Source organism: Dasypus novemcinctus, assembly GCF_030445035.2.
Source record: "Dasypus novemcinctus isolate mDasNov1 chromosome 12 unlocalized genomic scaffold, mDasNov1.1.hap2 SUPER_12_unloc_1, whole genome shotgun sequence".
Taxonomy (NCBI): Eukaryota; Metazoa; Chordata; class Mammalia; order Cingulata; family Dasypodidae; genus Dasypus; species Dasypus novemcinctus.
The window spans coordinates 71965-216143 of NW_026688129.1; the positions used below are offsets into that span (position 1 = coordinate 71965).

At 39.5% G+C, this 144179-nt stretch overlaps 1 protein-coding gene across 1 annotated transcript; it reads right to left on the reverse strand.

The window, feature by feature from the left end:
* Positions 1–4725: 4725 nt before the first annotated feature.
* LOC101414234 (zinc finger protein 596-like) lies at positions 4726–96354 on the reverse strand. The gene is made up of 6 exons (XM_012519341.4): positions 96246–96354; positions 13398–13491; positions 11246–11372; positions 9851–9943; positions 9296–9387; positions 4726–8843 (listed from the first exon to the last, which is right to left on the reverse strand). The coding sequence occupies exons 2-6, from the start codon at positions 13407–13409 to the stop codon at positions 7893–7895; spliced, it is 1275 nt and encodes a 424-aa protein (XP_012374795.1). The 5' UTR covers positions 13410–13491; positions 96246–96354; the 3' UTR covers positions 4726–7892.
* Between the last annotated feature and the right edge of the window lie 47825 nt (positions 96355–144179).

The following is a 144179-nucleotide window of genomic DNA, read 5'->3' on the forward strand; positions in this document are numbered from 1 at the left end:
AAAAGAAAAGAATGAAAGAGGATTACCATCTCACACTTTATACAAAGATCAACTCAAGATGGATCAAAGACCTAAATATAAGAGCCAAGACCAAAAAGACTTTGGAAAGCAGTGTAGCGAAGCATCTACAAGACCTTGTAATACGAAATGGCTTCATGAGCATCACACCAAAAGCACGAGCAGCAAAAGAACAAATAGATAAATGGGACTTCCTCAAAATTAAAGCCTTCTTCACCTCAAAGGAGTATGTCAAGAAAGTAAAAAGGGAGCCTACACAATGGGAGAAAATATTTGGCAACCATATATCCGATAAGAGACTTATAACTTGCATAAATAAAGAACTCCTATATCTTGAAAACAAAAAGTAACCCATTTAAAAAATGGGAACAAGATTTAAACAGACACTTCTCCAAAGAAGAAATATAAGTGGCTAAAGAGCACATGAAAAAATGCTCCAAATGTTTAGCTATCAGGGAAATGCAAATCAAAACTACAATGAGATACCATCTTACACCCACAAGATTGTCAGCTATGAAAAAAACAGAAGAATACAAATGCTGGAGAGGATGGAGAGAAATGGGAACACTCATCCACTGCTGGTGGGAATGCAGAAGGATCTAACCATTCTGGAGGACAGTTTGGTGGTTTCTCAAAAAACTAAGCATAGATTTGCCATATAACCCAGCAATTCCACTGCTGGGTATATACCCAGCAGAACTGAAAACAAGGACACAAACTGATATATGCACACCAATGTTCATAGCAGCATTGTTCACTTCACCAAAAGTTGGAATCAACCCAAATGCCAATCAACAGATGAGTGGATCAATAAAATGTGGTATATACATACAATGGAATACTACTTGGCTTTAAGAACAAATACACTACAAACACATGTGATAACATGGATGGATCTTGAGACCCTTATGTTGAGTGAAGCAACCCAGGCATTGAAGGACAAATACTACATGACCTCAATGATATGAAATAAGTAAACCAAGCTGCCTCAGAGAGCTAGAGATTGGAGAATAGGCTTACAGGAAATCGGGGGGTAGAGGAAGGATGTAAGCTGACATCTACATGGGTGAAATCTATGATAAGCTGGAGGTAAGTATGTGTACAAGGAAGGGATAAAATGAGGGCATAGGGTTACCTTTGGGTGGGGCTTTGCAGGCTTGAGGGGGGCTAGGGATGGGTGGATAGGTAATATTGCCCAAGAAATTGGGGGAAGGGTGGGGCAACATACAAACATAGGAGATTGTCAGGTGTTTGTTGAGAGTATAATGCTGAGAAAACCTTTTCAAAATATAATTAGGAAAGTTACCTGTTTAAGATACTCAAAGGGGATAATCTGATGCAGGACAGACTCCTAGGGAATATGTGAATGCTCATTTTGCCAGAGTGGGTTATACCATTGGGTAGAGACCCATATAATGAGAGTGAAGGTAGACCCACATCCTGGGGAGGACTAATGCCATCAAATAGAAGGAACTGTATCTCTCAAGAGAAAGGGTGGCTCCTAGGGCATTAGTGCAGTTGAGCCCTCAACACTGTTTCAAGTATCTCTGAACATGGCTCTTCAAGAAATGAAGATTGACTGTCACTGTGGGCCCCAAGGGGAGGGGGAAATAGATATTGAATAGACGGAATCAACGTAATTGTGAGGGCAATAGAAGAGTTTCACAAGAGTATGCAAGGATGGATATAAAACATGTAATATTACACCAAGAACATAGAGGGGCCGACAGACTAATAATGTAAATGATAATGTAAAACATAGGATAACTAAAAATTTAGAAAATTCTATAGCCTAAAGCATAAACCACAATGTAAACCCAAATGTTACCTTGTTTGAAAGCTATTGTCTCAATATCTGTACATCAGTTTCAGTAAATATGGTATGAATATGTTAAAAGATTATTGCTGTGGAAGGGAAAAGGTTTTATATGGATATGTGGGAGTACTGTATATTGTATAAATTAATTACTGTGATCTATAACTCTTGTGAAGAGAAGCTTAATAATGAGGAAAAAAGAAAAGAAAAAGGATGTAGAATTTTTCCAAATTAGTATGTATACTATATCTAACCTTTAAACTCATTGCTATATTCCATTTTACTATTAAGGGAACCTGGCATTATATTGGGCTTCACTTTTCAGGAAGTTTTGGATCACAGAGTGGTTCAACAATGGCAGTGGAGGAATACTGGTATGGGATGTTATTGATAGGGGACATATGGTTGACAGGGAGTTATACAGGGAATGTGTCCGGGGTGCATGGAAATGTTTGGATATATTCATAGTGGAAACAAAAACAACAGCTGGGGGGGGGGGGTGCTGGTTTCCTGGCCAGGGGGGCTCTGTTGTGGTCCCTAGGGGAGCAGCGGCAGTCCCCCAGGTGCAACGTCAAGGACCAGGAAGGAATGAGGGTCCAACAGTGAGCCCCTGATACTAATGACTATGCTTGTGAGCCTATACACCTGAAATAAGAACAAGGCCTAGAGCAGCACTCTTCCTAAAAGTTTCCTCCTGAGAGCCTCCATGTTACTCAAATGTGGCCAGTCTCAAAACCAAACTCAGCATGTAAATGCCATGTCTTCCCCCCAGCGTGGGACATGACATGCGGGGATGAACTTCCCTGGTGCCGAGGGATCACTACCAAGTACCAGCTGATGATGTAACTAGAAAATGACCTTGAATAAAACGTTCAACTCAGACCAGCAGAATATTCCTGTCTACATGTAATACCAGGAGTTAAAAATGCTTTTTGACCTAAATTAAGGGGGAAATGGAAAGGACAAATGAGTTTATATGGCTATGAGTCTCTAAAAAAGAGTCTGGAGGTTATCAGAAGGATTGCCATTATGCACACCTGAGCAGAGTCTCAGAGACAGATAAAGTAGATACAACCCCAGGTATTGGTTCTTCTGAGGGCTAAAGAGACCCACAGGTTTTATGGTCATGGCAGATGGAGTTCACTGTCATGTCAGTTGGCCCTTCTTTGGAGTTGGTGTTTCTGCGTGATGGAGCTGGACTCAGATGTGATCTCTTTTCACAAGCTTTTCATGTTACTTTACCAGAACTGTAGTTGGTGCTGGGGTTTAAGATATATCTAGGGGATCTGAATCTCTGGACTGACAATATGATAGCCAGGCCCTGAGCCTCAACAGAATTCAGCTCCTACACTCTGGTTTATTGGACTTACCCCACTCAGCTAACATGGAGTTGAAGAATGTCAACCACCACACCATGGAGCCAACAGTGCCTAAAACTGAAAGCAGGATTCCATCCAGCATCCATGTGGAATCTAAGCCCCCTTTTGACATAGATGTGGAATGGACACAATCAATCCAAGGTCCACAGGATGGAGGAATAAAGTAAGGATTAGAGTGGACTTACTGATATTCTATTCATGAACTATTGTGGTTAGTAATCGAGAAAATATAGCATTGGTGTGGAAAAAGTGGCCATGGTGGCTGCTGGGTGTGGGGAAAGGGAGGAAGAGATGATATGTGGAGGCATTTTCGGTACTTGGAGTTGTCCTGGGTGGTGCTGCAGGGACAATTACCAGACATTCTAGTTCCTCCCATGGCCCACTGGATGGAATATGGGAAAGTGTGGGCTATGATGTGGACCATTGACCATGAGGTACAGTGATGCCCAGATGCAATGGATGTGTCATGATGATGGGGGAGCGAGTTGCTGTGGGGGGAGTGGTGGGTTGGGGGCAGTGGGGGTGAATGGGGACCTCATATTTTTTTAATGTAATATTTTTAAAAAATGAATTAAAAAAATAAAAAAGACTCCTAGAAATACATGAGGCAAACGTTTGAAAAACTATGTGAAGAAATAGATGCCTCTACAGTTATGGTGGGGACATTAAAACAGCATTTTCAGGATTAGAGAAAACATCTCAACAGAGAATCAATAAAGAATCAAAGAATCAAAGAATTGAATAATACATAAAGCGTCTGGAACTAAAAGACATATACAGAATTTTACACCCAAATACATCCAGATATACATTCTTCTTAATAGGACACGGATCATTCTCCAGGATAGATTATATGCTAGGCCCTAGAAATACTCTCAATGAATTCAGCAAGACCTTATACAAAGTATAATGGCAACCATGGAATGAAGCTGGAAATTGGTAAAGTACAGAGGAGCAGATTAGGAACAAAGATATGGAAGTTAAACAATGCACTCTTAGACGATCATTGAGTCAAGGAGGATGTTGCAAAAGAAATCAGATACTACATCGAAACTAAATGAAAAGACAACACAAGGAATCAAAAGCTACAGGATACAGCAAAACCTGTACTTAGAGGGAAATTCTTAGCCATAAATGACTATATTAAAAAAAGAAAGAGGTAAAATCAAAGATCTAACTGGACACGTGGAGGAATTAGAAAAAGTACAACAAACTAACCTCAAAGGAAGTATAAAGAAGGACATAACAAAGATTAGAGCAGAACTAAGTGAAATTGAAAATAAAGCACTGAAAAAACAAAAGTTTGCTCTTTGTGAAGATTAATAAAATTGACAAGCCTATAGACTAACAAAGAGAAAGAGGTGCAAATACATAAAATAAGAAACAAGGTATCACCACAAACGCTACAGAAATAAAGTATCATAAAAGGATACTTTGAAAAATTGTATGACAAGATGAATAATTTAGAGGGAATGGACAAATTCCTGGAAACCCAAAAGCACCCCACATTCCTTTTCGACATTGAAGTTTATTTTTTAATTGTATTTCTTGAAGATATATAGATCACAAAAAAATGTTAAATTAAAAAAAATGAGGTTCCTACATGCTCCACACACAACCCCCCTCCACTCCTGCCACATCAACAACCTCTTTCATCAGTGTGGCATATTCACTGCATTTGGTGAATACATTTTGGGGCACTGCTATACCACATGGATAATAGTTTACATTGTAGTTCTTTTAGGTATATACCCAGCAGTGGAAGTTCTGGGCATTTTGGGAAACCACCAGTCCTCCAAAATGCCTGGATCCTTCTGCATTACCTCCATTAGTGGATGAGTATTCCCATTCCTCCACATCCTCTCATCTTTTTTTTTTTTTAATAGCTACCAGTCTTAATGGGAGTAAGATGGTATCTCATGTAGTCTTGATTTGTATTTCCCTAATAGCTAGTGATTTCAGGCATCTTTTCATGTGCAGGGTGCCTAAGACTTACATCCTGAGAGCCTCCATGTTGCTCAAATGTGGCCACTGTCTAAGCCAAACTCAGCATGTAAATGCATTACCTTCCCCACAGCATGGGACATGACTCCCAGGGATGAGCCTCCCTGGTGCCAAGGGATTACTAAAAATCAATAACTGGTGATGCAACCAGAAAAATATCTTGAATAAAAGGGGAAATGGTAAACTCAAATGAGTTTTCATGGCTAAGAGTCTTCAAAAAAGGGTCAGTAGGTCATCAGAGAGGTCTTGCTTATGCACACCTCAGAAGAATCCCAGAGACAGCCAATGTAGATACAACCCCAGGTACTCATGCTCCTGAGGACTATGGAGACACACAGGTAATGGCAGATGGCTCTGGAGTTCAGTGCCTTATCAGTGGGCCCTGTTTTGTAATTTGTGTTCCTCAGTGTGGTTGAGTTGAACTAAGATGTGACTTGTACACATGCCTCTTCTGTCACTTTTCCTGAACCTATGGCTGGTGCTGCGGTTGGTGTATACTCAGGAGACTTCAATCTCTGGGCTGGCCATAGGCCAGCTTGGTCATAAGCCTCAGTAGAGCTGGAGATCCTACTCTCCACTGTATTAGACTTACCCATGTCAGCTAACAGGGAAGTAATCAAGACTGCCTACAATTGGAAGGAGAATCACATCCATCAGCCATGTGGGATCTAAGCCCTCCCCCCCATTTTTTTTTTAAAGATTTCTCTCCCCTTCTCCCCCATCCCTGGTTGTCTGTTCCCTGTGTCTATTTGCTGTATCTTCTTTGTCCCCTTCTGTTGTCAGCGGCACAGGAATCTGTGTTTCTTTTTGTTGCATCACCTTGTTGTGTCAGCTCTCTGAGTGTGTGGCACCATTCCTGGGCAGGCTGCACTTTCTTTTGTGCTGGGCGGCTCTCCTTATGGGGCACACTCCTTGCGTGTGGGGCTCCCCTACACAGGGGACACCCCTGTGTGGCACAGCACTCCTTGCACACATCAGCACTGCACATAGGCCAGCTCCACATAGGTCAAGGAAGCCTGGGGTTTGAACTGTGACCTCCCATATGGTAGACGGATGCCCTAACCACTGGGCCAATTCTGCCACCTAAGCCCCCTCTTGATATAGAGGTAGAGTGGACATTACCATCCCATGGTCCACAGGATGAAGGAATAAAATATGGTTTAGAGTCGACTTACTGGTATTCTACTGTAGAACTACTGACTAGTAATGGAAGAAATTGTAGCATTGATGTGGACAAAGAGGCCACAGTATTTTGCTGAGGGCAGGGAGAGGGAAGAAGGGATGTTGTGGTGGCCCTTTTGGGACTTGGTTTGCCCTAAATGATATTGCAGGGATTGATGCTGGACATTATATATCCTGTTGTAACCCAATGAATGGACTGGGGGAGATTGTAAACTACAATGTAAACTATTATCCATGTGGTGTAGCAGTGCTCCAAAATGTATTCACCAAATGCAGTGACAATATTGACTGATGACTTTCTCAAATTGTTGACACTCATAGGAATTCTCTCCATATGAAGAGTTATCTCTTATTGCCTAAGGCTAGAAAAATTAAGGTTTTCCCCATATATATCATAGCAGATTCTGTCCAGCATGAATTTTGTAATGTTGCCTGAAGGCAAAAATAGAGGTGAAAGGTTTCCTACATAGACAGCATTCATGGGTCTTTTTCTATAGTGTGAGTCCTCTCATGGTGTTTAAGATTAGAAAATTGAAGTTTTCCCAGAGTCAATTTTCTCATGTTGTTGAAGATGGAAATGATGACTGAGTTTTCTTGCACTGATGAAACTGATAGTGGTTCTCTCCAGTTTGAGTTCTCTCATGTCATCTAAGATTAGAATAATTACTGGATGCTTTCCCACATTGATTATTGTTTATCTCCAGGGTGAGTTCTTCCATGATTTTTTTTAATAGAAGAGGGGTTGTATTAGTCAACCCAAGGGGTGCTGATTCAAAATGCCAGAAACTGGTTGGTTTTTATAAAGGGTATTTATTTGGGGTAGGAGCTTACAGATACCAAGCCATAAAGCATAAGTTACTTTTCTCACCAAAGTCTATTTGGAGTAAGATGGCTGACAACATCTGCGAGGGTTTGGGCTTCCTGGGTTCCTACATTCCTGGGGCTTGCTTTATTCTGGCTTCAAGGTTCCTTCCTTCCTTGTGCTGGCTTCTCTTTCCACTGGGTGCTGACTTCCTGGGTCTTCAGCATCAAAATCTAACATAAGAAATCTCCAACTCTGTTCTTTGCCATGCCTTATATCTGTGAGTCCCCATCCACAAAGGAGTAGGGATGCAATGCCCTAATCATAACTCATTCATGCCCAGGTACAGATTAGATTACAAGCATAACCCAATATTTCTTTTTGGAGTTCATCAATTATATCAAACTGCTACAGGGATGAAATAAGACTTTCCCAAGAATATAGCATTCATAGTTATTCCCTCCAGTGTGAGTTCTCTCGTGTCATTGAAGATGGGAAGGCCAACTGAAAGCATACTTGCATATATGACATTCACAGTGTTTCCCTGTGTGCATTCTCTCATATTTTAGGAAAAAGGACTGAAGGCTTTTTCACAAAAATGATATTGCTATGGTTTCTTTTCAGTGTGAGTTCTCTCATGTCACTGATGACGGGAATGTTGACTGAAAGCTTCCCAGGATAAATGACATTCTTAGGGTTTCTCTACAGTGTGAATTCTCTCATGCTGTCTTAGGTGAGAGGACTGACTAAAGGCTTTCCTACAAAGATGACATTCATATGGTTTCTCTCCAGTGTGAGTTCTCTGATGTTTTTTTAGGGAAGAGGACCGACTGAAGGATTTCCCACAAAGATTGCATTGATATGGTTTCTCTCCAGTGTGAGTTCTCTGATGTTTTTTTAGGGAAGAGGAACAAGTGAAGGCTTTCCCACAAAAATGACATTCATAGGGTTTCTCTCCAGTATGAATTCTCTGATGTTGTTGAAGATGGTAAAGTTGACTGAAGGCTTTTCTGCATAGATGGCATTCATAGGATTTCTCTCCAGTGTGAGTTTTCTCATGTTGTTGTAGATGAGAAAGTTGGCTGAAGGCTTTCCTACAAAGATGACATTCATACGGTCTCTCTCCAGTGTGAGTTCTCTGATGTTTTTTAAGGGAAGAGGAATAAGTGAAGGCTTTCACACAAAGATGACATGCATAGGGTTTGTCTCCAGTGTGAGTCCTCTGATGTATTTTTAGGGAAGAGGAGTGAATGTAGGCTTTTCCACAAAGATGACATTCATAGGGTTTCTCTCCAGTGTGAGTTCTCTCATGATATTTAAGGGAAGAATAATGACTAAAGGGTTTCCCACATAGACGACATTCATAGGGCTTCCTTTCAATGGGAATTACATTGTATTGTTTGAGGTCAAAGCATTGCATACAATTTTTAACACTTTGGGAACTTTCATATGATTTACTTCTAGGGTGAATATGCTTATGTTGGTTAAAAGATGAATGATCTCTGTGGACTGTTGGAGGTGGTTTTCTGAAATACGATTTCTTTGTCATGTGATTTAACGCATCTTGATTCACTGTAGATGTGCGAGAAGAATCTTCTTGCAAATAATTATATTCAAAGGAGTTCTTTTGGGTGTGAGATCTCTGTTGTAAGGAATGAGATGTGAGATTGTAAAACATTTGTCCATAAAATGAATTTCATTTCCCTACATATGAAACCAAGACAAATCCACTGGTGATAGATAGTCTTCAATGAAAATACTTGCTGTGTTTGATTCATACATACTGTATTCTACTCCATATACAGATATTCTCTAGTTTAACAATCTAAGTTCAGAGGTATCTGATTAATTTTGAACTTCATGATGGTTCAAAGATTATGTGAAATATGTTTATGCAATTTGCACTTTACAGTAACTCAGATAAGAATTCAGGTTTAGGCTAATTTTTACCTTAATTCAAACTATCACAGATTTTTGTTGGATTAGCACTTAATCCCAAAATTAATTACAATTTCATGATTTTACTGAATTCCTAATTCAACCCATTACTAGGAATATATTTGGAATACTACGGTTCAAAAAAATTGAGCTTACCGATGCCATGATTTTCAAAGGATTTTTCATAAAGTTAGATTGGTATTCTATCATTTCAATCATATCATATATTTTAAAGGCACTTTTCCTCCCTGTAGTAATTGCAAAAAAAAAAAAAAAAAAAGAATATAGTTAGAAAAGCATTAGGGTAATAAAGTTTAGAAATTTCCAAAGAATATCTAATTAATGAATACTTTAGGGGTAAGAACACATTACAGGACATTATGATCAGAAAAGATTTTCAGGCATGGAATATGAGAAAAAAGAAGTTGGGATGTCAGGGGGGTAAAAAAAGGGGGAAAATATTCCAATAATAGAATAAGGACAAGGATCACGTGAAGGCATAATTGCAATAATAACTGAATATCTTTTTCACAAAGCCAATGACATTGATAAAGCTTGAGAAGTATATGGAACAAACACATGTGACTAAAATTTCCCCAATATCCTCAGCTGTATTTTAGAGTTCATAACTCTTGTAAGGAAACTTAAAGAAGTCACATACACACTATCTCATAAGACCCCTCTTCTGATGCACAGGCCCTTATAGCTTACCTAAACTCTGGTTTTGAGGAAATACTACTTCTTCTCTCAACCTTTCTACTAGTTCCAGCTGGGAAAACACATCTGTTTTGCAGATCTGATATCCTGTTTGTAAGGAAAAACAGTTACCTGAATTTTGAATTGTGATAATAACAGGGCATGATCATGACCTACATGGCAGGTTACCAAAGAATAAGGTAAGCATCGAAGGTGAGCAATATAACAAAACCTAGAACTCAGATCACTGATAATATTTCAACAGAAATTTTAACTTGAGATTTTGCACATTACAGAAAGGACTACTCATTATTGTTACCCATGCACTAGTACAAAAAGAAACTGCAGTATCATATATATTTTAAATGGGCAGAAATCTGTTTCCAAAGTAATTGAATATTATGTTAAAAGATAACTCAATTAACATAAATCCCAAAAGAATGATCTAAATTCTATAGGGAAAATTATATATTTCCAAAGATATACTACATTCTGAAGCATAGCATAACCCTTGGAGAGAATACTTATTTCACCATAGTCAATTACTTATACAGTCAAAACGTATTCATTGAGTTCGCAGAACACTATTGAGTGTTGGAAATTGAGATTCAAGGAAGTCACTAAGTTGTACCAAGAAGATTAAATTCTACTGGGGTGAACTAGATATATATAAAATCACCATCACAGTGTCCTCAGGATGGAGGAATAAAATTTGGATTAGAGTGGACTTATTGGTGTGCCAGTATAGAATTGTTGTCACTCCAGGAATGGAAAAAAGTATATCACTGATGTGGAGACAGTGGCCATGGGAGTTGCTGAAAGCAGGAAGAGGGAAAAAGAGGTGTGATATTGGGGCATTTTTAGGACTTGGAGTTGTCCTCAATGAAATTGCAGGGACAGATGCAGGACATTATATATCCTGCCATTATACACTGAATGGAATGGGAGAGAGTGTAAGCTACAACATAAATTATAACACACGCTGTGTAGCAATCCTCCAAATGTACTCATCAAATTCAATGAATGTACCACACTAATGAAAGAAGCTGTCAATGGAGGAGTGGGGGATGTGGGGAGTGGGGTATATGGGAACCTCTTATATTTTTTAATGTAAAAATGTGTGTGATTTATGTATCTTTAGAAAACAATAAAAAAATAAAAATGAACTTAGAAAATAAAAAAAATAAGGAAACGTCCATTTAGGCCGTTTTATTTTTTATTACACAATATAAATGTATTAAAATTATAAAATATGAAATATAAGAGAAAATAAAGATTATATGATATGGAGAAGCTTATATTTGAAAAAATAAATGGAAGATGACTTATGATAAATATATAAGTAGATAGGGTAGAGAGATGGTAGATAAGAGACAGATATAGATAGCAGATAAATTTTGAGAGTCTCACCTACTAAGATGAGATTATTTATATTCTCCAGCATCACTTCTCTGAACAGCTTTTGCTGGGATGTGTCTAACAGGTCCCATTCTTCCTGGGTGAAGTCTATAACCACATCCTTGAAGGTCACAAATTCCTAAAACACCATAATTTGTGTTCACATAGCATTAATGTAACCTTGTCTTGAGTGTGATGTACAAAATAATAGCACTAAAGAAGCAGAAACTGCATATATAAAACTCAAAATGTATATGGGGTCACAGTAACAACATTACCAATGCTTAATTGTCATCTGCTTTTCAGATGTACTCTCAGCTACATACACTCTGAATACAGAACACCCCATTGTAAAAGAAAATCACATGACACAAGATATTACTCCTGAACATTTCCCAATAAACTTACAAATATGCCTTCTTTCTGATCATAAAGCTTTCATTTAACATTCAAAACTAAACCAAACTTTCCAAAATATTTTAAGAAAATTTACACTTATTGTAAGACAAGCAATACCCATATTTCATTTTTTTCTTATTTGTCCCCACTTTCCCACTCCATTGTTTGCTCTCTGTGTTTATGAGCTGTGTGTTCTTCTGTGTCTGTTGTATTCTCATTAGGTGGCTCTGGGAACCCATGCTGGGACCTTCTGGAGTGGGAGAGCAGTGATCATTCTCTTGCTCCATCTCAGCTCCCTAGTTTACTGCATCTCATATTGTCTCTTCTCTGTCTTTTCTGTTGCATCATCTTACTACATTAGCTCTGTGAGGGAGGTAACACTCCTGGGTGGTCTGCTCTCCTGCATGGGGCTGCAATCCTTGTGCAGAGGTCACTCCTTGCATGGGGGGGCATCAATGTGTGGGGTGACACTCCTTGCACATGGCAGCAACCCACATAGTCCAGCTCACCGCAAAGGCCAGGAGGCCCTTGGTATTGAACCCTGGACCTATATGGTAGGTGGAAGATCTATCCATTGAGCCATATTCACTTCCCTAATATTTTGTCCTAAAAAATGAGTATGGCTAGAGTATTCCCCTGTACAGATGAACTAATTTCCCTCTCTTTTACAAAATAATTTAAAATATGTTTTGCATTTTAACAAATGCATGTTAACGTGTGAATTGCTTTCTATCTAAATTCAGTTCAGAGTCTATCATTCATTGAAATGGCAGAGAAATGTGAAGGAATATCTAGAATTCTGCTAAACTGAATAGGTATCAAAACAGTAAGTACTGCTTTCCTCAGAGCTACAAAACTCAGGTATTCATTATAATGTATAAATACAGAGGATTCAGGGTCATGGGCCAGGTCCTACTGAGAGAATTATACTGATAAACTGCATTATACTGATGATTCCTATGGAAGGAACCTTCACAATCTCAACTTTTCCTGGGGTCTACAAATACATTTTCATTGTCTTACTTTTATTTTCATCTCATATGTGTGTGAAAGATTAAAAGAATCCTTGACTCTCCAAGAATTCAAAAATTTTCAGAGAAATAAATTTTATTCTATCAATAACAAAGCTCCTGAAACCACTGCCACAATGAAGGGGGAAAAATCCTATACATTTCATCCATTAATAAAATTTGAATAAATTTTATTTAGAAAATTGAGTTGGTAAATTTTAACAACAGTGGTAAAATGAATTTTAGTTTTCTTTTAAAAAATATTTCAAAATGTGCAAATATATTCCATCAAAATTTTAAGAAAATTAATTTGGGGAAAATTATTCCTCATTTCTCTTAATTTACTTCATTTACTAACCTTTTCATGCTTCTGGCAAATATGCCTACCCCTACACCACAGTACCTCTAATGTTGGATTGACTCCCTAGATGAAAATTCAGCCTGTCTACTGACTATATAATTTCCTTCTTGTACATCTCTGTTACACAAATTCATTACACACCAGCATCAACCCCAGGTACTAACATTATGCATGAATTATTTATCCACTGAGGCCATGGGATGTATGAGAAAAAGAAAACACTCCATGCTCAGTCCCTAACTTACCATAACTATTAGAATCCTGTATAAATTTAATTTAATCTCAGATCCTTGAATTTCTCCTGAATACACTTGGAATATCCACACAAATAGAAGAAATCTTCCATTCTGCTGGCAAGAGTGGTGGAATTTCAGTTAAAGAATTCACTACTCACCTGTGATTGCATGATTACATTGCCAATACCTTGGCTGGTATTAATCTTCCTCTGGATTTTCCAACACAGTGAGATGAGTGGAAGGTGGGATAAGCTGAGAATGGAGAAAGAATCTTAAGATTCAAGTGCTGACCACAACTTTCAGGCCCACTTGTCATGAATGCCTATTGCTTCACCCAGGAGTATCACCAGCCCAATCAATAAAAAGAACATGAGCTGTTTTCAAGAGAAATAAGGAGAGGACCCTCCTTTCTCAGAGACAAGATGCTTGAATTCTTGTCTTTTCTGGGTAATGAATATATTACTTTCATTGTACAAATAAGTACATGAAAATCCATGTTATATTTATTAATTAGCCCATAATGCTCAGAGACTTTTAATTCATCCCTGATTCCAAAACATAGGAAACCCTGACCAAAATCACATTTGGAATTGGGTCCTCACCACAAGAGGAAGCAGAATTGAATTTCTCAGTTATTATTGGTTTTTGCAAAAGCATTTGTTCTCTCACATACATTTTTGTCTTCTGGTCTTTCATTCATTTCCTGCTCTACCCTGACCCCTACCTGATGTTTGGTCATTAAACATCTTAGTTCTTCCATATGTGATGTCTAACAATGACACCCCCTTAATGCTGAGTTATATATTTTGCCCCAATGTATCTGGAAATCAACTAAGAAACTTAGGACTGTATATTAGTAAAAGAAAAAGGAAAAAAAGAAGATATACTATTATGGAGTTGAACAGATGTAGATTAACTTAGCCATTTGTACTGCAAGTCCAGGAAGAAAATGATTGTATTCAACATGTTTGTAGAATGACATATTTTTAATAATTTAATCTTCTCAGTAACCCAGCTGATAAAGGTTAATTTACTCATTAAAGAAATGTCCCAAATAGAGGTTGAGAGAGCTGAAATAATACAAAAATTTTATGTGGCCAAAGACACACCTAGATTTAATTTTTTTCTTCCTATATTTCAATTTCAAATATCTTAAGGGTTTCATCCCACACTTAGGCATGGCATGGAATGGCATGCCTCAGTTAAATAATCAGATAATCTCCCTATTGTCAAAACTACCTCTTCATATATTTTGTTACAAATAATCCATGCACAGGTTCTCCTGTCACAAGGAAACCTCCACTGTATTTAACCCATTTCCCAAACATTAGCTTCCACCTCATATAATATTCACTGTCAGATGTATTATAGCATACATATTTTAGCACATGCTTCTTGAAAACTTTATTTACCCAGTATGTCAATAAATATCTTAATATTTTCCACATCTGCCCACATAGGAGGTGGTTCTACTTCCCTCTCATACTTATTACTGCATGTGACATAGCACATTACTAAGAACTTGCTTTATAACTACAGAATCACAACTCCTAGTGCTTTCAAATGTATCTGAGAAAAGGGCTATGACTTGATAACTGAGTTATTCTTCCATAATCACTTCAAATCTGATAGTTTGAATACCTCTTAGCCTCACATTTCACATTACTTTTATCAAATGAGATTAATATAATAACCAGGAGAATTATGTAATTTTAAAAAATTCACATCAACAATACCATAATGTCTAGTGACTCGTGCACTCATACCCACTCGTGCACTCATTCTCTCATTTAAGAGGGATGTCACCTGGTTAAGTTGCATGTCTCCAACTGAATTCTTATTTTTCCTGTATCTTTTTGAAATCTCTCCTATCACAATCACCACATCATTTAACCTTATTTTGTCTCTTCTATTATGAACCCAAATGTCCCCTCTGCCTGATCTTTTCCTAAAATCAACAGGAGCATGTTTACCCTTTTCTCACACAGCCTTAAATGATGAGTTAATAACCTCAAATACTTCCTAAGTAAATCATGCTACTAGCCATCTCCAATAAGCTCCCCATGAATAAATCAAGTGTGTGTGCTTCAGTCTATAACTTGGAAGTAAAGACAAATTGGGCCTTTTGAGAACTTTTTCTTAGACTCCTAGGACATCACAGTCCCTTGAGTGTATTCAAGTTATCCTAGTCACTCCTTCTTCTTGTGTTCTCCATGGCATTACTCTAACAGTTCATCTCAAGGATGAATTGTAGCCCACTTTCTCTCCCATTTCTGCACACTAACATGACAATCCCAGACAACTATTCAATTGCTTCAAATTATTCTACTGTTGGCTCTAAAACAACAGAATACAACCATGATCTCAGAAATCTTAAATAAATTCTCTTCTTCTAAAGCTTACTATCTAATTAATCTAGATGTCAATCAAGATTGATGTAATTAGGTTTTCCACTTTAACAAAATATTTCATTTCAAATTAAGTAATTTTTAGTTAAGACTCCTCCAGGCATCCAAGAATTGAATAAGAATTCATCACTCAGAAAAACACAGATACAGTCATGTTAGCTATTATTTCAGCACTGAACACTATAGCATCCTTCATTTCTGTGGAAATCCCGTCGAACACTTTCACACATCAAACTCATGTTCCTTCAGTCTCTGTTTTGTCATTTCCTTGGAGATATCTTCATTGAGCTCCAACCTAAGGTGTTGTTTGCCCCTCCCATGACCTATAATTCTACTGTTTTTCTCATCACTCATATAATTTTTCACTATACATTTGTTTGTTCATATTTTGGTCTTTCTTTGTGGTCTAACTGCACAAACCCTTCCTTGAAAGGTAACAGATTAAAGAAGTTTCTGTTTGAAAATGATAAAATAATTTTAAATCCAGAAATATTGTATATCCACAATAAGTTAACTTGACCTCACATGCCCTAGGCCTGCAGTCAAATGAAAGAATACTTTCTGATTAAAATCATTTATAAAATAAATTAGGACTCTCCCACCTGGTGTAAATTCTCTCCCTTATTCATGAGAAAACAAATGGACTGAGACGGCAAGGAACCTGAGTCTTAATGAACCTGCTTTCACAACGTGTAGTTCAGAGCTCTTTCTCTCTAGAAAAAGTACCATTTTGATGGCATACTATCTTTTAATGTAGATGAAAATCCCATCAGTCCTATAATTCAAAAGACACATCTTGATTAACTTGGATGATAGTCTAGACAAATCTACTAAAGCCACACTGTGCGTCATTCACTTTCAAAACTCTCACAACCAATCTTTCTGCTTTTTCAAAGACAGCCCACATTTTTATGGATTTTGTTTGTCCTGGGTAAGTACTCTAAAGCACATATACCAAGAAGATTCTTACTAATCTGTATATCCGAGAGGAACTTAAATCTACAATTATTTTCTCAGCGATCCATATGACTCCATACAAGTTCAAACATTTATGCTGAAAAAATGTCTAAGGAAATTTTTAATTGTTCAAGAGTGTGCATATTTTACTATCAAGCAAGGGAAAGACTAACCAGTGTATGTCTCATTATGCCACATATATATTCAAACTTCAAAATATTAGGGGTTTCCAAAAGAAATGATTAAGTTTTAATTTTGATTTTCCTAAGAATAAGTTGGGTTTTAAAGAATTTTGCACACTAAATTATCAATGTATGCTTGTATGTGCTTGGACAACACATTCAGTTTATTTTGAGTTTTAACAAAGTTTACTATTTTAGTAGTGCTAAATAATTACTGGCACTATTAAATAACCTGCTCCTGAAAATATTTTTCCTTTTGACCATTTAGATGCATGAGTGTAATCAGAACTAAATTCTATATTTTAAGGCACTATGCCTATTTACTATACTTAGGCATTATGCATTGATTTCTATCAGAATATCCAGTTTGTAACATATGGTTCTATAATCCATTCCCCCAGATGAGTGGTTTCCATAAGTATGGACCTTTATGAAAAAGAAGGCAATGACATAGTTCTCAAAAAAATTGTAATTTCTAGCCGGCTTTAACGTTCCAAAATGCTTATTTTTTTTTGGTTTTTTAATTTTCAAGATATATAAAAGAGCAAGCAAAGGCAGCATCCTGGTAATCTTAATACTCAGTGGCCATGGATTTTAGTGCACAAATTAAAACCTACTAGCAGCACCTGTAAACCATGACATTACAGGAGGAAATACCCTAATGCAAAATAAGAACATAAGAACAAAATCTAAAGATTTCACAGATGTCAGTCAATTCCATTTAGTTCTTTTTAAGATAAGCTAATTAATGAAAGAAATTGAGGGCAGTAACCTTCAGATTCTCTCTCACAATCTTTATTTTTCATTTTAGTCTCCCTAGAGGAAGCTTGACTCAAAGCACTTTTGAAAGGATGTGGAGGTTAGAAGTCATCTCTTGACTATGATCTCACTTTGCCTAGTACTGATTATCTCTCCAGTTAGTAGCAATCATGAGTTGATTACAAAATTACTCAGATATATCTTGCAAAATAGAAGAAGAAATTATTTCTGTAGAAAAATGAAGCAATGCACTTTAGGCATAGCTACTTATAAAGAAATATATATTTTGTCATCTTAAAATTCACTGTACTGAAATTAAAATAATTGCATTTCATTACTTTTATATCATGAATTTAGGTAGTCAATTATTCCATTTTCATGGTTTCCTTATATAGCCTTATATGTTTTCAGCCTAGTTTCTGTAGCAAGTTTAAAATGTAATATATGTGCAACCTATCAAGCACCATAGAGTACATAAGTGTCTGTAACAAATTACATAGAACAGTCTAGTTTGATATTAACCTTACCTGTTAGTTCCTCATTGTTAGGAAATAAGAAAACATGTAATGCTTCACTCCATCTACCTTTATAACCATGAGAATTAGAGACCCCCGGACTACTATGTGTTTTGATGTTAACAAGATAAAAAACTAGAGAAACTCCCCAGCCCATTCTCAGAGAGCTCAACTTAATGACTTTCTCTGTTGCAAAACTGTATAAAAGTTGTAAGAAAATCCCTCAACAAAGGTCATTTTTAGATTGGTTAGATCTCCTTCTTCCACTAGACAATGAAGCCAATTTTCCTTCCTAGCATAGTTAGGTGTGTTTATTATGCTATGTCAAGCACAAAGCCCACAGATCTTTCTGATCACCATCAATTCCAGGCAACATTTTTTCAAAGTGATTCTTTTTCTTAAATATAAATGTATATATATTGGAAGACATCTCTGAGCTAGGCCTGTCCAAAACCATAGAGTCATTCTAGCAAATAAACTTACAATCTGGCCCTATACACTTTAAAAGCCACTTAAGAAAAGACAATTTAAAGGAAAAAATGCAAGGTTATTTTTAAAATTATCTAGATTTAATTTTTGGAGATAGTAAATCCCTCATAGAAATACTAATATTTTTAAAAGAATAACACCGAAGTTTCTTTATTGAGCAACTGTATGACAGGAAATTTCATTTGATCTGTTTTGGATTATTAAAGAAGAGCAAGATTTTCAAAAGGTGATGACTCCATCTAAATTACTGATGATAAAACAATGAGAACTGAGTGCAGAATATATTTTCAGGTCTGAACACAGATATGATATTTGGACAGGAATGTGTAAGTTCTATAACCATGGATGATAAATAAGTCAAAGGAGTAGAAAATATTGCCTATGTAGAAAGATAGAAATAAAGGAAGGACTGGGACTATGTTCTAATGAGTTTCAACATTTAATATTTTAGAAATAGCTTGCAAATATGTAATGTGGGTCCAGAAAAAAACCAAGAGAGTGTTGTGACACAGGAGACCAGGACAGAAATTGAGAATAGAAGGAGGAAATCAGGGAATTTGTAGAAGATTCTTGTAAGGTGAAGATGCTTTCAGAAATTTGATTGAGATGGATGTAAGCAGATTCTCAAGGGGAGTGTATGTAAATAATGTAAGCCATATCAGAGTGCACTGACAAGCAAGCAGGAGGTGAAAACAAATTCACTAACTGCAACTCATTGAAAAAGGTTGACCTCAAATAGCAAGAGAATTGAATAACTGGAGAAGTACAAATCACATACCAATAAAATTTAAATATTTTATGATATTTAGCACTTTGATAGAATAAATGTTTGAAAATTGGCAGTATTTATAAATGGTAATAGGGAAAGGCCAGGTCACATCTCATAATTTGAGGAACTCCAAAGAAAACAAAAAATAAATAAGAAGCCAGCTTGACTTTTATTCAGTTCTGAGGCAAGTCCAGAGATAAAACACACTTTGCTCTTCTCCCAAAGTTCTGTATTTGTTCAGCTTATTTACCTATGGGAAAATGCAACCTCTAATTGTATTCCTTTTATATAGGGAAAACATTATTAATCTAACATGTGATCCATTCCAGGGAGAAAACCTTGATTGCATAGACTGTGGATAGAGGACTTAACCAAGATTTCATCCAATGAGATGCATTTTGTTCACCTTGATTTGATTTACAAGATAATTAAGAAGTTAAAATCCTCTTATGATGAGGAAAAGGAAGCGGTAAGGCCACTGAGAAGGATGATTGAAAGACTACTTTATTAACTAATCCAGGAAACATTCAAAGTCCAGAGATACAACAGGGAAACACATGTACTGGTTCTATATGGAAAAAGAGTTTGAATTCTCTGAAGGAAGAGTGGTATTAAAAATTAAATGAAGCATTCTGGGAAGATAGTGTCTGTGTAGGCTGGCAGGGCTAACTCTCTCAAAAAAAAAACAACATTGGAGTAAGAGCCAAAAGTTTCTAGGGGACCTGCTTTGGGGCTCAGCAGAGAAGGACAGTGCTACAAAACTCTAGGAGGTTGAGGGTCAGAGAGATGAACAACACAAAATGATAAATGTGGATTACCAAATCCTACAATGGCTGGCAAGGGCTCCCCTCCCACACCCCAAATGTATTAGGCTGGGGTAAAACACCAGTCTCACTGCAGCCAACTGAGAAGAGAACAGACATCTTCCTCCCTGTAAACTGTTACAAGCAAATAGGGAGGAAGGAACAGGGGACTTCACTTCAGTGAATTCAGCAAGCATAGCCTGCTTTGAATTTCAACTTTGGCCAGACCAAAATAAAGGAAAATGGAGTGAAACATCTCCTTGAAAAGGTTAACTGATGAGTGCCATCTTCTGGCCAGTGTGGAAGTTAAATGAACAAAACTGCATTTGATTTTCTCTGTACCCTAACTCCTGGAAGAAAATCTGCACACCATTAGTGAGTCCTGGGTATGATTTTGACAACTTAAGCCGGGCAGTTTTAAAGACTTAAAAATGAGTCAAACCATATATCAAAGAGTGGTGGGGGAAAAAAACAGCAAGAAAGAAATTAGCTATCAGAATAAATTCAAAAACATATTCAGATGCCTAGACATCAGCAAAAAATTACAAGACATACTAGGAAATGAAGAGATGGCCCAACCAAAGGAACATACCAAATATCCTGAAGAGATATAGGCTTTAAGACAACTAATCAGTGATAATCACACAACTCTCCTAAATCAATTCAAGGAACTGAAAGAAAATATGAGTATATAAAGTAAAGAAGTCAATGGGTGAGCATAAAGAATAATCTGAAAGCCTGCAAAGAAAAGTAACAGAGCTTAAGGGAAATGAAAACAATGATGGATGAGATTAAAAATACATTAGAGGCAAATAAGGGCAGATTTGAATTGCTTGAATACAGATTAGTGATTTTGAAGCAGAATATGAATTGGAAAAAGGAGTACAAAAAAAGAGAATTGAAAATGGTACAGGGAAATAACTGCACAAACATACATATTATTGGTTTCCCAAAAGCAGAGAATGAAAAGGAGCAGGAAGAATATTTGAGGAAATAATGAATAAAAACTTCACAACCCTTATGAAAGACAGAAAAAAATATCAATATTCAAGGACAGTGCAAATAAATCAGAATAAATCTGAATACACATATCCTGGGACATGTAGTATTCATAATGACAAATATCAGAGACAGAGAAAATTTGGAAAATAGGAAAAGAGAAAAGCATCACTTACAAGAGAACCTCAATGAGATTAAATGATGCCCTCTCATAAGAAACCATGGAGGTGAGAAGCACATCATTATATTTTTCCTTTATTTTTATGGGTAATTTGTGGTTTTTTCCTTTCTTTTTTTCACTTTTGCTTTCTCTTTTCCTTAGCATGACAAACTGAAGAATGAGATAATTAGATTCCCAGAGTGACCTTAACATAATATTCAGAATATCCAGTTCTTAACAAAATAATTACAAAATGTATACAAACACAGGAAAGTACGGCCCAGGAGAATTTGATGGAAAATATTCTGGAACAAGCAGTCTCTGGAATTACTAATAAAAAATCTTAGACCAACTCTCATAAATAGGATGAATGAACTAAAGGAAAACACCAAAAATGAATTAAAGGATATCAGGAAAACAATATATGGAAAAATGATATTAATGAGAAAAGATAATATAAAAGGAAATGAGAGAAAACCTGCCCGTCAAGAAATCTGTATCCATCAAAACTGCCCTTCAAAAATGGTGAGATCAAAGTATTCAGACAAAAACTGATAATGTGTTACCAAAAGACCAGAATGACAAAATATACTAAAGGGAGTGCTGCAGCCTGAAAGGAAAAAAAACAAGGGCAAGAGACTTGGAGAACAGTGTAGAAATGAAGATTATTAGGAAGGGTACATTAAAGTATATAAAGACAGACAAAAGTAAGATATGAAAAAGATAGCCAAATGACAAAATGGATGAAGCAAGGTGTTTACAATAATAACATTGAATGCTAATGACTTGGACTCTCCAATCAAAAGACATACACTGATAGAAGAGATAAAAAATAAGCCATGTATATGTCGTCTACATGAATCTTAGCTCAGACATAAGGACATGACTATGTTAAAAATGAAAGGGTAGAAAAAGATATTCCAGGATAATAGTATTAAAAAAAAAAAAAAAAAAAAACCACCTAGAGTAGTGATAATAATATTGGACAAAATAGATTTTAAATGCACAATAGTTAAAAAGAGTGGAGAAGGTCATTATGTATTAATAAAAGGGGCAATTCACCAACAGGAAGAAGCTATACTGAACATTTAGGCACCTAAACGTAGTGCCCCACTATACATGAGACAAACGGTGGCAAAACAAGAGGGAGAAATAGATGTCCATACAATAATAGTTCTTCAATACAATACTCTCAGTATTCAACAGAACATCTGGACAGTGGATAAATAAGTAGAGTTCATGAATAATATGGTAAATAAACTAGGTCTATCAGACATCTATAAACCATTGCACTCCAAAACAGAAGGATACACATTCTTTACAAGCACTCATGGATTTTTCTTCCAGATAGACCATATGTTGGGTCAGAAGACAAGTCTCAGTAAATTGAAAAAGATTGAAATGATAGAAAATATTTTTTCTGATCGTAACAGGATGAAGCTGGAAAGATTAATGGACAGAAAAAGGGAAAATTCATAAATATATGGAGATTAAAAACCAAATAATCAGTGGGTCAAAGAAGAGATTGCAAGAGAATTCTACAAATATCTTGAGATATATGAAAATGAGGACATAACATATCAAGACCTCTGGGACAAAGCAAAGGTAATGCTGAGAGGGAAATTTATAACCCTAAATGCTTACATTTAAAAAAGGAATAGGCAAGAGGAGCCCACACAAAATCTCAGTGTATATTTCCATTCTTCTCTATCATTTCTTAGCAAGCTCTGTTCTTTTCCTCCACTTCCCAATAAATGCTTTTTATTGGCCTAACTCAACTGGCATATTCTAAAATTCTTTTATGAAATACAGCTATGGGCCTAGAGGAATCCAACACTTCCTCAGCTTCACTTGGCAAGCCACTGCCAGGAGACAGAAGGACAAATGGTGCTCCCCCATCCCACCAGAGATATGTGAGTTTTAATTAAAGCCTGTCTGTGCACTCTTTTGGTTCTGCCATTTTAAAGTTGTTCCTGGATAGTTTCCCACAGGACAAAAACTCAGTCTGCCCAGACTTCTGACTCCATCTACAGAGGTGGTAGGTGCAAGTCCCATGCCATGTAGATCTAAGGAAGTTCTGGTGGTGGGTGAAACCACCATTGAGGATTGACTGGGTATGTGGCCTAAGTCAAGCAGGAGTCTCCTGGGGGTTAATCAGGCCCTCTCTGTGATTTACAGCAATGGTAAACCATAGATAGCTGGTTATAATTACATCCATCAGGGAGATTGCCATCAGCAGTGAATGAAGCTTAAGCCAATCAGTTGAATCCCTTAAAACAGGAAGTGATTCCAGCATTGTGAGAGGATTTCCCAGGTTGTCTTTGGACAGCCAACATCTCCCAGAACTCGTCAAGAATCTTTATTGGATTTTCATTGGAGCTCCAGGTTGTAGCCTGCCTGTGGAACCTGGACTTGTGTATCCCTATAGCTGCATGAGAGACTCTGATATACTATCAACAGATATCCCTTGTTGATTCTGTTTCCCTATAGAACCCCAATACAGGGGTCCTTATTCTTTCTATTGGGTATAGCTATAGAGTTCTCTCAGTACCAATTGTTGAAGAGAGATTTTTGGTGCAACTGGTTGGGCTTAACAATCTTGTCAATAATCACTTGACAGTAGATGTGAGGGTCTATTTCTGGGTTCTCAAATTTGGTTCCATTAGTCAATTTGTCTATCTTTATTCCAGTATCATGCTGCTTTTATCCCTTAGCTGAGCAATATGTTTTAAAGTCAAGAAAGAAGAGTACTCCAAATTCATTCTTTCATAAAAAACATTTTTTACTATTCAGGGATCTTCCCCCCATCCCCCTTCCCCCCAAATTGTTAACTGGCTTTTGATTACTGCAAAAAGGCTTTTGGAAATTTTATTGAGATTGTGTTGAATCTATAAATTACTTTAGGTAGAATTGACCTTTTATGGATAATTACTCTTTTAGCCCATAAACATAAACTGTCCTTCCATTCATTTAAGGCTTCTTTTCATTCTTTTAGCAATGTTTTGTAATTTTCTGAATAAAGGTCCAATATGTGATTGCTTAATTTTATTACTAAATATGTGATTGTTTTAGTCACTATTATAATAGAATTATTTTTCTGATTTCCTCCTCAGATTGCACATCAGTAGTGTATAGAAATTGCTTGAAATTGCATATTAATCTTTATCCCAACAAACTGCTGAATTCATTTATTGCGTCTAGAAGTATTATTGAGTTTTTCAGGATTTTCTAGATATATGACATTTCATCAGCAAATAGTGCCAATTTTACTTGTTTCTTTCATATCTGGGAGAATTTTATTTCTTTACTTAGCCTTATTGTTTTAGCTGGAACTTCTAACAAAATACTGACTAGCAATGGTGACACTGGGCATCTTTGCCTTATTCCTGATCTCAGTGGGAAAGCTTTCAGAGTTCTAACATTGAGCACAAATCTATATGTGCGTTTTTGCTGTATTTATTTTAACATACTGATTAAGGTTCCAGTGTGGAGTGCTCTAATCACAAATCTTTAATACAGATGGGCGTTCTCCTTCCATTCTTTCAAGGATCTTACAGGATGCTCTTCTGTGGTCCCCAAACATGTGCTTTAGATAGTTGTTTAGATTGCTAACTTCCCTATAGGTTGAGCTTACTGTTCAAACATATTACTCAGCCACTTGCTGGTTCTCATCTCTCCATTTTGAACTAATTCAATATATGGTGTGAAATAGGGGTCATGTCTCTTTCTTTTGGAGATGAAAACCCAGTTCTCCCAGCACAATTTGTTGAAGAGGCTGTTTGAGTCCCTGCTACACAACCAGTAAGGAAGAAAGGGCAAGGAAGCCCTAAACTTAAGAGAGAATCTGCACCAAGAATTAATACACTTAGCCAGATGCCAAGGCACCAACAAAAAATTTCAATACAAATGAAGAAACAAGAAGAAACAGCCATCAAAGGAACAAGATAAGTTTCCAGATGACATTTAGGAATTGAGACTATTCAAAGATGTTCAAACAAATATTAATAAATTCAATGAGATGGATAAAGAGGTTAAAGTTTTGAAGAAGACATTGGGTGAACAAAAAGATGGATTTGAAAGTATATATATATATATATAAACAGCAGATCTTATGGGAATGAAAGAAGCATACTTATAAAAATAGCAGATCTTATGGAAATGAAAGGTACATAAATTAAATATAAAAATACACTGGAAAAGTGGATGTGGCTCAAGGAGTCGGGTGTCTGGCTCCCACATGGTTGGTCCTGGGTTCATTTCCCACTGCCTCCTAAATAAGATAAGCGGAGGCAACAAGATGATGAAATGAGCTGACACAATGAAGAAAAACAAGCAGGGAGCAGATGTGGCTCAAGCAATTGGGTGTCCACCTCCCATATGGCAGCTCCTGGATTCAGTTCCAGATGCCTCCTAAAGAAGATGAGCAGACAGTGAGTAGATATAACAAGCACAAAAATAATAAGCAGACATATGTAGGAGCCATCTTGGGAAGGAGGAAAATAAATGAATAAATCTTTTTTAAAAAATACACTGGAGACACATAACAGCAGATTGGAAGAAGAAAAAAAATTCAGTATACTTGAAGACATTGGCTATGAGAGTGAACATACAAAAGCACAGATGAAGGAAAAAAATGGCAAGAATTGAACAGGGTCCCTAGGAACAAAATAACAGGAAGAGAGGCAGGGCAAAATGGCATCTGAGTGAGTGCATCTCATAATCTCTCCTGCAAAGAAGCGGCTGAGTAGGGTCAGAGTCCTGCTGGACTGGGCTGTTTTGGGGGCTTACAGGGCAGAAGGTGTCTGGACATCGATTTGGTGAGACAGTGACAAAAGAGATTCTTGCAGGAGGTAGAATTTTGGGTTTCTGACACAGAGGTCAGAAGTTGTGGACGGGAGCACTCCACCTAGGGCCGGCGGCTTGGCTGTGGTGATCCCTGAAAACTTTGTTGTGCTGAGGTGTTCCCAAACCCTGAGTGGGCTGTTTCGGGGACTTGCAGGGCAGGAGGTGTCTGATGTCGATTTGGTGACAGTGACAAATGACATTCTTGCAAGACGTGGAATTCTGGGTTTCTGACATGGAGGTCAGAAGTTGTAGGCGGAACACTTCCCCATAGGGCTGGCAGCCCGGCCAAGATGATCCCTGAAAACATTGTTGTGCTGTGGTGTTCCAAAACCCCTTGTTTACTGGATGTGTGGTTCCCAGGTCTGTATCCCCTAAACCCTGGTAGCCCATGTTCCACAGACCCACATACCTCGAGTCTGCAATATCATGGACTTCCCATTCCTGAATCCACCACGCCCTGAGGTCCATCTGAGGTCCTTGATTACCCAAGCCCTCCGTGTTTTTTGTTTGTTTGTTTTTTTACTCTTTGAGCTTGGAGGAGTGTACCAGCTGACTTGGGGAGAGTCTGGGAAGAAAGGAGAGGCAAATCTGCTGAGAAAGCCCAATTTACCTAAACGTCCTGGGATAGGAAACTTCGTCTTGGAGAAGGTAGAGTCAGAAAATCAGTTAGACCTCCCCAAGCACACCTAAGGGGGAGGGACTGTAGGATGTGCTATCCAAGCATCCAATAGCATATTTGGGGTTTCTGGTGAGGTGTAGGTGCTCTCACGATGGAAATAAAAAGAGTCATTGTCTTCTGTGTTGAGTTGGTTCAATGAGGATGTACTTGAATCTCCTACCACACCTCACGGGCAGCTTTCCTGCTGCCCCGAGTGAGAGAGAAGTGAGGAAGGGAGAAAGGGGAAAGGTCAGATCCCTGAGTGTTTTACTTAACTCCAAAGAGGATTCCTAGATTGAAACTTTGGTTTTTTTTTTTTGTCCTGATTGCTATTGTTGCATTGTCTCCTGGTCTTTTCTCCATTTTTATCCTGCAAGGTCCTTTTTCATTTATTTAGTTTTTCTCTTTTTCTTTTTCTTGCTTGCTTACCCTACTTTTCTTTGTGGCCTCCTCCCTTTTTTCTTTTTCTTCTTTCTCTTTTTTATTTAATTTTCTTTATATAAAAGGTGCTTCAGGGAGTGCTTCACATTAGCAGTGTTTCCTTATCCTCCATTTCCTCTTTTCTGTGTGTATTGATTTTGGCCACCTTCACTATCCCCATTCCCCTACATCCTTTTATCCTCGATCATCTACTATTTCTCTTACATTCCACCTCCCTTCTTTGGCCCCAAGTTACCTTACTTTGTATTTCTAATACCTGTGTTCTGTTTTCTATATTTTATCCACTCTTGATATTACTGTCTTTCTTTTCTCTTTCCCTCTATCATGAAAACACAGGACTTTTAATTTATACCATATTCTGCCCCATATTGAGTTGTCTCATTATAGGTACTCTACTTACTGCTATAACTCTACACAACTTACATGAGTCTAATATCCACTCTCCTAGATCTGTTAAAATTTATTACCAACACTACTTTATACATTTTCTTTCTTACTCGTTTTGCTTTCATTAGCCAGAATATTTTTCTGCAAAGTGAACCTAGCCAGCAACAAGAAAATAGAGTAAGAAGAACAAAGTGACAAAGAGAAGACATAACACTTATGCACGAACAACTAATTAATCCCTAACACTAGACAAAAAAGCTAAGGAACTGATTAAACATATCAAGATAAAATGATGACCAGACGGCAAGAAAAAACTACAAACCAGACCAATAATCAGGAAAACATGGCCAAATCTAATGAACAAACTAAAAACCAGGAAGAGGAACAGAACATCAGACAAGTAATTAAAGCTCTCAAAATACATATTAGAGAACAATTTAATGAAGTAAAGGAAGAGATTAACAATATCAAGAAAACACTTGGAGAGAATACAGAAGAAATTGCAGTCATACACAAAAAGATAACAGATATGATGGTGATGAACAGCACAGTTCAAGAATTCAAAAATACACCTTCAGCAAATAGCAGCTGATTAGAAGAGGCAGAGGAGAGAATTAGTGATGTGGAAGACAGTACATCTGAAATAAAAGGATCGAACTGATTGATAAAAAGATAGAAAATATCCAGCTGGGACTTAGGGACCTGAATGACAATGCAAAATGCACAAACATATGTATTATAGGCATCCCAGAAAGAGAAGAGAAGGGAAAGGGAACAGAAGAAGTGTTGGAGGAAATAATGGCTGAAAACTTACCAAATCTACTGAAGGAGATGGATGTACAAGTCCAGAAAGCAAAATGCACCCCAAACACCATAAATCCCAACAGGCTTACCCCATGACATATACTTGTCAAATTATCCAATGCTCATGACAAACAGAAAATTCTAAAAGCAGCTAGAGAAAAGAGAACCATCATATACAAGGGAGGCTCCATAAGATTAAGTGCTGATTTCTCATCTGAAACCATGGAGGCAAAAAGGGAGTGGTATGATATAGTCAAGATAATAAAAGAAAAAAAAATTTCCAACCAAGAATACTCTACCCAGCTAAACTAGCATTCAGAAATGATGGAGAGTTCAAAATATTCACAGATAAACAGAAATTAAAAGAGAATGCCAACAAGAACCCTGCCCTTCAAGAAATACTAAAGGGAGTTCTGCAGGAAAACAAAACAAAACAAAACAAAACAAAACAGGAGAGGCAGAGTTGTGGGAGAATGTAAGAGCAACAAAAAAGACAAAAAGAGAAGGAAAAAAAACAAACAAAATTGACAAATACAAGTCCAAAGGAAATATGGCTAACATAATTACTTGAAAGTAATAACACTGTATGTCAATGGATTAAACTCACCTGTCAAAAGATTCAGACTAGAAGATTGGATAAGGAAATATGACCCATCTATATGCTGTCCACAAGAAACACATCTTAGACCAAGGGATTTAAGAAGGCTGAAAGTGAATGTCCGGAACACAATCTTACAAGCAAACAATAACCAAAAAAAGGCAGGAATAGCTATATTAATATCAGAAAAAATAGAATTTAAATCCAGAATTGTGAGAGACAAAGATGGGTACTACATATTAGTGAAAGGGATAATCTTTCAAGAAGAATGAGCAATCATAAACATTTATGCTCCTAACAAGGGTGCCTCCAAATACGTGAGGCAAACACTGGAAAAACTAAGTGAAAGAAAAGATTCCTCTACAATTATAGTGGGGGACTTTAATAGACCACTCTCAACTTTGGACAGAACATCTCAAAAAAGAATAAAGAAAGAAAAACTTTGAACAGTATATTAGAGGAACTGTATCTAATAGACATATACAGATCATTACACCCAAATACAGCAGGATATACGTTTTTCTCAAGTGCACACAGATAATTCTCCAAGATAGACCATATAGTAGGCCACAAAGAAAGGCTCAATGAATTCAGAAAGATCAAAATGATACAAAATAATTTCTCTGACCACAGTGGAGTGAAGCTGGAAATCTGCAAGGGCCAGAGGCCCAGATTTCACAAACAAATATGGAAGTTAAACAGCACACTCTTAGAAAAACAGTGGGTCAAAGAGGAAACCTCAAAAGAAATTAACTACCATGAAATTAATGAAAATGATAACACATAAGACCAAAACTTATGGGATGCAGCAAAAGCTGTACTGAGCGGGAAATTTATAGCCATAAATTCATACATTTAAAAAAAAGAGCAAAAATTGAAGAACTGCACGTTTGTAGGAATTAGTAAAAAAAAAAGAACAAAATAACCCCACAGGAAAAGGAAAGAAAGAACAAAGATAAGAGCAGAACTAAATGAAATAGAAAATAAGAAAGCACTTGAAAAGATAAACAAGACCAAGAGCTGGTTCTTTGAGAAGATCAATAAAATTGACAAACCCTTAGCAAGACTAAGAAAAAGAGAAGATGCAAATACACAAAATAAGAAATGAGAAAGGAGATATCAACACTGAACCCACAGAAATACAGACTATCATAAGAGGATACTTTGAAAAACTACATTCCAACAAAAATTACAATTCAGAGGAAATGGACAAATTCCTAGACACATAAGCAACCTCTTTTGATGAATGAAGACATTGATGGTCTCAACAAACCAATCACAAGAGATAGAATCAGTCATTAAAAACCTCCCAAGTAAGAAGAGCCCTGGGCCAGACTGCTTCAAAGGTGGATTCTACAAAACATCCCAGAAATAACTAACGCCAATCTTGCTGAAATTCTTCCAAATAATTGAAACAGAAAGAACATTGCCTAACTCATTCTATGATGCCACCATTATCGTACTACCAATGCCAAACGAAGACACCACAAGAAAAGAAAATTACAGACCAATTTCTCTAGTGAACCTAGATGCAAAAATCCTCAACAAAATACTTGCTAACTGTATTCAACAAAACATTAAATGAACTATACACCATGACCAAGTGGGATTCATGCCAGGTATGCAAGGATGGTTCAACATAAGAAAACCAATTTAATACACCATATAAACAGATTGAAGGAAAAAAATCACCTAATATCTATAGATGTGGAAAAAGCATTTGACAAAATACAGCACCCTTCCTTGATAAAAACACTGCAAAAGATTGGAATACAAGGAAATTTTCTGAACACAATAAAGAGTATATATGAAAAACCCACAGCCAACATCGTTTACAATGGTGAAATCCTAAAATCTTTCCCTCTATGATCAGAAACAAGAAAGGATGCCAATATCACCTCTTCTATTTAACATTGTCTTAGAAGTACTTGCTCGAGCACTGAGGCAAGAACCAGATATAAAAGGCATTCAAAATAGAAAGGAAGAAGTCAAAATTTCATTATTTGCAGATGACATGATCCTATACATAGAGAACCCTGAGAAGTCTAAAAGAAAGCTTCTAGAACTCATAAATGAGTTTAGTAAAGTCACAGGTTATAGGATCAATGTGCAAAAATCAGTAGCATTTCTGTACACCAATAATGAGCAAGATCAGGAGGAAATCAAGAAATATTTACCATTTGCAATAGTAAATAAAAAAATAAATACCTAGGAATAAATTTAACAAAAGATGTAAAAACCGTATACACAGAGAACTACACAACACTGTTGAAGGAAATCAAAGAAGATCTAAATAAATGGAAGAATATTCCCTGTTCATGGATAGGAAGACTAAATATTATTAAGATGTTTAGCCTACCAAAACTGATCTACACATTCAATGCAATCCCAATAAAAATCAACACAGCATTCTTTAAGGAACTAGAAAAACTAGCTATGAAATTTATTTGGAAAGGAAACAGGCCCCGAATAGCCAAAGACATATTGAAAAAGAAAAACAAAATCGGAGGAATCACGCTACCTGACTTCAAAGCTACAGTAGTGAAAACAGCATGTGTACTGGCACAGGGAGAGACACACAGACCAATGGAACCAAATTGAGAGTTCTGATATAGATCATCATATATATAGCCATATAATATTCAATAAAGCCACCAAACCCTCTCAACTGGGAGAGAATGGCCTATTCAACAAATGGTGCCTGGAGAACTGGATATCCATATGTAGAAGAATGAAAGAGGATTACCAACTCACACCTTACAAAAAATCAACTCAAGATGGATCAAAGACCTAAATATAAGAATCAAGACCATAAAGACTTTGGAAAGCCGTGTAGGGAAGCATCTACAGGACTCTGTAATAGGAAATGGCTTAATGAACTTCACACCAAAATCACGAGCAGCAAAAGAACAAATAGATGAATGGGACTTCCTCAAAATTAAAGCCTTCTACACCTCAAAGGAGTTTGTCAAGAAGTCAGAGAGCCTACACAATGGGAGAAAATATTTGGTAACCATATATCTGATAGGAGACTTATAATCTGCACATATAAAGAACTCCTATATCTCGAAAATAAAGACAAACAACCCATTTAAAAAATGGGAAAAAGACTTAAACAGACACTTCTCCAAAGAAAAAATACAAATGGCTATAAAGCACATGAAAAAATGCTCCAAATCTCTAGCTACCAGGGAAATGCAAATCAAAATTACAATGAGATACCATCTTACTCCCATAAGATTGGCAGCTATGAAAAAAACAGAAGACTACAAGCGGAGAGTCTGTGGAGGAACGGGAACACTCATCCACTGTTGATGGAAATGCAGAAGTATCCAGCCATTCTGGAGGACAGTTTAGCAATTTCTCAAAAAACTAGCTATAGATTTGCTATTTGACCCAGAAATTCCACTGGTGGGTATATACCCAGAAGAACTGAAAACAAGGACACAAACCGATACATGCACATCAATGTTCATAGCAGCATTGTTCACTATCGCCAAAAGTTGGAATCAACCCAAACGCCCATCAACAGATGAATGGGTAAATAAAATGTGGTATATACATACAATGGAATACTACTCAGCTTTAAGAACAAATACACTACAAACACACGTGATAACATGGATGAATCTTGAGAACTTTATTTTGAATGAAGCAACCCAGCCATTCAAGGACAAATACTACATGACCTCAATGATATGAAATAAGTAAACCAAGCTGCTTCAGAGAGCTAGAGACTGGAAGATAGGCTTAAAGGAAATTGGGGGATAGAGGAAGGATGTAAGGTGACACCTACATGGGTGAAATCTATAAGCTGGAGATAAGTATTTATACAGGGAAGGGATAAAATGGGGGCTTAGTGTTACCTTTGGGTGGGACTTCGTGAGCTTGAGGGGGGCTAGGGATGGGACGATGGATAATACTGCCCAAGAAATTCAGGGGAGGGTGGGGAACCATATGAACATAGGAGATTGTCAGGTATTTGGTTGAGAGTATAATGCTGAGAAAACTTTTTCAAAAATATAATAAGGAAGGTTACCTGTTTAAAATGCTTAAATGGGATAATCTGATGTAGGACAGGCTTCTAGGGAGTGTGTGAGTGCTCATTTTGTCATAGTGGGTTATATCATTGGATAGAGGCCCATATAATGAGAGTGAATGTATAACCACATCCTGCAGAGGGCTGATGTTCTCAAATAAAAGGCATTGTATCTCGACAGAAATGGTGGCTCCCAATGCATTAGGACAGTCGAGCATGTCAAGTGCCCAGCATTGTGCCAAATATCTCTGAACGTGGCCCTTCAAGCAATGAAGATTGCCTGTCACTGTGGGCCCTGAGGGGAGGGGGAAAGAGGTATTGAATAGATGCAATCAGTGTAACTGTGTGGGCAATAGAAGTGTTCCACAAGATTATGCAAGGATGGATATAAGACATGTTAAATTACACCAAAAAATATATAGGGGCCGATAGGCTAAAATATAAATCATAATGTAAAACATAAGGTGACTAAAAATTTATAAAATTGTATAGTCTAAAATATAAATAATGTAAACTCAAATATTAGCTTGTTTGAAAGCTATTTTCTCAATATCTGTACATCAGTTTTATTAATTATAGTATGAACATGAAAAAAGATTATTGCTGTGGAAGGGAAAAGGGCTTTATATTGGATATGTGGTAGTACCATATATTGTATATATGAATTACTGTGATCTAAACCTTTTGTGAAGACAAGGCTAATAATTAGGTGAAAAAAAGAAAAAGAAAGGACGTATACACTGAGGATAAGATGGAAGAAGTTGCCTTGCCAATTTGCATACAGGGCAACACTGATTGCTGTGATGGACAAGAAAACATCAAAAACAAAGCTTTTGCATTTTTTAATTTTTAGATACCCCAATACATTTTTACCTTAATTTTTCTAAATTAATATGTATTCTATATCTAACCTTTAAACTCATCACTATATTCCATTTTACTATTAATGGAACCTGGCAATATATTAGGCTTCATTTTCAAAGAAGTTTTGGATCACAGAGTGTTTCAACAATGGCAGGGGAGCAAAACTGGTGTGGGATGTTATTGACAGGGGAAACATGATTGGGAGGGAGTTCTCCAGGGCATATATCCAGGGTACATAAGAATGTTTGGATATTTTCATAGTGGTTACAATTAAAAACCACCAAGGGAATGCTGAGTTCCTAGCCAGGGGAGCTCTATTACAGGCCCTAAAAGAACAGCAAAAATCCCCCAAGTGCAACGGCACACACCAAAAAAGGACAGCCCAACAATGAGCCCTTGATACTAATGACTATGCTTGTGAGCCTGTGCACCTGCAATAAGAACAAGGCCTAGAGCTGCAGGGTGCCTAAAAGTCCCCTCCTGAGAGCCTCTGTGTTGATCAAATGAGGCCAGTCTCGAAGCCAAACTCAGTATGTAAATGCATTGCCTTCCCCTCAGCGTGGGACATGACTCCTGGGGATGAGCCTCCCTGGCGCTCTGAGGGATTACTACCAAGTACCAGTTGATGATGTAACTAGAAAATGACCTTGAATAAAAGGATCAACTCAGAACAGCAGAATATCTCAGTCTACATATAATACCAGGAGTTAAAAATGCTTTTTGACCTGAATAAAAGGGGGGAATGGAAAGGACAAATGCATTTATATGGCTATGAGTCTCCAAAAAGAGCCAGGAGGTTATCAGAGGGGTTGCCCTTATGCACACCTCGGCATAGTCCCAGAGACAGATAAAGTAGATACAACCCCAGGTATTGGCTCTTCTGAGGGCTACAGAGACCCACAGGTTCTATGGTTATGGCAGATGGAGTTCAGTGCCATGTTGGTTGGCCCTACTTTGGAGTTTGTGTTTCTGTGTGATGGAGCTGGACTCAGATGTGATCTTTGTCCAGAAGCCTCTCCTGTTACTTTTACCAGATCTGTAGTTGGTGCTGCTGTTTAGTGTATACCCAGGGGACCTGAATCTCTGGAATGACCATGTGATAGCCAGGCCCTGAGCCTCAACAGGCTTGCAACTCCTATACTCTGGTTTATTGGACTTACCCCACTCAGTTAATGGTGAAGAAGGTCAACCACCACACCAGGGTGCCAAGAGTGCCTACAACTGAATGCAGGAGGATTGCATCCAGCATCCATGTGGAATATAAGTCCCCTCTTGATATAGATGTGGAGTGGACACAACCATTCTAAGGTCCACAGGATAGAGGAATAGAGTATGGATTAGAGTGGACTTACTGATATTCTATTCATGAACTATTGTGATTAGTAACCGAAGAAAATGTGGCACTGGTGTCGAGAAAGTGCCCATGGTGGGTGCTGAGGGTAGGGAGTGGAAGAGATGTGATGTGGGGGCATTTTCAGGGGTTGGAGTTTTCCTGGGTGGTGCTGCAGGGGCAGTTACTGGACATTGTATGTCCTCCCATGGCCCACTGTGTGGACTGTGGGAGAGTGCGGCCTATGGTGTGGACCACTGGCCATGAGGTGCAGCGGTGCTCAGAGATGTAGTCACGAAGTACAATGAATGTCTCATGATGATGGTAACCTTTGATAAAGTTTCATGGAATCCTTCAGTTTCCACTGACCTGAGCTTCTGAACCAGAGATTCAAAACTGGCTTATGCTGGTTAAACTCACAGAAGAGAAAACACAGCCCTCTGATGCACAATCACTCTTCCTCAGGAGTAATTTGTCCTTCCTCCTCTCATTTGTCTTCTAAGTCACAGGTTTTAGCAAGGTTGTTTTCCTCAAGGGAGGATGCGCGTCATTCCCAGATATTAGGGCAGCAACCCAGTTTTCCATTTGACCTCTTAGTTTCTCCATTCCCAGTCCCTCCTGGATGATGTGCACATTCACTCTCCTAGTCTGCAGGTCCCACAAGCAGCTTCCTGGGTTGACTTCCTTGTTTTCTCCCTAATTTGTAAGAGAGTTGCACCCTGTCTGAACTACTTTGATGCCATCATCCAAATAGGCTCACCATTGATTCTTGCTGCTTGGGTTTCAATTTTGCCCAAAACAGTAATTTCTCTTAATTCTAGAAGTTTAGGAAGAGTTGCATCATATACTAATTTTTGCAACCATTCCTCTTGCCCTTTTTATGTACTTAAATGGACCATGTCCATCTTCATGTTTATAAAAAATTCTGTATGCAAGAGACCCTTCAATAATATTTTTTCTCATGAATATGGATTTTTTTTATCATGTCCTAACTGATAAGGACAGGAGGCCAGATTGAGGGAGGATACTCTCCTGGGGCCCATTTATGATAGATTATCATACAGTTCCAAAATCTGTTATGGAACCATTTGTTACAGGACTCATTTTTACCTAAAATTCACCACCTAAGAATGTTCCACATTTTTCAGGATCATAGGGATAGATGATTACTCTTCCCCCATAATCTCCTTTGGTAAATTTAATTGTTGTTCCAGAGGCATTTACACTAAGTGTGTACCACTAAGAAGAAAAGAGATAAGCAACTCTACTTGTTAGAAAATGAGGGAGCAAAAACACTATCCCATCATAATGAAACCAGACAATATTACCACTATTATTATTTATAATATAATAGGTAATAATGCATGATAAGCTGGGGGTGGGGAGGAAGTATAAAACAAGCAAGCCTATTGGATGGAAGTACATACCATTCTGTTGGCTTTTGGGTTTATTATTGGTTCCACTGCCTTCTGTGTTTTAGGAGATAAGAGGAAGACAGAAGAACTGATGCATAACATTATGTAGACGTTTTAATTAGACTGCAAAAGTATGGAAATGGATAGAGTTGACAGTAACACATTATAGTGAATGGCAGCTGGTATATAAATGGGATTGTGGCTGAAAGGGTAATCTAGGGATGTAGATGTCAATTGAAGGAAAGCTAGAAAATAATCTACAGAATGATGACAGTGAACCCAGTCATGGTTGAGAACTGTCATTAATAGTACAAATGCAAGAATGTCCTGTGAATGAGAACAGATATCTGTCACTATTGCAAGGCAGTGGATATGTGGAGAAGCATGGGAAAATATGATTAATGTAAGCTATGAACAACAGTTTACAGCAATACTGTAGTATTCTTTCATTAATGTCAAAGATGTATTGTGTTAATAATAGGGGAGAATGGAAAAATATCCCAAATACATGCTAGGGATCATAGTTAGTGATAATAGTTTCATATCACAATGACTCTTTCCTAAAAAGAGAAAACTGACATTTCACAGAAAGAATCCCAGGGATTTTGACTACACAGTGTAAATTCAGGGAAGCAGATTTGGCTCAATTCATAGAGCATCTGCCTACCATATGGAAGGTCCAGGGTTCAAACCCAGGGGCCCTCCTGACCCATGTGGTGAACTGGCTACACGCAGTGCTGATGCACACAAGGAGTGCTGTGCCACGCAGAGGTGTCCCCTGCATAGGGGAGTCCCACACACAACGAGTGCACCCTGCAAAGAGAGCTGCCCAGCATGAAAAAAGTGCAGCCTGCCCAGGAGTGGCACCACACACGGAGAACAGATGCAGCAAGATCATGCCACAAAAAGAATCACAGATTCCCAGTGCCACTGACAAGAATGCAAGCAGACACAGAAGCACACACAGTGAATGGACACAGAGAGCAGACAACTGGAGGGGGGGGGGTTGAGGAGAGGAAGAAATTTTTAAAAATTCAGGTACCCTGAGTTTTAGGCTAAGCTCCTAGTTCCTCAAAGTCTTTCCCCTGCTTTGGATTTTGTCTCAAAATGAAGTATTCTTTGTTTAAAATACTAATACAGCCAATCATAGAATGACAGGAGTTTGTCCTATTTTTCCACATTTTCTGATGTAACAGATTCTATATACTTGAACTATTTTTGTGCATATCTCCATGTTTCAATTACATGCATTCATTTTTAAATTTATTTCTCCTAACAAATACTTAAAATATCAAAATTTTAGTATTCCCAGAACAAATCTGCCCAGCTTAATATGTTAAAAATAAAGCCACAGTTTTAGTTAAATTATTTATTTGTTTCCTTGTCCAAATATTATTCATTGCTAAGTTTAGCTGTGTACAAAGTTTTAGCTATTACGATTTTCCTTGCATAATTTTGCAATTTGTTTCATTTCCTTTGTATCTAGCACTTATGGTTCCTTTGCCTCTTTACATTCTGAAGAATGCTGCTATTAACATTGGTGCACATATATCTCTCCCAGACCATGCTTTCAAATCTTTTGGTATATATCTAGAATTGGGATTGCTTTATCAATTAGTATTTCTATATTCAACTATCTTAGGAACCACCCAACAGCAGTTGCATCATCTCACATTACCACCAGTACTGTACTTTATCCCATTTCTCTGTGTCCTTACCAGCACTGGTTATGTTTCATTTTAAAATTAGGGATTGTGAGGTAGTAATTCACTGTCACTTTGAATTATATCTCCCCAATGGTCAATGATATCAAATATCTTTACATATGCTAATGGCCATATGTACCTCTATGGATAAATGTCTATTCAAGTCAAGTCATCTGCCCATTTTAATAGAGAACACAAGAAAACCTTATTTCTTTGTGTACATTTTTTCCACTATTTCTTTGGGACTTAATTTTAACATCTTAAAGTTGTAACAATCTCATTTGGGTTTTTTTTTGTTTTTGTTTTTTGTTTTTCTTATGTTTTTATATCAATGCGACGTCAATATTGTATCCATGCAGTATCACTCAAGTCTTGTATTTCCTTATGGATTTTCTATTCATTAGTAAAAGTAGTGTAATAAAGTCTCTATTATTGTAGAATCATCAATTTTTTCTTTCTTGTGTGTCAAAAGTTGCCTCATATATATTGGGCCTCTGCTTTTATATTCATAATTGTTACATATTCTTGTTGAATGACTCTTTTATCAGTATTTGGTGATATTTTGCCCCTCTAAAACTCTTTTACATTAAAGTCTTTTATCTATTAGTCTCACTTTCCAGCTCTCTTTGGTTAGTATTTTCATGGCATATTTTCCTAACTTTTCAGATTCAATCTTATTATGTCTTTGAATGAAAGGTGAGTTGTTTGTAGAGAACATATAGTTGGGTCATGCTTTTCTGTCCATTTGTTTTTGACTTCAGAGCTTAATCCATTTACACTTAAGGTTACTAGTGATACTGTAGGAATATCTTCAGCCATTTTTAATTGAGTCTTTTGAGTGTAATATCATTTTTTGACCTTCAATTCTTCCATTAATGCCTACTTTCATATTTATTTCATTTTCTGTATTGTATAATTTTGAGCTCCTTCTCATTTCTATCTGGATATATTGTTTATGTATTCCTTTTAGGTTTTATATAACAATATTTTATTTGATATTTAATTATTATTATTGTTACTATTAGTTTTCAGGCCCTGAAGCTCTTTATGTATTAAGGGTTTTTTCCATTCAATGTTCTCCATATAAAAACTATGAAGTTTGACAGATATTTTATCAATTTAGAAAAACCTGCATGCAAGTTGAACAGAATAATATAGAAATAGTTGAGTACTGATTATAACATACAAACTAGAAAATAGCCCAATCTTTAGAAAGGGAAGGGGCACTGATCATAATTTTTCAAATTTTTAAAGTATTATCAAACATCTTCACTAACTTTTTTCTGGAAGGAATAATTCTAAAAGCAGAAACCTCTTGGGATAAATTGAGGAAACAACAAATTTTATGAATAATTATTCTTCAATATTAGAAGATCTATTATTAAAATAACTTAAAAAGATGCCATAAATTAGGCTAAGTAATCCAACAAACGTTCTTTATAAATTAGATATGAGACATGAAATGATTTTGATAAAATGAAAAAGGGAAACTTTCTGAATAATCTAAAGGGCCCCTAAAATGCATGAGACAAAAATATACTGTGTGGAGAGGATATGGCTCAAGTGGTTGAGTGTGTGCTTCCCTCATGGGAATTCCTGGGTTCAGTCCCCAGTGCATCCTAAAAACAACAACAAAAAAGTCAGAAAGCAAATGAAAAAAAAAACCAACTTGGGAGGCAATGAAGCTCTGTGGTTGAGTGCCAGCATTATACACCTGCGATCCCAGATTCACTCCCCACCACTGGTACCACAAAATATGAATATTGTTCTATCATCACCTATCATCAACAGAACTTGACACTGTTTATTTGATCATACTTGCAATTGATTCAAGTAACCCTCATAGATATCCAAATTAACGCTCAGCATTCCTTGATAACTTCATAACTCTTCAATTACTCTTCATAACTCTTCATTACTCTTCATTACTCTTCATAACTCTTCAATTACTTCCCTCACTCACAAGTGGTTTCAATCAATGTTAATCCCCAAACTTGGACTTTAATAAATAACAAAGACCCAAATCAGTGCTACCATTCTGCAAATAATGCTTCTGAGTTTCTTCATATGATAAACTCTGATGTTTAAAGATAAGACAGACTAGACATCTGATCATTTGAACTTCATTTTCTGGTGAAGAGGACAGGCTTTGGTAGAAACACAGAGATTTTAATAAAGTTTGGATAGGCATTGGACTTGAATATTCAAGGCTTCCAAATTGTTCATGCTTGCATCAGTATTTGAAATGAGGCCATTCTGGATAATACTGAAAAGTGTTCCCTCAATAAGGGACTTCATTGACAACTGGTCATGGGGTGTTGTCTCGGTGGGTGGAGACCCCCCTCCAAGCCTTGAGCCGCCCGCTGCCGCCCCAGTCCGGCCATGGGCTCGGCCCGACTCCCGGCAGCGACCCGCCAGCGCGGCAGCGACCCGCCTGCGGTACCGCAGCGGCGGCCACAGGTGGCGCTCGAACAAGGACCACCGCTCCCTTCTGTATGCGGTGGAGCGACATCTTCGCATTCCTGTTTGGCCGGCCAGCCGCTCGATCTCCCGCACGGGACCCATCGCCGTCCTCCCGTGCCGCCGCTCAAGGTAGGGACTCTCCGGCGCTATTCCCTTCCTCTTCGCCGTCCCAGCCCATCCGTAAATCTAACCCGGCCCTCAGCGACAGCGAGTCTACCACCCTCCTGAGCCCTCCGTCACAATGGGAGCCTCCCTCTCGTCCCGCCAAGTCCCTCAAGTACGTTTACTCGCGGCCCTTTTAGAAACTCACCACGTGAAGGTCTCTCTCCGTCAGCTACAGCAGTATTGGGACCTTCTCCTACCCTTTAACCCTTGGCTCGTCACCTGTGCTCTCTGGAGCCCAGAGACCTACGAACGTTTAATTCAGCAGGTGACGTCCGCTATGGAGCACGATCGCAAGCAGTTTCCCCCCGGCCTTATCCCGACCCTCGTCGCTATCCGCGCCTGTCTCCAAGGTGTGCCCTCCCCTGCCTCCGCTCTCGCCTGTGAGCCTAGCCACCCCCTCACCTGCGATCCTGATGGAGACGACGATGCTCACTCTCTGTCCGCCCAGCTCGAGGCCGCGCTCGAACTGAATCCCCCCACAGCCTCCGATCCGGACCCCAACCAACATGGCGACCCTCCGCCTTCTCCCCCCCCCCCCCCACAGCGCCCTGCAAACAATGCCAACATGGCGTACCTCCTCCTTCTCCTTCCTCGGCGCCCTCTTCCCGCCTTTACCCGCCTTTTCCTGTCTCATCGCCATCCGGTCCCGATCCGGATGCCTGCCAGCCACCATTTTCGGCTAAACCGGCAGAGCCTCCGGTGCCATCTTGGCCTGTGCCCGGTAGTGACGTGGCCACTCCACCATCTTGGCCCGAGGCCAGAAGTGACGTCAGGCGTGACGTCACCGTGCTGCCATCTTGGCCAATCAGAAACACCGTTGCCGCCGCGCCCTCCTGGCCGGCGCCCGGTGGCACCGCCAATGCCTCACCTCCATGGCCCGCTTCACCTCCCGCCTGCCCCAGCAATAGCGGGAGCATCGTGAATCCTCCTCCGCCAGCGTACGACACCGCCTTTCTCACCCCTCCCACTCCGCCTCTGGCTCAGATGTTCCCCCTTAATCCTGCTCGCACTCCGCAGAACCCACAAGCGTGGGTCCCCTTCCTTGTAGCCCATCCGAGCGAGCCAAAACTACAAGCTATAGTTGCCAGTCTTCTCTCCAATCTGGAAGATATCGGTCTTCAGATCAACATAGAGAAAGCCGTTTTCCACCCACCGTTTCAATTCTTGGGCTTTGAAATCTCGGAAACGGTCACGCCCATGGCGCCGCTTATAAACGTCCCCAAAACCATGACGCTCCATGATCTCCAACAGCTTTGTGGCCAGCTCAACTGGCTGCGCCCGTCGCTGCCAGTCACCACACATCAGCTGCAGCCTCTGTTCCAGCTCCTTCAGACCACTGGCCCACCATCACAGGCACCCACAAAGAGGGTCACCCTGTCGTATGAAGCAGAGTGCGCCCTGGGCTGTGTCAACTCTGCCCTAATGGACTGCTTGCTCCAACGGATAGACCCAGACAAGCCATTTGCAGGACTCGTCCTTCCCACCCGTGGAACCCCCACTGGCCTCATCTGGCAGGACGGTCCACTCCTGTGGGTCCATTTAGCCAAAAGCAAGCTTCGCAAAATCACCCCCCAATCCATCCTGTTCGCGCAGCTCGCCATCGCCCTTGTTGAGCGCTCCATCCACCATTACGGGCGTCATCCAGATGTCATCATTTGGCCCCTTACGACTCAGCAGGTCACTCACTTGCTAAAGGACTCCATAGATATGCAGGCACTGTTCCTCCTATTCCCCGGCCCATTCGATAATCACTTCCCCCAGCACCGCCTCATACAAGGCCTCAGCACGCTCCCCGTCGCAGCTCCTGACCATTTCCCGTTCCCGTCCTCCAAGCCACTCCCCAATGCCACCATCGCCTTCACTGACGCCTCCAAGCACTGCCTTGCTATAGTCCTCTATGAGCCCAACTCCACACAACCTCTCTGCCACACCCGCCAACATGGCAGCTCTGTCCAAGTGGCCGAATTGAAAGCCGACACTCTGGCTCTCCAATACCTCCGGGACCAGCCAGTAAATATCTTCACGGACAGTCTCTACTGCCTGCAGGTCTCTCATATCCTTGCCTTTGCGGCCTTCCTGCCGCCTGCTAGCATCAGCAACCGGGACATCAACCTGGCCTTAGCTGACCTTCAACTCCTCTTAGAGAGGCGGCGACAACCCTGGTTCATTGCCCATGTTAGGAGCCACTCAGGCCTCCCAGGCCCCTTGGCTCATGGCAACCATCTCGCTGACCAGGCCGCCCAAGGTGCTTCCATCAATGCCCTCAGCCCCACAGCTGCCGTAGGAGACATTATCAACCAGGCAAAGACCTTGCATGCGCGCTTCCATCTTGGTGCGCCCGCCCTCCATCGACTCCTCCCAGAACTTCCCATCGAGACATGTAAACATCTGGTGCGTGCATGCCGCTCCTGCGCACCTTTGCTGCCCCTGGGGCCACTCCAGCCCCAGGGTGTCAACCCGCGTGGATTGCGGCCCAACTCTAGATGGCAATTAGATGTCACTCATGTCGCTTCCTTTGGCCGATGGAAGTTCCTTCATGTTGCCATCGATACGTTTTCACACCTCTGCTACACCATCGCCCTCCCGGGAGAGTCTGCCAAGTATGCCACTCAAGCGCTCCGGGAGGCCATCCTCTTCATGGGAGTCCCCTGGGACATAAAGACAGATAATGGCCCCGCCTATCGCAGCGCCGTCTTTGCCGAGTTTGTGAAGCTCTACAACATCACCCACCACTTTGGCATCCCATACAACCCGCAAGGCCAAGGACTTGTTGAAAGAATTCACCAAACCCTCAAGATCCTCATCCAGAAGACTAGAGAGACTCAACCCCGTCTCACCCCGCGTGAAACAGTCACGCAGGTGCTCATCCAGCACAATCTGATGACCTTTGACTCTGAGGGGCTTTCGCCCGTCCACAAGCACTGGGGGCCCTCTTACCGGCCCACTCCAGCCCCTCTCGTCCTCTGGCGCGACCCGCTCACTAGCAAGTGTACCGGACCAGCGCCCCTTCTCACCCAAGGGCGAGGATTTGCCTGCGTCTTCCCGGAATCCGCACCCCAGCCTGTCTGGATCCCTGCTCGCCTTGTTAAGCCCTTCACCCCACACGGCCCTGCCGACCTTCCACCTCCCGACCCCCTTCCCCCTGATGACCCCCCCCTGCCGTAATGATAGCCCCTCTTCGCACCTCACCCTCCCCCCGTGAGGTTTTTCTCCTCTTGTCATTGCAGATGACGCCTCCAGTTGCCCAGTCAAGCCCGCCTGAGTCTGCCCCTCCTGCGCCATCATCCGTAGCGACCACGCCAGCTCTCTCTCGCCGCGAGCGGCGTCGGCGCCGCTTCCTTGCCCGTCGCCTGAGCCGCCTCTCCCTTGAAGATGATGACCCCGTCGAACAGCAAGTTCTCCAGCTCCTCCGTCGAGCCCGCGTTGCCCACACCCCCTGTCCCCCCACTCTCCCCCACCTCATTCATCTCCTTATCCTCATGCTGTCTTTAGCCTCCTCTGCTCAGAGCTCCACTTCCCATCAGCCATTCAACTGGACCCTCCAAACATTCCCAGAAAAACGCATTCTTGCCTATAATGTTACCAGTGTTGCCCCCTCCTTTTTCTCGCACATTTGCCCCCTTGCAGGTCTCACCTACTACTATCGGTGCAAGCAGCCAGGAATCTCGAACACTGGCTCTCCGGGCGCCCCCACTTGTGGTGTTATTGCCCTACGCTGTTCCAGCGCTGCCAACGACCGACAAACTGATGGTCTTTCAGGGCCCTACAATAACGCCATCACTGGCTTTTACATCTGCCCTGCCAGCGCTCGAGGCTGTCATGATCCATCGCACTTCTACTGCCCCTCCTGGGGATGTGAAACCATGGCCTATGGTTGGTCTGGTGCCCCCAACAGAGACCCAAATCTTTCCTTCCGAGTCGCCAATAGCACCCGCTGGGACCTCATCTGGCTGACTGTTAAAAACCCACACGACGATACCTGGCTGTCCGCCCGCCCCTATGGGCTCCGGTTGTATATGGACAACTACGATTACGGAGCTTTGTTTGAAATCCAAAAGCGCCCCGTCTCCGCCCCACCCTCAGCTATTGGTCCCAACCAAATTCTTTACCCTCCCCCCACGCCCGCTGTCCGTCTTCCGTCCCCGTCCGCTCCTCCCAATACCTCTTCCACCTTGGTTACTGCCATACCCTCTACAGGCCTTAATCCCCCCCCCGCTCCCCGTATGCAACTGCACCCTCTCCTCTACTCCAGCCCCTACTTCAACCTCCTAAATGCCTCCTACTCCTCCCTCAACGCCTCCCACCCTAACCTCACCCGCTCCTGCTGGTTGTGTCTTTCCCCCAGCCTCCCCCTTTACGATCCACTCGCAATCCCCTCACCACTCTTCAATTCCTCTGACGACGATGCCCCTTCTTCCTGCAATTGGAACAAGTCCACCCATGTCCCACTTACTCTCACACACATCTCTTCCAAAGGTCTATGCGTCCACTCCCGCTCAACCCCCACTCCTAACCTTCCCGCTTGCTCCAACTATACCTTCCCCAATGCCTCCACCAAATACTTAGTCCCCCTAAACACCACCCAGTGGCTCTGCTCCTCTACTGGACTCACCCCATGCCTATCTGTCGCTACCCTCAATATGACCAATGAAACGTGCGTCCTCATTCTCCTTACGCCCCGAGTCATCTATCACACCCCAAGGCATTTCTTTGAAGCCTTCGATCACACCCAAGAAGCTATCTATCTCCACAAACGCGAACCTATCACTGCAGTGCTCACTGTCACTTCCCTCTTAGCTGCAGCTGGAGCCGCCACTGGTGTCGTGGCCCTCGCCCCTCAAACCTCCGCCCTCCAAAACCTCAGGCAGGCAGTCGATACTGACATCATCTACCTCCAAGATGCAGTCAAGTATCTTAAAGACTCTCTCAATTCCCTCTCTGAAGTTGTTCTACAGAACCGTCGAGGCCTTGACCTCCTCCTCCTCAAAGAAGGTGGCCTGTGCGCAGCTCTAGGAGAAGAATGCTGCATCTATGCCAACTACACCGGCTTAGTAGACTCCAGCCTAAAAGAACTCGAGAAAGGCCTTAACCAACGCCAACGTGAGCGAGCCCAGGCCGCCGGCTCCTGGGGCTTCCTGCAGCCCCTCCTCCCGTACCTCCTGCCTATACTGACCCCAGTCTTACTCCTCGTCCTAGGCCTTACCATCGGTCCCTGGGCCATTCGGCAAATCATTCGCCTTGCTAAAGACCAAGCTAACAGCGTCTTTTCCTCCTTCATTCAAGTCCACTACCAACGCCTAGCCACCTCAGAGCCCAACCCTCCACGCCCACGCGCCACTCGGCGCCCCCGTCCCTCCCAGTGTTGCACCTCCCACGTTTAGCTCCCAAAGTTCTCCCCTTCCCGAGGAAGCCCGGCACGCCCAGGCGTGGCTCACGAGGGTGGCAAGAGGCGGCCATTGATAGGGCCCATCGTGGCCGCCTCGAGCTGCGGGTATGGGTTCTCTGCCCTCCACATGGGGAATCGGGCGTTTCAGCCGCCCTCCCCTCTGCTCACGCCCCCCTCGTGCCCCCACGCCCCCTGCCGGTAACCCCTCCTCGTTCCTCTCTCTCCTATTTCCCCTCCTCTCACCCCCCTCATCTTTCCTCCCCACAAAATGTCAATCCCACAAAACCTGTGCGTTCTTATTTTCGGAAAAGGGAGCAATTGTCCCCTGCTCCCACCCTGCTTTTCGCTTCCTTATACTTTACCCGCCTGTTCTTCGTAACCTCTCTGTATTATGGCCCTTCTCAGCAGCAGCTTGTGCTGCTGCCTCCCTCCGCCCCTCCTCCCAGCCACTGTTATCTTCCCCCTCCCAGCCGATCGCTGTTCTCCCCGCCTCATTCCAACCGCCCTCATCCCGCATCCGCCCCGGCACAACCTCTGAAACAACCCCCTCTGCCATTAACTGCTTACGTCCTAAACCGCAGGTCCGCCCTTGCCTCTGCAGCCAATCCTCAGCTGCCCCGTGGGCATGCCCCTCCCACAACCTCCCCGCCTCCACGAGACTATAAAACCCCATGTACTTCCCTAATAAAATCAGACCTGCGCATAGACCTCGTCTCCGTGGTTTTTCTTCCATCGAACTGCGCGTCCCCTCCAAGCCTTGAGCCGCCCCAGTCCGGCCGTGGGCTCGGCCCGACTCCCGGCAGTGACCCGCCCGCGCGGCAGCGACCCGCCCGCGGTACCGCAGCGGCAGCCACAGAGACCAACACCATAACCAAAAGAATATTGAAATTCCATCCTGAGGAGTCCTGCTACATTCTCTAATGGGGTGTCAAGAACCTCTACAGTACATGGGCATTGCCTATTGAAGGAAATTTTCAAGACAAAATGGTTATGCTGCTGAAATCTATGAAACATTTAAAGAAGAATTAGTATTTGCATCTTCTCTTTTTTGTTAGTGTAGCTAAGTGCCTGTCGATTTTATTAATCTTCTTAAAGAACCAGCTTTTGCTTCTATTTTTTCTAGTGCTTTCCTATTTTAAATTTCATTTAGCTCTGCTCTAATCTTTATGTCCTTCTTTCTACTTGTTTTCAGGTTAGTTTGTGGTTCTTTCTCTAATTCCTCCAAGTGTGCACTTAGGTCTTTGATTTTAGCTCTTTCTTCTTTTATAATGTTGTCATTTATGGCTATGACTTTCCCTTTCAGTACAGCCATTGCTGCAACCCATAGGTTTTGATATGTTGTGGTATCATTTTCATTCATTCCAAGGAAGGTGCTGATTTCTTTTCTGGTTTCCTCCTTGGTCCAATGTTTGAGAGTATTATTTAACTACACACTTATTTGTCTAATCTGGTTCTCTGCCACTTACAGATTTCCAGCTTCATTCCATTGTGATGAGAGAAATTACTTTGTATAATTTTAACCTTTCTGAATTCATTGAGAGTTATCTGTGACCTAGCATGTGATCTATCCTGGAGAATGCTCCAAAATGTATTCATCAATTTTAACAAATGCACCACATGAATGAAGGTTGTTGTTAATGTGGGAAAATATGTGAGGGGTAGGGAGGGGGGCATATGAGAATCTCCAATATATTTTATGTAACATTTATATAATCTAAGTATTTTACAGAAAAGTTAAAAAGTATATTAAAAATAAAAATATAAAGAATGATTAGCACCAATCCTTCTCAAACTCTTGTAAAAAATATAAGAGAAGGGAATATATCTTGACTATATGAGTCCAGCCTTATCCTTATAATAAAACCAGTAAAAGGTATGAAATCTACAGACAATTATCCCTCTTCAATACAGATGTCAAAATCCTCAACAAAATACTAGCAAACCAAATCTAGCAGAATATTTATAGGATGACACAACATGATCAAGAGGGATTTAGCTTAAGATAGCAACGTATAGAAATCAACCAATGTATTAAACCATATTAGAGTAACAAAAATGAGATTGAATTTGATGCAGGAAAACATTTGATAAAATGCAACATCATTTCATGAGAAATGCAATCAACACACTAGCAATGGAATTTCCTCAACCTGATAAAGGGGATTTATGAAAAAACAAAAGCCAGCATCATATCCAATGAAGAAAGCCTAACAAGGCAAGGATGCCTACCTTCACTTTCTGCTATTAAACATTGTACTCAATGTTCCTGTCAGACCAATTTGGCCATAAAAAGAAAGAAAAAGGCTGCAAATTGGAAAACAAGAAGTAAAATTATCTGACTCCTGAGATGGCATGATCTTATTGTATAGAAAAAACCTATAGCAGCCACACAAACACATGTCTATTTATACTCATGCAATCACACAAACCCTATTAGAGCTAATAAATTCAGTAAAGTTGTAGGGTAAAAGATTAACATGCATAAATCAGTTGTATTTAGGCAAACAAACGGTAAGGGATCCAAAATTTTTAAGAAATGCGGTCACCCCTCGGGCTGAAGTGTGGTTTGCTGGCCTGGCAGGGGAGCGGCCGCGGTAGGCCTAATTCCGCTGCCCCCATAATACGGTGGTTGGTCGGGCCCACCACCACCCCTGAAGGAAGCTCGGCATGGGCGCAGAGTGCCCTCGGGTCTCCCCTTCTCGGCAGCCATGCTTCCGTGGCCGCCCCTCCTCCCAGATGGCGCCACCCGATGCCTTGTGGGGCGGCACCCTTCTTCTTCCTTCTCCCTGTGCAGGCGCAGGGCAGAAAATTCCAGTCTGCCCTTTTCCCCTCCCCCGACAGCAGCAACAGCCAGGTGTGGGCGGAAAAATCCAGCCCGCCCTTTTCCCTTCCCCCGACAGCAGCAACAGCCAGGCGTGGGCGGGAAACTCAAGTCTGCCCTCCACCCCAGCAACAGCCGCCACCAATCCCTAAACCCTGCCCCTTCCCCCAGCAACAGCGACAGCCAATCCCTAACCACCACCCCTCCCCCGTCCAGTACCGCTCACTGACCTTTCGCCGGCAACCAATCAGAACAGGGCGTGGCTTCGACCAATCAGCCTTCCCCAGCCCCTATAAAACTGTTGCCTCTCCCTCAGTAAAGTGGACTTGCGTGTTTACCTTGTCTCCACGGTAGTTCTTCTGCCATGCGCCCTCCAGTCCTGAGAGCCCCCGACAAGGGCCTGGCCTCCCTTGTCCCCAGTTCGTCACCTGCTTCTCCGGGCGACCCCTTCGTCGCCTGCTTCTCCGGGCGACCCCTTCGTCGCCTGCTTCGCCGGGCGACCCCTTCGTCGCCGGCTTCGCCGGGCGACCCCGTCAGCCGAACCGCGCAACCCCTTGTGAGACTGATCCCTCGTCTGCTGCCGGACCGACCCCTCGTCCCAGGTGGGACTGACCCCTCGTCCCAAGCGGGACCGACCCCTCGTCCAGAGCTGGACCGACCCCTCGTCCGCAGCCAGACCCCACCTCTACCGACCGAGCAAACCGTCGCAAGAAAAAATAATTTCCAAAGGCATCAAATATAATGAAATTGCTACAAATAATTTTAACCAAGGTATGCAAGATTTCTATGATATCTATAAAAAATTGCTGAAAGAAATTAAAGGGACCTAAATAAATGGAAAGACATCCTATTTAATAGAATAGTAGATTTAATATACTCAAGGTAGAAATTCTCCCCCAAAGTATTTAGAGATACAATGCAATACCTATCAAAATCACATAGCTCATTTTTAAAAAGAAATGTAAGAGCTGACACTTGAAACCATGGAATTAGAAAAGACCCTGAACAGATAAAAGTATGCTGAAAAAGAAGAACAAAACTAGAAGATATCCAATTCTATATTTGAAAGCATAATACAAATCTACAGTTACTAAAATAGTGTGATACTGGCATAAAGGGAAATATCTAAAACAGTGGAATATAATTGGTACTTCAGAAATAAACCCATATATCTATAGTCAATTAATTTTGCCCATAAAAGGCATCAAGGTCTCACACTCAGTAAAGAAGGGTCTTCACCACGTGGTGATGGAAAACTAGATATCCAAATAAAAAGAATGAATTTTGTTCCTTACCTTACAATATTTACAAAAATTTAAGTCATTTTGAGAGGTAAATGTTATAGCAAACCGTAACACTCTTAACAGTAAATATAGGGGTAATTCTTCATTACTTTGGATGTGTCAATTGATGCTTAGATATATTAAAATAAGTAGAAACAAAAGAAAAAATAGATTATATTTCACAAAAAACTTTAAAACTTTTCATAAAAGGACCCTCCCCACAAAGTGAATAGGGAGAAAATACTTTTCTAATCACATATCTGAGAAGGGCCAAATATCCAGAATGTATATTCTAAAAATCCCTTACCATTTAACATAAACACAAATAACCTAATATAAAATGGGCAAAATGTTAAGATTTATTTTTCACTTATTTCTCTCCTGTTCCTCCTTCCACCCCCCATTGTCTGCTCTCTCTGTCCATCCCTGCGATGGTTTGCTCGGTTGGTAGAGGCGGGGTCTGGCTGCGGACGAGGGGTCAGTCCAGCTCTGGACGAGGGGTCGGTCCCGCTTGGGATGAAGGGTCGGTCCCACTTGGGACGAGGGGTCGGTCCGGCAGCAGACGAGGGATCGGTCTCACAAGGGGTTGCGCGGTTCGGCTGATGGGGTTGCCCGGCGAAGCCGGCGACGAAGGGGTCGCCCGGAGAAGCCAGCGACAAAGGGGTCGCCCGGAGAAGCAGGCGACGAACTGGGGACAAGGGAGGCCAGGCCCTTGTCGGGGGCTCTCAGGACTGGAGGGCGCACGGCAGAAGAACTACCGTGGAGACAAGGTAAACACGCAAGTCCACTTTATTGAGGGAGAGGCAACAGTTTTATAGGGGCTGGGGAAGGCTGATTGGTCGAAGCCACGCCCTGTTCTGATTGGTTGCCGGCAAAAGGTCAGTGGGCGGTACTGGACAGGGGAGGGGTGGTGGTTAGGGATTGGCTGTCGCTGTTGCTGGGGGAAGGGGCAGGGTTTAGGGATTGGTGGCTGCTGTTGCTGGGGTGGAGGGCAGACTTGAGTTTCCCACCCACGCCTGGCTGTTGCTGCTGTCGGGGGAAGGGAAAAGGGCGGGCTGGATTTTTCCGCCCACACCTGGCTGTTGCTGCTGTCGGGGGAGGGGAAAAGGGCAGACTGGAATTTTCCGCCCTGCGCCTGCACAGGGAGAAGGAAGAAGAAGGGTGCCGCCCCACAAGGCATCGTGTGGCGCCATCCGGGAGGAGTAGCGGCCGCGGAAGCACGGCTGCCGAGAAGGGGAGACCCGAGGGCACTCTGCGCCCATGCCGAGCTCCCTTCAGGGGTGGCGGTGAGTCCGACCAGCCACCCTATTATGGGGGCAGCGGCTTGGCCTACCGCGGCCGCTCCCCTGCCAGGCCAGCAAACCACGCTTCAGCCCGAGGGGTGACCGCACATCCCCATGTGTTTCTCTGTGTCTGCTCGCATTCTTGTTAGTTGTACCAGGAATCTGACACTTTTTATTGCATCATCTTGCTGCATTAGCTCTCCGTGTGTGTGGCGCCACTCTTAGGTAGGCTGCACTTTTTTTGCATGGGGCAGATCTTCTTGCGGGGTGCATTCCTTGTGTGGGGCGCTCCCCTACACACAGGGGACACCACTGTGTGACATGGCATTCCTTGCATGCATCATCACTGCATGTGGGCCAGCTCATCATATGGGTCAGGAGGCCCTGGGTCTGAACCCTGGACCTCCCGTGTGGTAGGCGGATGCTCTATCAGTTGAGTCAAATCTGCTTCCCCAAAGTATGTTAATAGACATTTCTCCAAGGAATACATGAAATTGGCTAACAAGCGCTTGAAATGATATTCAACATGCTTAGTCATTAGGGATATGCAAATCAACATCACAATGTGACATCACCTCACACCTGCTGGGTTGGTTATATTTTTTTGAAAATCTAAAACTGTTGGTGAGGATGTGGAGAAATTGGAATCCTCATACATAGCTATTAGGTATGTACCACGGTGCAACCACTGACCAAATTATTTATGCAGTTCTTCAATAAGATATACACAGAATTAGCTGATGACTAATAATTATATTTCTTGGACATGACCTCCAAAATTGAAGATATTTAAGTAATTGTATACCAATATCATAGCAGCATTATTTTCAATAATAGATTGGGAATAACACTAATATCTTATAACCTAATGCATAGCCAAAGTGTTATATCCATACATTCAAATTTTGTTGTCATAAAATGGAATAAAGTAATGATATAAGCTATACCATGGAAAATTATTGAAAATATATTGTTTCCAAAACTTAGGCTGGATACAAAAGGTCACATTTTTTAAAAGATTCCATTTATATGCAATGTTCATAATATGCAAATAAACAGAGACAGAAAGATGATTAATGGTTGACAGGGTTTGAGAGGAGTGGGGAATGCAGAGTAACTCCTTTTGGGTCTATGAGGTTTCCTTTGGAGCTGATAAAAATGTCCTGAAATTAGATAAATTTGATTCACAACATAGTGAATGTACTAAATGCCACTAACTGTACCGTTAAAATTGTTAATTTTGAGAAGCGGATTTGGCCCAATGGATAGGGCATCTGCCTACCACATGTGAGGTCCAAGGTTCAAACCCAGGGCCTCCTGACCTGTGTGATGAGCTGGCCCATGTGCAGTGCTGATGTGCGCAAGGAGTACCGTGCCACACGGGAGTCCCCCATGTAGGGGAGCCCCACACGCAAGGAGTGTGCCCCATAAGGAGAGATGCCCAGTGTAAAAAAAGTGCAGCCTCCCTAGGAATGGCATCACACATGGAGAGCTGACACAGCAAGATGATGCAACAAAAAAAAGACACAGATTCTGAGTGCTGCTGACAAGAATACAGGCAGACACAGAAGAATACATAGCAAATGGGCACAGAGAGCAGCCAGTTCGGCGGGACAGGGAAGGCGAGAGATATAAAAAACATTGTTAATTTTATGTTATGTAAATTTCACCTAATAAAAAAATATACAGATGTGAAATGGAGAAAGTACATGAGATTTTATTCAAAGAAGTCAATTTTCTCTAGACTATGAAACAAATATATTTTAATGTATAGATGTGAATATAAACATTGAAAGTCCTAAATTTTAATGAACATTTATTTTATTTTTATTTTTCATGTTTAAATGATGGTAAAATAAAATAAAAATGGCAAGTTAAAAGGAAACACTTGAATTCCTCTCAAATATTCGTATAATTCAATTGCCAATGAAATGGAAATAAAATTATGCACTGCATGGTGTTATGTACTATTAAATTTATATAATTTCCCCCTATGAAACCAAGTATAAAACTGCCTTCCAATATTCTTTCATGTAAGTACTAACAATTTTATCCTATTCTAGATAGGACTATGCAGCTTCAACCCTATCACTCTGACACTCCATTCTTCATCCCAGTAGCCTGTTGAATTATCACATTATTAGTCCTGTTGAAATATTCATATTTATTCATCTTCCATTTATTTTAATTTTCAGATATATTTCAGAGAATTCCAGCCTTTTATCTATAGAGAACCAGTGTGTTAGGATCCCTAATGAATTTCTAGGACCTGGAATATTTCTTAGTACATAAAATGTAACCAAAAGAAATTATGATTGAATAAAGAAATGAATGAATCTTCATAATTTCTCTTCAAAATAGCCTTACATATCTAACATCAGATAAGAGTTATAATTTTGAACATATCTAACATCAGATAAGAGTTATAATTTTGAACAAAATCCACTGAAGATGAACAGTATGTATCCCACAGAATGAATCAATAACTAGATTTGTTATCATGTAATCAGGTCTGACACCATGGAATATAGTTGTTATGTGGTGGGACTCTTTGAAAAGGGTATGCAACAACAGAGGATATATTCACTGAAGAAGAAAATGGAAAGGGCAGGAATTTGCGGAGAGAGAAATGTGCTGCTTTCTTTTGGAACCTGTCTCAGAGCCTAGTTGACCTCACCATTTCTTTCAGTTTTGGAGTTCTGGTGAGTTCCCAAAATATGTGACCAGGCCATATTCTCTTGCACTTTTATAAGTGCTGACTATATTCAGATTTTTTATACCAAAGAAATATATTCCAATTTATTATCCAATTTTGCCTTGATTCTCATTTCCTATTTTTGAATATTTGTATCCTTTATTCATTTTTGTTTAGAATCTATTTCTTTACTTTTAACTGTGTTGTCCAATATACTAACTAGGCCTTTTCTGTTCAATACGTAAGCAATGGCATATGTGACTATTAAATTTAAATAACACTAAAAATTTGGTGTTTTAGTAGCAATAATCAAATCTCAAGTGCTGAATAGCTATGTGGCTAGTGGCTTCTGTAATAGCATGTGTAGATATAGAACACTATCCTAACTGCAGAAAGAACTATTAAGAATGGTAATCGGAATCTTAGGTATTCTACTTTTTCTATTTATAAATGATTTGTTTTTTGCTGCTCTATTAACTTTTATGTCTACACTCTAATGTTTAACTTTATTTATCTGAACTTCTAAGGTAGCCCCTTATATCATTTATTTATAGCTATAGCTACAACATAAGACCAATAATTATTTCAGGAATATTGGTTTAGATTTGTGACTCTGGAAATTTTATGTAATGTATTCAACTAGTATTGCTATTTTTCATAATGCATATTTTTGTGTACATCTTATTTTATAAATGTTTACCCCTTTAGTTTTTTCAGTTCATAGATTATGTTTTTGATGTTTCTCATTATCTATGGTTTTATTTTCTTTTGATTAGGGAATATTGTTTATCCCTTTCAAGTTTTTGAAGTTTTCCTCCATCCTCTTGTATGAAACATTTGTATGGTGGGTCCATGAGCTCTTTAAAAGTAGAACTTTTATATCTGCTTTGTTGAATAATTGTAGAAATTATTCTAATTTCTTTTGAGAAAATTATAAGGATTTTATTGTCAAAACAAAAAAAGATACAAGCCTATGAGCACAGCTACCTGTGTTTATCCAAACTGTGTTAAGCTGTAAAATTACTTAAAGCATTACCAAACTTAACTCTGTGCAGATGTAACATTTTTCCTCCAGAAAACTGACTTCTTATGGGATTCTTCTACTTCACGTCTTAATCCTCACTTAAAATGATGCAAGGCTCTTAATCTTGCTACTCTGCTACCTTTATCCAAAATTATCAACACCAGAGAAATACCAGCAAGACGGCAGTAGAATAAGGAAGGAGCTCACTGAGTCAGCTCCTGCTACAGGGCAGGCAGTAAACACCCAGTTATGTGGAGCTAGCTTAAGCACATGTTTGGGGGCTCCAGGAGGTCAGAAGAACATCCTGCAACACATACTGAAAGGAATAGAAGGAGAAGACTGCCCATCTGAAAAGAAGACTCATAAGTAGAGTGCTCCATGCCATGGAGGCCGGTGCACATCCTTCACTGGAGGTACAAGCTGCCTTGGGAGGTGTTCTGTGGCTGGAATTGAAAGCTCCACTTCCCAAAAATGGGGAAGAGACGGATGGGCATCCACTTCAGCTACTGATGAGTAAATTCCATGGGCTAAAGTATAATCCAGAGAAGAACTAAAGTTTGAGCTTGTCCAAGTCAGAAAAAGGCTTGTAGCTGCCACCTTAACATCATACCTAGCACAAAGGGAAGTGGTGCAGAATTAAAATCACAGTGCTGGTGGGGACTGGTTTCTATCCAGACCTTGGCTCCTACTGCACAACCAGCATGGAAGAAAGGGCAGGAAGCACTAACCTACAGAGAAAAACCACACCCAGAATAAATATTCTAGTAATACAGATGCCAAGACACCAACAAACACATTACAATCCACACCAATAAACAGGAAGCTATGGCTCATTTAAAGGAACAAGATAAGCTATCAGATGACATAAAGGAGTTAAGACAACTAATCACAGTTGTTTAAACAAACCTCCCTAATAAATTAAATGAGATGGTGAAAGAGATGAAGGATATTAAGGAGGCCCTGGATGAGCACAAAGAAGAATTTGAAGGCATACAGAGAGATAGCATATCTTATGGGAATGAAATGTGCAATAAATGAAATTTAGAAAGAGTCATATAATAGATTTGAGGAGGCAGAGGAAAGGATTGGTGAGCTTGAGGAAATAGCCTCTGAAAATGAACATAAAAAAGAAGAAAAAATGGAAAAAAAAATTGAACAAGGTCACAGGGAACTAAATGACAGCAAAAGGAATGCAAACATACATGTCATGGTTATCCCAGAAGGACAAGAGAAGGGAAAAGGGGCAGAAGGATTATTTGAAGAAATAATGGTAGAAAATTTTCCAACCCTGTTGAAGGACATAGATATCCATGTCCAAGATGCACAATGTACTCCCATCCAAAAATATCCAAATATACCAACTCTGAGACACATACTCATCAGAATGTCAAATGTCAAAGACAAAGAGAATTCTGAGAACAGCAAGAACAAAGCAATGCATAACATATAAGGGATACCCAATAAGATTAAGTGCTAATTTCTCACCAGAAACCATGAAGGCAAGAAGACAGTGGTCTGATATATTTAAGATACTACAAGAGAAAAACTTCCAGCCAAGAATCTTATATCCAGCAAGACTGTCTTTCAAAAATGAGGGTTAGATTAGAATATTCATAGATGAACAGAAACAGAGAATTTCTAAGCAAGAGACCAGAATTTCAGGAAAAACTAAAGGGTGTGCTAGAGCCTGAAAAGACAAGACAGGAGAGAGGCCTGGAAGAGAGTCTAGAAATAAGGATTATAGCAATAAAAGTAACTAAAAGTGTCAAAAGAGTGGTGAAAATAAAATGACAGATAAAACTCAAATAGGCATAAACTTAAACAATGATGTAAAGCACTTGTATTCAGAAAACTGTAACTCAATGTTAAAAGAAATTTTTAAAAAGTCCTAAATAACTGGAAGAACATTTCCAAGCTCATGGATTGGAAGACAATATCATTAAGAATGCCAATTCTACTCAAATTGATACACAGATTCCATTCAAAACCAATAAATATTCTACCAGCATTAAAAAAAAATTGATAATATGATCATCAAATTTATTTGGAAGGGTAAGTGATCCTGAATAGTCAGAAATATCATAAAAAGGAAATGTGAACCCTCATCTCCAGACTTTAAATATTACCTAGCTATAGTGATAAAAACAGCATGGTACTGGCATAAAGACAGATACAAAGACCAATGGAACCAATTTATGGCTTAGAAACAGACCCTCATATATATGGTCAGGTGATTTTTGACTAGCCTGTCAAACCCACATGGCTAGGGCAGAACAGTCCATTCAATAAATGGTGCTGAAAGAATTGGATAACCATGGCTGAAAGAAGAGGACTCTTATCTCTACTTTATCCAAAACTCAACTCAAAATGGATCAACCTGCCCCTCCAAAAGCAAGAACCATAAAATTAGGAACATATCTTCAAGACCTGGTAGTAGATGCTGGATTTTTAAAGGAGATAAGAGGAGGACTGAGATGGACTACTGATGTTTAATGTATGTAGAAGTTTTAATTAGCTTTACTGTAAAAGTGTAAATGTATAGAGGGGATGGTAAAACATAGTGAGTAAAAGCTAGTTTATAAATGGGGATGTGGGTGAAAATGGTAGTCTACAGATGTTAATTGACAGAATGGTAGAGAATAATATAGGAACTGAATAACACAGTAAACCAAGAGGTGGATGAGAATTGTGGTGGGCGGTACAGATGTAAAAGTGTCCTTTGTTAGCTAGAACAAATGTATATCACTACAGCAGGGTGTTGGGAATGTGGAGAAGCATGGGAAAAATACAGCTGAGTTACCTATGGATTGTGGTTAGCAGTAATAATATAATATCCTTGCATCTTTGAAAAAGATGTCCTATGCTTATAATGAAGTAGTATGGAAAATGTGAGCCAAATGTACACCATGGACATGGTAACAATCAGATGATATTATCTGTAGCAAATGTTCCACCACAGTGTGTTGTTTTCATGGAGGGGTGTTGTTTGTATATTCTGTACATGTGCATGATTTATAAGTTTACAACATCCATAATAAAAATTTATTCTAAAAAATAATAGGGTAGGTTGAAGGAAAAACACACCAAATATAAGATAAGGACTGTAGTAGAAAGATTTCCACAACATTATTTCATAATTTGTAACAAAGCCTCATGACAATGCAAGATGTTGGTAGAGGGTTGATGCATGGGACCCCTGAAGGTGTTATGCATGTTTGCGTTGTAAGTGCACAACTTTTACAATACACTTAATTGTTTATGTATGTTCATATATAAATGATACAAAGATATTAATAATAGGGTTGGTTTAGGGGAAAAACACTTTGGTTAGTAATATTCTGACAATGCTCTTTAATCATTAGTTCAAAAGGTTTAACAACAATCCAAGTTACTGGTGTGCGGTCACCCCTCAGGCTGAAGTGTGGTTTGCTGGCCTGGCGGGGGAGCAGCCGCGGCAGGCCAAGCCGCTGCCCCCATAATAGGGTGGCTGGTCGGACTCACCGCCACCCCTGAAGGGGGCTCGGCATGGGCGCAGAGTGCCCTCGGGTCTCCCCTTCTTGGCAGCCATGCTTCCGCGGCTGCCCCTCCTCCCGGATGGCGCCGCGCGATGCCTTGTGGGGTGGCACCCTTCTTTTTTCTCCCTGCGCAGGCGCAGGGCGGAAAAATCCAGTCTGCCCTTTTCCCTCCCCCCGACAGCAGCAACCGCCAGGCGTGGGCGGAAAAATCCAGTCTGCCCTTTTCCCTCCCCCCGACAGCAGCAACAGCCAGGCGTGGGCGGAAAACTCAAGTCTGCCCTCCACCCCAGCAACAGCAGCCACCAATCACTAAACCCTGCCACTTCCCCTAGCAACAGCAACAGCCAATCCCTAATCACCACCCCTCCCCCGTCCAGTACCTCCCACTGACCTTTCTCTGGCAACCAATCAGAACAGGGCATGGCTTTGACCAATCAACCTTCCCCAGCCCCTATAAAACTGTTGCCTCTCCCTCAATAAAGCGGACCTGTGTGTTTACCTCGTCTCCGCGGTAGTTCTTCTGCCGTGCGCCCTCCAGTCCTGAGAGCCCCCGACAAGGGCCTGGCCTCCCTTGTCCCCAGTTCGTCGCCTGCTTCTCCGGGCGACCCCCTCGTCGCCGGCTTCGCCAGGGGACCCCGTCAGCCGAACCGCGCAACCCCTGTGAGACCGACCCCTCGTCTGCTGCCAGACCGACCTCTCATCCCAAGCGGGACCGACCCCTCGTCCCAAGCGGGACCGACCCCTCATCCGCAGCCAGACCCCACCTCTACCGACCGAGCAAGCCGCCGCAGCTGGTGCCCAACGTGGGGCAAGGCAACCCCACCACAGCTGGAGCCCAACGTGGGGCAACGCAACTCCACCACAGCCTCACTCCATAACCTGGCGGCCCCCCCCCCTTCTCACCGTGGGACTTCTCTCGTGCAACATTGCTGCTACCTGAGCCTTGGCTACCTCATATGATCCACGGCGGTCTGGGAGAATCGCCGGATGGCTTTCTCCTTCCATGTCGGGGGCTTATACCGACACGCTATGATTAAGAGGAGCCTTGGATTTCTCGGGAGCGCGCGCTTGCACGTCTGAAGTAATCCTACCACAGCCCTACGCCCTCCTCTCTTCTCACCTTGGGACTTCTCTCGTGCAACACTGCTGCTACCTGAGCCTTGGCTACCTCATACGATCCACAGCAGTCTGGGAGAATCGCTGGATGGCTTTCTCCTTCCATGTCGGGGGCTTATACTGACCCGCTATGATTAAGAGGCGCCAATAAAACTCTCAGGAGCGCGTGCCTGAGCACCTCCACCCCTGCCTTCACCTCTGCCTCCTCCCCTCCGTGCTTGCTCCCCTTTGCCTTGCTCCACTGCTCGTCGTTCTGCCCTCCCCTCATCGGGGCCTTCTCTTGGCCCGCGACCACCGTCGGAGCCCCACCGGCTCCAACCCCTCGTCTCACCGCGCACCTCGGCTCCCATCGCTGCGCTCTCAAGGTAAGGGCCCCTTTTCTTATCAGCTCCAAAAGGCCATTAGCAATGGGTAACATCCTATCTGCTAAGCAAGCCCCGCAAGTTCGGGCCCTCGCCGGTCTCCTAGACACTCACCGGTGTAAGATCTCTTTGAAACAGCCCCAAGTCTTCTGTAACCGCGGCCCCCCATGCCATCGCTCTCAAGCAGCTCCAGCCCCGCTAAACGGCCCACAACCTGCTTTCCCCGGCCCGCGGCCTGCTTTCTAGCATCTAATCACGTTTCTGCTTTTGCCTCCCCATACTTCTGCGGAGCTTCCTCCTGTCTCGACCTCACTCCTCTTCTCAGCCATCCAAAGCGCCCTTTCTCGTCCCCCGCCCCCCTCCTTTTTTGCTTGAACCCCCATTGCGTTGCAGATTGGGCCGCCCCATGTCGGCCCGCCCCGTTAACATCGGCCTCTCTCGCGCCCGTGGAGACTTTGGCCTTCTTATTGCCCTTGCCTACATCTCCACCACTCCCGACGCTGCTGCCACCACCATCGCTGGTGCCCTGACGCGACTTGTCCTCACAGCTGCGATCCTCCGGACCATCACACAGTCTGCCTCTACCGCTCTTCGCCGCCAAGAAGAGATCAACTACCTGTAACGCGCTGTCATTCGGGACTTTTAACAGCAGATATACCTTATAGCCGCCGAGATGAACAAGAATTGGACAATGGCCACCCTTGCTTGCAACGGCAAGATACCGCCCCCTAAATTGTACATTTATATCCCCGTCATACTCACCTCCCTCTTCAGCCCAGCTTCCCTCATTGCTTACTGCCTCTTGGGCCTCGACTACTTGTTGCTGCTGCCATCCTGGCCCTTATTTGAAAAGAAGGGGGAAATGCGGTCACCCCTCGGGCTGAAGCGTGGTTTGCTGGCCTGGCGGGGGAGCAGCCGCGGCAGGCCAAGCCGCTGCCCCCATAATAGGGTGGCTGGTCGGACTCACCGCCACCCCTAAAGGGAGCTCGGCATGGGCACAGAGTGCCCTCGGGTCTCCCCTTCTCGGCAGCCATGCTTCCGCGGCTGCCCCTCCTCCCGGATGGCGCCGCGCGATGCCTTGTGGGGCAGCACCCTTCTTCTTCTTCCTCCCTGCGCAGGCGCAGGGCGGAAAATTCCAGTCTGCCCTTTTCCCTCCCCCCGACAGCAGCAACAGCCAGGCGTGGGCAGAAAACTCAAGTCTGCCCTCTACCCCAGCAACAGCAGCCACCAATCACTAAACCCTGCCACTTCCCCCAGCAACAGCAACAGCCAATCCCTAATCACCACCCCTCCCCCGGCCAGTACCTCCCACTGACCTTTCTCCGGCAACCAATCAGAACAGGGCATGGCTTTGACCAACAGCCTTCCCCAGCCCCTATAAAACTGTTGCCTCTCCCTCAATAAAATGGACCTGTGTGTTTACCTCGTCTCCGCGGTAGTTCTTCTGCCGTGTGCCCTCCAGTCCTGAGAGCCCCCGACAAGGGCCTGGCCTCCCTTGTCCCCAGTTCGTCGCCTGCTTCTCCGGGCGACCCCCTCGTCGCCAGTTTCGCCGGGCGACCCCGTCAGCCAAACCGCGCAACCCCTGTGAGACCGACCCCTCGTCTGCTGCTGGACCGACCCCTCGTCCCAAGCGGGACCGACCCCTCGTCCGCAGCCAGACCCCACCTCTACCGACCGAGCAAGCTGCCGCACTGGTGGTAGTAGGGTGAGTTATGAGAGTCCTATATGACATTACATATGTTTGTTTTGTAAGGTCAGAACTATTATTATACACTTGTTTACATATGTTTATGTATGAGAGATATTCTTCAATAATTTTTAAAATTTACAACTCCATACCTGCTCTTATGGATCAAACCAGATGTCACTCCACTTGTTAATGCTCCTTGTGCTAAAAATTTAAATGCTACATTCCAAAAAGTTTATGTAGTTACCTCATATTGATGGAGTTAGGTAGACTTCTTCATTTTTTGCTGCCAAATGGTTTGAACTCTTACGCTCTTACACATTCCTGCTTTCCATCTGAAGGAAATTCTAACATCTATATTGATAGCAGATATGTTTTTGCTACAAATCATTATTTCAGCAAGTTGTGGAAACAGGGTTTTACACTTCTTCTGGTATGCCAGTTGAACATTGTGGACAAATAAATTATCTTCTTTCTGCCATTTTACTCCCATCTACGGTGCCATCATTAAGACAGAGACTCATCCACAAATGATGGGGTCTGAAATTTTATAAAATGCACTTTCACATTTCAAGTGAGAGCAGCCACTAACGGAGCAGCTGTAATTATAAATTTAAATTAAATCTGTCTAAATTAATTTAGGAAACTGGCCTTCCCTGGCCCAAAATTTTACCTTTGGCCCTCACGTTTATTTCATAGCATTCCCTTTGGAAAACAAACACTCTCCACATGAAATTATTACAAGCAGACTTGTCTCTGGGAATAAAATTGAGAACTGGCGACTTATTGTCACACCATGATATGACCCAATTTGCAACTCTTTAATGCATTATACCAAAGATTATCTTCAATAAGTAAAAGACACCTTTCCTGTCCCAAATGACAGACACTCCACTAATCATAATCTGACACCAGAATAACTGGTCTAATGGAATTGATATGCACAAGAGACAGCCCAAGAGGGAGAAAGCAAGGTGGCATACATTTAAGTGGGCACTCACTCTCTCACAAAAAGTGACTGAGTGGGAGCAAAATTCTGCCCAAGTGAGCTGTTTTTGGAAACCAGAGAATAGGAGGCTTCAGGGCATTTATCTGGAGGGAGCTGGACAAAGATAAACTGCTCAGGGTAAAACAATGATTTCACACCCCTGAGGCTGGGAATGGTGGATGATTAAGCCCCACCTTAGAGGCAAAAGGACACTACAATCCCCAACTCCCAGCAACCACCAGCAGGAGGGAGTGTTCCCCAAGAGTGGGAGGATTCTGATGAAGGGTAGAGAGTGGTTTCTTTTCTGTGGGTTTGGTTGCGTGGGCCCTCTTTGAGCTTTGGGGAGCATACCAGCCAGCTAAAGGTGACACAAAGAAGAGGGGAGAGGCAAATCTACTGAGGCAGCCTGATTTAACTAACAATACTGGCAGAGAGAAACTTGACCTGAGAGAGGACTGAGACAGCCAACTGACTAATTCTGTACTGAAAACTATCAAAACTGCAACTCCCCTAAAGGAGGCAGGCAGTAGGAAGTCCTTAATAAGCTTCCAAGAGCCTGTTTAGGGTGCCCTGGGAGGAAGGGATGGTCTGGAAGAAGACTGAGAGTCATTTTTCTGTGTCAAGATTGGTCACCAGGGTTCCCTTTGAATTTCAGAAGGGAAACCAACCTGACAAGGAGAGGTGAGAGGGTATCTGTTCACACAGGCTGTTGTATCCTGCCACCCTGGAAGAGAAAGCAATAAGAAGAGAAAGGGGGCAGGGACAGGAAGGCTCCTAATCAACAGGTATCTACCAACCTGCGAAGAGTACAACTTCCCTGAGGAAAAGTGGCGGGATAGCTTTCTGAAGAGCTAATTGACCCAATGAGAAAGTTTAGCTCAATGGAAGTTTCACCTTGCATATGCAAAGATCCTAGTTTGGTAACAGGTTCTTCTTAGAGTGATCCATCGGGATATCAAATATCCAGCTATTTCTTTAGGACAAGGACAACATAGACATTATTTTATTATTAGCTTCTCTTGAGTCTCTTATTTTTCCTAAAAACGTTATGTTTTTAAAATTCCACTTAGTTTGCTCCCTGAAACCTACTTCAAAACATGCAGAGGGCAGGTGGCAGTGTAATTGGTTGGTGAACACTGACAACATGGGAAGCTCTTCAGAGGCTTGAGATGGAAGGCTGTTTTACCTTAGTTTTGGTTTGACTGCTTACTTGTGTGTTTTCTATTTTCTTTTTCTTTCCTTTCTTTTCCCTCCTTCCCTTTTTTAAAAAGTAGGTGCTGCTGGCTTATTTTTTGTTTGCTGTGTTTCCTCTTTCTTGGTTTCCCCTTTTCTGTGTTACAAATTCTGTCTACCAACACTATTTCTTTTCCTTTCCTCATCTATCTTCTACTTTCTGTTCTTATCTTCCAACTTTCTTCGTTTAGTCCTCAATTTTTATGGTTTTTATTTCTCTCTTCTATTCTGTTTTCTTTCTTTTTTTAACATGTTTTCTTTTTCTTTTCTCTTTTCCTCTCTCCTTATCATTCTGGCCTTTTAATATATTCCTTATAATTTTCTCTATTTGATTTCCCATTTCATTGTTGGTACTCCATTTTTTTTTCCTATTACTCTATACTGCTTACATGAGTTAAACATAAATTTTCTTATATGTTATATGGTTCCTATCCTAACTTTTACTAATATTATTACTATTATCCTTTTTCTTTTCTTAACTCTTTTGCTTTCTCTGGCCCTATTCTTTTCCTTTTAAAGGAACATAGACTTCAGCAAGGAAATAGAATAAGAGGAACAAAGTGTTAAAGAGAAAATACACACACAAAAACAGCAATTAAATAAAACCTAAGAGTAGAAAAACTAATCAACTGAAAAACTCATCAAGATAAAAAAAAATGATGAGACAGCAACAAAACACTACACATCATACTAAGAAACAGGAAGACATGGCCTAGTCCAATGAAGAAACTAAAAACCAGGAAGAGATGCAGAACACTGAATAACAAACTGGCATTGTCCAAAAAAAAAATCATGGGCCAACTTAATGAAGTAAAGGGAGAGATTAAGGATATTCAGAAGACACTGTGAGAACATACTGAAGAAACTGAAACATAAGTAAAATGATAATGGATATGAAGGTGATGAATGGCACAACTGAAGAAATCAAAAGTACAATGGAAACACATAACAGCAGATTTTAACAGGCAGAGGAAAGAATTAGTGATGTGGAAGAAAGTATATCTGAAATAAAAAAGTAGAACAGATAGATAAAAACACAGCAAAAATCCAGCAGCAACTTAGGGATTTGAACAAGAACACAAAATCCACAAATGTAAGCATTATAGGTATCCCAGAGGGAGAAGAAAAAGGGGACAAAAGGGATGTTGGAGGTTATAATGACTGAAAACTTCCCAACCCTATTGAAGGGGATGGTTGTACATGGCCAGGAAGTGCAGCACACCCCAAAGAGTATAAATTCCAACATGCCTACTCCATAACATATACTTGAAAAACAGTGCAATGGCCAAGAAAATAAAATATTGAAAGCAGCAAGAGAAAAGAGGGCCATTGCATCCAAGGGAAGCTCAATAAAATTAAGTGCTGATTTCTCATCTGAAATAATGGAGGCAAGAAGGCACTGGTAGGACATAGTTAAAGTACTAAATGAAAAACTTCCGCCAAGAATTTTTTATCCACCAAAGCTGGCATTGAGAAATGATGGAGGGTTCAAAATATTCAAAGATAAACAGAAATTAAGAGAGTTTGCCCTTCAAGCAACACTAAAGGGATCTCTGCACATTGAAAGGAAAAAACAGGAGGAAGAAAGATGGAGGAGAGGGAAGAACAATTAAAAGAAAAAAGGAAAATAAAAACAATACATGATATACATGAACCAAAGAAAATATGGTGAATGTAAGTAATTCCTTGAGAGTAGTAACAGTGAATGCTAATGGATTAAACTAACCAGTCAAGACACACAGATTGGCAGAAAAGATAAGGAAATATGACCCATCCTTATACTGTCCACAAGAAACCCACCTTAGACCCAGGAATTCAAGGAGACTGAAAATGAATGGCTAGAAAACAATCTTACAAGGAAAACAATAACTTAAAAAGGGTCCGAGTAGTTCTACTCATATTGTACAAAATAGATTTTAAATGCCAAACTATTGTAAGAGACAAAGACAGATGCAATATAATAGTAAAGGGGGTAATCTTTCAAGTAAGAAAGAACAATCATAAACATTTATGCACCTAACCAGAGCACCTCAAAATATATGAGGTAAACACTGGAAAAACTAAGTGGAGAAACAGATGCCTCTACAATTATAGGGGAGTAATTAATACACTAGTGTCGCCATAAGACAGAACATCTTGAGAAATAATCAGTAAAGAAACAAAGACTTTGAATAATATATTAAGAGGACTTGGACCTAACAGACATATACAAAACACTGCACCCAAATGAAGCAGGATATACATTCTTCTACAGTGCACATGGATCATTCTCCAAGATAGACCAAATGCTAGGGCAGAGAAAAATTCTCAATGAATTCAGACAGATTGAAAATATATGAAGTAATTTCTATGAAAACAATGGAACGAAGCTGGAAATCAATACAGTCCAAAGAATCAGACTGGAAACACAGATGGAAGTTAAACAACACATTTATAAACAAATAGTGGGTCAAGGAGGAAATTTTCAAAGAAATATGTAACTACCTTGAAAGAAATGAAAATTACAAGAAAACATATCCAAACCTATGAGATGCAGCAAAAGCTGCAATGAGAAGAAAATTTATAGTCATAAATGCATATTATCAAAAAAGAAAAAAGGGCTAAAATCAAAGACCTATTTACACACCTGGAGGAATTAGAAAAATACCAACAAACTAATTCCAAATGAAGTAGTAAGAGGGAAATAACAATGATTACAGCAGAATTAAATGAACTAGAAAATAAGAAAGCACTAGAAAAAATAAACAAAACTATATGCTTGTTCTTTGAGAAGATCAATAAAATTGACAAACCTTTAGCTAGACTACCAAGGAAAAAAAGAGAGAAAATGCAAATACACAAAACAAGAAAAGTAAAAGGGCATACATATCACCAGTGACCCCACAGAAAGAGAGTATCATAAGAGGATACTTTTAACATTTATATGCCAACAAGTTGGATAATCTAGAGGTAGTGGACAATTTTCTACAAGCAGCCAACATTGACGTAAGATGAAATTGATGAACTCAACAAAATCACAAGTAAAGATATAGAATCTGTCATCAAAAGCCTCCCAAATAAGAAGAGCCCAGGACCAGACAGCTTCATAGGTGAATTCCAACAAACATTACAGAAAGAACTAACACAATTCCTACTTTAACTCTTCAAAAAAATAGAAGTAGAAGGAACATTGCCTAACTCACTCTATGATGCCAATATTACCCTAATACCAAAGCCAAAGATTCTACAAGGAAGGACAATAACAGGTCAGTCTCTCTAGTGAATCTATATGCTAAAATTGTCAACAAAATACTTGCTAATCATATTCAACAAAAAATGAAATGAATTACACAATGACCAAGTGAGTTTCATTCTGGGTATGCAAGGATGGTTCAAAAGAAGAAAAACACCGTTACACACCACATAAACAGATCAAAAGAAAAAAAATCACATAATTATCTCTATAGAAGCAGAAACAGCATTTGACAAAAGACAGCACCTTTTCCTGATTTAAAAAACAACAACAAAACAAAAACACTACAAAAGATAGGAATATAAGGAAACTTTTTGAACTTGATAAAGGGTATATATGAAAAAAAAAATCACAGCTAACATCATATACAGTGATGAAATCCTAAAAACTTTCTCTAGTATTCTGGAAGAAGACAAGGATGCCCACTATCATAATTGCTATTTAACATTGTTTTAGAAGCATTTTCTTGAGCACTTAGAAAAGAAAAAGATATAAAGCCATCCAAATTGGAAAGGAAGAAGTCAAAATTTCACTATTTGCAGACAACATAATCCTATACATAGAAAGTCCTGAGAAATCTATAATAAAGCTTCTAGAAGTTATAAATGAGTTCAGTTAAGTGAAAAGTAATAATCAGTGCACAAAAACCAGTACCATTTCTCTATGCCAATAATGAGCAATCTGAGGTGGATTCAAGAAGAACAATACCATTTACAATAGCAACTAAAAGAATGAAATACAAAGGAATAAATTTAAGTGAAGATATAAATGATGCATACACAGAAAACTACATAACACTGTTAAAGGAAATCAAAGACAACTTAAATAAATGGAAGAATATTCCCTGTTCATGGGTAGGAAGACTAAACATCATTAAGATGTCTATCCTACACAAATTAATCTATAGATTTAACACAGTCCCAATAAAAATGAAGGCAGCATTTTTTACTGAATTGCAAAATCTAAATTTATTGTGAAATTTATTTGGACAAGCAAGGAGCCCTGAATAACCAAAGGCATATTTTAATAGAAAAATTAAATCAGACTTTAAAACATATTACAAAGCTAAAGTGTTTAAAACTGCATGTTATTGTCACAAAGATACACTGACCATTGAACTGAATCCAGAGTTTTGATGTATGTCCCCACATACACAGTCATCTGATATTTGACAAGTCCACCAATCTCAACTGGGAGAGAATGGCCCCCTAAACAAGTGGTGCTTGGAGGACTGGATATCCTTATCAAAAAGAATGAGAGAGGAACACCACCTCACACCTTATACAAAAATAAACTCAAGATGGATCTAAGATCTAAATATAAGAGCAAAGACATAAAGATTTGGAAGATAATGTAGGGAAGCATCTACAGGACCTTGTAATAGGAAATGGTTTCATGAACTCCGCATCTAAAGCACAAGAGAAAGAAAAAATAAATAAATGGGATCACCTCAAAATTAAAAGCATTTGCACCTTAAAGGGGTTATCTACAAAGTAAAAAGGCAGCCTACCCAATGGGAGAAAATATTTGGAAAACATATATTTGATAGGAGCCTAATATCTAGCATATATAAAGAAATCCTATACCTCAAAAATAAAAATACCAACAACCCATTTAAAAAATTGACAAATGACTTGAAAAGACACTCTCCAAAGAAGAAATATGAATGGGTGAAAAACTCATTCGAAGATGTTCAAGATCACTAGCTACTATAGAAATGTATATCAAAAATAAAATGAGATACCATCTTATGGTGAATATTTTAAAAAATCAGAGGACTGAAAGTGTTGGAGAGGATGTGGAGGGATGGGAACCCTCCCCCGCTGCTGGTGGGAATGTAGAATGGTTTAGCCATTGTTGAAGAGAGTTTGGCAGTTCCTCAAAAAACTAGCTATAAAACTGCCATATGACATAGCAATTCCATATGTGGGAATATTCACAGAAGACTTCAAAGCAAGGACATGAACAGATATATGCACACCATAGTTCAGAGTGGTATTACACTATTGCCAAAAGTTGGAATCAACCCAAATGCTCATCAACAAATGAATGGATAAACAAACTGTGGTACATACATTCAATGGACTATTACTTACCTGTAAAATGGAATACAGTGTTAACACACAGGATAATCTCGAGGACCTTATGTTGAATGAAGCAAGCCAGGCATTGAAGGAAAACTATTACATGACCTCTCATGATAGTAATTAAGTGAATTGAGTGAACTCAGAGACCTAGAGTCCAGAAGATAGGTTTACAGGAAATAGGAAGAAAAAGGTTCTGGGTCAATGTCCACAAGCGTACAATCTATGATAAGGTAGAAGTGAATAGTTATGCAGTGAAGGGATATGCCAGGGGTGTAAGGACACTATTGAGTTGGGTGGTGCAAACTTGACAAGGTTCTACGGTGGGGAAGATGGGTTAGACAATGCATTGAACTGGGTTGAGGGTTGGGGGAAGGAGCAAGCGAACACAGGGGAAGGAGGTATGTGGTTGAAACTAAAATGTTGAGAAAATTATTTTGGCAATATGACAAGGATGGGCTACTGATTGGGGTATTGGATGGAGGGGCATTTGGGACGGGTGCATATGGAGCAGTCTTCTAGAGAATGTGTGTGTTATTTTCTCATAGTGTGTTGCTATCAATGGGAGGAGATGCACGTAATAAGTGGGAAGGCATTGGACTCCCATACTCGGGAGGCCTAATATGTTCTCAAAAAGGAGGTTGTCTCTTGAGAGCATGGGTGGTTACTAATAGGGGAGGACAGATTAGGTTGTCAAGCCCTCAGCATTGTCTCAAGTATCTATGAATCTCATCCTTCAAGAAATGAAGCCTGGTGGTTGATGTTGGGACCTGAGAGGAGAGGGAGGGAGGAATAGAACAGATGGAAGAGAGGGTAGTAGGGGGCAGTGGAAGTGGTCTGCTTGATGTTGCAATGATGGATACAGGCCATTTTAAATTTCATCAAAAATTTATAGAAGTGTATGGTCTAAATTATAAACCACACTGTAAACTATCAACCATGGTTAGTAGATATGTTTCAATAATTGTACATCAGTTGTAACAAATATACCATCCACATGTAAAAAGGTCATTAATAGGGAAGGGGAAAAGGAAGAGAATGTTGGGTATATGGGAGTCCCCTAAATACTGTATGTGACTTTACTACAACCAAAAATTTCTTTGAAGACAAAATTGAAAAAAAAAAAAAGACAATGAGGGAGAAATGGAAGAAATTACCACTGTACATACAGGACATTTATTATAGTGAAGAAAGGCAAAACACCAAAATTTTAAAAATATTTTTCATTTTCTTAATACCCCAATTTTTTCTTTTTTACTTTGTTTTAATTTCAGTTTTCTAAATTATGTATTTTATATCTTGTGTTTAAATCTATCATTACTATCTCATTTTCCTATTTATTGAATTTAATATTCATGGCTTCATTTCTGAAAAAGTTTTGGATCACAGAAGGGTTAAAACACTGGCAAGGGAGGATCAGTGGTGTGGGGTGTCAGTGATGGGAGGAAGTTCACCTAGGCATACCTGTAAGGTATATAAATATGTTCAAATGCCACAGCGGGTAGAGATTCACACAACTGAAAGAATTCCCATTCTCGGGAGCCCTGTCACATTCTCGAATGGAACACCAACAATCCCCCAGGTACAAGGGCAATGACTAAAGAAGGGTGGTCCATTGATGGACCCTTGATATTGATGACTATACTTATGAGCCTTTTGTTCTTGAAATTGCAACTTAGCCTAGTGTTGTAGACTGCTTAAGAGTTACCACATGAGAACCACCATTTTGCTCAAATGTGGTCACTCTCTAAGCCAAACTAAGCATATTAAAACATTACATTCCCCTCCTCCCCGCCCCACCCAACATGTGGCATAACTCCCAGGGATGAGCCTCCCTGGCAATGAGGAATTACTACCAAGCACCAGCTGGTGATCAACTGGAAAAAAGACCTTGAATAAAAGAGGGATATGGAAAAGACAAATGAGTTCATATGGCTATGATACCTTAAACGGTGTTGGAAGGTCATCAGAGAAGCAACACTTATGGACATCTAGCCAAAGTAGATACTACTCCAATTAGTGGGGTTCCTGAGGGCTTTGGAGACACCCAGTTCCTACAGTCATGGCAGAGAGCTCCCGATTTTGTGCCTTGCCAGTGAACCCTACTTTAGAGTTTGTGCACCAGAATGTGACAGTTAGACTCAGATGTGACTTCTGTACACATGCCTCCTTTGTCCCATTTATTGAACCTACAGTTGGCACTGGAGCTGATAAGTGTATATCCAAGAGACTTGAATCTCTAGGCTGCCCATGTGCCAGGTGCTCCCTGAGCCACAGCAGAATTGCAAAACCTAATCTCCAGTTCATTGGATTCATGAAGGACAACAAGGAGGTGAGGATGGACAACCTCTACACCAAGGAAGAGAGAGTGTACAACTGCAAGCAAGAGAGTCCCATCCATCAGTCATATGGGAGCAAAATCCCCTCTCAATTAGAGGTAGAATGGGCATCACCAACCCAGAATCCTCAGGATTGGAGAATACAATATGGACTAGAGTGGACTTACTGGTGTTCTACTATAGACTTATTGTGCTTCTAGCAATGGAAGAAATTATATCATTGATGTGGAAATAGTGGCCACTGGAGTTGCTGAAGTCAGGGAGAAGGAAAAAGAGGTATAATACGGGGGCACTTTCAGGACTTGGAATTGTCCTGAATGACAGTGTGAGTCAGACACAGGCCATTATATATCATACCATAACCTGCACAGTGGAGTGGGAGAGATTGTAAACTATAATGTAAACTATAATCCATGCTGTGAGGCAATGCTCCAAAATGTGTTCTTCATTTGCCATTTGCAATGAATATACCACATTAATGAAAGAAGTTAATGTGGGGATAAGTGGCATGTGTGGGCAGCATGGCATATGGGAATCCCTTATATAATTTTATGTACATTTTATGTAATCTAAGTATTTTTTAAAAATAAATAATAATTTATTTAAAAAATATACTCTTAGACAATCAGTGGGTCAAGAAGGAAATTGCAAAAGAAATCTATAACTATCCTGAAACAAATGAGAATGACAACAAAAAATACCGAAACTTATATGATACAATGAAAGCAATGCTGAAAGGGAAATTCATAGCTATAATTGCCTATATTGGAAAAGAAGAGCTAAACTCGAAATCCTATCAGCACACCTGGAGAATGTAGGAAAAGAAAACTAAACAAAAAGCAAGCAGAAAGAAGGAAATAACAAAGATTAGAGCAGAAATAAATGAAATTGAAAATAAGAATGCACTAGAAAACATAAAGCCAAATCTGATTCCTTGAGAAGATTAATAAAATTGAAAAACTCTTAGTTAGACTAACAAAGAAATAGAGAAGATGCAAATACATAAATAAGAAGCGAGGAAGAACATATCACCACTGACCCCACAGAAATAAAGAGTATCAGAAGAGGATACTTTGGAAAAATTGTATGCCAACAAGATGGATAATCTAGAGGAAATGGACAGATTCCTACAAACACAAGCAGATTCCATTAATGAAAGAATATGAACCCAACAGACCAATAACAAGCAATGAGACAGAATTAGTCATTAAAAATCTCTCAAATAAGAAGAGCCTAAGACAAGACAGCTTCACAGGTAAATTTTACCAAACATTCTGGAAAGAACTAATGCAATTCCTGCATAAATTCTTCCAAAATAAAGATGTTGAGGAACTTTGCCTAAGTCATTGTATGATGCCAACATCACCATAACATAAAAGCCAAAGATGAACGAGAAAGCAAAACTATAGACCAAATTCTCTAATGAAACTAGATGCTAAAATCCTCAATAAAATACGTGATAATCATATCTGACAACACGTTAAGTGAATTATTCACTATGACCAAGAGGATTTCAAGCCTGGTGAGCTAGGATGGTCCAACATAAGAAAATCTATGTAATACACCACATCAACAGATTAAAAGAAAAACATCACATGATCATCGCTATAGACACTGAAAAAGCATTGGAAAAAATACAGCACAATTTCCTGATAAAAACACTGCAAAATACAGGAATAGAAGAAAAGATCCTCAACACAATAAAGGGTATATTTGAAAAACCAACAAGGAACATAGTTTTCAATGGTGAAATCCTAAAAGTTTTCCCTCTAAGATCTGGAAGAAGACAAGCATGCCCACTTGTATTTAATACTCTGTATTTAATACACCACTTGTATTTAATACTCTGTTAAAAATACTTGGTCAAGCACTTAGAAAAGAAAAAGATTTAAAAAGCACCTAAATTGTAAAGGAAGAAATAAAACTTTCACTATTTGCAGATTACATGATTCTAAATATAGAAAGCCCTGAGAAATCTACAACAAAGCTCTTAGAAATTATAAGTTCAGTAAAATCGCAGGTTAAAAGATCAAATGTGTAAAAATCAGTGGTATTTCTACACACCGATAATGAACTATCTGAGGAGGAAATCAAGAATAAAATCCCAAATGTAATATTAAAAAAATAAAGACTATATATATATATATATATACACACACACATATATATTAAAAAAAAGAAAATCCTATTTACAATAGCAACTAAAAGAATCAATTACCCAGGAATAAACTGAATTAAAGATGTAAATGAACTGTACAGAGAAAACCACACATTGTTAAAGGAAATGAAAGAAGACCTAAATAAATGGACGAATCTTCACTGTTCATGCATAGGAAGACTAAACAACATTAAGATGTCTATGCTATCCAAACTCATTTGCAGATTCAGTATAATCCCAATAAAAATTACTACACCATTTTTACTGTAGTAGAAAAGCTAACTACGAAATTTAATTGGAATGGTAAGGGCACTGAAGCGGCAAAGACACATGGAAAAAGAAAAATATTGGAGATTTCATACGAGCTGAATTTAAAACATACTACAGGAAAGTGTACTTGGCTCAATGATTAGAGCATCTGCCTACCACATGGGAGGCCCACGGTTCAAACCCAGGGCTTCCTGGACCTGGGTGGAGCTGGCCCACACATGGTGCTGATGCACGCAAGGTGTGCCCTGCCATGCAGGGGTGTCCCTTGCATAGGGGAGCCCCACATGCAAGGAGTGTGCCCTGTAAGGAGAGCTGCCCAGAGTGTAAGAAAGTTCAGCCTGCCCAGGAGTGGCGCCACACACACAGAGAGCTGACGCAGCAAAGATGAAGCAACAAAAAGAGACACAGATTCCCAGTGCAGCTGACAAGAATAGAAGTGGATACAGAAGAACACACAGCAAATGGACACAGAGAACAGACAACTGGGTTGGGGAGGAGAAGGGGAGAGAAATAAATAAAAATAAATCTTAAAAAAATTAAAATAAAAATAAAACATACTACAAAGCTACAGTGGTCAAAACTGCATGGTACTGTAACAAGTATAGACACACTGACAAATGGAACCTGAGAGTTCTGATATAGATCCTCACCTATACTGTCAAATGATATTTGACAAGGCCACCAAACCCATTCAAGTAGGAGAGAATAGCCTCTTCAACAAATGGTGCTTGGAGAACTGGACACCCATTTCCATAAGATTGAGAGAGGAACAACATCTCACACCTTAAACAAAAATACCGCAAGATGCATCAAAGATCTAAATATAAGAGCCAAGACCATAAAGACCTTGGAAGATAATGTAGGAAAGCATCTATAGGATCTTTTATTAGGAAATGATTTCATGAACTTTACAAACAAAGCAATAAAAGGAAAAATAGTTAAATAGGACCTCTTCAAAACTGAAAAATTTGGTACCTCAAAGGAGTTTGTCAAGAAAGTAAAAAGGCTGCCTACTCAATGGGAGAAAATATTTGGTAACCAAGTAACTTATAGGGACCTTTTATATCCAGCATATATAAAGAAATCCTACACCTCAAAAATTAAAAGACAACCCATTTTAAAATTGAGCAAGTGATTTGAATAGATGCTTCTCCAAAGAAGAAATACAGATTGCTGAAAAGCACATAAATAGGTGCTCAACATCATTAGCTATTAAGGCAATGCAAGTCAAGACTATAATGAGATATCATCTTACAACCAGTAGACTGCTAGGTATGAAAAAAACAGAGAACTACAACTGTTGGAGAGGATGTGGATTAAAGGGAACCCTTATCCACTGCTATTGGGAATGTAGAATGGTGCATCCATTGTGGAGGACAGTTTGGCATTTCCTCAGGAAACTAGCTATAGAATTGCCATAGGATCCAGCAATCCTGCCGCTGGGCATATACCCAGAAGAAATGAAAGCAGGAACACAAGCAGATATATGCACACCAATGTTCATAGAGGGATCATTCACTATTGCCAAAGTTGGAAAACACCCAGATGACCATCAACAGATGAATGGATTAACAAATTGTGGTATACACATACATACAATGGAATATTACTTAGATGTAAGAAGGAAAGCAGGGAAGCAGCTGTGGCTCAAGTGATAGGGACTCAGTCTACCATATGGGAGGACATGGGTTTGACCCCTGGGGCCTCCTGGTAAAAACAGAAGAGAAAGCATGCCTGCACAGTGATACAGTACCTGCATTGCAAACTGAGTGCCCATGTGATGAGTTGAGTGCCTGTGTGGGTGCCCATGTGGCAAGCTGAGGGTCCACACAGTGATCCAAGTGACCACATGAGTACCCACAAGGCAAGCCAAGTGCCTGTGTTGCAAGCTGAGTGCCTGCATGGTGACCTGAGTACCAATGGTGAGTGGACTGCCTGTGCAAGTGCCCACAGGAGCCAGAGCCTATGCAGTGAGGCAGTGCCCACATGGTGAGCCATTAACCATGTGAGTCATGCAATAAGATGACAGTGCAACAAAAGAGAAATGAAGGGGACAGTCAAGGTGAAGCACAGCAGGGACCAGAAACTGAGGTGGTGCAATTGACAGGGAATCTCTCTCCACATCACAGTTCCCCAGGATCAAATCCCAGTGAATCCTAGAGGAGAAAGATGAGAAGACAAAAAGAGAAATAGATACGTAAGATCATACAAAGAATAAACACAGACAGCAAAAACAGCTGGGCAGAGTAGCGCAAGAAAAAAAAAGTAATGCAGCATTAAAAGATGGGATAACGTGGATAACTCTTGAAGACCTTATGTTGAGTGAAGCAAGCCAGGCACTGAAGGACAAATATTATATTATCTCACTGATATGAATTAAGTAAATTGAGCACTCACAGAGCTACAGTCTGGGAGACAGGTTTACAGGAGACAGAAATGGAGAATATATTTGTGAGCATATTTGTGTCCATATGGGCAAAATCTATAAGGTAAAAAGGTGTAGTTGTGCAGTAGTTCTGCATGACTAGTGGAATAGTAACCCTATTGGGTTGGGCAGTGCTGGTTTGTGAGGTGGGGAGAGTAGGGTGAGTTGGACTGTCTACAGAACTGGGGGATGGTTGGGGAGGGAGCTGGTGAACTTAGGGATTTGTGGTGTGTGGTTGAAACAACAACATTGGGAATATCTTTGGCAAATATGGAGGTAGAAGGTTATTAGTTTAGGGTGTTAGATGTGGAGGATATTTGGGACAGGGTTCACCTGGGGCAGACCTCCTGGGAGTGTGTGAGTGTTCATCTTGTCATTGTGGTTCAGATCAGGGGGTTGAGACAAATAATGATAAAGAAGGTGTGGGACTACCATCCTGGGAAACCTATTGTATTTTCAAATAGAGGGGTGAGAGTCTCTAGAGTGAACAGCCTGTGCATAATAGGAGAGGACAGACCAGTATGTCAAGCCCTCAATTTTGTTGTAACTATAACTCTTTTTCTTCAAGGAGTGAAACTTGGTGGTTGCCACAGGTACTGAGGAGAAGTTGAGGGAGGAATAGAATAGGCAAAACATAGAGCATTTTTGGAGTGATGGAATTATAATACATGATCATGCAATGATGGATACAGGCCACTTTAAATTTCATCAAACTTTACAAAAGTGCATTGTCCAAAATAAACACCATAATGTAAATCATTAAGGATGGTTAGTAACAATGTCTCAATATTTGTATATCAATTGTAACAAATATACCATCCTCACATAAAATGTTATTTATATAGGAAAGGGGAAAGGGGAAAAGGGAGAGGGTGATGGATATATGTGAATCCCCTATATTGTGTAAGTGATTTTTTGTAAACTAAAGCTTCTTTGAAGGCAAAATGAAAAATGATAGATGAGTAAAAGGAAGAAAATATCACTGTACATACAAGACACAGATTTTACAATGTTGAAAGGCATAATGTCAAAATTTATTTTGTCATTACTTTTATTATATGTATTTTTCTAATTTTTTGTATTTTATTTCTTATTTTCAAAACTATCATTTCATTTGCTTATTGATTTTACTTGATTATTTTGTTGGCTTCATATTTGAAGTTTTGGATCATGGATGAGTTGCATCTATGACAGGAAAATATCATTGGTGTGGGTTGTCAATGATGGTTGATATATAGGAGGAAGTTAATCTGGTGCATACCTCTAAGGCATATAAATATATTCAAATGTTCATGGGGCATTGTTACTCTTGGTTGAGTTTCACACAATAACCAAAAGAATATCGAATTCCAATCCTTGAGAGCTCTGCCAAATTCTCTAATGGAATAGCAAGAATCCCCCAGGTACAGAGGCAGAGGCAAGTGAAAGAGGATGATCCATTGATAGACCCTTGATATAGATGACTGTACTTATGAATCTTTACTACTGAAATTGAAACATAGCCTTGTATTATAGGGTGTCTGAGAGTTACCTCCTGAGAAACTCCTTGTTACTCAAATATGGCCTTTCTCTAAGGCAAATTCAGTACATAAATACATTACCCCACCTTGAATAAGACACAACTCACAGGGATGAGCTTCCCTGGTACCAAGAGATTAGTATCAAACCTGAAGTAGAACTGCAACTGATAAAAGACCTTGACCAAAATGGGGAAAAGGTAAAGATATATGAGTTCATATGGCTTGGAGACTTCAAAGTACGTCAAGAGGTCATTCCAGAGATTATGCTTATGCATGTATCAGGATCTCTTTGACTGCCAAAGTATATACTATTCCAAACAGCAGAGCTCCTGAGGGCTCTGGAGACATCTAGACACTATAGGCAGGGCAGATAACTCAGGTTTTTGGTGCCTTGCCAGTGGGCCTGACTTTGGAATTTATGCTCCTCAGTGTGACAGAGCTGGATTCAGTTGTGGTTTCCATACATATGGCTCTTCTGTCCTTTTTGAACCTATAGTTAGCACTAGAGTCATATGTGTATATGCCCAAGAGACTTAAATCCTTGGGCTCTCATGTGTCAGTTAGACCCTGAATCTAATTAGAGGTGGAACACCTACTCTTGAGTTCATTGGTCTCACCCCAGACAACTAACAAGGAGGTGAAGATGCACAACTACCATACCAAAGAACTGTGAGTGTCTATAGCTGCAAACAAGAGTCCCATCCATTGGCCCCATGGGATCACAGCCCCCTCTCAATTAGAGGTGAAAAGAACATTACCATCCCAGAATCCTTGGAACTGGGGAATGAACTATGGACTAAAATAGTCTTACTGGTATTCTACTATAGATTTATTGTGACTCTAGCAATGGAAGAAATCATATCATTGATATGGAGGCAGTGGCCACTGGAGGGAGTGAGGGAAGGGAGTGGGGAAAAACAGGAGTAATATGGGGGCATTTTTGGGAATTTGGAATTGTCCTTAGTGACCGCAACAACAGATATAGGCCACTATAAATCTTACATACTGAATTGTGTGAGAGAGCCTGTAAACTATAATGTAAACTTTAATCCACACTTAGTAGCAACGCTCCAAAATATGTTCATCAATTGCAAAGAATGTACCTCATTAATGAAGGATGTTGTTAATGTGGGAGGGGAGGGGAGCAGAGCATATGAGCAGAGCATATTTTTTATGTGACATTTGTATAATCTAAGTATATTTTAAAAATATAAAAATAAACACATTAGAGGCATAAAACAGATAGAAGAATGAATAAATGATACTGAAGACAGAACAGTTGAAACTGAAGAAAGAAACAAAGAGAGAAAAGAATGGGAAAAAGTGCCAGGGACTCAGGGAGTTGAGTGACAACATGAAACACAACAACAGATGAGTAATAGGATTTCCAGAATTGGAAGAGAAGGGAAAGGTGCAAAAAGACTATTTGAGGAAATAATAGCTGAAAATTTCATAACTCTCACAAAAGAAATGAACTTACATGTGTAAGAACTGCAGTATACCCCAACTGGAATATATTCAAATAGGCTATTCTATGAAACATACTATTCAGAATGTCAAACATCAAAGATAAAGAGAAAATCCTGAAAACAGTAAAAGAGAAGTAAACCATCACATACATGAGGAACTAAGTAAGACTTAGTGCAGATTTCTCATGGGAACAATGGAGGTGAGGTGACAGTGGCATGATACAATTAGGAGACTGAAAAACTCCCAATGGAGAATTTTGCTGGATGTAAAATTCTCCTTCAGATATGAAGGTGAATATAAAATATTCACAAAGAAACTGAGAGTTCATAAAAAAGAACCTACCTTTGCAGGAAATAGTACAAGAAGACATAGAGCCTAAAAGAACAAGACTGGAAGAGGGGCTTTGAGGAGTGTAAAGAAGAAGGAATAAGAGAAAGGATAACCAAAAGAGTAAAAAGACAGAAGAAAACAAGATAGAGCAAATGAAAACCAAAGAAAAAAATGATGGAAGTAAACAATGGATTTACAATCAATGGTTTTTGGTATTACCATATATAGTTGTGCATTCATCACTTCAATCATGATTAGAGCATTTTCATTCTTACAATAATAGTAATAAATTGATGAATTATATGCTTTCTTAATATGTATCAATAAAAATGATTTCTTAAGAAATGTATGTGGGAAATATTTTATAAAATTTTTTTTTCAAAAAAATAATGCATTTAAAGTAATATCATTGATGTGAATAGATTAACCTCCCCAATCAAAAGATGAGAGAATGGATTAAAAATATGAGCCATCCATATTCTGCCTGTCAGAGACTCACTTTAGACCCACAGATACAAACTATCTAAAAGTGAAAGGTTGGGAAAACATACACAACACAAATAGTAACCAAAAAAGAGCAGGGGTAGCTATACTAATATCGACAAAACAGACTTTAAATGCAACAGTTATAGAGATATAGAAGGCCATTATATATTAATAAAACGAACAATCCATCGGGAAGATATACCAGTCATAAATATCTGTTGTACCTAATCAGGGTACCTCAAAATACATGAGGTAAACAGTGCAAAACTGAAGGGAGAAATAGACATCTCTACAATAATCATTGGAGACTTCAACACAACATACACATAATTAGATAGAACAGCTAGAAAGAGTATCAACAAGGAAACAGAGAATATGAACTATATGACAAATGAGTTAGACCAAAAAGATCTATAAAGAACATTGCACCCAAATTCAGGCAGTTATACATTCTTCTTAAGTATGTATGGATCATTCTCCAGGACAGACCACACATTAGGGCATAATGCAACTCTCAGTAAATTTAAAAGATTTAAGTTTTATAAAGTAACTTCTCAGATCACAATGGAATGAAACTAGATATCAATATTAAGAAAGAGGTAAATTCACAAAAGTATGGAGAGGCTAATCAACACACTCATAAATAATGAGTTGGTCAAAGAAAAAATTGCAAGGGAAATCATTGAACACTGAGAAAAATGAAAACAAGATCACAAATTAAAAAAACTTAAGGGATACAACAAAAGCAGTCTTGAGAGGGAAATGCATAGCACTAAAAACCTATATTAAATGAGAAAAAAGAGCTAAAATCAATTATCTAACTGGATAATTGGAAAAACTAGAAAAACTACAGCTAACCAATTCAAAAGTAAGCAGAAGGAAGTAAATAATAAAGGTTAGAGCAGAAATCAATGGAATTAGAAAAAAAGGCAATAGAGAAAATGAACAAAAGCAAAAGCAGGTTCTTTGAGAAGAGCAATAAAATTGATAAACCCCTATCTAGAATAACAAAGAAAAGAGAGATGCAAATAAATACAATCAGAAATGAAAGGGGGATCTTACAACTGACCCCACACACACACAAAAAGGATAAAAAATAAAAAGGAGAATATTGGGGAGCAGGTGAACATGGAAGATTGTCAGGTACATGATTCAAACTATAATGTTGAGAAAACTCTCCAGACAACATAATAAGAAAAAGTTACCGGTTTAAGGTGTTTGATGGGGGCATGTGGCACAGGCTTCACTGGGAGCAGGCTTCTAGGGACTAAGTGCTCATCTCATCATAGTATATCAGTGGGTGGAGACTCACACAATGAGTGGGAAGGTGTTGTACCCCCATTCTGGGGAGGACTGATGTTCTCAAACAGAAAAGAGGGTGTCTCTTGAGAGCATGGGTGGCTCCCAATGCGGGAGGGTAGACTAGTGTGTCAAGCCCTCAGCATTGTTCCAAGTATCTATGAATCTTGTCCTTCAAACAGTGAAGCATGTGAGTCACTGTGGGCCCCAAGGGAAGGGGTGAGAGGAATAGATTAGATGGAAGCAGTAGTAACTGGGGGATAATGGAAGCGTTCTGCATGATCATGCAGTGATGGATACAGACGATGTTAAATTTCACCAAAAATTTATAAAAGTGTATAGTCTAAAACGTAAACCATAATTTAAATCACAATGTAACCATGGTTAGTAGCTATGTTTCAATATTTGTACATAAGTTATAGCAAATGTAACATCCACATATAAAAAGATCATGACTGGGGAAGGGGGAAAAGGGAGAGGATGTTGAGTATATGGGAGTCCCCTATATTCTATATGTGACTTTACTGTGAACCAAAACTTTTTTGAAGACATAATGACAAAAAGATATAAGAGAGTGATGAAGAAATGGAAAAGATTGCCTTGCCACTTACAGGCAGCAAAACATCTATTAAAGTCATGAAAGGCAAAATGTCAAAAAAACTTAATGATATTTTTCATTTTTTAATAGCCCAATTTATTTTTTACTTTATTTTAGTTTTTCTAAAATACTATGTATTTTATTTCTAATCTTCAAACCAATCATTACTATTTTATTTTCCTATTAATGGAATTTGGGTATGTATTAGGCTTCATTTTTCAAGAAGTTTTGGAACACAGATGGTTCAACTATGGCAGGTGAGGAGCATTGATGGGGGATGTATGGATGAGAGGGAGTTCTCCAGGGCATGCATATAGGGTATATAGATATGTTTGTCTGTTCATTGGGTATTGACATAGTGGGTAGAGTTTCAAATGACAACTGAGAGAGTGTTGAGTTCCCATCCTGGTTAGCTCTGTTCCATTTCCCAATGGAACAGTAACAATCACCCAAGTGCAAGGGCAAAGACCAGTGAAGAAGGATGGTCCAATGATGTGTCCTTGATATTTATGACTATGCTTATGAGCCTGTGTGCTTGAAATGTCAACTTGGCCTATATCTACAGGTTGCCTAAGGGTTATGTCCTGAGAGCCTCCATATTGCTCAAATGTGGCCACTCTCTAAGTCAAACTCAGCATATAAATGCAGTAACTTCCCCCAAGCATGGGACATGATTCCTGGAGATCAGTCTCCCTGGTACCAAGGGATTACTATCAAGCACCAGCTGGTGATGCAACTAGAAAATAATCTTGAATACAAGGGGGAAATGGTAATGACAAATGAGTTTATAGTGCTAAGAGACTTCAAAATGAGTTGGGAGGTCATCAGAGGGGTCACAAGTATGCATATCTCAGCAGAATCTCAGAGACAGTCAAAGTAGATACAACCACAGGTAGTGCTGCTCCTGAGGGCTACAGAGACACCCAGGCCCTATGGTCAATGCAGATGGCTCTAGGACCATAGGTCCTATGGTCAATGCAGTGGGCCCTGTTTTAAAATTTGTGCTCCTGAGTATGATGGAGTTGGACTCAGATGTGACTTTTCTGCACAAGCCTTTTCTGTCACTTTTATCGAACCTGTGTTTGGTGCTGAGGTTGGTGTTTGTCCACGAGACTTGAATCACTGGTCTGTCCATGCACCAGCTGGGCCTTAGCTTCAGGAGATTTGCAACACCTACTCTCCAGTTTGTTGGACTTACCCAGGTGAGCTAACAAGGAGATAAGGATGGTCAACCACACCAAGGACCGAGAGTCTACAACAGCCAAGTAGGAGAATCCCAACCATCAGCCATGTGGGATCTAAACCCCCTCTTAATTTAGAGGAAGAGTGGGCATCACCATTCCTGGGTCCTCAAGATGGAAGAATAAAATATGGCTTAGAGTGGACTTACTGGTGTTCTACTATAGAATTATTGTGACTCTAGCATAGGAAGAAATTATATCATTGATTTGGAAACAGTGACTATGGTAGTTGTTGAAGGAAGGGTGAGGGAAAAAGAGTGTGATATGGGGACATTTTAGGGATGTGAAGTTGTCCTGAATGATATTGCAGGGCCAGATGCAGGACATTATATATCCTGCCATAACCCACTGAATGGACTGGGAGAGACTGTAAACTACAATACAAACTATAATCCATGCTTGTAGCAATCCTCCGAAATGTACTCATCAAATGCAATGAATGTACCACACTAATGAAAGAACTTCTTGATGTGGGAGAAGTAGGGAGTGTGGGGAGTGGGGTATATGGGAACCAAATACTTTTAAATATAACATTTTGTATGATCTATGTATCTTTTTAAAAAGTAGAAAAAAAGCCAGTGAAGTAAACATACTCATAAGCATACATATGGATTGATCCAAAAAGTGATTTTTGAAAAATAAATTGATTTTTTGGAAAAAAACACCTGCATGCCAACAAACTACACAACTTAGATGAAATGGACATTCCTAGAAAAGTCACAAACAGCCTACACTGACACTACATGAAATGCAAGAACTTAAACCAATCACCTTTAAATACTGAATCCATCATGAAAAATCTCTCAACAAAGCTAAGTCCAGGACCAGATGTATTGACAGGTACATTCTACTAAGCATTGTGAAAAGAATTAAAAATGATCCTGTTTAAACTCATCCAAGAAATTAAAAAGGAGAGAAAATTACCCAACACATTTAATGAAGCCAATATTACCCCAATTTCAAAGCCAGTTAAAGAGCCTAGAAACAAAGAAAACTACAGAACAATTTCTCTAATGAGCATAGACACTAAAAAATTCTCAACAAATACTTACAAATCAAATGCAACAGCATATCAAAAGACTTGTACAGCACAACCAAGTAGGAATTATTCCTGATATGCAAGGCTGGTCAAACATAAAATCAATCTACTTAATACACCACATTCAGAAATTGAAGGGAAAAAACACATGATATTTCAATCAATGCAGAAAAGGCATTTGACAAAATTTAGCATCCTTTCTTGATAAAAACAATTCAAAGACAGAAATATAAGGAAAATTCCTCAATATGGTAAAAATGCATATAAGTAAAACCCACAGCCAACACTGAACTCAATGGGGAATGTTTGAAATCTTTCCCTCTTAGATTCGGAACAAGACAAGGATGGCCGCTTTCACTGTTGTTATTCAACATGGTTCTAGAAGTTCTAGCTAAAGGAATTAGACAAGAAAAAGTTAAAGGCATCTAAAGGAGGTAAAACTGTCAGTATTTTTGGATGACATGGTCCTAATTTAGAAAATTCTGAAATGTCTAATGCAAAGCTACTTGAGCAAATAAATGAGTTCAGCAAAATGGCAGGATACAGGGTAAACATGCAAAAATCAGTAATGATTTTATACACTAATATTAAATAATCTGAAAAAGAAATAAGGGAAATATTCCATTTATAATAGCAACAAATATACTCACACACATAGGAATCAATTAAACCAAAGGAGCATAGGATCTATATGCAGAAAACTAAAAAACTGCTAAAAGGAATCAATGACGACCTAAACAAAGGCAAAGACATTCTGTGCTCATGGATTGAAGGACTAAATATTATGAAGATGTCAATACTACCCAAAGAGATTGATAGATTGAATGGAATACCAACCAAAATTCCATTAGCTTACTCTACAGAAATACTAATGGTAATTATCAAATTCATTTGGATGGAAGAGTGAACCCACATAGCCAAAAGCATTCTAAAAAGAAAGAACAACATGGGAGGAATTTCACTACCTGACCTTGAAACATATTACAAAGCTACAGTAGACAATACAGCATGGTATTGCCATGAAGATAGACACCATGTTCAGTGAAATAGAATTGAAAGACCTATATGGCCAACCGATTTTTTAGAAACCTGCAAAGTCCATGTTAAGAGGATAAAACAGTCTCTTCAAAAAATGGTGCTGGGAGAACTGGATAGCCATAACCAAACAAATGAAAGAGGATCCTTACCTAGTCCCTAGACAAGAATCAACTAAATGAGGATCAAAAACTTAAATATAAAAGTCCAGAACCATAAAACTTCTAGAAGAAACTGTAGGGAAACATTTAAAGACATTTTTGTAGGTGGTTTCTTGGACCTAAAGCACATGAAACGAAAGAAAAAAAGATAAATCAGACCTCCTCAAAACTGAATGTTTTCACACCTCAAATGACTCTGTCAAAAGGGTAAAAAGGCAGCCAACTCAATGGGATAAATTTTTGACAATTACATGTCTGATAAGGGTTTAATATTCATTATATATTAAGCGATGTTACAGCTCAACAATTAAAAGACAAACGACCCTATTAAAAAATGCGCTAAAGACTTGAAAAGACATTTGTCCAAAGAAGAAATACAAATTGCAAAAAAAAAAAAAAAAACCAGATGAAAAAATATTCAACATCACTAATGATTAGGGAAATGCAAATCAAATTCACAATGAGATATCATTTCATACCTATCAGAATGGCCACTATTAAGACAAAGAACTACAAGTGCCAGAAGGGATGTGAATAAATAGGAAAATTTATTCACTGTCAGTAGGAATGTAGAATGGTACAGAAACTGTGGAGGGTGGTTGGCAATTCATAAAGAATTTGAATATAGATTTTCCACGTGACCCTGCATTACTATTACTAGATATATACCAGAAGAATTCAGATCAGGACATGAATAGACATCTGCACAATGATGTTCATAGCAACATTATTCATGATTGCCAAAAGTTGGAAACAACCAAGGTGTCCATCAACCAAGGAATGAATTAACAAATTTTGGTGTATTAATGCCATACACTGTGGTGTATGATGGAATATTATGCACCTGTAAGAAGAAATGAAGTCATAAAGCATATGACAACATGGATAAACCTGGAGGACTTTAATATGAATGAAGCTAGCCAGACACAAGAGGACAAATGCTGTATGCTTGCATTACTATGAACTAAAAATATTGTGAAACATATTGTATGATTCCATTTTTATAAAATGAAAATATAAATAATTTTATAAAGATGAAATTACACTTGTGATTATGTAGGACTGGTGAAGGACTGCTAAGGGAAGTAGACTTTTTCTGTTTAAAGTAATGAAAATGCTGTAAAACTTCTTATCATGATGAATGCACAACATTATTATGCTAAAAGCCATTGATTATACACTTTGGATAGTTCATACAGTAAGTGAATACATCTCAATAAAACAGCTTAGTAAATAAATAATTCTGTATGAACAGCCAGAAATAACTATTTATTATTAAAATAATGAAAGTGCTCTAATAATGATTGAAGTGATAAATGTACATCTATGAAATTATACCAAATATCATTGATTATATACATTGGATGAGTTGTATGCTTTATTAATATGTACCAATAAAATGTATTTGTTTAAAAAAAGAGTATACTGAGAACAAGTGTGTGCCAACAAACTAGAATATGTAGACAAAATGGAAAAATTCCTAGAAATGTACAAATTACAGTGAACCTTAAAGAAATAGGAGACCTAAACACACCAATCACAAATAAAGAGATTGAAACCATCATCAAAGAACTCCCCAAAATGAAAAGCCCAGAACCAGATGGTTTCACAGGTGAGTTCTAACAAATATTCAAAGATTTAATACTACACTTATTCAAGCTCTTCCAAAAAAATTGAACAAGGAACACTACTGAACTCATTCTATTAAGTCAATATCACTCTAATATCTAAGGTAGATAATGATATTACAAAAAGAAAATTATAAACCCATTACCCTAAAGAACATGGACATAAATATTCCCATCAAAATACTTGCTAACTGAATCTACTAACACATTAAAAGAATTACAACTCCTGATCAAATGGATTTTATACCAGGCATGCAAGAGTGGCCCAACAAAAGAAAATGAATCAGTGTAATATACCATATCAATAAATCAAAGAAGAAAAACCACATTATCTTTTCCATTGATGTAGAAAAGGTATTTGTCAAAGGAAAGCATCCTTTCTTGATAAAAATACCACAAAATATAGGAATTGAAAGAGACTTTCTCAACATGATAAAGGCCATATATGAAAACCCCAAAACTAATATTGCAATCAGTGGTGAATAGTGAAAACTTTTCAAGTGAGGTGAGGAGCAAGACTAGGATTTTTTTGAACTACTGTTGTTCAAAATAGTGCTAGATGCTTTAGCTAGAGCAAACGGGCAAGAAAAAGAAATAAAAGTCATCCATATTGGAAAGAAAAGAAAATTTTTGCTATTTACAGATGATATGATCTCATACCTAAAAAGTCCTGAAAAATCTATAACGAAGGTGCTAGACCTAATAAACTATTTCAGTAGAGTGTCAAGGTACAAGATAAATATGCAAAAACCAGTGGTGTTTCTATACACTAGTGCACAATTGGAGCTAGAATTCAGGGGAAAAAATCCATTTAGAATAGCATCTAAATGAATAAAATGTTTAGGAATAAGCTTAACCAAGGATGTAGAGCACCTATATTCAGAAAACTACAATACTTTGCTAAAATAAATTAAAAAGGCCAAAATAATTGGACTAGAAGACCAATTGTTATTGAGATATCAATTCTACCCAAACTGATATACACACTCAATGCAATCCTGATAAAATTTCCATCATTATTTTGTAAACAAACAGAAAACACAATTATCAAATGTATTTGGGATGGCAAGTAGCCTTAAATAGCCATAAACATCTTAAAAATTAAAATTGAAGATAGAGGAATTTCACTTTGGACTTCAATTAATATTACCCAGCTAGAGTAGTAAAAAAAAAACATCGTAATGGCATGAAGATAGATACACGAACCAATGAAACCAAATACATGGTTCAGAAACAATCACATCTATGATCAAATGTTTTTTGACAAAGCTGTTAAAGCCACCCAGTAGGGGCAGAACAATCTATTCAAGAAATTGTGCTGGGAAAACAGGATATCCACAGACAAAAGAAAGAAAGAGGACCCTATCTCAAACTTTAAACAAAAATTAACTCAAAATGGATCAAACTCCTGAATATAAGAGCTAGAAATAAAATTCCTACAAGAAAATGTAGGAAAACATCCTCAAGACCTGGTGGTATCAGGTGGATTCTTTAATCTTACCCTGAAATAATGAGCAAAGAAAGAAAATGGGAGATAGGCGAACTCCTCAAACTTAAAAATACTTCCATGATTCAAAGAACCAAGAAAGTGAAAAGGCAAACCGCTCAATGGGAAAAAATATTTGGAAACCACATGTCAAATAACGGTTTGATTTCCATTCTATTTAAAGAGATCATACAACTCAGCAACAAAAGAGCAAGCAATCCAATTTTTAAAATGGGCAAAAGACTTAGATATTTCTCCAAAGAGGAAATACAAATGGCCAAAAAGGACATGAAAAAAAAAATGTTCTATATCACTAGCAATTAGGGAAAATCAAATCAAAATGACAATGAGATATCTCACACCATATAGTATAGAAATTTTTAAAAAACAGTTAAGTGCTGGAGAGGATGTGGAGAAGCAGGAACACTCTTTAATTGTTGGTGGGATTGTAAAATGAGCAGTCTCTGTGGAAGACAGTTTGGTGGTTCCTCAAGAAGCTAAATATAGATTTGCCATATGATCCAGCAATTCCTCTTCTAGGAATATACTCAGAACTGAAAACTGCGATGCAAACAGACATTAGCACAACAATGTTCATAAGTGCCAAAATATGAAAGCAACTCATTGTCCATCAACCAATGAATGGATAAACAAAATGTGGTATATAGATAGAATAGAATGAATTGGGACACATACAATAACATGGATGAACTTTAAGACATTATTTCAAGTGAAATAATCCAGAGACAAAAGGACAAATATTGCCTGGTCTCACTAATATGAATCAAACATGAAGAATAAATTCTTGAAGTTAAAACCCTCAAGTAAAGGTTTTTAGGAGATAAGAGTAGGGCTTAGAAGGTATACTGATGTTTAATATATGTGGAAGTCTTAACTTGATTGTAAACGTGTGCAAATGGGTTTGATGATAATACATAGTGAGTAGTACTAACGTAGCTGGTCTATAAATGGGATTGAGGCTGAAAAGGGTAGTCTCAGGATGTAAACGTGAATTGAAAGAAAGCTCTAGAATAATCTAGGGGCTGAATAATGCAGTGAAACAAGAGGTGGCTGAGAACTGTGGTTAATAGTACAAATAGAAAAAGTCCTTCCATGAAATACAAAAATGTACATCACTATTGCAAGATGGTAAGAATGTGAAGAAGCATGGAAAAATACAATTAATGTAACCTATGGATTATTGTTAACAGCAATACTGTAATATTCTTGTATCAATGCAAAGAGTTCACATTAGGGGGAATGGAAAAATATACAAAATGCATACTATAGACTACAGTTAGTGGTAATATTCTCATGATATTATCTCATAATTTGTAACAAATTTTCCACAACAATATACTGTGTTGATGGATGCTCGTTGGATGGGAATTCCAAACAGGTTTTGAAATTTCACAACTCTCTAATAAAATATATATTTTAGAACAAGAAGTAAAATTGTCTCTACTCTGAGATGACATGGTTTTATAAGTAGAAAAATCCTATAGCAACCACACAAACACGTCTATTTACACTCATGCACACACGCACACACCCTACCTATTACAGCTAATATATAAATGCAGTAAAATTTGGGGGTAAAAGATTATCATGCATAATTCAGTTGTATTTAGGCAAACAAATAGTGAAAATTCAAAAAGAAAATTAAGGAAAAAATAATTTTCAGAGGCACCAAAAATAATAAAATTGCTATGAATAATTTTAACCAAGATATGCAAGATATGTATAATATCTACAAAATATTCCTGAAAGAAAGTAAGGGGGACCTAAATAAATGGAAAGATATCTTATTTAATTGAAAGGCAGATTTAATACAATTAAGATGGCAAGTCTACCCTCAAAACAATACAATGAATGCTTACCAAAATCTCATAGCCCACTTTAAAAAATAAATATAATAATAAACAAAAAAACAAAGGAGCAATCAAGAAAATTCTTCACCTCTTAATGAAAAAGCTCTAATGATGGACATGAATGCACAACTCTATGATTATACCAAATCACTCACTGTACACTTCAGATAAATTTTATACTTCATTAATATGTATCGATGAACTTGATTTGTTTTAAGCAAAATAAATGTAAGAGGTTATCTTTGAAATCATGGAATTATAAAGACACCTTAATAGATAAAATTATACTGAAAAAGAATAAAACTAGAAGATATCCAATTCTGTATTTGAAAATATATTACAAAACTACATTTATTAAAATAGTGTGATATTGGAATAAAGGTAAACATCTAAAGTAATAGAACAGAATTGATACTTCAGAAATAAACCTAAATAAATATCATCTATTTATTTTTGACATACATGTCACCAGTGTCTTGCACTCAGGAAAGAATAGTTTCTTCACCACATGCTGGTGGAACAAGTGGATATGCACATGCAAAGCATGAATTTTGATCTTTTTAAAAATTTCATTTTATTTTTTAATTATCCTTTTTAAAAGTTAATAGAGCACATAAAACATTACATTAAAAAACATAAGAGGTTCCCATATACCCCACTCTCCACCCCCACCCCCATTTTTTATTGTATTTTTTTGAAGGTACATAGATCACAAAAAATTTTACATTAAAAAATGTAAGAGGTTCCCATATACCCCCACATACACTCCTTCCACATCAACAACCTCTTTCATCATTGTGGCACATTCACTGCATTTGGTGAATACGTTTTGGAGCACTGCTGCACCACATGGATAATAGTTTACATTGTAATTTACATTCTTCCCCAGTACATTCAGTGAGTTAAGGTAGGATATATAATGTCCAGCATCTGTCCCTGCAATATCATTTAGGACAATTGCCACATGAAAAGTAATGAAGAATTACCCCTATATTTACTTGTTAGTGTGGTATAGTTTTGCTCTTAAACATTTACATCTTTAATGACAATTATTAAAGGAGCAAACTATACCACACTTACAAGTGAATATAGAGGTAATTCTTCATTACTTTTCATGTGGCAACTGATGCTTAGATATGACATTAAAATCAACAAAAATAAAAATAGACAAATTGTTCTTCACTAAACTAAAAACCTTTTCATCAAAAGAAACCCTATCAAGAAAGTAAAAAGATAACCTACATAAAGGAAAAAATACTTTCCAATCATTTATCTCAGAAGGGCCTAATATCACAGAACGTATATATTTTTTAAATCCCTTACCCTTGAACACAAAGAAAAATAATCTGATTAAAAGTGGATAAAGTATTTTAATAGACATTTTTTTCAAGGAATATATGCAACTGGATAACAAATACATGAAATAAAGCTCAACATCTTTAGGTATTAAGGATACGGAAATCAACACCAAAATGTGACATCACTTCAAATCTGCTGGGATAGTTATACTTTTCTGAAAGTCTAAAATAACTGTTGATGAGGACATGGAGAAAATAGAATTCTTGTACATAGTTGGTAGGTATGTACAATGGTACAACCACCTGAAAAATATTTATGCAGTTCTTCAATAAGATATACACAGAAATTGCTGATCTAGCAGTTTTCTTCCTTCCTTTATACACCCCAAAAGTGAAGAAAGATATTCAAGTAATTGTGTACAAATGTTCATATTAGCATTATTTACATAACAGGTAGAAACAACCCAAATTTCTATCACCTAATAAATGTATAAGCAAAATGTATAATATCCATACATTGGAATTTTGTTCAGTCATAAAATGGAATGAATTAATGTGTAAGGCATACCATGGAAAAGACGTGAAAACATGCTGTGTTTTCAAAACTTAGGCCAGAAAGAAAAAGTCAAATTTTTAAAAGATTCCATTTACATGGAATATCTAGAACAGGCAAATCATTGGAGACAGAAAGATGATTAACTGTTGACAGGGACTGAGGGGAGTAGAAAATATGAAATAACTTTTTTGTGTATGAGGTTTCCTTTGGAGTTGATGAAATTTTCTGTAATTAGATATATCTTGGCTAAGAGTTACCACCTGAGGGCATCCTTGTTGCTTAAATGTGGCTTCTAAGTCAAATTCAGTATATAAACACACTATCTCCCCCCAACATGGAACAGGACTCTTAGGGATGAGCCTTACTGGCACTGAGGAATTATTACCAAACACCAACCAGGAATAAACCTGGAAAAAGACCTTGATCAAAGGGGGGAATGGTAAATACAAGTCAGTTTTCATGGCTAAGAGATTTCAAAGTGAACCAGGAGGACATTCCAGAGCTTACACTTATGCACACTCAGCAGGATCTCACTGCCACAGTAAATAGTGCCTCAAATAGTGGGGTTCCTGAGGACTCTAGAGATATCCAGACACTAGAGGCAGGGCAAACAGCTCAGGAGTTTGGCACCCTGACAGTGGGCCTTACTTTGGAATTTATGCCCCTCATTGTGACAGAGCTGGACTCATCTGTGGTTTCCCTACACATCTCTCTTCTGCCTCTTCTATTTGAAGCTATTGTTAGTATTATACTTGATACATGTATGCCCAAGACACTTAAATCTTTGGTCTGTCCACATGGCAGTTGGATTCTGAATGTCAGCAGAGTTGCAAAACGTACTTTCCAGTTCATTGGACTCACCAAGGACAACTAACAATGTAATGATAAAAGACAAAACCCATCTCAAGAAACAGAGTCTACAACTGCAAGCAAGACAGTTCCATCCATCTGTCCCAATGGATCTAAGTCCCTTTCAATTAGAGGCAGAGTATGCATCACCATCCCCAAATCCTCAAGACTGGAGAATGAACAATAGACTAAAATGGACTTATTATTATTCTATTATAAACTTATTATTTTAGCAATGGAAGAATTTTAGCATTGATGTGGAGGGAGTGGCCACTGGAGGTTCTGTGGGGAGGGAGAGGGAGGAATAGGTGTAATATGGGGCATTGGGGGACACTGGAATTGTCCTGAATGACTGCAATGACAGATACAGGCCATTATATATTTTGTCATAACTAACAAAATTGTGCAAGACAGAGTATAAGCTATACTATGAACTATAATCCATGGTTGGTGTCAATGCTTGAATGTGTGTCCGTATATTACAACAAATGTACCACACTAATGTAGGATCTTGTTAATGTGGGATAATGTGGTAGGGGGAGGGAATGGGACATATGGGAATCCCTTATGTTTTTATGTAACCTTTATGTAAGTTAAAGTCTGTTTAAAAAAAAGGGGGGGGGGGGGCTGGAAGCTGTATCAATCTAACCAAATGGCAAGATCTCACCAAAGACAATCTGGAATTACCATGTCCATTTTGGGAAATGTCCAATTAGACAAAATTACTCATCACTCTAGAAAAGGGGCTCCAAAACTAAACAGATAAATGGAATGCCTACTCTATTTAATACTCAAAATTTACTAAGAAATGCAAGAAAAATAGTTTCTTTAAGGGACTCTTTGCAAAAGACAAATGAGAAAGCTCAGGGGAAATCTATGTTTTCTCTATTTGTTTTTGTGTCTGACAAACGGCTAGATTAGTTTTAATTGAAGCTATAAGCTCTGTATTTGTGTCTGTCTGTATGTCTGATATATGACATTTTCCTGCCTCTGAATGCTATTACCAAAGTAACTTATGGAATTCCTTGAAAGAGCTCTATTCAAGTTGGCTTAAAGATAAATAAGCACTTATATATAAATCAATACTCCTATATTTCCAGAAATTAAGGAAAACAAAATTCTAATATTGCCAGAAGAAAATAGAATGCATAGAAGTAAATGCAAATTTATTTTTAAAATTAAACTTGTTTTAGACAGTAGCATTGCTAAACTTGTTACTTATTAGCTGAAACAAGGAGGCATTTTTGCCATTGCCAACATCACCTGTTGTACCTGCATACACACTTCTGAGGAAGTTGAGATGCAATTGCATGAAATAATTGAACACATCACAGGGTTTCAACATGTAAGGCCATCCTCAAGGCCCCGATTTGATCACACTGATTTCAGTTGGATCAAATCATGGGTCCTGGGCTTAGGAAATAACCATGTTGTAGGAAGTTGGGCCTTTTAGGACTCCAGTATTCATTATAGTCTCCCTGGTATACTGTTTTCTTTCAAGGGTTTTGAATGTGTGTCCCCAGCAACTTGTGATGCAGCAAATGATTTCTTTATGTCTGGGATGACTTAAAAATGATGATCACGGAAAAACAGGATTATGACCATTGCTGAGCCCAACATGAAAATAATCTGTAAGCACCACACCAAGACCTTAGGCAGTAACTGAATATAGGATCAGTGCTTTACATTTTGATCACAACTCTCAATGGCAAGATCAAACTGGGGGCCCTCGCTGGAGTCCTTTGTACTAAATCCGACATCAGAAAACTGAAGCTTAACTCAGTGCCTTCCTCTTGTAAGTGCTCCTTTCCCCAGAACTTGAAACATAACAACCTGCCATAACTTGCCAGGTTATTTCCTCTCCTCCTTCTCCAGGAATCTTGATATGTTTTGGTTGTTTTTCTGCAGATATTTGTCCTGAGCGCCAAGGATTTATTTGTTTAATTTCTCTTCCTCACTCAGTAGCCAATTTTTGTACACTTTTCACTGTAGCAATCTAGCAGCAGTTCAGTTCAACCTCCCCCTCCATTTTTCCTGGTAAGGCTTTTTTGCCAAAAATTTCTTCCCTGCTAGGTTATCCTGCCTCTGAGAATCAGACGGAGTCATTCCAGAAAGTCGGAACCCCCAGAAGAGTCCATTCTGCATTTAATGAATTCCACCAACACTAACTATCTGGACTGAGTGAGGGCACCACTAGGCCATGGCCACTGCTGAGGCTATACTCCCCACCCTCCTAAAATGTGGCCTTTTCTGTTTTCAGCATTCCTCAGCAGCTTGTTTTCAGCACTAGGTCTCTATGAGCTTGTCTCTGTACCTGGGTATGAATGGGGTTCTGTCGCACTGCTGTGAGGGCCTCTAAAATCTGTTCCCGGGTGAGAGGGATCCAGGCCGCTGGCTGTCTCTGGAGAACTCCCAAGCTGTGCACGGACCCGCTGAGAGGGAAGGGAAGAGGACCGGTAGGTCCTGGAGGGGAGTTTCCTACCTGATATGTTTCTCTTTCTTCAATTCAGCATTTTGTGGCGTCGGCCAGGCTCCTCCAGCCTCCAGAATTTCAGGAGAGGTGTTTCCGGGATACGACTGCCGTCGCTGTGGTGATGACGTCACCACTCCACTATTGCGGTTTTTTTAGAGGTATCAGAAATGGAACCCAGGACTGTATATGGGAAACAGGCGCTCACCCACTGAGCTACATCTGCGCCCCAATTAGCGTCGATTTTTTTCACTTGCTTGTTTTGTTTTTAGTAGGTACCAGGAATTGAACCGAGGACTTCCTACATGGGAAGCGGGGAACCAAATCCCTCACTGATTTTTTTTTCTACCTTTATCTCAAATTCAAAAAATAAAATAATAGACAAAAGGAAGCTTAACAATTTAGGGAAGCATCAATCTAAAAAATTCTGTCTAGTCACCTTTATCTTATTTAATCCTAAAAACAAACTCAATTGTTTATCCAATGTTAAGAAAGATAAATAAATGCTTCCCCCTTCTCCCTCCGGCTCTGGCCAGGAGGGCGAGACCCGCGTGGCGAGGAGGCGGGACCCGTCGGGGCTGCCGCAAGCCCCGCTCCCTCCCGCTCCCCCGGTTCCCGCCGCCGCCGCCGCTTCCTGGGCCGAGTCCTCCCGCAGCCCCGGCGGCGCCAGGTGCCTTCACGGAGGCCCGTGCTCAGTCCGCCGCCTTAGCTGTCCGGGGCTTCTCGTCCCGCCGTGGGGATGGCGCCGCGCTCCGACCAGCAGGAGGCTCAGAAGCTGCTCGAGCAGCCCCAGCTCCTTCCGTCCACGCTGCGGAGGGAGGAGGACGAGCGCCCTGCAGACCGCGAGGCCAGGGGTCGCTGAGGTCGCGCCCTCGGCTGGGCCCTGCAACAGCGACCCTCCCGCCCCTCGGGGCTGTCCCGCCCGCCCCGGCTCGGCTGGAGGGAGGGCGGGCGCTGGGCCCCCAGACCCACTCTCCCCTGCGGAGGCGGCGGGAGGCCAGGTCCGCGGGCGCCGTCCCTGGTTCCAGCCTCCCCTGCTCCCGGCTCAGGGCAGAGCCGGCGCCCGCGGCTCGGTGCTGGGGCTTGCTCTAAGCTCGGGCTCTCCTGGGCCGCGGTCCAAGCCCGGGTGGACGGAACACTGCCCGGCAGTGCTTAGGGTTCAAGGGTGGCTCTCTTCCCATCTGATCACTGGTAGCTCCGCAGGTGGGGCCGCCCTTAGATCTGGTGCCCTGCCTCGGCCTTGCGTTGTGACCCTGTCTTTCCTCCCCGTGCTCGGCTGCTAAGTTTTCCAGATGGAGCCCTACTGTCTGCCCACCTGGAGGCATATAACAGCAAATTTGAGGAAGCAGAAGAAAGGATCAGGGAGCCTGAAAGAAGACATGGCCTCCGAAAGTAAACAAACAAAAAAAGATGAGGAAAAGCATGGAAAAAATTGAATAGGGTGTCGGGGAACTAAATGACAGCAAGAGACATGCAAACATATGTGTCATGGGTGTCCCAGAAGGAGAAAAAAAGGGAAAAGGGGCAAAAAATATTTGAAGAAATAATGGTGGAAAAATTTCCCAGCCCTATTGAAGGACATAGATATCCGTGTTGAAGAAACACAATGTACTTCTATCTGAATAAATCCAAATAGACCAACTCTGGGACACATACTAATCAGAATGTCAAATACCAGAAACAAAGAGAGAATTCTGAGAGCAGCAAGAGTAAAGCAATACATAACCTGTAAGGGATATCCAATAAGATTAAGTGATGATTTTTCATCAGAAACCATGGAGGGAAGAACTCAGTGATATGATATATTTAAGATACTGCAGGAGAAAAAATACTAGCCAAGGATTTATACCCAGCAAGATTATCTTTTAAAAATGAGAGTGAGATTGGAATATTTAGAGATATACAGAAACTGAGAGAATTTATAACAAAAAGACCAGCTTTGCAGAAAATACTAAAGGGACTGTTACAGCATGAAAAGACAGGAGAGAAAGGCCTGGAAGAGAATCTAGAAATGACAACTCTATCAATAACAGTAACTAAAAGTGTCAAATATAAAATGACAGACTAAACACAAGGATCAAAATGGATGAAATAAGAACTGCCTTTACAGTAACAACCTTAAATGTTAATGGATTAAACACCCCAATCAAAAGACACAGACTGGCAGAATGGATAAGAAAAATATAAGCCATCTATATGTTGTCTGCAAGAGACTCACCTTAGACCCAAGGATACCAATAAATTAAAAGTGAGAGGTTGGAAAAAGATATTCCATGCATGCAGTAACAAAAACAAAAAAGCTGGGTTAACTATACTTATATCAGATGATATAGACTTGAAAAGCAAAACTGTTAATAGAGACAAGGAAGGACATTACATATTAATAAAAAGGATGATTCACCAGAAAGAAATAACAATCATAAGTACGTATGCACCTAACCAGGATGCCCCAAGATACATTAGGCAAAGACTGGCAAACTAAAGGGAGAAATAGACATCTCTACAATAATAGTTGGAGACTTCAAATCACTCTCAGCATTGGATAGAACATCTGGGCAGAAGATCAATAAAGAAATAGCTTGAATAATATGATAAATGGACTAAACCTAATAGACATATACAGAACATTGCACCCCAAAACAGTAGGATATGCATTCCTTTCAAGTGTTCATGGATCTTTCTCCAGGATAGACCATATGTTGGGACACAAAGCAGATCTCAATAAATTCAACAAAATTGAAATTATACAAAGCACTTTCTCTGATCATAATGGCGCAAAGCTGGAAATCAACAAGTGGCAAATAAAGGGCAAATTCACATATATATGGAGATTAAACAACACACTCTTAAATAATCAGTGGGTCAAAGAAGAAATTTCAAGAGAAATCAAGAAATATCTTGAGATAGATGACAATGAGAATACAACATATCAGAACCTACAGGATGCTGTGAAGGCAGTGTTGAGAGGAAAATTTATAGCCCTCAATCCTTACATTAAAGAAGAAGCAAGAGCTAAAATCAATGACCTAACTACACAGCTGGAGAAACTAGAAAAGTAACAGCTAGCTAATCCTAAAGCAAGTAGAAGGAATGAAATAACAAAGATCAGAGGAGAAATAAATGAAATTGAGAACAAAAAAAGAATAAAGAAAATTAACAAAACCAGAAATTGGTTCTTTGAGAAGATTAACAAAATTGACAAATCCTTACCTTGTCTGACCAAGAAAAAAAGAGAGAAGATGCAAATAAATGAAATAAAAAATAAGAAGGGGAAAGTTACTACTGACCCCACAGAAATAAAGGAGATCACAAGAGGATACTATGAACAACTTTATGCCAAAAAACTAGGCAATGTAGATGAAATGGAAAAATTCCTAGGAATGTACAAACAACCTACAGTGACACTAGAAGAAATAGAAGACCTCAACAAATGAATCACAAGTAAAGAAATTGAAACAGTCATCAAACAGCTCCCCAAAATGATAAGCCCAGGACCAGATGGTTTCACAGGTGAGTTCTACCAAACAATCAAAAAAGATTTAAGACGATGTTAAATAGAAGAGGTGATAGTGGGCATCCTTGTCTTGTTCCTGATCTTAGAGGGAAGGATTTTAGGATTTCACCATTGTAAACAATGTTGGCTGTGGGTTTTTCATACATACTCTTTATCATGTTCAAAAAATTTCCTTGTATTCTGATCTTTTGCAGTGTTTTTATCAAGAAAGGGTGCTGTATTTTGTCAAATGCTTTTTCTGCATCTATAGATATGATCATGTGATTTTTTCCTTTCAATCTGTTTATATGGTGTATTACATTGATTGATTTTCTTATGTTGAACCATTCTTGCATAGCTGGAATGAATCCCACTTGGTCATGGTGTATAATTCATTTAATGTGTTGTTGAGTACAATCAGCAAGTATTTTGTTGAGGATTTTTGCGTCTAGGTTCATTAGAGAAATTGGTCTGTAATTTTCCTTTCTTGTGGTGTCTTTGTTTGGCTTTGGTACTAGGGTATTGTTGGCATCATAGAATGAGTTAGGCAGTATTCCTTCTTGATTTTTTGGAAGAGTTTCAGCAAGATTTGAGTTAGTTCTTTCCATAATGTTTTGTAGATTCACCTGAGAAGACATCTGGCCCAGGGTTTTTCTTAGTTGGGAGGTTTTTAATGACTGATTCTATCTCTTTACTTGTGATTGGTTTGTTGAGGTCACCAATTTCTTCTTTCATCAATATAAGTTGCTTATGTGTTTCTAGGAACTTGTCCATTTCCTTTAAATTTTCTTTTTTGTTGGAATATAATTTTTCAAAGTATCCTCTTATGATAGTCTTTATTTCTGTGGGGTCAGTGGTGATATCTCATTTCTAATTTCTTATTTTATGTATTTGCATCTTCTCTCTTTTTTTTCTTTGTTAGTCTAGCTAAGGGTTTGTCAATTTTATTGATCTTCTGAAAAAACCAGCTCTTGTTTTGTTTATCTTTTCAAGTCCTTTCTTATTTTCTATTTCATGTAGTTCTGCTCTGATCTTTGTTATTTCTTTCTTTCTTCTTCTTTTGGGGTTACTTTGTTGTTTTTTTACTAATTCCTCCAAATGTGCAATTAGTTCTTCAATTTTGGCTCTTCTTTTTTGATGTATGAATTTATGGCTATAAATTTCCCTCTCAGTACTGCTTTTGCTGCATCCCATAAGATTTGGTATGGTGTGTTATCATTTTCATTAGTTTCAAGGTATTTATTAATTTCTTTTGAGATTTCCTTTTGACCCACTGTTTTTCTAAGATTGTGCTGTTTACTTTTCATATCTTGGTGTGAAATACAGGTGTTTGGCCCTTGCAGATTTCCAGCTTCACTCCACTGTGGTCAGAGATATTATTTTGTATGATTTCGATCTTTCTGAATTCATTGAGCCCTTTTTTGTGGCCTAGCATATGGTCTACCCCGGAGAATGATGATGTGCACCTGACAAAAATGTATATCCTGCTGTATTTGGGTGTAATGATCTGTGTGTATCTATTAGGTCCAGCTCCTCTGATATACTGTTCAAAGTTTTTGTTTATTTATTGATTCTCTTTTGAGATGTTCTGTCCAATGTTGATAGTGGTGTATTAAAGTCCCCCACTATAATTGTAGAGGCATCTATTCTTTCACTTAATTTTTCCAGTGTTTGCCTCACATATTTGGAGGCACCCTTGTTAGGAGCATAGATATTTATGATTGTTCAGTCTTCTTGAAAGATTATCCCTTTCATTAATATGTAGTGTCCATCTTTGTCTCTCACAATTTTTTTTGCATTTAAAGTCTATTTTGTCTGATATTAATATAGCTACTCCTGCCCTTTTTTGGTTATTGTTTGCTTGTAAGAGTGTTTTCCAGGCATTCACTTTCAACCTCCTTGAATCCCTGTGTCTACAATATGTTTCTTGCAGACAGCATATAGATGGGTCATATTTCCTTATCCAATCTTCCTTCCTGAATCTTTTGACAAGTGAGTTTTATCCATTGACATTCGGTGTTATTACTTCCAAGGAATTATTTATGTTAGCCATATTTTCTTTGGACTTGTGTTTGTCATACTTTATTTTTTTCTTTTCTTTTTGCCTTTTTTGTTGCTCTTACACTCTCCTCCACCTCTACCTCTCCTGTTTTTTTTCTTTCTTCCTGCAGAACTCCCTTTAGTATTTCTTGAAGGGCAGGATTCCTGTTGGCATACTCTCTTAGTTTCTGTTTGTCTGTGAATATTTTGAACTCTCCATCATTTTTGAATGCTAACTTTGCTGGACAAAGTATTCTCAGTTGGAAATTTTTTTCTTTTAGTACCTTGACTATATCATACCACTGTCTTCTTGCCTCCATGGTTTCAGATGAGAAATCAGCACTTAATATTATGGAGCCTCCTTTGTATGTGATGGTTCTCTTTTCTCTTGCTGCTTTTAGAATTTTCTCTTTGTCTTGAGCATTGGATAATTTGACGAGCATATGTCTTGGGGTAGGCCTGTTGGGATTTATACTGTTTGAGGTGTGTTGTGCTTAATGGACTTGTACATACTTCTCCCTCAGTAGATTTGGGAAGTTTTCAGCCATTATTTCCTCCAACACAACTTTTCTCCCCCTTCCCATCTCTTCTCCTTCTGGGATGCCTATAATGCATATGTTTGTACATTTTACATTGTCATTCAGGTCCCTGTCCCAGCTGGATATTTTTCTATCTTTTTATAGATCAGTTCTACTATCTGTTTCATTTCAGATGTGCTGTCTTCCACATAAGTAATTCTCTCCTCTGCCACTTCTAATCTGCTGTTATTTGCTGAGAGTGTAGTTTTGATTTCTTGAATGGTTGTCTTCATCACTATCATATCCATTATTTTTGTGTGTATGACTGCAATTTCTTCTGTATTCTCTCCAAGTGTTTTCTTCACATTGTTAATCTCTTCCTTTACTTCATTAAATTGGTCACTAATATATGTTCTGAGAGCTTTAATTACTTGTCTGATGTTCTACTCCTTTTCCTTTTTTTTACTTTGTTCATTGGATTCGGCCATGTTTTCCTGATTATTGGTTTGGTTTGTAGTTTTTTGTTGCTGTCTGGTCATCATTTTATCTTGACAGGTTTAATCAGTTCCTTAGCTTCTTTGTCTAGTCTTGGGGTTTAATTATTTGTTGTTTGTGCTTGTTATGTCTTCTCTTTGTCACTTTGTTCTTCTTATTCTATTTTCTTGTTGCTGGCTAAACTCACTCTTGGAAGAATCTCTTCTGTCACTGTCTCACCAGATCTACCTCCAGACACCTCCTGCCCTGTAGGCTCCTGAAACAGCCCACTCCAGCAGGACTCTGACCATATTCAGCCACTTCTTTGCAGGAGCGATTTTGAGGTGCACTCACTCAGATGCCATCTTGCCCTGCCTCTCCCCCATATCTTTTAATGAGGAGTTTAATCCACTCACATTCAATGTTATTACTATAAATGCACTATTTACTTCCTCCATTTTATTCTTTGGTTTTCATATGTCATGTTATTTTTCTCTGTCTTTTTATTCTTTTGGTTATCCTTTCTGCTATTCTTTCTTTTATACTCTCCTCCAAGTCTGTCTCTCCTGTCTTTTTCTTTCACATTCTAAGGCTTCCTTTAATATATCCTGCTAAGTTGGATTCTTTTTTGTAAACTCTTTTAGTTTCTGTTTGTTTGTGAATATATTATACTTACCTTCATATTTGAACAATTTTTCTGGGTAAAGAATTCTTGACTGGCATTTTTTCTCTTTCAGTATCTTAATTGTGCATGCAACTGTCTTCTTGTCTCCAAGGATTCTGAAAGGAAATCTGCATTAAGTCTTACTGGATATCCCTTTTACATGATGGTTTGCTTCTCCATTGCTGCTCTGAGAATTTTCTCTTTATCTTTATTTGATGTTCTGAGTAATATGCATCTTGGAATAGTTCTATTTAAAATTATTGTGATTGGGATATATAGTATGCTTCTTGTACATGCAAGTTCATTTTTTTTCATGAAAGGTGGGAAATTTTCAGCTATTATTTCCTCCAATACTCTTTCTGCCCCTTTTCCTTTCTCTTTTCCTTCTGGAACTCCCACAACACATAGGTTGTTATATTTTATGTTGTCATTCAACTCTCTGAACCCATGATCAATTATTTCCATTCTTTTCTCACTCTGTTCTTCAATTTTAGCTTTTCTGCCTTTGGTATCGCTTATTATTTCTTATATCATTTCAAGTCAGCTCTAGCGTGCCTCATATGTGCTTTTGATCTCACCTATTGTGTCTTTCATTCCCATGAGCTCTATTACTGTTTCTGTTCAGAATTTCAAATTCTTTTTTTGTGCTCACTCAATGTCTTCTTGATGTGATTTTTCTCTTTAACCATAATGTCCTTCAACTCATTAATTTGATTTTGGAAATATGTGTGCATCTCCCTGTTTAGTTCTCTCAAATTCTGCATATCTTCTGGGGCTTTGATATCTTCATTTTCTTGGGCCATGTCTTCTATTTTCTTAGTATGGCTTATGGTTTTTTTCAAATATCTACACTACTGATTAGGATGTAGTTTACTCAGATGCTCAGTTCCTTTCTCTTTTGTAGGGATTTAGTGGCAGAAGGCTGTGTGTTACCACTGCTCTTTGATTCTTGGCTTGAGCTAGATTTTTAGGATTACCCTGATGGTTGCTCAAAACTGGGCACTGGACCCAATAATTGGTTGTAAAGTCCCTTCTTAAGGCCTTTGGGAGGGAGGCTATACAGGCCAGAAGCCTCTCCTTATTTCTAATTTTCTCGAGTGCCCTTCCTTGGTCTGCAAGCAGATGGCACTCTTTGGGATTTCTCAGTTCAATGCCAGGCCAGCGTATATATGTTGTCATACAGAGCTTCCTGTCTGGAGGCTATGAGCCTTGTATTTCAAACTTTCTCTGAGACAGTTCTCCAGCCTTCTCTGGCAGGCACCTCCCTTTTCCTGGGTTGGAAATATTTCCACTCCCCTTTGGGTCCTCAATAATCATTCCTTGTTAGTAGAGAAGGTTGGGAGGGTTTTATATATTTAACCCCTTGCTGGCTCCCAAGGCAAACAATTCCATAACCCCACCTGGTCTGGAATGGCTCCTGGGTCACAGTATTCCAAATGTGATGTTCAGAAGCTGAGTCAGCCTTAGACTGTGTCCCTTTCCTGGGGTGGTAGATCCCTGGAGTCCCCTTCGTAGTTGCTGGTCCAGAGGCCTGAGAGTTCTAAAGAGTCTTGAGTGTGGGGATGGTGCTGGCAGCAGCAGCCACTGGTTTCAAATCACGAAACTTTTGTCACAATTTCCCTCCTATGTCCCTGTCTCCTCTGGGCAGTGTTCTGCCTTTGCCTGGTGTCTTAAATCCTAGATCTTTTTTCTAGGCTGTTTCAGCCTGACCTCTAGCTATATTTCTGGAGGAGAAGAGAGTCCTGTGTCTTTCTAATCTTCCCTGTAATACATTTTAAGGTCAGGAAGTGAAAGCCCTTCCACATTGCTTTTTTAAAGCATGTTCTTGGCTAATTATGACTCCTATCCTTTCCAAATAAATGTAGTACTTGCCTTTTCTATCTCTGTAAAGTGGGCTGTCAGAATTTTCATTGGTATTGCATTGAATCTAGAAATCAATTAGAATAGGATTGACATTTGCATGATGCTTACTCTTCTAATCCATGAACACAGAATGCCCCTTAATTTATTTAGATCTTCTTTGATTTCTTTATCAGTGTTTCATAATTTTTTGAATACAGATCTTTTACATTCCTGGTTAAATTAATTCCTAAATATTTTAATCTTTCTGTTGCTATTGTACATGGAACTTTTTTCTTGATTTCCTCCTCACTTTCCTCACTACTAGTATATAGAAAGGCTAATGATTTTTGCATGTTGGTATTTTATCCTGTCATTTTGCTGAATTCATTTATTAGCCCTAATCACTTTATTGTACATTTTGGAATTTTCAAAATATAAGATCGTGTCATTTGCAAATAGTGCAGGTTTTACTTCCTCTTTTCTTTCTATTTTGGATTTTTCATACAGTCAATATAGGATGTTTGTGCTTTTCTAAGAATTTGTCTACTTTCTTGGATTGTCGGTTTATTGGCATATAGTTTCTCATATTATCCTCTTATGATCCTTTTTATTTCTATGGGGTCAGTCATAATGCCCACCCTCGCATTACTGATTTTATTTATTTGCATATTTTCTCTTTATTTCTTTAGCAGTTTATCTAAGCATTTGTCAATTTTATTGATCTCAAAGAACCAGTTTTGGTTTTGTTGATTTTCTCTATTGCTCTTTTGTTCTCAATTTCATTTATTACTGTTCTAATCTTTGCTATTTCTTTCTGCTTGCTTTGGGATTGGTTTACTTTTTCTAGTTTCTCTAGTTGTTTAGTTAAGTCTTTTATTTTAGCTCATTCTTCCTTTTTATTATAGGCATGTAAGACTATAAATTTCCCTCTCAGCACTCCTTTTGCTGTATCCCGTAAGTTTTAATAAATTTTGTTCTTGTTTTCCCTCACCTTGAGATATCTACTAATTTCACTTCAATTTCTTTTCTGACCCACTGATTAGGAGTGTGCTGTTTAGTCTTGATATATTTCTGGATTTTCCCCTTTTGTGTCTATTATTGATTTCCAGCTTCATTTCATTATAATCAGAGAATGTGCTTTGATGTATTGAGAGTTGTCTTGTGGCCCAATATGTGTTCTATCCTAAAGAATGGTACATGAACACTTGAGAATAATGCATAACCTTCTGATTTTGGGTGCAATGTTCTGTATATGTCTGTCAGGTCCATCTCATTTATTATACTGTTCAAGTTCCCTGTTTTCTTGTTGATGTTTCGTCTAGTTGTTCTATTTATTTGAGTGGCATGTTGAAATGTCCTGTTGGAGATTTGGACCCAAAGGGTATTGGGAATGAAAGGAAAAGAAAAAGAGAGAGTGAAATAAAGAGAGAAAGAGAGAGAGCTGGGATCAGGAGGTCTGCGAGTAATGACTCCTCAGACAACTTTATTTTCTACATGTGGCATTATATATACTCAAATTATCGAGATAACAAGCAGTGTAACTACACACTAACAAGACTCATAAATTAAAGAACTTATCTCCAAGTACAAAGATTTAGTATTTGTTTCAAACTACAAAGTGTGTTTGCTCGTATTTCTCCCTGCCCCAGACAGCTCTATCCTGCTGACTCAAAAGGCTTAATTGCTGCATTCCTATGTTAAAAGCATAGCCATTGAAACAGCACATCTCCCTTTGTGAGACCACCATGCCTCAGTTTCCAACAATGTCCAACTATTATTATAAAGACATCTATTTCTCTTCAAATTTTGTCTTATGTATTTTGGAGCACCCTGGTTAGGTGCATAGATATTTATGACTCTTAATACTTCTTGGTGAATTGTGCCTTTTATTAATACATAATAGCACTGTGTTTTTTATCAATTTTTTGCATTTAAAGTCTGTTTTGTCTGACACCAGTGTAGCTACCCCTGCACTCTTTTGGTTACTATTTGCATGAAATATCTTTTTCCAACCTTTTACTTTCAGACTATTTGCAATGTTGGGTATAAGCTGAGCCTTCTGTAGACAGCATATGAATGGCTCGTGTCTTCTTATCCATTCTGAAAGTCTATGTCTTTTGATTGGGGAATTTAGTCCATCAACATTCAATGTAATTATTGTAAAGGCATTACTTACTTCAAACATTTTATCCTTTGGCTGTCATATGTCATATCTTGTTTTTGTCTGTCTTTTTACCCTATTGGTTAGCCTTTCTGATAGTCTTCAATTCTACAGTCTCCTCCAAGCCTCTCTCTCGTTTGTTTTGTTGTTGTTGTTTGTTTTATTTTTCCTGGCTGCAGAATTCCCTTTAATGTTTCCTGCAGAACTGGATTCTTGTTTACAAATGGTCTTAGTTTCTCTTTATCTGTGACTAAATTAAATATTTGAAGGACATTTTTGTCAGAGAAAGAATTATTGGTTGGCAATTCTCATCTCCATGGTCAAATCTGTATTAAGTCTTACTGTATGTCCCTTGTATGTGAAGTTTTACTTCTCCCTTGCTGCTTTCAGAATTTTCTCTTTATGTTTGTCATTTGGCATTCTGAATATCATGTGTCTTGGGATAGGTGTATTTGGGCTTATTCTGATTGGAGTATGTTGTGCTTCCTGGACACATATTTTCATGTCATTCATATTGGCCATTATTTCCTCAAATACTCTTTCTGCCTCTGTTCCCTTCTTTTCTCCTTCTGGAACTCCCATAACAGTATGTTGGTGCACTTCATGCTATCATTCAACTCCCTGGGTACCTGCTCAATATTTTTCCATTCTTTTCTCTCTTTGTTCATCTTTCTTTTAAATTTCAGCTGTTCTGTCCTGATTCTTCTATGTTTTCAAGTCTCCTGTTGTATGCCTCTATTATACTTTTATTCTCATTTATCATATCTTTCATTCTCATAAGCTCTGTTATTTTTCTATCCAAGATTTAAAATTTTTCTTTGTGCACACCCAGTATCTTCTTATTGTATTTTATTTCTTTAGACATGTTGTCCTTCAACTCCATGATTTGATTTAGGAGAATTGTATGAACTTCATTGATTAGCTGTTTCAAGTCCTGTGCCTCACCTGGGACTTTGATTTGTTCCTTTGCCTGAGTCATACCTTCCTTTTTCTTAGTATAGCTAATAATTTTTGCTGATATCTTGGCATCTGATCATTATGCTGAATTTACTCGGATGTTCAGTTTCTCTCTCTTGCCTAGGGATTTACTGTTACGTAGCTGTGTGCTACCACTGTTCTTTGATTCTTTGTTCTGCTGGTTCTGGAAATTAAGGACCACCCCTGTTTAATTGCTCAAATCAGAGCTAAAGACCCAATAATGAGGTACAGGCTGATTTCCAAGCCTTGGAGAGGGAGGCTGTAAAGGAACTTTATTGTTTTATTTATTTATTCATTCATTCATTCATTCATTTATTCATTCATTTATACTTTCCCTTCTTTAATGCACTTTTCTGGTCTGCCAGGAGATGGTGGTCTTTGGTAGACCTCTCAGCTCAGAGTCCAGATGCTGGGGGGAATGCGTTCACTATAATCTCCAGTGTGGGACAGAAGTGATATCCTCAGTTGGGCCAAGGTTCACAAACTTTCTCAGAAGTTGTTCTCCTCCCTTGGCTGCCCACACCCTCCCTCCCTCCCTCCGTGTCCTCAACAAAACTGCAGGACAGTAGAGAGGGTGTTTAATAAGGCAAATTACCTTTTGTTCTGTGCAGGCTTTCATTGCAAATCATATCATGGCCCCACCCAGCCTGGAAATGTGAGATCCCTCCAATGCAGTAAAGCAAGCTCACTGGCCAAATTCTGAATTTGTTGTAGGCTCTGTCCCTCCCTCTATCCCATCTTGAGAAAAGGGTCCCTGCAACCCCCTCAGTCTGAAGTCACCTGCCAGGGGCCAGTAGTTACGCTGCTCTTTGCTCCGAGGGTGGAGGAGTGGGTACCATCAACTACTGCTGCATCTTTACTCATGGAATTTTTTCAGTCAGCCAAGACTCCTTTCCATCACCCTCTCTCTCTTCTGGGTGGTGGCTAGCCTTCTGCTGGTGTTCTTAGCCCCAGAATAGTCCTCCAGACAGTCTTCACTTATCCACTAGCTATTTTTCTGGAAGAGAACTGATCTCAATGCCTCCTTAATCCTCCACCTTTCAGATCATTGTATTGGCCATGGTCTTTTTCTAACACTATTTTCCTTTCTTCCAAAGTTAACAGCTCATTCAATAAGGTCTGTATATACACTTACCTAGGAATATGAATTGTAATAATATAATTGAATATATTTTCCATTTTCTTGGGATCTTCCCAGCAACTTAGGTCTCAGTTCTTCCAATTGTACAAGCCTAAAGTGGAGAATGGAGTGTGTACAAACAAATAACCTCTTGGATGGCCTTTATTAACAATCCAAGCTGTCACCAGCCTTAGTGGAATTGCTCAGTGATGGGAGGGCTCCCCAGCCAAATTGGATACCTGTGAATGGGGTTGGGAGGACATTTCTGGGGGATCTAAGGGCAGTTCAGGATCAACCTCTCCTACTTCTTCATAAAGTACAGTGGGAACAATGAATATGCCCAGCATTTTGTCTGAGAAGTTAGAATCAGGGAGTAGTTTCTTCCCTTTCCTTGGTTGGCAGATTGTCTTAGGCCTGTTGTTTGATAACATCACATGATACAAAACACTGATGTTGCAGTTTAAGATTATTAGCTAAAGCCATAAAATATTGAACATATGGTATTTCATTCATTTACTGTCTTTTACAATATATTTCTAGTTGCAAAATAGCATTGTATTCAAGAGATCCCTTTGGTGGCCATTCCCTGTCATGCTCTATTTTATCCTGTGGCCATGCACTTTTACTCAGAAATATCATTCTCCTTTCAGTTATGGGGGTTCATAATCAAATTGTTCCTAATGTTTTAAGATGAAATCTAAATTCATTTTCATTCTAGAGCTCTCTTGATTGTCTAGTGTGCCTCCCTGTCAGTGCTTGGGTGAGATATATTTTAAGTTTATTGATTAGAATTTTCATATTCACCGAGGTTGCCAGTGGGAGGTGTCCTATACCTGGGGAATGGATTCTCAGGTAAGACTCTAGCCTAAAATACTGGGTCCACAAAGCTCCAAGTCTAATCCAAAACCAAAGACCAGGGGTGATCTAGATTTAAACCTTCACTCTAGAGAATAACTAATAATTTTGATAAGAAAATCACTATTCACTGAGGCTGCAGGGATTTTGTGGGCTACCTGTTTCTTTCCTGACTGGCTGCTTTCAGTATACCCAATGCCACAGGCAGAGGAAACCTGATCCCAGCTTTCCGAGACAAGGTGTTCCTGTAGCCACACTGCTGAGCTCAGGGGTGCCTCACCTCAGAGGTCAATGAGTCCATCAGGAAACAATCCTCTCAGAGGTCACCAGGTCCCAATTTGGTTGCCCAACCTTAGGAAATCCCCTAACAGATCCTCTAGGTCTATATCCAGCCCAGAGAATTGACTACCACACTGAGTTTGGTTGCTCAAGGAAAAGGTTTATTAAATCAGTGGAGAACCGGAGATTGGATGTCTCAGATCTGCCTCCCTGATGAAATGTAGGGTGGTAGTACATTGCCTTGTGTAGAGGAGGAGTTAGGGGTTGGGTTAAGGAGACTGACAGTTGGGAGGGGCTACACCTTGTGCATGCTCTATAGCATGCTTTAACAGAGAAAGCTACATGTCTCATCATGCATCATGCGTGTAGAGAAAATGGCATCTAAATCTCACCCAGATGCATATAATTTACTACCATAATGAACTAAAGCTCAGGGAAGTTCTTTCTACTACTAAACTGAGTCAGCACTAGGAATGGGGAAATCCCATTATGTAGTGAACATTTGTGGTCTGCTACTGACTGCAGCTACTTTACTGTGGTTGGCTGGTTTCTAAGTAGGGCAATGTTAAGCTTGGTAGAAAAGCAGGTGTGGCATTGCTAAGGAAACAGGGCAGAGGGTTGGGCCACTAGGGAGGTAAAGATAATTCATGGGCAGTTTCATTATGGTACAATCACCTGGATGGACAGGACAATAGGGAGTCAAGATGTCCCTCAGAGGCTCTGAATAATCAAGTCTGCCTAGTGGGGACATAAACCAAGCCAGTCTTGGATGGACAGAGAATCATGGGTTACAGAGATCTTTCCATGCTCAAACCCACTCTGTGATCCATGCAGCCACCCTGGTTCCTGAAAGGTCCAAGTCTTTACTTACACTGGCATCCTCTTCCTCTGGTTGGGAAGCCCCCTGCACCACTGGTTTTTTCTGTCATGTCTTCATGATCTGGGCTTATGGAGTCTGCAGAACTGAACTTGAGTGTAATACCCCAACAGACCTGCCATCTCCCTAATCTCCATGGGGCTTCATGTCCAACTTCCTCAGGTATTAATTTTTTGATGTCCCAAAACATAAAATAAAAATATATTTCATGTAATTGGCAGTTTGATATTATTTATGAATTCCAAAAAGAGATATAAATTATGTTTGTAAACTGGTCTGCTCCTCTAGGCATGATACCCTTTGACTGTATTAGATTCAGCTGAGATTTCTTTGATTAAATTTTGTTAATATTAGAACTTTGATTCAACCATGTCATTAAAGTGTGACTCAGTGTTGAGTCCCAGCCCCCTTGGTGCACTGAAAAAGTAGACTCTCACACAAAGAAGATACACAGAGGATCCTGCAGCCTGAGAAGAGAGATGAGCCTGATAATTTAATACTGACCTTGTGAAGAGAATAGAGGAGCTGAGCTCAGTAGGAAATGAGCTTTATGCCAGCTGGGACCACAGACCCTTAAGAGGAAGAAGGAAGGCTGAATGCTTACAGGCAGAAATGACTTTGGGTAAGAAGGTACCTCTTATGGTACCTTGAGTGAGACTGTTTAGGGCCTTGTGACTGTAAGTTTATTCCCCAAATACATACCCTTTATAAAAGTCAAACAATTACTGGTGCTGATGCTTTTGACTGACTAATACATGTAGATTAAGAAAAAGTCCCTTATGCAACTTCTTTCCCAATGGGATGAGGAGTTAATCCCACCCCCATTCTGTTCTTTGCACAAAGTGATTTCTCTTTCTGATACATTGACCCTCTTCTGCCATTTTCACCATCCCTTTGAAAAGGATCCCAAGTTATTCAAGATATGCAACTTATAGTGAATTTAGATTAGCACCCTTGAATGACTGCTTTTGCAGAATCTGTAAAGGTCTAGCTCAATAGACAGTATTAAGAAAAAGAAAGTCAATATTTCTCAAAAGTTATAAGGAATAGAAGACTCTGAGAAGCTACTTATCTTGTGGCAAACAGTTGAAAATTTAGATTAAAGCGTGTTTTCTCTTCAAAATTCAATTACCACATTTGGCATGAGAGAAGGCATTTACTAATAACCAATTAAGATGGAAAAATTCTTTGCCATTAGATTGGGAACTTCACAGGAGGTGGTATAGAATGTTATAATTAATGTTTTACCCTCAGCACTTCACTTTTTCATAGGTTTCTTATAAATATGAGGTGACTAAGTTTTAACTGAGAATGAACAAATCAATCATTTAATCTTTAAATGTCTTTCATACAAACAAGGTTTCCATCACTGTTCATTTATAGTCTCAACCAAACTTACCTAGATGGATTTCCTTGGAAGTTTGAATCTTCATGTATTACTTAGCATTTAGGATCACACATTTTTTACAACAATGCACATAAATACTATTACAAATTAAAGATGCCTTAATCCAACACCTAAAGCCACATTGTTACATATTTCTCCCACTGTACTATTTCTTGAGGGATAAACTGAGGTCCAAAATGGAACCCAATCAGAAATCCTCCTGTGATAATGCCGTCTACCAGCAGATTTCAGGTTGGCTGTTGCTTGGCAAACTACTAGAAGCAATGTACCTTCCAGGATCAGTGAGGAAGGGTATGAGAGGGATATTTCCTTTCCAGGCAGGCATTTATGGTGATCAAACCTCATATGATTGGACATGCTATCTAATCAAATCAGGTGGATCCAATCACCATTTGTCTTTTTGCCATTTCCAATCATTTACAAAATTTCGGTAGCAACCTGTGTGTATTTTAGCAGTATATATTTTATGTAAGTTCACAAAATGTGTGCATACACTCAATACACTCTCAGTATCTTTCTGCTCCTTTCCTTTTGATTCCTTTGAAAGACTCCATTTGGATACATATACAGTAGCCTAGTTCATTTAGGTTCACTGCTGTTTACCACTGATTTGTGTTATATATGGATTTCTTTTTTAATCCCTTCTCCTTTTGGTTGACATTTTTGTTCTTTTCAATACTTCCCCTCCATTACTTAGTGTTGTGGATATTTTTGGGGATATATACTTATTATTGATATGAAGATAATGTGGAGAATGGAAGTGATAATTTCTTTGGGATATTTTCAAATGTCACTCGAGAGACTATCATGTCCCCCAAATAATTAGACAAAAATCCCCTCCACTGACATTGGAGGAGAGTTTCCATTTTGACATATTGTGACCCCATTGGGTAGAGTTTGATTTAAGGAATTTTGTATATGTGAAATTGTATTAGTTATATGCATTTCAGTTATTATTTGTGATGCAGTTTATAAAATTATTTGCCACATAATATTACTAATCTGTGAATTGTCATCATATTCCTTTTGTCTATATTTGTTGGTCCTTTTATTTTTGGTTTTGGATTGGTAGATATTTTATTTTCCAACTCTTCTATACTATTACTATTATCTTTTTATTTTTTCTTTTATTTGGATTCTTTTACTTTCTACAGGATATCATTGTAAATATATTTTCCCATCCTGTAGCTGGCCTTAACTTTTATTGTCAGATAGACTTTACTAATGTTTAAAGTTGTTGGGAGTTTGGCATTAATTTACAAAGTCTTAGCTGATGTGAGACTGGTAGAAGTGTTCTGTGATCATCTCGTTTATTCATGTAACAACTATACCCTGAGCACTCATCCAGTGCCACATTCTGGGTTAGACCCTGGCTCCAGTGATGAAAATGAACAACTTCCTCTCTGATTTCCAGGAGCTCAGATTCTGGAAGTAGAGCTGGGGAGAATTTAGTAAACAAATTCATGTTAAATAAATGAGCAAGTGCCATAGTGAAAATTAAGCAGGGTGCTGCAAGAAGGGAGCCAGAAGCCACTATATGGGTCAGCCTGAACGGAGTCACTGAGGTTAAATTTATGCAACAACCAGAATGAATAACAGGAGTCAGCCCTGCACAAGTCTGTGAACAGTGTGCCACAAGAAGGCAGAAATTTGCAGACTCTGAGGCTGAAGTGAGTTTGGACTGAGAGGAGATTAGAAAGGAGGTCAATGGAAGTGGAGGGAGCTTTAGAGAAAAGGTGGGAAGGGAGGAGTGGGAGCCAGATCCAGGGTCCAGGAAGATTATATTAGTTAACCAGTAGTATATGACACTACCCACCAAATTTACTGCCTTACAATAACACATCTGTTATTGCACAGTTTCTGTGAAGAAAGGATTCAGGCAAGGTTAAGTTATATGATTTTGCTGCAATATCTTTCCTGAGACTGAGGAGTAGTCCCAGCTGAGGCTTGACTTGTGATGGATCTTCCAAACTCACCGTGTTATTGGCAGGATTCAGTTTGGACTGAATTCCTTTCTGTCTTTTATGTGGGCCCTCCCTCAGTTTCTTGCAATATGGACCTCTGCATATCATAAACTCTTTCCCTACAGAGAAGTATAGGAGAAAGGTAGAGAGTAGAGATAGAGATATAAATAGAGAGAGAGAGTAAAAGAGAGAACTAGCAAGACAAAAAGCACAGGTATTTTGTTTATCAATTTTGAAATGATGTATCATCACTTTATAATATTCTATTGATAAGAAGAGAGTCACTAAATCCAGTTCATACTGAAGAGGAAGAGATTAGATAAGAACATGTATACTAGGAAGTAAAGATTTTTAGAAGCTATTTGGTTGCTTTACACAATATAAACTAAAAGGAAGCACTTAGTCTGACTCTAAATATAGTGGGTAGCCACTGAAGGGGTTTTTGCTTTTTTAAAAAATATATTTTTATTACAGAAGTTATGAACTTGCAAAACAATCACACACATGTGTGGAATTCCCATACAACACTCCTTCAACAATACCCCAAACTATGGCCGAAAAATTGTTATGGATTATGGGATAATATTATCAGACTAAAACCACCAATATAGCATATATTTGGCACTTAACCCCCATTACTTAACCCCCATTACTTAAACAGTACCTCTTTGGTATTGATGATATTTTTTAAACTTTTAAAATTATCTTTTAAAATATATATATAGATCACACAAAATGTTACATAAAAATTGTGAGAGGTTCCCATACCCCATGCTCCACACACCCCAGTCCTCCCACATTGACAACTTCTTTCTAGTGTGGAACATTCGTTGCATTTGATGAATACATTTTGGAGCACTGTTACACAGGATGGATTATAGTTTATGTTGTAGTTTATCCTCTCTCCCAGTCCGTTTAGTGGTTTATGGCAGAACATATAATGACCTACATCTGTCCCTGCAATATCAGATGTGGAGCACAACTCCACATCCCCAAAATAGTCCCATATCACACCTCTTTTTCCCTCTCCCTCCCTTCAGCAACTCTACTGGCCACTGTCTCCACATCAATATAATTTCTTCATTGCTAGAGTCACAATAATTCTATAGTAGAATACCAGTAAGTCCACTCTAATCCAAATTTTATTCCTCCACCCTGAGAATCCTGAGATTCCACCTCTAAATTGAGAGAGGACTTAGATCCCACATGGCTGATGGATGGGATTCTCCTGCTTGCAGTTGAAGAATCTCATGGTTCTCTGGTTGATCATCCTTACATCCTTGTTGGCTAACCTGGGTAAGTCCAATGAACTGGACAGTAGTGCTGCAACTCTGCTGAGGCTCAGGGCCCAGTGGACACATGGAAAGTCCAGAGATTCATGTCTCCTGAGCATATATCAAACATAGTGCCAAGCACAGGCTCAGTAAAAGTGAATGAAAAGATATGTGTAGAGAAGCCACATCTGAATCCAACTCCATCACACCCAGGAGCACAAATTCCAAAGTTGGGCCCACTGACAAGGCTCTGAACTCCAGGATCATCTTCCATGACCATTGGACCTGGGTGTCTCCAGAGCACTCAGGAGCACCACTAACAGGGCTTGTATCTATTTTGACTGTCTCTGAGATCCTGCTGAGATATGCATAAGCATGGCCCCTCTGCTGACCTCTCTACTCATTTTGAAGTCTCTTAGCCATATAAACTCATTTGTCTTTACCATTTCCCCCTTTTATTCAAGATCTTTTTCTAGTTGCATTGCCAGCTGTTGCTTGGTATTAATCCCTTGGTGCCAGGGATGCCCATCCCTGGGAGTCATGTCTCATTCTGTGGGGAAAGTAATGTATTTACATACTGAGTTTGGCTTACATAGTGGCCACATCTGAGCATACTATCTTATTTTGTTTATCTGTGAATATTTTGAAATCTCTGCCTTTTTTGAATCCCAACTTTGCTGGATAGGATATTATTGGGTTTTTTCTCTTTTAGTACCTTGACTATGTCATACCACTGCCTTCTTGCCTTCATGTTTTCAGATGAGAAATCATTACTTAATCATTCTGAGCTTCCCATGTATGTGATGGTTCCCTTTTCTCTTGCTATCTTCAGTATTTTCTCTTTGTCTTGAGCATTGGATAATTTGACAAGTATATATCTTGGAGTAAGCCTGTTGGTATTTATACTGTTTGGGGTGCTCTGTGCTTCCTGGACATGTACATTCATCTCCCTCAATAGGTTTAAGAAGATTTCAGCCATTACTTCCTCCATCTCCCCTTCTGTCTCCTTCCTGCTCTCTGTCCTTCCGGATCATTTATAATGCATATGTTTGTGCATTTTGTGTTGTCATTCAAATCCCTAAGTCCCTGCTCAATTTTTCCTTTTTTCTATCATCAATTCTGCTGTTTTATTTCAGATGTTCTGTCTTCCACATCACTAATTCTTTCCTCTGCCTGTTCAAATCTGCTGTTATTTGCTGAAAGTGTATTTTTGATATCTTGGATTGTCCTATTCACCATCATCATATCCACTATCTTTTCTTGTATGTTTATAACTTCTTCAGTATGCTTTCCAAGTGTTTTCTTAATATCTTTAATCACGTCCTTCACTTCATTCATTAAGTTGTTCCATGATATTTGTTTGATCAGCTTTGATTAGTTGTTTGATGTTCTCCTCTTCCTGGTTTTTAGTTTGTTCATTGGATGGGGCCATGTCTTCCTGATTATTGGTATGGTATGTAATTTTTTTTTCTGTCTGTTCATCATCTTATCTTGCTTGGTTTGTTCAGTTGATTAGCTTCTCCCTCTGGTCTTTGGTTTTATTTAGTTGCTATTTTTGTGCATGTTAAGTTTTCTCTTTTTACTTTGTTATTATTATTCTAATTCCTTGTTGTTGTCCAAGTTCCCTTGAAGGAAAAAGATTAGGGCCATGGAAAGCAAAAGAGGTAAGAAAAGAAAAAGGATAATAGTTATATTGATGGTAAAAATTAGCAGAAGTACTGTATAAGACCTAGGAGAATGAATATTAAACACATGTTAGCAATGTACAGTTATAGGAATTTAAAAAATGGAGTTCATAAAATGATATGGAAAACTGAATATGGAGAAGAATATAGTATGAATTAAAAGGCCAGAATGTTGAGGAGATAGGGAAAGAGAAAAGAATAAAAACAGAAAAAGTTAAGAGAAATTAGAGAACAGAATAGAAGTGTTATAAGTAAATAGAAAAAAAAATTGGGGGCTAAAGAAGCAGATGTGGCTCAACTGACATACTAGGTCCAGGGTTTGATACCCAGGGCCTCCTGGCCCATGTGGAGACTGCTGTGTGCAAGCAGTGTTGGTCTGCACAAGGGTGCCCCTATGCAAGGAGTTCCCCCCATGCAAGGAGTGCAGCCCCAGAGTGCAGCACACTCAGGAGTGGTGCCACCCACACAGAGACCTGACACAACAAGATGCTGCAAAAAAGAGACACAGAGAAGAGAGAGTACAAGACAGCAAACTAGGGAACTGTGGTGATCCAAGTTAATGATCACCTCTCTCCCACTCTGGAAGGTCCCAAGATGGGTTCCTGGAACTGCCTAATGAGAATACAACAGGCACATAAGAATACAGAGTGAATGGACACAGAGAACAGACAATAGAGGGGGGAGAAATAAGGAAAAAATTGGGGGTTAAACAAAGAGAGTTGGAATGTGAGAACAACAACAGAAGGTGGAAGATAGAATGATGTAGGAAGGAAAGAGATAGAATTGATATCCAAAATCAGTACACACAGTAAAGAGGAAATTAAGAAAGAGGAAACACAGAAAACAAGAACCAACTTGGCAGCACCTAATTTAAAAAATGGGGGGAGGAGAGGAGGAAGGAAAGACAAGGAAACAAAAACAGACAAATCCATAAACTAGGAGTCAGCAAAACATTAAGAAAAACCAGACATCTCTCTTAAGCCCCCATAGAGCTTGTCAGGCTGTCAGTGTTTATCAATTACCCTGCAGCTTTTTTGCTACAGGTTTTGACGTGATCTTAGTGAGTAAACTAAGTTAAATTATATAACAAAAGTAACCTTTTTTTTTTAAGGAAAAATAAGAGACCCAAGGGAGGCTAATACAAGGATGATATCTATGTTTTCTCTGTTCTAAAGTGTCAGCTAGATGTTTAATATCCTTGTCAGTGACTACTGTGAGAGAATCTGGGAAGTGAACTAGAGGTCTTATGCTTTCAAGTCTGAAACTCTTCCCCTGAGCTAAACTTTCTTTCCGGGTTGGTTTTCTCTTCAGAAAGATTCCCTTTCCTGGGGCAAAATTGACTTTGCAATTGAATAAACTGCTAATTAGGAATCTGTCCTGCCCCCCACACCTTTTTACCTAACTGCTTTCTCTCCAAAGGCATCAGGAAGGTTGTATGAGTGTTCCCTATTGAAATTCAAATGGGACACTGGCACCGAACTCTCCACAGAAAAAAAAAAAAAATGACTCTCTGTTTCTTTGAGGGAGAGAGCACCCACAACTTGCCAGAAACTGTAAATATGCTCTTGAAAGCTTATTAAGCACTTCCTACTGTCCCCTCTTTTGAATGTGTTGCACAGGACTAGTTAATTACCTGACTCCAGACTTCTCCCAGACCAATTTTCCCTATCCCAGGGATGTTGCCTCAGCAGATTTGCCTTTCCCTCTTCCTGGTTTCTCCTCAAGCCAGGTGGCATGTTCCTCAATGCTCAAAAAAGTTGGTCCAGACATTTTTTGGACCCATCTCCACCCTTCACCAGAACCCTCCCACTCTCAGGGTTTTACTCCTCCAGCTGTGTGACCTGCAGGATTCAGGAATGCCACAGCTTCCTGCCCTGAGAGAAGGGTTTAGTCATCCCAAATCTCCAGCTTCAAGTGCCAGGGACTAACAGTTTTATATTGAACAATCACTCTTTTTATCACAATCTTTCCAGAATGATGTCCTGAAGCCTCCTTCTTTGTGGGTTTCTGAGACAGCTCATTCAGGCAGGATTTTGTCCCCACCGAATAGATTTTTTGTAGGAGAGATGATGTGGTTGCATTTAAATCTTAACCCATCTTGCTCCCTCCTTCCCCATTGAAGTGTTTTGATTCAGATGGCAATTACTAATTTTCATTGAATTTCAAGGCCATTATGTTGGGGACTGGGAAATGAAACCAAGAAGGTAAGTTATTTCCCCATGATCATACCGTCAAGAACTGGTCCTGTTTTGAGTTGAACTCCTTGCTGCTTCCTATTCCTTCATGTATTATTCCAATCTAAGGTTCGTGTATTAGTGATCTGTCACATTAGCTCATGAGTTTTATAGATATTATTCCATATACATCTCCTTAAAACCCTAGGATGTGAAAGCTAGAATGATCTCATGGTTTAGGTGAGGAGACTTGGAAGCCCAATGAGAAAAAATTGTTAGGCCTCAAGGCAGGGCCTTTATGGATAACCAAAGATGGCGTGAAGAAAACTTAAACACGAGAGTTAGGCAAACTCACATTTATTACGTCTGCAAAGGTAAGGAGCCAAGGCCAGTCTAAAATAACTCAGACCCAACTTCCTGTGCTGAAGTTTCACTCTTTTTTTAAATTAAAGTTAATAGGTCACAAGGCATGTTACATAAAACATATAAAAAATAAAAAACACCCCACCACATCATTTTTGTAAATTGTATTTTTTGAAGATATATACAATACAAAAAGTTACATTAAAAATATGAGGTTCTTTTTTTAAAGATTTATTTGTTTCTCTCCCCTTCTCCCCACCCCACCCCAGTTGTCTGTTCTCTGTGTCTATTTGCTATTTGTTCTTTGCCCACTTCTGTTGTTGTCAGCGGCATGGGAATCTGTTTCTTTTTGTTGCATCATCTTGTGTCAGCTCTCTGTGTGTGCAGCACCATTTTTAGGCAGGCTGCACTTTCTTTCGCACTGGGCAGCTCTCCTTACAGGGTGCATTCCTTGCGTGTGGGGCTCCCCTGTGCGGGGACACCCCTGTGTGGCAGGGCACTCCTTGCACGCATCAGCACTGTGCATGGGCCAGCTCCACATGGGTCAAGGAGGCCCAGGGTTTGAACTGTGGACCTCCCATGTGGTAGACGGATGCCCTAACCACTGGGCCAAGTCCACTTCCCACGAGGTTCTTGTATAACCCCTACACCCCCACCCCACTCCTCCCACACTAACAACCTCCCTCATCATTGTGGCACACTCATCGCACTTGGTGAATACATTTTGGGGCACTGCTGCACTACACAGATAATAGTTTACCCTGTAGTTCACACTCTCCCCCAGTACATTCAGTGGGTTATGGCAGGATATATATAGTCCAGCATCTGACCCTGCAATATCACTAAGGACAACTCAAAATCCCAAAAATGCCCCCACATCACGTCTCTTCTACCCTTTCCCTGCCCTCAGCAACTACTGTGGCCACTTTCTCCACCTCGATGCTGAAATTTCTTCTATTACTTGTCACAATAGTTTTATAGTAGAATATCAGTAAGTTCACTCTAGTCCATATTTTATTCCTCCATTCTGTTGACCCTGGGATGGTGATGCCCTTTCCACCTCTAGATGAAGAGGGGGCTTAGATTCCACATGGATGATGGATGCAATTCCTCTGCTTACAGTTGTAGGCATGCTTGATTCCTTGGTGTGGTGGTTGACCATCTTCACCTCCCTTTTAGCTGACTTGGGTAAGACCAACGAACCAGAGAGTATGAGTCACAACTGTGCTGAGTCTCAGGACCCAGCTGGCTCATGGGCAGTCCAGAGATTCAAGTCTCCTGAGTATGAACCATCCCTAGAGCCAACTACAGGTTTAGTAAAAGTAACAGAAGAGGCATGTGTAGAAAAGTCACGTCTGAGTCCAGCTCCATCACACTCAGGAGCACAAATTCCAAAGTAGGGCCCTCTGACATGGCACAGAACTCCAAATCCATCTGCCATTACTATATAACCTGTGGATCTCCATAGCCTTCAGGAGAACCAGTACCTAGGGTTGTGTCTACTTTGGCTTTTTCTGGGATCCTGCTGAGGTGTGTATAAGCACAACCCCTCTGATGACCTCCTGACTCTTTTTTTTTTTAAGATTTATTTATTCATTTATTTCTCTCCCTTTCTCCCCCCACCCTGGATGTCTGTTCTCTGTGTCTATTTGCTGCGTCTTCTTTGTTCGCTTCTGTTCTTGTCAGTGGCATGGGAATCTGTGTTTTCTTTTTATTGCGTCATCTTGTTGTGTGAGCTCTCCGTGTGTGCGGCACCACTCCTGGGCAGGCTGCACTTTGTTTCGCGCTGGGCAGCTCTCCTTATAGGGCACACTCCTTGTGCGTGGGGCTCCCCTACGTGGGGGACGCCCCTGCATCGCAGGGCACTCCTTGTGTGCATCAGTACTGCACATGGGCCAGCTGCACATGGGTCAAGGATGCCCGGGATTTGAACCACGGACCTCCCATGTGGTAGACAGATGCCCTAACCACTGGGCCAAGTCTGCCGCCCCTCCTGACTCTTTTTGGAAGACTCTCATCCATATCAACTCATTTGTCTTTGCCATTTCCTCTTTTTATTCAAGGTCAAAGAGCAGTTTTTAACACTTGATCTAACACGTAGGCTGAGATATTTTGCTGATCTGAGTTGACCCTTTTATTCAAGGTCTCCTAGTTGCTTCTCCAGTTAGTGATTGGTAGTAATCCCTCAGCACCAGGGAGGCTTATTCCCAGAAGTCATGTCCCATGTTGGGGGTAAGGTAATACATTTACATTTTGAGTTTGCCTTAGAGAGTGGCCACATTTGAGCAACATGGAGGCTCTCAGGAGGTAACTCTTAGGCACCCTACAGCTCTAGGCCTAGTTCATACTTCAGGCACACAGGCTCCTAAGCATAGTCATCAGTGTCAAGAGCTCATTATTGGACCATCCTTCCTTGATGATCTTTGCTGTTGCACTTGGGGATTATTGTTGTTCCATTGGGGAATGTGACAGAGCTCCCCTTGGTGGGAACTCAGCACTCCCTCCTTTGTTGTTTGTAACTGTAACTACTATAAAAATACCCAACATGTATCCTAACATATTTATGTTCCCTATATATATGCCCTGGAGAACTCCTCCCCACCCATATGCCCCCCATCAATAACACCCCACACCAGAGTTCCTCCCCTGTCAGAGTTGAACCTCTCTGTGGTCCAAAACTTCTTCAACAATGAATCCTAATATATCACCAAGTTCAATTAATAGGATATTGAAATACTGTGATGGGTTTAAAGTTTAGAAATAGAATACATACTAATTTAGAAATACTAAATCAAAGTAAAAATAAATTGGTGTATTAATAAAAAGAAAAATATTATAAAGCTTTATTTCTAAAGTTTTGCCTTTCATCACTGAAATAGGTGTTGTCCTGTATGTACAGTGGCAAGGCACTTTCATTTCTTCCCCAGTGTCTACATCCTTTCTTTTTTAATTCTAATTTTTTATTTTGTCTTCAAAAAAGTTTTATATCACAGTAATTCACATACACAATATAGGGGACTCCCAGATATCCAACATTAAACCCTTTTCCCCTTTCCTCAGCAATGATCTCTTTACATGTTCATGGTATATTTGCTGCAGGTGATGTACAAATTTTGAAACATAATTTTCAGACATGGTTCCATTTGGGTTTACTTCATGGTTTATATTTTAGACTACAAATTTCTAAATTTTTAGTTTCCTTATGTTTTACATTATAGTTTACATTTTAATTTATAGACTCTTATACACTTTAGATGTAAGTTGACATGTCCATCATTGCATGATCTTGTGGAGCACTTCCATTCCCCCCCCCCCAGATGTCCTGCTTCCATCCATGCTATACCTCTCTCCTCCTCCCCTCAGGTCACACCGTGACACTCAATCTTCACTACTTGAGGAACTAGATTTACAGATACTGCTACAATGCTGAGGGCTTGACATACCACACTGCCCTATTTGGAAGCCAGCAATCCTCTCGAGAGACACAGTTCCCTCTCTTTGGGAAGATCAGGTCTCCCCAGGATGTGGTACACCTTCACACGCATTGTATGGGTCTTCACCCAATGATATAACACACTATGACAAAATGAGCACTCACAAAATGAGCTTCCCTAGAAGCTTGCCCCTATACCAGATGCTCCCCACCTTAAGCACCTTGAACACATGATCATTCCCTATTATATTTTCTAAAGAGTTTTCACAACAGTATTGTTTTAACCATATACCTGACACTCTCCCATATTCAATGGTTCCCCCAGTCCTGCCCCCAATTCCTTGGATCGTCTAAACCATCCTCCCAACCATAGCCCCCCTCAAGCCCACAAAGTCCCACCCACAGGTATCCCTATGTCCCCATCTTATCCCTTCCCTGTACAAATACTTACCTCCAGTTTATCATAGACTTTACCCATGTAGGCATCAGCTTGCAAACTTCCTCTCCTCCCCAAATTCCTTTAAGCCTATCTTACAGTTTTTAGCTCTCTGAGACAGCTCGGTTTGCTTGTTTCATATCAGAGAGGTCATATATTATTTGTTCTTCAATGCCTGGCTTGCTTCACTCAACATAAGGTCCTCAAGATTCATCCATGTTATCACATGTGGAGTTTCACTGTTGTTTAAATACCGATGCTACTACTTAGCATTTGCTTTGATGATGCAGTAGTTTTTATGCATATAGATGAACACACATAGCTCGTTATATAATATGATTAGTATCTTCAGGAAATCACACTTGCACATACATTGCATGATCAAGAAAGGGGCAAATAACTCCACCCCTGGGTGGGAACTTTACTACGTTAATTAAGCAAATTGAAGTGAGGACAGCAAGGGGCTTCTGTGCAGGTCCAGCCAACAGTTGGTTTTCATACTTCATTGCTTCAACAGGATATTCTTGACCACCAAAAGCAGAATTTGGCACAAAAAGAGGGTGGAATTTCATTACCTTCTGATTTATATACAATTCTTTTCTATATCCTACCAACAGGGAGAGAAACAAGTTACTTTCAGGTATTCGGTCATCCTACATCCATCAAAATAACTTGTCTAGTTTCACGGTTATGGCAGAAATAGGAGATAGGTGTGAAGTCAACCCTACTTCCTTAGTACTGGAATCCTGAATTTCCCAGGTCTTTCCCAGGCACTGCAAGGATGGCAGTGTTTGTGTAACTGTAGAGTTAAATTGATGACATGAAAGAGGCCAAAGATGCATCAGGAACCCCAAGAAGTAACCTCACTTCCTTGGAGAAAACCAACAGAACTTGGAACCCTGGTAACCAGGCACCCACATTCTAGAAACAGCCCTCAACCCAGGTCACTTGAGCAGGGATACTTGAAAGAACAAGATGTTTCCTTGTTTCCTAACATCCCAAGCCTTTCACCTCAGGAAAACTGGAAATGAGAGCCTTTTATAAAACTACAGGAATTGGTTCAACCCTCACCACAGAAGACTGGCCATTTGCCTAGAGACACCTAAAGGTAAGATAGGCGTCACAAGGCAGTGAAATGAAGGTGGGGCAAATATTCTGATCCTTCCTTGGTAGCCCTACAGCACCTCCCACTCCCAGGGTGTCTGTTGGGTAGAGCTGGGATGTTGGAAGGGGCATGAAGGTTGGACAGACCCTGGGAAGGAACTGGTTTTCTAGGAGGTTGGAAGCCTGGTTGGTCTATCATAATCACAGCCTGCTTATGGCTGGCAGGTGGGAAGGACAGTGCTGGGGTGGTGATCATCTGCCCAGATATTAATCTGCAGACTTGGAACCATTCATCTCACCTCTTTTCTTCATGGGCTAGACGTCTGTGCAGTGTTCTGTTTCTAATCTGGAGAGAAGAACATCATATGGAGTCATTCCTGTGGTGACAGCCAAGCACAGCCTTGATGACCAAATGATAAGGGTAATGGATTTGTTCTTTACTGAGCAGTAGGGAATGTGGAGTGGGGGTTCTGACTGAGGAAGGGCACAGTTGAACTTTTGTCTCATAATCTGATGGTTTCCACTAGACGGCTGATCGTAGGGGTTTCCCCCCATAAGGACAAAGTGTCAAAGAGAACTGTGGATGGTGCCCAAGACACCCTGGGAAGGCTGAGATCTCAGAGGCAGTCTTTGGGATAATCCAACCCCACTACGACCACTGCTAGGTCATTCCTGCCCCATCTGTTCCTGCCCCACCCCACAATCAATGGTCAAGACAATGAGTTCTGTGAGAAATTGACTCAAAAGTCTTCCTGGAACCTCAGTCATGGTTGCTCAGCTGCATGTGAATGTGGACAAGGCTGTACCTCTGCCCATCAGGAGAACTGTGTTGGTAGGAGAAAGAGACCCACCTGTCACCTGCAGAGAATAAGGCAGCACATTGCTCAAGCTACAGTTTGAGGTGCAATGAGGGCCCAGGGAAGTCTGGGGTAGGAAAATGGATTCTGACTTTTTCCCTCATCCTCCAGCTACTCATGGGTCATATACAACATTCCAGTGCAGAGCATAGCTGAGAGAGGCCATCAGAACTCCTCAAATTTAATTTTAAAGGGGTTCTCACAGGGCATAGCAACATCCTTTAAAATGTGGGTGTCTGTAAAAATCACATTAACAAGGACCATTTCCTGACCTAGGTCAGTTTCTTCTTCTCTACAGCTTTGAAGGAAGAGGAAATATGTTCTGCTTCTTGTGCAAAGGTATTTATGACTACCGGTTAAAAACTCATAGCTTTCAAGATGAACTCTGGAATTGCATCAGCAGTAAGTAGGGAAGGGGGAATATAAAAATATGAAAATGTATAGTTAGCAAAGAAAAGGGCCAGAGGGAGATTGTTAGTAAATGACCTGAAGAAGGCAAGACTGTGTATCCTCATTACCCCTCTAGTGGTCCCATGGTCCATCGTTTCTCTTAGATTTGAATTCTTCTGGGATCCTGGCTTCTGATCTCAGAATTTCTTTCCCTTTTACATTCTTTCTGGGAGAATATTTGTGCTGCAGTTTCCAAGCCACAACTGACTTCATTTCATATGATTTTTTCCTCCCTGTGGACTGGGATTTCCAGCATCCCTGCAATTCCTTAAACAGTTTGTTTTAACTCAGAAGATCCCTAGAAGGTTGCCAGCCTTTCTGTCAGGTCCTTGGGAACAATTCCCTGTGTCTGGTTCCTGATGATTCATGGTGAAATCTGGTGTCTGGATCTGTGTCCTTATTCTTTACCATGAGAGGAATACTCACACTCTTCCTTGCTGGCCAAAATGATGCTGCAACCATTTGTTTATCAGGTCCACTCTGGAGAGTTCCCCAATTTACACACTCAGTTATGTTGTTACTGATATATCCTAAAGAAGACAACAGGCACCAAGCCCTTAGAACTCATAGCTCCTGGAATGGTGGTGGTCTTTGTCCAAAATCTTGCACTGTGGTTATGCCCAGAGGGTAGGAACCTGTCTGCTGGGGAGAGTTGAAATATGTGACATGTCAGGGGTGGGGGAAGGAGGTGGTAACTAAGACTGATGATCCACAGAGACACAAGGCACAACATTATACATTAAACACAGCAGCTCTTCCAATCCAGGTGGTACAGTCTCTGCCCTGAGCTCACCTAAGGGTTCTCTCTGGGTTTCCTTATGGTCTAGACCTAAAGGATTAACTCCCAGCCCTGCCCTGAGCCCTGAGGGCCCTGCCCCATCTTTCAGCCTCCACCTTGTTACAGATTTTGATCATAATCCCTTGGTTCATCTAAAATAGGGAGGTCCAGATCAATTGCGTGATTCAGTTTTCATTTGTTGACATTTCTCAGTTATCCTCAATTTCCCCAGGGTCTGGGTGTCACGGATGGTAGCCTCTTTAGGAAAGGTAATGGCAGAACATAAACCCTGGCGGCCAACAGCCCAGGCCCTTGGTGACATGGCACAGCTGTCCATAGATGTGATTTGTTAAATTAATTACATGTAAGACTGTGCTTTCCCCTCAAAGACAGAAGTGGCAGATCCCAAAGCTAGTCCAGAATGTGGAGGAAGGTGTTGGTATCTGAGGAGTTTCAATTACGCAGTTTGAAGTCTCCTGAGAGCAGAGACATTGTGGCGAAACATTTAATAAATCTAGTGCATTCTGATATGACAGATGATGAATTTTTACTGCATCTTTGGACTTCTACTGGCCTAGAGTGCAGTGAGCATCACCCAATAGAGGCCCACATTTAGGGCAAGGTTATATCTCATTCAGTCTCTGACAGGGAATCCTCCCTTTACACTGCAACTCCTTGACCAACCAGAAAGCCCAGCTGGCCAAGGTAGTCATGCAGTGGCTCAGTTTTCCCCCAGCTCAGGCTCTGCTGAGTGGGACAGCAAGGCCCTACTGACTTGATTCCCCATGGGAGGCAGTTATGATCATTTATGGCAAAAAGCAGGTGTTCCAGCAGTGACTGTTGGGTCAGGGGAAGGGAGGAACTGAGATGGCCTGAGGTCTCCTGGAATTGCTCTTCTTCAGGAAAACCTGCCCTCCAACTGGTTTAGGTCTCAGGTTTCTTCCTGTGGGCAGTGTGGCCCCTTCTGCCTGGCTTCTACAGGAGGGTCAGTGTTTTTCAGTGTTGCATTCTGACAGAACCCTCCACCATTGGTCCAGGGGAAAGAAGTCAGCAAAAACATGGTTTAATCTTCAAGGCTTTATAAATATATGCTCCCATCTACTTATTAAGTGCACACAGATATCAATGAAGAGACCTGAGAACCAGGGGTCCTTTCTGCCTGTCGACTTTTGACTACTGGCTTCTGGGTCACTCTGCCACATGAGCTTCACGATAAAACTTGCATTAAATCAACCTGAATATTGACTGGATTCTTGCCTGGGGGGGTTGAGTTCCTCGTTGACTTTTCTGCTCACTTCTTAGCTTCAGTGCCCAGTGAAGGCCTGAGCAGCAGGGCCACTCCTCCAGGACTATTATGCTTCACAGTCATGCTGAGTGAATCCAAGGGTCCCCTACCTAACCATTTGTGATTTTTCATGGGGACAGATCTCTGCAGTGATCCAGAAATTTTAATGAGAAAGATCTTGGAACCAAAATTAAATGAAAAAATATATCTAGGATAGTCATAGTTTTGGTTTACCTCTGTGCATGCAGAAGACAAAGTAAATACTTAACTTTCCCAAACAATAGTAATTTAAATATTAATACCAGGGCTTTGAGTTAGCAGGTTAGATGACCGTTGAGAATGAGAGTGGGTTGTAGGATAAAGATTTTCTTTACAGGATGTAATGACCACCTAGAAGTCTAGGTGATTCAAATAACTCCTTTGCTAGAAATGACATCAATGAGGCTAGTTTTATTAGGCAGTAGAGAATCTGCTTCCCTGCAGCTATGGGGTAAGGCAGAATACTTTCTTCTTCTAGCTAAGGTTTATTTTGCTAGTTCAAGTGCTGGAATCCCTTTGGGAGGAGAAAAAACTTGAGGTACTCAAAATTATACAATAGAACATAAAAGCCAGAAGGATTACTAAGAAATGAAATAGAGGCATAGTGTAGTGCTCTGTGCCTGTGCTCACAAACGCCCTCGTCTTTCATGCATGTACCTGGCTCTGGAGGGTGTTACTGGGGGATGGGGCAAGGATAGCCTGAGAGCTGGAAGCCCCTGGGCTTCAGTGTTCCAGGTCCAGCCTGGGGTGGAAAAAGAGGCCACAGGGTGCCCTGGGTGCTGCTATCTTACCCCTAGCTAACTTTGCTTTACCATTCTAAATTCCCACCAACAGTGGATAAGTTCCTATCTCTCCACATCCTCTCCAATATTTGTAGTTTTCTGTCTTTTTAATAGTGGCCATTCTAATAGGTGTGAAATGATATCTCACTGTAGCTTTGATTTTCATCTGTTTTTCATCTGTTTTTACATCATTTCTATTTCTTCTTTGAACAAATATCTATTCAAGTCTTTTACTCATTTTTTAATCAGGTTATTTCTCTTTTTATTGTTGAGCTATAGCTTCTCTTTTTATATCACGGATATTAAACCCTTATTGGGTATGTGATTTCCATATACTTTCTTCCATTTTGTCAGCTGCCTTTTCACACTTTGACAAAGTCCTTGGAGGTACAAAAGTGTTTAATTTTCAAGTGGTCCTATTTATTCTTTTTTCTTTTATTGCTTGTGCTTTGGGTGTAAGAGTTAAGAAACCATCACCTATCACAAGATATTTAAAATGTTTCCTTACATTTTCTTCTAGTAGTTTTATGGCCCTGGCTTTTATTTTTTGGTATTTAATCCATTGTGAGTTAATTCTTGTATTGAGAGTGAGATAGGGGTTCTCTTTCCTTCTTTTGTTTATGGATATCTAGTGTTCCCAGGGCCATTTGTTGAAGAGACTGTTTTGTCCTTTTAACATGGATTTGGTAGTTTTGTTGACCATAGAGGTGAGGATTTTATTCTGGACTCTCAATTCTATTCTACTGATTGATGTGTTTATCTCTGCCAATATCGTGCTATTTTGACCACTGCAGCTTTGTAATATGTCTCAAGGTCAGACAGTGAAAGTCCTCCTATCTCAGTCTTCATTTTTAGAAGTTTTTGGCTATTTGATTCCCTTCCAAACAAATTTAATAATTGCCTTTTCTATTTCTGTTAAGTGGCCTGTTGGAATTTGATTGCTATTGCATTGAATTCAGAAATCAGTTTTGGTAGGATTGACATCTTCATGATATTTAGACTTCCAATCCATGAGCACAGGATGTCTTTCCATTTGACTATGTCATCTTTGACTTATTTTAACATTGTTTTGTAGTTTTCTGAATTCAGGTCTTGTACTTGATTGGTTATATTGATTCCTAGGTATTTGAGATTTTATTGCTATTGTAAATGTAATTTTTTTTTCCTGATTTTCTCCTCAGATTGTTCATTACTAGTGTATGGAAACATTACTGATTTCTGTATATTCATCTTGTATCCTGCCACTTTGCTGAACTTGTTTATTAACTCAAGTAGCTTTGTTATAAACATTTCAGAATTTTTAAAATACAGGATCACATTATCCACTAACACCAAGTTTTACTTCATATTTTCCTACTTGGATGCTTTTTATTTTTTCCTGTCTAATTGCCCTAGCTAAAACTTCTAACCCAAATGCTGAATAACAATGGTTAGAGTAGACTTCCTTGTCTCATTCCCAATCTAAGTAGGAAAGCTTTAAATCTGTCCCCATTGAATACAATGTTGGCTGTGGATTTTTCATATATGCCCTTTATCATGTTGAGGAATTTTCCCCCTATTTCTATCTTTCTAGGTGTTTTTCAAACCATGAAAGCATGGTGGAGTTTGTCAAATACCTTTTCTGGATTGATCATAATGATCATGTGATTTTTTTCCCCTTCAAGTTGTTAATGTGGTGTATTGCATTAATTGAGTTTCTTATGTTGAACCACCTTTTCCTACCAAGAATAAATTCCACTTGTTCATGGTATATACATCTTTTAATAAGCTGTTGGATTCTATTTGCAAGTACTTTCTTGAGAATTTTTGTATCTATGTTCCTTAGAGAGATTGGTCTGTAATTTTTCTTTCTTGTGTTTTTATCTGGCTTTGGTATTACGTGATGTTAGCATCACAAAATGTGTAATTTTCCCTCCTCTTTAGTTTTTTTTGGAAGAGTTTAAGGCAGATTGGTGTTAATTCTTGGTAGAATTCACCTCTGAAGTCATCTGATCCTGGATGTTTCTTTGTTGGCAGATTTTTGATGATTGATTCAATCTCTTTAATGTGATGGATTTGTTAAGTTCTTGTATTTCATGTAGCATCAGTGGAGGTTGTTCTTTTCCAGGGATTTTTCAATTTCATATAGGTTGTCTATCTTGTTGGCATATGTGTTCTCATAATATCCTCTTATGATTGTTTTTATTCCTGTGCAGTCAATCATAACTTCCCCCTTTTCATTTATGATTTTATTGATATGCCTCTTCTTTTTCTTTGTTAGTCTTGCTAAGTGTTTGTCAATTTAATTTTGTCTCAAAGAACAAGCTTGTGGTTTTGTTGATTTTCTCTTTTTTTGTTCTCAATGTCATTTGTTTCTGCTCTGATCTTTATTATTTCTTTCCTTCTGCTTGTTTTGGGAATAGTTGCCTGTTTTTTTTTGTTTGTTTGTTTGTTTTCTCTCTCTTTTTTTAGTTACTCCATTTGTTCTCTCAGGTCTTTGATTTTACCTCTTTTTTATTTTTTAATATTGGAGTTTAGGGCTATTAATTTTCCTCTCAGGACTGCCTTCACTGTGTCCTCTAAGATTTGATAAGTTGTGTTCTCATTTTAATACATCACAATATATTTACCAATTTCACTTGCAATTTCTTCTTTGACCCATGGATTGTTTATGACTGTTGTCATAAATCACAGTTGTGATTTCCCCTGTTTCCCATCTATTATGTGTTCCACCTTCGTTCCATTATGAACTGAGAAGTTGCTTTGTATATTTTCAATCATTTTATATTTATTGAGACTTGCCTTGTGTTGTACCATGTGGCCTATCCTGGTAAAAATTTCATGACCACTTGGGAAAAGATATAGCTTTCTGATTTGGGATGCAATGTTCTGTATGTATCTTTTATGTCTAGCTCCTGTATCATATTGTTCACATTCTCTGTTTCTTTGTTCATCTTCTCTCTCATTACTCTAGTGATATAAGTGGTGTGTTGAAGTCTGATTATTCTTGTAGAGATGTCTATTTCTACTTCAATTATTTTCATTTTTACTTTTATTGATCCCTTTAACATGTCATGATTTTTATTGTGTGTACTATTTATCTAATTTTTCCAACATTTAATTCTTCAGTGGCTCCAAGTAACTTAATAATCTACCACATTAATTATACAAAAAGGACTGTCAGAATAAGACACAGGTAGTTTATTCCAGTTAACGTGCTCACTATTAGGAAATAGTGTGTGTTGCCCGCTCTGTATCTCTAAGGGTGTTTGTCATCTGTCAGAGCAATACATTTGAATTTTCTCAAAAGTGTGGGTATGCAGCAAATATTAGTGGTGAGAAACTCAGGTTTGTTTCCACTCCCCTGTTTCCCTTCAATTTCAACAGTTTGCCTCATATACTTTGGGCCACCCTGGTTAGGTGAATAATTATGACTGTTACTTCTTCCTGGTAGATTGTCCCTTTTATTATATATAATATCCTTTTGCAACTTTTATATCCTTTCTTTTGCATTAAAAGTCTGTTTTGTCCAATATTAGTATAGACCTTCCAGTGATTTTTTTTGGTTGCAGTTTCTATGGAATATCTTTGGCCAATTTTCACTTTCAGCTGATTGTGTCCCTGGATCTAAGGTGAGTCACTTATAGACATCTTGGGGATTGTTCATGTGTTTTTTTAAAATCCCTTCTGTCAGTCTATATCTTTTGATTGTGGTGTTTAATCCATTCACATTCAATGATATTACTGTTACTACATTATTTACTTCTACCATTTTATTCTTTGCATTTTATATGTCATATCTTATTTTTTCTATCTTTTTACTCTTTTGGCCATCCTTTCTGCTCATCTTCCCTTCTACATTCTCCTCCAACTCTCTCTCCTGACTTTTTCTTTCAGTCTGCAAGGCTCCCTTGAATGTTTCCTGCAAAGCCAGATACCTTTTAAATGAAGTCTCTTGGTTTATGTTTATGATAGCTGGAAAATGTGCTTACTAAAAATTTCTTCACTTAAGAAGGTCTGAAAATTCTAATACACTAATTGAGCTGGTTTTCTATTAATCTAATTTTAGAAGTTTCTTCCTTGTACTTAGTTCCCTGAAGGATACTAACCAGACCTTCTCAGTTTTGCTAACAGGAATATGATAATGTCTCCAAGCAAAAGCAGACAGAATAATGTCAGGAACAACTTATGACCCAGCATATCTGTAACTTTCCTCACGGAAAAAAAAATGCTTGATATCCCTGAGCAATCAGTTGAGACAGGGGTCATGGAGATCTTGCTAAAGTGTGGTTAATTAGCTACTGAAACCAAGGATGCATTGATGTGCTTGAGACAATGCAGGACTGAGAAAATGCACATACCCTCCTCACAAAACTCCTGGCATCACTTGTTTTTCTCTCCCCCTACTCTTGTCCTTTGCCTATAAACACCTAGCTCCAATTCTTGCTTTGACCTGATTTGGGGAGGATTCCCCCAGTTCATTGCACATCCACTTGCAATAAATCACCTTCCCACTGACAGAAGTTTTTCTCCTTTGTGGTGCTAGATCAGTTGGGATCATCTTTTCAAAATAGCCATGCATGCAATAACATTTATTTGTGAATATTTTAAACTTATCCTCAAATTTTGGGCAATATTACTGGATAGAGATTCTCAGCTAACAGTTTTTCTCTTTATGTATCCAAATCACATCATAACACTGTCTTCTTGCATCTATGGTTTCTGATAAGAAACCACACAAAGTGTTACTGGGCATCTCTTGTACCTGATGGTTTGTTTCTGATTTTCTGCTTTGGAATTTTCTCTTTAACTTTGGTACTCAACATTCTGAGTAGTATATGTCTTAGAATTGTTCTATTCAGGTTTAATCTGATTGGGTTATTCTTTGCTTCTTTAACATGTAAATTCATTTCCTTCATGATAGTTGGGAAAATTTCAGCCATTTTCTCAAATCCTCTTTCTGCACCTTTTTTCCTTCTCTTCTTCTTCTGGAACTCCTATGTCATGTATGCTGTTATAGCTCATGTTATCTTTCAACTCCCTGGTCCAGTGCTCAACTCTTCCATTATCTTCTCTCTGTGTTCTTCTCTCTCTTTAATTTCTGGTGTATTGTCTTCTGTATCACTTATTCTTTTTTTTTTTTAATCACTTTGAATATTCTGTTGTGTGGCTCTGAGGCGTTTTTTTAATCTCACCTGTCATATTTTCATTCCCATAAACTTGTTATTTTTTCTATGCTGGTTTTCAAATCTTCGTGTGCTTACTCTCTTTCCTCTTGATGTCCTTTATCTCTTTAGCCATATCGTATTTCAACTCATATCTTCCATCTTTCAATATGGCTTGTAATTTTTTGTTGATGTCTAGTAATCTGATTATGATGGTGAGTTTACCCTGATGCATAATTTCTCTCTTTCTACTTAGGAGCTTAGTGGTGGGAGGCTATGCGTTACTGCCATTCTTTAATTCTTGTCTTTAGGATTAACCCTGTTTAACTGGTCTAAACCATACCATGGAGTCCAAGGGTCTTAGGGACGGAGACTGTTAAGGCCAGAAAAAGCCTCCCATTTAGTTTTTTATTTTCACACATGTACATCCTTGGCCTGCCAGCAGATGGCAATCATCTACAGCCCTACCAGTTCAAACCCTGGTAGCAACGTGTTCACTGTGACACTAACCAAAATAAAGTGACAGAGAATCTTGCCTCAAGGCTATTCAGATCCTCACAAATCATAATTTCTCAGAGGGTATTCTCCAAACTTTGCTGGCAACCTCCTCCCTTTTTCCAAATGGGAAATAACTTCATTAACCTGTGTCTTCATTACTCAGTTCCAGTCAGTAAAGAAGGTGTTTGTGAGAGTTGGATCTCTTTCATTCCCTGCTGGCTCCCAGGATAAACAGTTGCACCTTCACACCTGGCCTCAAAAGTCTCATGGAACACAGAAGACCAAATTTATTGGTCAAAACTGTATCAGCCTTAGACAGCATCCTTTTCTGTCCCTTTTCCTGGGAAAGTGGAACCCTGTGGTCCCCTTTGTCCATAGCTGCTACCCAGAGGCTGGATAATTCAAAGCTGTCTGCACCAAGGTTGGGGGGATGGGACCAACATCTGCTCCTGCAGCTTTTACTCAGAGTTTTCCTACTGATATTCTTTTCCGTGTGACTCTCTCTTCTGCAAGGTGTCCAGCCTTCCCCTGGTGCCCTAAACCCAAAACTTTTTTCAGGGTATTTCCACAAGTCTTCTAGCTATTTTTCTTGGAGAGAAGTGTTTCCTGTGCCTCTCTAATCCTCCATCTTCCTGGAATTTCTAGAAGTGTTCATTTTTTGTGTTGTCCAACTTATCTTTCTTTTGTTCTCTTTAATGGTGTTTGCTTTTTTAAAAAAAACTAAAGTATCATTACTGAAGTCAAGGTATCCTAAATTTTTTTTCTGTGTTATAACCTAGATGTTGATAGCTTCGCATTTTTAATTAGGTTCAGAAGCCATACTGAATGACTTTTGTGTGTGTGAAAAGACTGTTTCTAGACTGATTTTCCCCACATTTATGTCCAATTGCTCTGGCACCATTCATTGAAAGTACTATCCTTTCATCAATGAATTGTCTTTGCTCATTGTCAGAGATCAGCAAACTGCTTTTCTGTGAGCATATTTTTAGGCTTTCTGTTCTATACTGTTAATATGTTTTCTTCACCATAATGTCACTCGGTTATAATAACTGAAGATTTAGAGTAAGTCTTGAGGCCAGGTAGTGTCCGTCTTCTGAATTTCTTCTTTATTATTATGATGGAAAATTTGGTATTTTATAATTCCATATACTCTTTATAATTGGTATGTCAACATTCACAAAGTAACTAGTGGGAATTTTTATTGCAATGCCATTGATCTATAGATTAAGAGGTAAAAACGTGATATATTAAATATATTCATTCTTCCAAATCAGGAATGGTGTAATCCTTTTATTTAGATTTTCTCTGATTTCTTTCTTCAAAGTTTTGTAGTTTCCCCTACAATATTCCTTGTACATATTTTTAAGGCCTGTATCTATTTTTGGGAGCTTATGTAAATGGTGTTAAGTTTTTAAATTTCAAATTCCAATTGTTCATTTCTGGTATATAGGAAATTAACTGAATTTTGCTTATTAGTTTTGTATCCTGCAAAGTTGCTATAATCTTTTATTAGATTCTGATGTTTTTTGTCAATTCTTTGGGGTTTTCTACATTGACATTTGTATCATCTGTAAATAAAGACATTTTATTTCTCCCTTCCTAATCTGTATATTGGTTGTTTTCTTTTCTTATTATATTGGTAGGATTTCCATAAAATATTGAAAAGGAGTGGTGGGAGGGGCCATTCTTGCCTTATTCCTGGCTTCAGGGTGAAAACATCTAATTTCTCCCCAATACATATGATGCTACTTCTAGGTTATCTGTAGATGTGGGTCCTCAGGTTGAAGAATTTCCTCTCTATTCCTAGAGTGTTGTGCTCAGTACTACTGTTCAATTGTGTCAAATTCTGTCTGCTTCTATAGATGATCATATGATTGTTCGTTAGCTAATTGATGCATGAGATTGCATTAATTGAATTTTGAATAGTGAGTCCTTTATTATCTGGGAATAAATGCCATTATTTGTGGTTTATAATTATATTTATGTATTGTTGGATTGGATGTGTAAGTATATTGCTGAGGATTTTTGCATCTATGCTTATGGAAAATATAATCTATAATTTTCCTACTTAGTAATATCTGCATTTTGAACTGGTGTAATTCTCAGCTCATAGAATGAGTTAGGAAGATTTCAACCTGTTTTTTTGTTTTTTTCTGGAAGAGATTGTAAAGATTGGTATTATTGCTTCTTTAATTTTTGGTAGGATTCACTAGGGAAATCGTGGATATGGTGATTTCTGTTTTGGAAGGGTATTAATTATTGGTTTAGTTTCTTTAATAGACATTAACATGTTCAGATTATATACTTTTACAAGTGTGATGGTTATTTTCATTTATCAACTTAGCTAGGCTATGGTGCCCAGTTGTTTGGTCAAGCAAGCTCTGACCTGATGCTGACTGTGAGGGTATTTCAAAGATGGATTTGTATTTATATTCAGGGGATTACATCTATAACTGGTTGCATCCACAAAGGAGAGTGTCTTAGCAATGCGGGAAGTTTTCTCTTTCAATCAGTTGGTGGTCTTTTTTTTTTAGGATTTATTTATTTTTATTTATTTCTCTCCCCTCCCCCCCCACCCCACTCCGGTTGTCTGTTCTCTGTGTCTATTTGCTGCATGTTCTTTTTGTCTGCTTCTGTTGTTGTCAGTGGCATGGGAATCCGTGTCTCTTTTTGTTATGTCATCTTGCTCTATCAGCTCTTCATGTGGGTGGCGCCATTCCTGGGCAGGCTGAACTTTCTTTTGTGCTGGGTGGCTCCTTGCACATAGGGCTCCCCTATGTGGAGGACACCCCTGCGTGGGGCAGCACTCCTTGTGTGCATCAGCACTATGCATGGGCCAGCTCCACACGGGTCACAGAGGCCCGGGGTTTGATCCATGGACCTCCCATGTGGAAGACAGATGCCCTATCCAATGGGCCAAGTCCACTTCCCCAGTTGGTGGTCTTAAAGTGAGAACTGTATACTTCAGATGCCAGAAAGGAGAATTTCTGTTTCTACTTCAGCCAGCCATCTTCTTCTTGGGAATTCAACTTCATCATCATCAGAGCTTCCAACTTGTGGCATACCACATGGAATTCATACTTGCAAAACCCCATGGTCACTTGAGACAATTCCTGTAATAAATCTCTATATACATATAAAAATAAATAAATTTTAAAAATAAATGTAATTATGCAATATTAAAAAAAATAAAAGCACTAATTGCCACATCCAGTGATCAAGAGGACATTGATAGTTCTTGGTATGGGTTGGCACTAGAGATATGCAAAGTAATTCTCACTGAAATGCTAATAAGAGGCAAAGCTCTGATTAACAGTCTGTTTGATACATCAGCAGATTTTTCTAAAGTTGAAAAGTATAAAGTTGGTCCAGATTCCTCAGACCAGTGGTGCTCATCAGGGAAGGGCGTCCTCCTCCAGGCGGCTGGTGGAGGTGGAGACTGCACTGGTTTCCAGCCAGGCTGACTGGCGCTGCTCTGAGGAATTGGAGCTTGAGGCCACCAAAAGTAGGAAATGAGTGAAGTAGGAGGAGGTGGCAGTGGGGTCGGGGAATGTGAGGCAGTGCATCGTGGAGCAGAGAGTGAGAGCAGAGATGCTGGGGTGGGGGTCTGGAGCAGCAGTTCTCTCGCGTCTTCAAGTCCCTGTCCCTATCTGGGAGTATCCACCAGCCTGAGCCCAGGCAGGCACCATCCACATTTTTTTTTCTTTTTTATTTCTTTTAAATATTACATTCAAAAAATATGAGGTCCCCATATAGCCCCCACCCATGCCATCCCTTCCACATCAACAAACTCTTCCATCAATGTGGCACATCCACTGCACCAGGTGAATACATTCTGGAGAACTGCTGCAGCACATGGTCAGTGGTCCACATTGTAGTCCACACTCTCCCCCAGTCCACCCAGTGGGCCATGACAGGACACACAATGTCCAGCATCCATCCCTGCAGCACCACCTAGGACAAATCTAAACCCTGAAAATGCCCCCACACTGTATCTCTTCATCCATCTCCCTACCACCAGCAGCCAACGTGGCCACCCTCTCCAGATCACTACTACAATTTCTTCCCTTATGAATCACAATAGTTCCCCAGCAGAACACCAGTAAGTCCACTCTAATCCATACTCTATTCCTCCATCTTGTGGACCTGGGATGGCTATGTCCAGTCCCCCTCTACATCAAGAGGGTGTTTATATTCCACATGAATGATGGATGCAATTTTCCTGCTTGCAGCTGTAGGCACTCTTGGCTCCCTGGTGTTGTGGTTGACCCTCTTCACCTCCCTGTCAACTGGCCATGGTAAGTCCAAGAAACCAGAGGGTAGGAGCTGGAAGTCTACTGAGGCCCAGGGCCTGGCTGTCACATGGACAGTTCAGAGATTCAGGTCTCCTGAGTATACATCAACCCAAATACCAACCACTGACCCGGTAAAAGTAACAGAAGAGGCATGTGTAGAAAGGTTATATCTGAGTCCAACTCTATCACACTCTGGAACACAAACTCCAAAGTAGGGCCGACTGACATGGCCCTGAACTCCATAGCCATATGCCATGACCATAGAACCTGTGGGTCACTGCAGCCCTCAGGAGAACCAGCACCTGGCTTTCCATCTACCTTGGATGACTCTTGTACCCTGCTGAAGCATGCATAAGCATCACCCTCTGATGACCTCCCAACTCTTTTTTGGAGACTCATAGCCATACAAACTCACTTTCAAAAAGCAGTTTTTAACACCTGATATTACATGTAGGCTGAGATATTCTGCCGGTCTGAGTTGACCTCTTTGTTCATGGTCTTTTTGGAGTTGCATCATTAGCTGGTGCTTGGTAGTAATCCCTCAGTGCCAGGGAGGCTCATCACTGGGAGTCACGTCCCACACAGGGGGGAAGGCAATGCTTCTACATGCTGAGTTTGGCTTAGAGAGTGGCCACATTTGAGCAACATGGAGGATCTCAGGAGGTAGCTCTTAGGCACCCCACCCCTATAGGTCTAGTTCATATTTCAGGCACACAGGCTAATAATCAGAGCCCTCAGTGTCAAGGGCTCATCACTGGACCATCCATCTTTATTGGTCTTTGCCATTGCACTTGGGGGATTGTTGTTGTTCCAGTGGGGAATGTGATAGAGCTTCCTTGGTCAGGAATTCAGCACTCTCTCATCTGTTGTTTCCAACTAAAACCACTATGAAAATATCCAAACCTTTCTATGTACCCTGTATACATGCCCTGGAGAACTCCCTCCCAAACTTGTACCCCCAACAATGACACCCCACACAAGTGCTCCTCCCCCACCATAGTTGAACCTCTCTGTAGTCCTTCAAAAAGGAGGCCCAATATATTGCCAGGTTCCATTAATAGAAAAATGGAATATAATGAAGGGTTTAAAGGTTAGATATAGAAAACATAGAAATTTAGAAAAATTAAATAAAGAAAAATTAATTGGGGTATCAAAGAAATGAAAAAATGAAAAAGCTTTGTTTTTGACATCTTGCCTTTCATCACTGCTCCAGGTGTTGCCCTGTATGTACAGTGGCAAGGCAATTCCTTCCATTTCTTCCTCAGTATCTATCTCCTTTGTTTGTTTGTTTTTTCCTGATTATTAAGTTTCTCTTGACATAGTTTTAGGTCACAGTAATTCACATATACAATATATAGTATGTGCACATATCAAACACCAAACCCTTTGTTCCTTTCCCAACAGTGATCTTTTTACATGTTCATATTGTATTTGCTGCAGCTAATGTACAGATATTGAAACGATAGTTTTCAAACATGGTTCCATTTAGGTTTACATCATGGTTTATATTTTGACTACACAATTCTCTAAATTTTTAGTTATCTTATGTTTTATATTATGGTTTGCATTTTAGTCTATAGACTTTTATACATTTTTGGTTTAATTTAAAATGACCTATATCCATCATGGCATGATCCTGTGGAACACTTCCATTGCCCCAGTTACCCTGATTCCATGTATTCAAGACCTCTTTCCCCCTCCACTCAAGGCCCACCTTGACAAGCAGTCTTCATTATTTGAGGACCATATTGAGAGATACTTGCAAAAATGTTGACAGCGTCACATACTTGACTGCCCTAACCCATTGGGAGCCACTGATTCTCTCAAGAGATACAATTCCCTCTGTTTGAGAACATGAGTGCTCCCCAGGATATGGGTATACCTTCATTCTCATTGTATGGGTCTCCACCCAATGATATAGTCCACTATGACAAAATGAGCACTCACACTCTCCCCAGAAGTTTGCCCTCTGTCAAACGCTCCCACTTAAGCATCCCAAACAGGCAACATTCCATATTACATTCTCTAAAGCATTTTCTCTGCTCCACAATTTCAACCACACACCTGACAATCTCCCATGATCAAATGTTGACCGCACCCTCTCCCCAATTTCTTGGGCAATATGACCCATCCTCCCATCCCTAGTGCCCCTAAAGCCTACACAGCCCCACCCGAAATTATCCCTATGCACCCATTTTATCTCTTCCCTGTTCAAATACTTACCTCTAGCTTATCATAGATTTCACCAAAGTAGCTGTCAGCTCACAACCTTCCTCTACCCCCCAACTACCTTAAAGTTTATCATCCAGTCTCTAGCTCTCTGAGACAGCGTGGTTTACTTATTTCATATCAGAGAGGTCATGTAATATTTGCCCTTCAATGCCGGGCTTGCTTCACTCAACATAAGCTTCTCAAGATTTCATCCATGTTAGCACATGTGTCTGTATTGCATTTGTTCTTAAAGCTGAGTAGTATTCCATTGTATGTATATACCACATTTTATTTATCCATTTATCTGTTGATGGGCATATGAGTTGATTCCAACTTTTGGCAATAGTGAACAGTGCTGCTATGAACATTGATGTGCATATATGAGTTTGTGTCATTGTTTTCAGATCTTCTGGGTATATACCCAGCAGTGGAATTGCTGGGACATATGGCAAATCTATAGCTAGTTTTGTTGAGAAACCATGAAACTGTCCTCCAGAATGGCTGGATCCTTCTGCATTCCCACGAGCAGTAGATGAGCATTTCCATTCCTCCACATCCTCTCCAACAATTGTAGTCTTCTGATTTTTTGATAGCTGCCAGTCCAATGGGAGTAAGATGGTATCTCTTTGTTGTTTTGATTTCCATTTCCCTAATAGCTAGGGATTTTGAGCATTTTATTCATGTGCTTTTTAGCCATTTGTATATCATCTTTGGAGAAGTGTCTGTTCAAATCTTTTTCCCATTTTTTAAAAGTGGCTGTTTGTCTTTTTATTTTCAAGATATAAGAGTTCTTTATATATGCAAGTTATAAATCTCTTATCGGATATATGGTTGCCAAATATTTTCTCCCATTGTGTAGGTTCCCTTTTTACTTTCTTGAGAAACTCCTTTGAGGTGCAGAAGGCTTTAATTTTGAGGAAGTCCTGTTTATCTATTTGTTCTTTTGCTGCTCGTGCTTTTGGTGTGATGTTCATGAAGCCATTTCCTATTACAAGGTCTTGTAGATGTCTCCCTACACTGCTTTCCAAGGTCTTTGTGGTCTTGGCTCTTATATTTAGGTCTTTGATCCATCTTGAGTTGATCTTTGTATAAGGTGTGAGATGGTAATCCTCTTTCATTCTTCTGCATATGGATATCCAGTTCTCCAGGCACCATTTGTTGAAGAGGCCATTCTCTCCCAGTTCAGAGGGTTTGGTGGCTTTGTTGAATATTATATGGCTATATATATGAGGTTCTATATCAGAAATTTCAATTCGATTCCATTGGTCTGTGTGTCTCTCCTTATGCCAATACCATGCTGTTTTCACTACTGTAGCTTTGTAGTATATTTTGAAGTCAGGAAGTGTGATTCCTCCAATTTCGTTTTTCTTTTTCAATATGTCTTTGGCTATTCGGGGCCTCTTTCCTTTCCAAATAAATTTCATAGTTAGTTTTTCTAGTTCCTTAAAGAAGGCTGTGTTGATTTTTATTGGGATTGCATTGAATGCGTAGATCAGTTTTGGTAGGATAGACATCTTAATAATATTTAGTCTTCCTGTCCATCAACAGGGAATATTCTTCCATTTATTTAGGTCTTCTTTGAGTCCCTTGAACAGTCTTGTATAGTTCTTGGTGTATAAGTTTTTTATCCCCCACTATAATTGTAGAGGCATCTGTTCCTTCACTTAGTTTTTCCAGTGTTTGCCTCACATATTTGAAGGCACCCTTGTTAGGAGCATAAATGTTTATGATTGTTCTTTCTTCTTGAAAGATTATCCCTTTCACTAATATGTAGTGTCCATCTTTGTCTCTCACAATTGTTTTGCATTTAAAGTCTATTTTGTCTGATATTAATATGGCTACTCTTGATGGAGGAGAGTGTAAAAGCAACAAGAAAGACAAAAATAGAAGGGGAAAATAAAATAATACAAACAAAATATAACAAACACAAATCCAACCAAAATATGGCTACCATAAATAACTCTCTAAACGTAATAACACTGAATGTCAACGGATTAAACTCACCTATCAAAAGATTCAGACTGGGACACTGGATAAGGAAATACGACCCATCTATATGCTGCCTACAAGAGACACATCTTAGACCCAGAGACTCATGGAGGTTGAAAGTGAATGGCTGGAAAACAATCATACAAGCAAACAACAACCAAAAAAAAGGCAGGAGTAGCTATATTAATATCAGACAAAATAGACTTTAAATGCGAAACAATTGTGAGAGACAAAGAAGGATACTATATTTTAGTGAAAGGGACAATTTGTCAAGAAGTTTGAACAATCATAAATATTTATGCTCCTAACAAGGGCGCCTCTAAATATGTGAGGCAAACGCTGGAAAAACTAAGTGAAAGAATAGATGCATCTACAATTATAGTGGGGGATTTTAATACACCACTATCAACTCTGGACAGAACATCTCAAAAGAGAATCACTAAAGAAACAAATCATTTGAACAGTATATTAGAAGA

What these genes read in the sequence shown, in the direction of transcription:
- LOC101414234 (XM_012519341.4), bottom strand. An exon ending in TCCTCAAAACCAGAGTTTAG is followed by an intron (nt 9,388 to 9,850) that starts GTAAGCTATAAG and finishes CAATTACTACAG; the next exon opens with GGAGGAAAAGTGCCTTTAAA. An exon ending in CTTTGAAAATCATGGCATCG is followed by an intron (nt 8,844 to 9,295) that starts GTAAGCTCAATT and finishes TCCTTACAACAG; the next exon opens with AGATCTCACACCCAAAAGAA.